Source organism: Symphodus melops (assembly GCF_947650265.1).
Source record: "Symphodus melops genome assembly, chromosome: 10".
NCBI lineage: Eukaryota > Metazoa > Chordata > Actinopteri > Labriformes > Labridae > Symphodus > Symphodus melops.
In genome coordinates, this window is record NC_136700.1 from 10,991,591 (window position 1) to 11,134,730 (window position 143,140).

Below are 143,140 nucleotides of genomic sequence, written 5' to 3' on the forward strand. Positions count from 1 at the left end.
ATCTTTTCTTTTGATCTTTGGCTGAAAAATGTCAAAGCCCCAACTATGCCGTTTGCCTTTTCCCAACTCAAAACAAAGAGGACATTTACAAATATGACTTTATCTGACTAACCTTATAAAAACCCTTTTATATTAGATATATAATATATTTATATTATGCAGAATTCGAATTACTTTACCTTGAGTGATTGATTCCTCATCAGTAGATTAAAGGGGACTTAAAAGTGTACCATTTCAATATTTTTTTGAGCCTTCTACATTTTTTTGTTAACATTAAGGTCATTATTTTTGTACATTTAATTAATTGTATGTTTTATTAATCTGAACACCTAAAAATGATGACAACCTTGAAAAATGAATCTGCTGATGAGGATCATGTGGTTTGGATAAAGTTAAGATGAAACTGTAGAAGTGACACTTCATGGACTTTGTGATCATTCTCAATAAGGAGGTTCATAGTTCTGATTGTTGTAGGTTAAGATGTAATTTCTTGCATTTTTCAGCCTATCGCTGTCTTTTGGTCATTAGGATGTTCAGTTTTCAATTAAATCTATATCTGAAAAGCTCAGAAAAAAGGAGAATCTGAAAATCTAATTCAATGACATTTGGGTCAATCTATCTGCTGATGAATATCAGGTGCATAAAACATCTTCCAAACGGATCCTGTGATGATGTGTCCAAGGTCAAGAATGGGCAGGATTGTCTTTAATTTAAAAAGGCTGCTTCCAGACAGAAGCTAAGAGTGCAAATGAGGGGTAAAATTACATGTACTATATCAGAAGGTACATTGTTGACGGCTTTGAAGACCTCTAAGGAAGCATGGCCAAAGCCTGAAAAAAACTTGAGTCACATCAGGAACTGCATTAAGCGCTAGAACCTTACACATCTCTGCTAATAGCATCACCATGCTCAGGGCCTTAACCCCTACGAGGCTTTCAGACACGGTCAGTCAGCTGCCTAACCAGCCTTGTGTGGTTGTTTAGTGACGCCACAGTGAGCGTGTTAATGTCCTGTCCAAACAGCCTCAGCTGGAGGCCGCAGTAAAGGGGGAGGGGGGGGGGGGGGGGGAGTACATAAAAGGAGGAATATTTCAAGCTGCTTTAATCACTACTGATCGATGTGTTGACAAGCATAAAGAGAAAGGGAAATGCAGCTTAAGATGGAAAACAATTTTATTTACAGTACTGTCTGTTTCCTCACTGAACCATCAGTGTCTGTCTCCGCCTGTGTTTCAGCCAATGAGAAACCAAACTGGTATAAAGTATGACTAAATGCCCTGCTAGTCCCCGAGGAGCTCCGAGTGCGGAGTTAGCGGGGAGATCAGTACAGTTAATTTACATAGCATTTGCATTATGTCAGGACATGAGCTACAAATAGGTATGAGTGTGTGGCTTAATTAGAAATGAGCCAGGCTTTTCAAAAACACCCTTTTGCATCATAATTGAGTCAGCTCAGTGCTAGAGTAAACAGAGGCGAGTGGGGGAAAAGATGCCTGCTTCTGAAAGCAGCTCAGAGACGATGTGTAATTATGATACACCTACCTGGGCTCACTGCAAGTTCTATTTTTTCATGTAAAAAAAAGAAAAAAAAATGTGTGTACACTTTGTACGACAGCAGAGGAAACTGCCCTTTAACATCTGGGGTAAAACAATTAAATCTGTAATAAATAATATAAACACATTTTTTTGAATCCAGAGGGGATTGTGGTAGCCAAGTTTTAACTGTCATTCAATATGTGGGATTTTCTTTGATCAGGAAAAAAGATGAGTTGTGTCCAGGGCCATGGAGGAGGAATTGTGCTGATTCTGCGAGGGGAGCATGCTATTTGATAAAAAACAATGGACATCTGATAAAGCTTTGAGAGTACCGGGCGATCATTCTCTGGTAACCTTTCCAGACATTAACATTCATTTACATGTCTATTTCTTTTTAACTGTATTTGTTCATGTCAGAGGAACCATAAAGATGGAAAAATCTTCTTGAGGGGGCGAAACACAAAACAAGGCTGCTGGTGCTACATTCATCTTATTATTGTCAATAAATCCCACGAAAGGACTTAAACCTCTCTGACTCACTTACTTAGCGACCGATGACGACTAGATACAAGTCAATGGTGTCTTCAAACACTTGAGGAGGCCTTTGATGAGAATTGTGTGCTCATGGTGAGAGACTTCTTTTACAGGCAAGGACTGGACGAACAACAGAAACCCCATGTGTGTCTTCATGCCTTAAACAGTCTCTAAATAACGATGTCTTTATGTTTGTCCTGTGTGCTTGTGTTTCCAATATACTGTTCATTCCATGTTTTTGTTCCGTGTGTTTGCTCGTATGCATGCGAACATTAATGCATGAATGTGCAACATATAATTGTGCTAAGTGTGAAGTCAACATTTGGGTGCGTATATTCAGAGTACCTGGGGTTACCAAGGTTACCAAAATTGAATCGTTCCCTGAGACATGGCTGATCTACATAATTTGGTGGTATCATTCACAATGTCTCACGGCCCGGGTGATGAATGGCACCCGCAGAAGATAATATTTCTGCTTGGATGTAATAAATCTTATGTAAAGTGCTCCAACTCTTATACAGCAATGGCAGAGATGTGATGGGGGGGAGAAAAGCCTGTCTTTTTTTTTTATTTTTTTTTTATCATTCTTGCTCCATTTCTCTTTTTTCATGCCCTTCAGCTCATTGCTGCCATGAAATACAAGGAAGTTGTTTTTCCAAAATTTAAGTTATTTTTTGCATTATTAATCAGAAATCTTACACTTTTTGGGGCGACATGACAAAGTTCACAAAGGTTGTAAAACAAATAATGCTCATGTTCTGTCTGGTACTGTTGATGTCCTCTGAGACCCCTCCCCTCTGCTGCTCCCTTACCTGTTGTATCGATTGCAGAAGCGAGCCATCCTCTCGCAGACAGCCCACAGTGTCCCGCTATTACGACTGCAGCCCCTGGGTCATGAACCCGTGACCTCCTGTTGCTCAGTGCTGCGCGGTGAGGGGTGGGGGAGGCACGACCCCCACAAGGGGCTGGGAGGCGAGGGACATTGTGGAGAGCAGTTTGTGTTATTCATAGCTCCCCGATCATGGTGTTTTTGCATGTGTTTATCATGCATTAATACTCATTAGAACACAATGAAACAGGGAGAAAAGCATTGGATTCCAGACTAGCATCTAACGGCGAAACAGAGCTTGTAGAGAGAAAACATTGTGGTATAAATTCTTCATCAATATCTATTTTTTAACAGAACAGTTAGTTCCTGTAGAGCTTATGCAAATTAAATGCAAACACTGTGTGCTGCTTATGGTTTAATTAGATCTACAAGAACACTGTTCTATAAGTCACAGCCAGAAAACATCTATTTATTCCAAAGGTTACTTATCACAATTGTTTACTAATTAAGTTTTTTCCCTCTCTTTCCTCCTATTATGCCTCTTTTTAATAAGCTGAGAGTCAGGTGTACTTGACAGTAATGAATGACTGATTTTAGCTGATCTTTATTGCTGCCCTCCTCCTGCCTGCGACGCACCATGTATGCGTGTACGTGTGCACCTGCCTTTGTGTGCGCGTGCTGTGGCCGCCTAATAAAAGGGATAATTGTTCCATCTTTGCTTGCAGACACATAAAGCAGTGTGTATTGACTGCTTGACAGGCTGTGATTCCAGCAGGGCTAATGGCTTTCTCAATTCTCCCGGTCCATCCATCAGGCCCCCGAGAGCACCCCGTCATGTTTTCAATTAATGAAGAGAAAACCATAAAAAGTTAAAAGGCAGTGTGACACGGCGGACAAGCGCGCGAACACGGGCACACACACGGTAAATGTGTAATCGCCACAATGACACGTGCATGCACACACAAACACACAGAGCTGCACTCTAACTTGGGACTAAAAAGCTTTCTTTTCTTTTTTTTTTTGCTCCTAATTTAAAGCTCCTGTGTGTCTCGACTACACCTTCAGCCTGTAATCATAATGTATATATGTATTCTGGAGGTGGACCTGCGCGGTTTGGGTACAGCTTGCTTGACTTTATGTTGGAGATAAAGGGAAACTTCCTATCTGCTTGGGTGAGCGATAGTAAAACCCTCCAATTCAGGCAGGAAATTATGGAGTAAGTGGATCGGTGGCTGATAGTCAAATGAAGCCAGGGCGGCTGGATGCCTGCTCCAATTAACCGGCTGCCAGGGTTTCAGCGATAGCAGGAATCCTAGTGGCTAACCTGATGACAAGACCAGAGTGTGACCAAAGGTTCGAACAGGAAAGACATGCACACAAACACAAGTACAAAGACATGCACACAGCTAAAGCTTACTAATTATTTTCCAACTTAGATCTCTGGGAATCTTCATTTAAAACCACATTTCTAACTTTTGCGCTTGCTTTGTTTGTGCTCAGATTAATTCTAAGAATTGAAGACCAAAACATTCAGCTCATTGACATGCCATACTTCTGAATTAGCAGAGAGATGGTGATTTTGGCTTCACTTTTGTTGTGATGACAGAGAAAGTCTCCGGTAGCAGTGTTGTGATTATTAAAAACTTTTTGTCTTAGTCAAGCAAGTGTGAGGACCCATCTTCTTCTCTCTGGCCTGCACCTATGTGATGTGTGTAGAACCAGCCCTTTTCATACTCCTGAATTAACAATCTTCCAGCAAAAGACTACCTCATCAAAGCTTTCCAGAAAAGATCAGAAAAGCAGCAGAAAAATGAGCATAGGAACATAAACTTTTGTCGCATTCCACTCTCAGCCAACAGAAAATATTTTCTGTCAACAATTCCTTCGGTTGCCCAATGACGGCTCACGTCTCAGGCTAGGCGATATATAACCTCCACATTGTCCGACACTTTACAGAATTAATTCTAAATGATTGACAGTAGAGAAAAAGGTTCGAAGAACAAAAGAGGGAGAAGAAAAAAAAAAGATTGTGAAGAATTCTCGGATCGTTCATAAATAAGAACTGAAGTGTTTGAAGGACTCGCTGAAGTGTTTGAATGCCTAAGCACTCAAGTCAATTCATTATGTGGCCAAATAGTATAAAGTTACAACACCGGGGAAATGAGACTATAAAAGCTGCTGGAGGAGGTGAATACTGGGAGATTTATGCCTCTTCTTGTGTTTAATTTAGGGGTCTAAATCACTCGTGATGTGATGCGAAAGTTAGTTGAAAAAAAAAAAATGAACGTGACACCTACGAGAGCCTCCAGGGGAACGTCCAACACCAGCGCCATTTTCCTGACGTCTGCTGGCAGTGTATACTCTGCAGGGGTATATAAAACACTCATCTGCACCGCTTGTTTTCGACTGTGAGTGTATCATTTACTAAATGGGAAAATGTCTTGATTTTTGCACGTATACATGTTTGACATTCTCTGATGACTCCTGACTCGCTGCAATGGGAGTTCGCACCCTAGGCCCTTCTGTTTCCTGACCAGTAATAAGTTTAATAGGATGAAATTTAAAAGCAGAGGAAGGAGAAGTTGTTGAGAATGACTTGATAGGAATCGCATGAGCGTCTTGCACGCCTCCTCACTTAAACCAAACAGAGCTGAAGGTGAGAGAGCTGCTGGAGGAAGGATGAAGACGGAGTAATCATGTGTGGGAGGGAGATATAACCAGCGCTTGTCAATCATCATCAAGCGACCTTCTTGATGCTCGCAGTTTGACTTTCCTCAGCGTTAAGGAGAAGTTCCAACTCCACACACTCCAGGCTTATTTCAAATTTGATTCAGTTATTTTTCACTTTACCCGTGCATGTTGAATGTGACACATACCTTACTCTGTCTTGCTAACACACATGCTTTTTCGCAGCAGTTGTTTTTCAGAGGGGGAGAACAAGAGAAAGGAGGAATGGCAGCTGAGATAAATGCATTTTTCATTATTATAGATTCTCTCCACTTCTCTCCGCCGGCAGTGAGAACAACTTCTGCTTAAACGTCTCTTCTCCTGCCCCTGGGCGCTTCCTCACATTTGGACGCCGGCCAATCAAAAAAAAGAAAAAAAAGAAAAGAAAGTAATTTCAACATTACAGGAAATTAAATCTCAAATTTCCTTTTTTTTTTTTAAGCTAAAGTTTAAGTACAATGAAAATGTCACCCATGAATTATGGAATCAAGCTGAATTTCTCCTCCAAACTTTAAACTGTGAATGTAAATGCCCTTGACAACAATGTGGGCATTCTGAGGCTGCCTTACCCCTTCCTCCGGATGTTCGACTTCAGCCAATCAGAAATGAGGACGAAAAAAGAACTGATGATAAAACCGTTTTGCTGGACTGTGTTTTCCTGCTTAAAGAAAATAAAAAGATCAGATGAATCGGCTTCATTTTTCTACCTCATCCGTCATTTTATTCTCATATTGTACAGTATGAAAGTACTTTACATTCCAGGCTGTAATGTAAGGTTTAACACTTCTTTTTCAGGGGAAACTGTTGAATCTGTTCAACACCGTCTATCATCACAGCATCTCGTGTTTTATCTTGTATTAAGACATGATACAAAGTCTGCAGTGTTCCGAGCAATCCAAAAATCACCTGTTAAAACGTGTCTCTGGGATATTTCATTCTCTTAAGCACAGCATTACTGCAAAGATATTACATCCACTTGATACGTCTCACACCCAGACCAAATTATATTTACTGCTAAATCACATTTCTGATGGCGCCACGTTATTAGAAAATTGCATGTTGTGCGTTTGATTTATGTCCCTGCATATCTGGAGGAGGAAAAAAAAATCCACATACACCCTCCCACGCTAGCTTGCAGGTGAGATGAGTTCCCGCAGATTGCTGTTAGTGTCATCCTCGGGGCTAAGTGTTGTATATTAAAGAGACATCGCAGTGGATTGTCACCCGGGCGCCCCACCACCTCGCAATGGGCCATCTTTAATTATGGTCCGACAGAGGTGAATGCATCAGAAAAGGCCTGACAGAGCGGCCGGTGTGTAGATTATTTTAATTTGCGCCCCGCCCCTAGGTGAGCAATGCAGCCGGCCTTGACCCTCCTCTGACTGCATGGATTAATGCCTGGTAATGACTGCTGAGGCTATCATTGCGGCGGGCATCATTAATTATCCTTATTGATTGTTGCTCTCAAGATAAAGCGTTCTGCTGACTGGAAAATACCCTCCACGCGCAAGGTCAAGGTAAAAAAAAAAAAAAAAGACTTAGATAATCGTAAAGGGGCCACCACACCTACAATGGAAGATAAATATGGCTGCTGCCTGTGTCGCAAATGTCTCACTCTTTCAGCCCTGCCCTTCGCTCCTGTCCTCCTCTCTTCCTCAATCTGTCTATCTCCCCATTTCCTGTATTTATTCACAGAGAGGGGCAAGAGAGTACAAGAGGAAACAAAAGCAGGTGTTAACTGAGCGAGGAAACGTGCATTGCTGTAAGCATGTGAGCACATTGATAAGACATTAGGAATGGTGGTGATTATGCAAAGGAAAGATGTTAAGGGAGAGGGAGAAAGATGGAGGAAACACTTGGAGGACAGCATGAAAGAAGCTTCAGAGACAGCAGTGAGGTACGGTGGCAGGCAGCTGTAGTGCTCAGACAGATTAAGTTTCTGCGGCTGCCATAATGGTGGAGACAGCAGGAAGTCAGGGTTTTATATTTACACTACTCTAAATCATCCTGCCCTCATGTACACAGAAACAGGCACACGAAAAAACCTGAGACAAAAATGTTTGACTCCACCTCTGAATGTGGGGGAAGAAATCACAGTTTACTTTTTTTTTTTTTTTTTTTACTAAAACACAACAGGAAAGAATTTAGAACATTTTCAACTAACCATTTTTTTTAAGTTAGCTAAAATGTTGAAAAAATACACTCATAATCAAATAATGAAATGATGAGACATAACAAACGTCCTGTTGTGAGCTGCACTTATAGGCGTACGAAGGAACAACTTTTTTTCACCAGGCAGAAAAAGCAGAAGCAGACATACTGCTAAAACAGCTTCTGCAACAACTGGCTGCATAAGTCAAACAAAGTGGGAAGCAGAGATAAAGAGAGAGAGCGGGATTGGGGTGACTTGCTAATACAGAACCAGTTTCATCAGAAGTCTGTGTTTGTGTGTCGTCTTCCTGACTTGATGGGAATTCACTATACCAATGATTAAAATGTCTTCATATGTGGATCCTGTTCTTCCTATAACTGGCCCGTTCTTGTAAGAATTTGTCGAACTAAAAAAAGTTTAAAAAAAAAAACCCATCTCAAAGCTGGGGGGCGACAGACTCTCATTCATGACCCTTGATGTAGTCCTACTAAAAAATAATCCCTTTTTGTATGTAAGTATTTGAAATGGATAGGAAGGGTATATTAAGACTATAGCTGCTTTTTTTGGTGGTCTTGGGTCTATAAATGCACGTAGTCTGGGTTTCATGAGGCGATAGAGATGCAGACAGTGGAGGCAGGGCAGGATGAAGGAGCAGTCTGTCTTTTTTTGTTAGTACCTGTTTGAAGTGTATCAGAAGGTGCTTTCCAAGGTCTGGAAATTCATTATTGGACCGGAGCTTTGAAAGAGCCCTGTTGGATGTATATATGTGTGTGTGTGTGTGTGTCTGTCTGAGTGTCTGTCTGAGAGTGTGTGTGTGTGTGTGTGTGTGTGTGTGTGTGTGTGTGTTTGTGTGTAAGCCTGCAGCCCATTGTATTCAGAGTGGAATTGCTAAGCAGTAGCCTGAGGCCATGAGCAGGCAGCTATGGCCAGGTATGGGTAGCCATTACTGCAGGGCATCAGACTCCATCAGACTCTCTGGAGAAAAGATCATACAGGGCCATACACATTCGTAAAGGTAGTGTGTGTGTCTATTAAGGTGTGTGTGTGTGTGTGTGTGTGTGTGTGCAAGCATGTATTTGTGCGACAAAGAGACACAGAAGAATTCGGAGCATTAGAACTTGGAATTGGATGTTATTCGGTTTACTTTGAATGACTTGTTTGATACGTATCAGATGGCCCTAACATCTGTGTGCTAATGTGTGAATGTATGCAGGCACGTGAAACAGAGGCAGAAAGAAAGCGGAGAAAGTGAAGTCAGGCCGTGTTGTTGAACAGCTGTCAGCAGATCAATACACAACCGCAACACCAGCAGGACAGCTGAAACAGGGGCCAGAGGCTTGAGGTACAGATTCAACGCTTCACTGTAACATTTGATAAGCACATTGAAATATATGGCAAAAACTATTGTGGAGCTGAGTTTATAACTCTATGGTAGTCTTTTTTTTTTTAAATCTTATGCTGTTTCCAAAACAAGACATTTCAGCTGAAAATACCTTTGGTTGTCTTCACTGGAGGAGCTCCTCGGGGCAAATGGACAGACGGTCCTGAAAGAAAAGATCGAGGAAACAGGCTCAACATGTGCTGCACTCCCTGCATCACCAAGCTGAAGATCGCTTCAGACGCTAACTGCTATGTGCCTATTTTACGTGCACGAACAATAAAAAAATACAACAATATTTTCCAAACTTTTTGGAGAAATTGTAAACACTACCATGGATTTCGAGCAGGTTTTAAAGGGAGTCATGAAAAAATGTTCTACAATTACGCACAGGTGGATGTGATGTGTGACACACATGTATGACAAACACACACACAAACAATTTAAGGGGTTGGGGGGGGGGGGGGGGGGGGGGGGGGCTGGTTGTGCAGTAGCATGATGCCCATCTATCTTTCTGACATCTCTTAACCCGATCCCACTGGGGCTAACTGAATTCAATCCTCAACATTAGATAAGCACATACCCCCTCCCCTCTACACATGTGGGTGCGTGCCTGCGTGTGTGTGTGTGTGCGAACATATCACACACATGGCAGCAGGTTTAGATTGTTTCTACAGTCAAGTGTTAGCTTGCAGGTCACATAGCGAGAGGGGGAATGAGGCAGAAATCAAGACAAAAAAGCCAACAGGCCCAGCACACAAAGGCAAACAAGGGGGTTTGACGTTGCCTGTCCAGGGGGAGTTCATCCTCTGTTTCTGCCCTTACCTTTTCTCTCTCCTTCTCTCTCTACCCCCTGCCTTGTAAAGCCCCCCCCCCCCCCCCCCTCCAGTTTTCCCTTCTCGGCAGCTCTCTGCTGATTGTTTGGGCTTCTTCTTGGTGCCTATCAGGCCCATCGCTCTATGTTTCCATCAAACGCTGCATTTATCTTATCATTGCCTTGACAACTGCCTATTAGTTCAAAAGAGTCTGCAGGCTCGGTGTTCCCATGGCGATGACATGGTGACATTGCCAGGCAGCTCTGAACCGCCTGTCGAGATGGTGCACCCTTTTCCCTCTCGTCCTCTCACCCTGCTCTTCCTCTCTGCCTGTCCTTTTGCTCCTCCTTTAGCGGAGAGATCCCCCCCCCCCTCCACCCCACTTCCCAAGAGCTTACCTTATACAAGACAGATGGGAAACTCTCCTGCTCAGTTTATCTCTGTGTGTTGTTTTTGTCTTTCAGTTATCAATAGGGGAGAACAGGAGTTCCAGAAAATGTTCAAAAAACACCTGGTGAGGACATCTTTGTGGTTTCCCTGTTCTGTATCGGTGTTTAGGGTGCTATATGACCTCATTAGTGAGGGCCCGGGGACTGTGAAACATCTGACAGAGATTTATAGTCTCTCTATTGGAAAAAGAGAGTCTGCCATCACATAAAGATGAATCAAAAAATAGAAAGGAATGATTAATGCAAGAGAGAAGGTAGGCACCAAGTGGCCTTCCAGCTGCATGACCCCGCCCTGAAGCTCACGCTGCTCTTTGTTGTTCCCATCAGTGGCACCAAGTGTAATTAACACAATCATGAACACAAAAACAAAGGCTGAAGAGGAGCGCAAGGAAAGAAAAAAAGATTTTTGGGGGAAAAAAAGTTTGAAATAACGAAGAAGGACCACAAGGCCCTGACATTATAAAGCCTGCAAGTATTAGTTTGGGTCGAGGACAGCTGCTTTGATTTGATACACAGAGGTCAATTTATACCTTGTTTTTTTTTTTTTTGGTCAAGGTCCTGTGCAAGTTCAGTACAACAGGAAAAGAGCAAACACAAGGTCCTGGAGGCATACTTCTCGGTCTCTCCGATTTATTTTGAACGGACAACAGTTTGCTCCATCCAGTGTCGTTAAGAGTCACCTGCAACAGTTCTACAGGTTATTAACTGATTAAAAAAAAGGAAAACTAAATGATGCAAAAATCAAGAGCAACACAGAAGACTTTCCTTTAGGGAGCAATCTGTATCACACTCATTACGACAATATTTGATGAAGTGTGCGCCGCGGTCACTGAGATAGCGTTTAGTGGCACAGGCGGTCCATCCATCTGTCTTTTAGCGGAACTCATGTGTTGTTTTTGTCTGTTGTTTATTAGTGCTTAGTGGGAACATTAGCGCCACCTGGATTGGGATGCAGCTACTGTGATGTAAAACATAAAACATGTCAACATGTTAGCTCTACTTTATTCTACTACTACATTTGAGTAGTGGTAGAATTTATTTGAGTCCTTTATTTTGAAATTTTTTGCATCCTGAAGATTGCATTTTTATCAACTTTTCAAGTCACACTACACGGACACACATGTAGGAAAGCTTTTGATCAGAAAACCTAACATTAAACGAGGATGATGTGAGAACGCTCTGGTGGAAGAAGAGTGCTTAACATCTGCTAACCTGCTGAGTATTTTATTATTTGGCACAGACAAGGATGAGTAATGAGAATGACTGGTACAAATTCAAATTCAAAAAACTTTATTTGTCCCCGGGGGGCAATTGAAAAGATGTCTAATAATGACTGCGTTGAAACATGAGCGCTCCTGTTTTCCTCTTTACTCTTTTCCTGTTGGTGGGACATCAGAAGTGGGTGTTTCACAGCAGTTTGTGGGTTAACTCGCAGACTAGGTTGTCGTATTTCTTTTCTTTCTTTTTTTTCACTACACAATTACACAAGAAGCCTAAAAAAAGACAAGGAAGATCAAGGATGAATGCAAACACTATTATTTACCCTCTTATTAACGTGTTATCCTGCGGTGGTTGATTCAGTGCATTGGCTGTGATCCGTGCTCCGTCTGTGTCTGCTGCTCTCTCGCTCTCTCTTACTGCATCGGGATGAGCGAGGAAGGGGTCTCCGAGGGCACCTCAAAGGGGCCCGGCTCTAATAATAGAGTGTAAATCTCAGTCATTACTGCTCTGACAGGACACTGTGTCATCATTGTCTGGAGCACAAGTCCACTCGAGAGGAGAGGCTTTCAGTTAACTACTGTTTTTATTGTGGGCAGCCTCAAAGCCCTTGTAGTTTGGGAAATGACAGAGTGTAGGGGGAGTTATGAGGGCAGAGCTGTCACCACAGGAAGTTTAATTCAAGTCTCACGACAGATAATATGATTTGATCCTGGATTTGCTGCCTATTGATCCAGGCAGCCACCATGAGACGAAAAAACTTTTCCATTAAACAAAAGACTTTCCTGATAACAGATGTCTAATAGCTCAAAAACTATACTGTTGCTACTTCCTGTACTTCATACAACCACTTTAGGCAAGTGGATCCGACATCCCATTCCCTGTTATGGAGGAAATCATCACTAGTCCAAATAACAGCGAGCCATAAAATCACATCCCAGTAGCCATCGATTTTTATTTCATAGTAAATGGCAGGTAACAAACCGCAGGGCCGCGGAGCGCTGCAGTGTAAATGTGCCTCTGATAAACAGTAAGAGAAGTTCATTCACTCTGCTGAACTGTGGCTCAGCGGCAGAAAAATCAACACTAATCGGATGAGAGGCAGCAAAACAAATTCTACTGTTGTGCTCTCAACGCAGACGTCTAGGGAGGGGAGACGAGGAGAAATAAGACAAGGGAGAGGGGGGAGAAGATACGTGCGTAAGGGGGAATGTAGCATTTGAAAACTAAAAGAGAGGAAAGGCAGGTAAAGCATGAACATAAAAAACAAGCAACAAGGTTAAAGTGCGTGAAAAAGAAAAAAAATGCCTTGAATAATGAAATTCATTTTAAAATTCTTCTTTTCTTCTATTGTTTTTTTTTTCTTTTTCTATGGCACAATAACTAGTCGACTCTACTGTAAGTAACTACCCGACTCCAAACCCCGCCCTGCTTCACGTTTGCCACTTACTGTAGGAATACATGCCTCACATTGGTCAGATTTAAACAAGTGGCAACACATGGGAAGTATTGGTTGGAGTTCATCAGAAGGAAGCCCCAGAAAGTTGCCCCATCGCTTCAAGAACATTTAGCTTTGTCAGACGACAGCTGGTAGGTCCTAAGACTCCTCTTGTTGTTTCTTAGCTTGACCGAGTATGTCTTAGCTATCAATTTGTTGACCTCGAAAAATGGAAAAGAATCATCCTTAAAAACGCACCCAACCTTTTTTCCATATGGTGTACTATTCTCTCTCGTGTTCAAAACTGGTACCATCAATCATATTAATGAAAGGACCAACCATCGTCAACGTATAATCCATCAACAAACCTCTTGAAACCTCTCGTGTTCCTCTTTAAAGTCTGAATACTCAAAACATTTTAAAACATGTTTCAACATCGACATTGCCATAAAAGGATCATCTCAATTTTACAAACCTCTATGTGCTACCTTAACATTTACTGTGACAATCTACCTATTTAAAGAAGCAGCCAGAATGTGAGTCTGTATTTATTCTAAAATGGTATTTATCAAAACAAATGGCTGCCTTAAAAGGGGTAAAAGCCATCCAACAGCCAGACAGATGGAAAGAAAAAACTGCTTCTGCCATTATTTTGTATTTGCATGTCGTGTGTGTATCATTTAAAACACATTTGAACATGTCAAAAATATCTATATCATCTCTTTACTCATTTTCCTCAGCTCCTACATCTCTCCTTCTCTGTCTTGCTTTCCTCCAACTGTATTTTCTTTTCCCTTAAGTCTCTTTTTCCTCTGTACTCTTTTTGAAGAAAAATGCCAGATCAACAGAAACGTCACATCCAGGATGAGGGGCTTACTTGTGTATTTTCTAATTGAAGTGCCTTCCTGCCTTAGTGTCTGACAGCTTCTTTTGACAAGTGATGTGGTTTTTGAAAGTGAATCACCCTCCTTTGGCTCTGAGTGGTATAGACAGCAGAGATCACTAAGGGTCAAGCTCAATGCTGGGCTCTATACTGAGTTACTGCTGCCTCCTGCCATCACAAAGCTTGTCATTCATCTTCTCAATAATCCGGCCTTCCTCTTTCAGCGGATACATTCTCTTCTTGAATTCCCACATAAAGAACTGAGAAAAACGAGCAGACATGCAGTTCACAAGCTCCAGTCTCTCAATAGCTGTTTTTAGCTGTATTAATCAATATGTTTATATTTACAATGGATGGATTGACTTTGTCTACACTTTAATGTGTTTCTATAGCGACAAAAGCCCCATCAGCAGTCTTACTTTTTTGTTTAGCTCTTAAGACTCTCATACAGTTGTTTCAATTGGAACAGGCCTCGGCCACAAAGCTCCAATAAAACAAGCTGTACACTACAAACTTTTCCCTCAATGGAAAGTTAACAGTTAACTCTGTAGACAGATTAGTATCTGACACTAAATGAATGATATTACTGTTCAGAGTTCTTTTTGATGGTTACCTATTGGCCTGACAATGGGGGCATAGTCAAGCATCAATCTGCAGGGCTTAAAAATGAGGGAAGGGCCAAACGCTGCAGTTCCTCCAGTCTCCATTTGAATCTGCTTTCGAAAGCGAGTTGATCCCAAGCGACAACCTCAGGTGTTGAAAAATGAAGCCAATGCGAAGTGCTAGAAAAAAAACTCCATTGTCCACTTGAGGTTGGTTCCAAAAGACCAGGAGGTCCCATACACACCCTGTGCTAAAATATTTGTTTTTACAGCAGAAAATGAACATATTTACAACCAAAAATCCATTTTGGTCTTAAAATATGAGTTAGGATAGGCCTCCAAAACAGCCAATCAGAAACCAACCACTCAGACTTTGTCCATGTATTTTTTTTACAGTCTATGGTTGATCAATATACATTCTCATGGTATTATGTTCAATGTAAAAACACGTTTACAGCCTCGTACTACAAAAATTGGCACTCAATGCAACTAAAATCATATTTAAAAAAAAAAAAAAAAAAAAGACCCATAACTAGGGATGACTACTCTGAGTAAGGACTTTTTCTCTTTTTTTTTAAATAAGCACATAGGGATCCATTTATTCAGGAATATATTTCAGTTTATATATTATTTCTATTTTAGCACTAACAAAAAAGACTTTATATCTGTGTATACCATACCTGAAGTTTTAGCTTTGTGCCTTGATTTTCAAATTAGCAAAACAATGAATACGTCTCAAAAATAACTGTAGAAATTTGATAACTTTTTAAATTATTTTGACCCCTTGTGTTTTCCTGCTCCATTGTCTTGTGGCTGTGTCCACTTTTTTTTTTTTACAATAAAGTGACCGTCTCTAGTGATTAACATTTTGTGATTATGCATGTTTTATTTTTTTCAATTCAGGACTGCTGTTCCCATGGTGGCCTACAAATTCATGATTACTGCTTTCAAACAAGTTGTTTATGTTCTCTGACTGAATGAGTCTTGTGCAGACAATGACTAACAAGAACACGGTTACATAGTCAGACAACCTTCTTCTTGGACATTCCTGGATAAGTACTCGGGTCAATAATATAGTAACATTAAAATGTCAAACAGCCATAGTTAGCATGCTGTCTCCATAGCAGCAGTGGGCAAAGGTTTTCTTTAAAGCATGACCTCAATCTTCCCCTGACCTTAACCAAGTAAATGCAGTCACCTCAACACAGAAAACCCAAACCACAGAGATGGAAGATTTTAAAACGCTTAAATTACTTGAAGAACTGTGATGAAACTTGTTTTTGCAAGACTGTGAAAAAAACCTCATTAATGTCACTGAAAGGATCCCTTTAAACTTTGAAAATCCTTGTTCCAAACATACACATTTCTGATCAGATTTTTAAGGCGTAACATTATATTACATACAATATATTACAGTGCTGTAATGCAAATGGATGATACTTTTCTCGTGGGTTTAATTTGAGAACATGATGTATAGGCTTCAAACTTTGTCGATCTATGTGGTTCTAGTGGTGCAGCACAAGGCTCATTCATACCCTGAAGCTTCTGTACATGTAATCCCATCTCTGTCCGCGCTGTTTAGCATCGCTCCATCAACATCCAGAGTGAACCTTCAATTATATCTTTGACCAACACACACAGACGGCACTCATCATTGGAAGGCAGCCACATCCACATGGAATGGAAATATGGTCGGAATAAAATCTTTCTAGCCTGGAAAATTTCCTAAATTTTATTCCCTCTGCCTCTCTTTGGCGTCATCCCACTTTCCCACTCCAGCTCTGTGTACGTGTGTGTGTGTGTGTGAGAGAGAGAGAGAGAGATATTATGAAGAACAGATTTTCCAAAGAGGAAATGAAAGAGCTTGTTAGCAGAAGAGAAAGATGGAGAGATCAGAGGGCCAGTGTCGAGGCTGACAACAGCTCCATCTCCCATCACCGAAACCCTCCAAGCAGCAGCTAGCCAGGTCCTTACAGGGCAGCATAAATCCACATGCAGGTCACATTACTGCTTGCCTTCATCAATGTTTACTGGCATGTTAAAGATTGTAATAACATCGGTCAGGACAGAGATTTTTAATTTAGATGTGTTTTTTATTGAGGGTTTGCGACCCAGCTGTGGCGAGGAGAGAAAGAGTCTGAAAGAGACAGATGCTGGCACAGAGGAGGAGAGGTGGAACCGCATTTGGACCGAGATGAGAACGAGGGCCAGCAAGGTCACGCTCTATAAACACTCTTCAAAAAAAAAAATCAAGAACGCTAGACTTTTGTTATACACACAGTCAACAATCTGTGCATGTCTTCAGGTTTTCAGTGGTCATTTGAGTTGTAATTACAAAAGCTGTTTGAGTCATAGAGGTAAACACTGAACTACAGAAAGAAAATTACTCAACAAAACAAATGCGGAAAGACGAAACAGAAATCCCCCTATTTTTTTTTTTTTTAACAATCGCCAACATTTCTCTCTTTTGTGCATAACCGTCTGTGTCAAGAGTCAAAGCTGAAACACAGTTTGTCAGTGTATTTTCTTTGGGCTGGCCTGCTTAACTTAGATATATTGGATTTTGATCAAATACAGCAAAACGAGCGCAAGGAATCTATGCTTATTTAAAGTGTAATGTTGAATACACAAATCAGGCCGGGCGCTGTTTCGAGCACGCACGCACACATTTCCCTCTGCCCTTTAGATCGTAGCTGGGCTGAAGCTTGAAGAGCCTCGGCTCGTTCAAGGTTGTACACCAACTGTTCTGTTCCACTGAGCTGTGTAACCATAACAGTTTAATGACATGGTATTACCGGGCTATCACACTTACAGCATCATGTTAACACCACAACCGCCGCTTTAGTCCCACACAGACAGTAGGCTGTATCAGATTCAGGCCTTAATCCCGCTCATTTGGCCCAATGTTTTTAAGCTTTCACACGGACCTTCTTCCTTCCTATTCTTCTGTCCCCCCCCCTTTTTTAAGTTGTCTCTTTCTTTCTGCTTTTGAAATATAATGCCATGTAAGCACGACTTTGCAAAACCTGATTTTACAATGTTGTTTCTTCCTCTGCATTTATTATTCAGCCATAGCGACCATCGTAGCATTATAACACGTAGGTATAAAAGTACCCTAAATGTCGGTTTATACAATTTCAATCTATCATGACCAGCAACAATGTCAAAAGTCTGCTTCATGTTAGTAATCCAACAAGAAGGATGGTGCAATAGTAGAATGTGTTCTGGTAATAATACAAAGAGTCACTTTAGTTATTACGAGTAAAATGCAGGGCAATGACTTGTAAAAGTGGATTTAAACTTTCAAGTAAAGTAACTGAAAACTTCTCCGTTTGCTGCCTTTTTTTGATTTAGTCGATATATGTCCTCTCTCAACATCATCATCAAAACAATCAAAAGACATAATATCCCTTGTGTAGTCTGGTGCACACAACAAACAAAGCCGGCCTGACTTGTTTATTATGTTGCATTAAACCTGACCCTACGAGTCGGCCACAACAGCTCAACCCTCGCCAGGACTCCAAGCAGCACTCGTCACTTGTGATCTATTTCATATTTCCGTTCATATTTGTGCTGTTTAGGGGTAATCAGGCTCTGACAGTGGGCCCTGTGCTGTGGCTGAGCTGTTTACATAACTTCACTGCAGACATGTTGACTGTGAGGAGCGCCCAGACCAAAAAAGCTGAGCTGCTCTCAAGGTCTGCAAAGTATCTGGATCTGCTGTGGGGAAGGACGGTTCAACCAGGGCAAAGACTGGGGCTGAAAACAGGTTGTTCAAAGTATGTTACAATGAAGTGAAATATTATACACTTACTAAAACTAAACGATTAGAATAAGCAATAAATGAAAAATTTAAATGTGGTTGTGGTTTTCATTTCCCCTACCAACTGGTAGAGTAATGTTACAAAAATGAGTTTAATAAGGGTAAAGCGTAAATATTTTCTGCTATTACTTGGACAATCAGATATTTATTTTTTGGGTGACTTTGAGTCGAGTCATGTCATTTAAATCAAAGGTGGAAAATTCTACAAACTTTGTAGCAGGTCATGTTAGTTAGAAATAGTAATCCAATGTTGAAATTGACAGCGTAAAAGCTGGTTCGCTTAATAAAGTAGGTAACATCATAATGTGATTAAGACTAAGTCAGGAAACTATCACTCAATTCAAATCTTGTGACGTGTTCAAGTGTAACATCAAGAAAAGAACATTTAGGTTTCAGACACTTGAATGTTACTGTTAGTTTTTAAATCCAACATAATGTGATTACAATGGTGGGGCAAGTGATGTTGAAAAGTAAAGGCATCTTAATGTACACCTGACCATAAACTATCAGTTGATAATGAAAATAGTCTTAAGGTGCAGAACAACACACAAGGATGTGTGACGCAAGAAAAATACCATCAGAAAGCGGCAGAAAAAAATAATAGATTAAAATATATCTTGGGAACAAAAAGTACCACATACATAGAAATCACTTCTATGAAATCAAGACATTTCATAGAAGTGATTTAAAATACAGAGCGAGAGGAGGTGGACTTGACTAGTCCGCAACGGGACAGGAGAAAACTAGCATCCCAAACTGGGATCAAACGTCTTAACTTTTCTTGAGTCTGTCCTCAAATGACAAAAAACATCACGATGCTCAATCTGTGTCCGCACAACTTTCTTTTTTTTTTTTTTTTTTTTAAGTGAAATTCCTGTGATAAAGTACACAGCTGAGTTGTGACACAAGCATTTCCTCTCTTTCTCAACAGTTAAAGACCCAGTAGAAGAGCCCCCACCCCCCCCCCCCCCCCCTCCCCTTTTGGCACCTGCTCCAACAGAAGGCCCCTGGGTCACTGACAAGAGAGTAAAAAAAGAGGCATTTGTGAACTTTTTCCAGTGCGAGTGAGAGGAATATTGAACTTTTTCTGCATTGAGTTGCAGCAAAAACCTGAAAAGTTTGCAGAGGCTAATCAATTTAACAAAAGGTTTTTTTGTTTGACTGCAGAGCAAGAGTCAAATCTTTGAAAAGCAGAGGCTGACATCCTTGAGAAAAAACAACAACAAAAAACAACAACAACAACAACAAAAAAAACAAGGCATGCACTGAACCCACGCCTTTGTGTTCTTTTGGTCTTTGTTTGTAGAAGGTTCGTACATGGAGGAGGAGGAGGTAGTTGGCTCTGAGTATCAACCTCAAGTAATATCGCACACATGCACACACACACACACACACACACACTTGCTCGGTCTTTAAAAGAAATGTATAATGCTGTTAGATATTATTTTAAGTCGAGGTACTGATTTCAATGCCAAATGTCAAATCAGATTCAGATGACTTGGAGGGTTTTTTATGCTAATAGGGCAGTTATTATTCTGATGATATGTCTACATGAAGCCTCAGTGTTTTAACATCCCAGAGAAGGTGTGTGTGTGTGTGTGTGTGTGTGTTGGGGATGTTGCACCCAGGGGTGAGCCGACACGCTAGCTAGCCTGTGTGAGCTCGACTGGAGCGCCTTGCTGTTTTACCGCAGGAAGTAACACAAAAGAGCAGCAGGAATGTTTATGAACACCTCAGTCCCTGAGGACCTGTGGGCTGACCTGATTATCGCCTGCCTGTAATTCCACAGTCGGCAAGGTGCTGCTGCTCCTGGAGGGGTTTGAAAAGTGTGTGTGTGTGTCAGTGTTTGTGAATGTGTGTGTATTCTATCACTGATAGGTATCATTAAACATCATTAGAGGGTTGGAAAAGTCTCAAGCTGCTTTGTTTTTGGGTTTTTTGGGGGTTTTTTTTAAGACAGTTTCTGTCAGACGCACTCTAGGAAGATCACTAACAGCACAGCCCTGAAGATACCCACACACACACATTTTAACACACATGTAGGGAAAAGAGGGTATTTATCAGTCAAGCTTGTTTTGTTATTGCACACATTCTTTTGACATGAGCTCTGACTGTGGCCTTTGTAAAGGAGGAAATCAAATAACAGGGCCAACAGGAGCAGAGCTACAACCCCCTCAAGCATATACAAACAGAAATAAACCTTGCCTGTCTATATCTAACAATAGGACAACAACTTTTACTTCAAGGCTATTGCAAAGTTTGAGCAGTCATTTAAAAAAAAAAAAAAAAAAAGAAGGGTTCTTGTGTTATTTGTCTACTTGTGTATTCAGAGACTCGGAGGCTGGCATCTCCTCATTCATTTCCCCAGACGGCTATTTGTTAAGTTATGTTTAGCGCTCTCTGCCGGGATGTGTCATGAGCCATTCTGTTGATCAGCTGTTGATTCGTGGGCCGATCCAGAAGTGCTGCGGTTAACTGGTTCAGCGTGTTTTTTTGTTGTTTTTTTTGAATGTAGAGAGCAGAGAGTGGCGAAGACCTGGGCCCCTCCAAATCAGCCCAGTGACCTACACTGTGTGCAGCGAACTCCAGACACCAAACATCTCTATCCGTCATTGGACACAGCATATCCATTATCAGAGCGCCGCACACAATCGGAGATCTGTCGGGGGGCCAAAGCATAGCTGGGTGCTGCCATCTTCTGGCCGGGCGCCACATGAGGATGGCACCTTGTTGAAAGGAACATGCATGATTTCATACTTCTGTTCCAATCTGTGTGTTTGCTGTGTAAACCGATGTGAATCATTAAAGGTGAATAAGCACTTAGAGCCATGAGATTTTCACCATATAAACGTATATCTGTTGCACTTCAAAACATTCCTTTAAGACTTCTCTCTTTCCCTGCTTGAAACAGAAAAGACTAACTCTTTAATCTTTGCTCACAACACTGAACCTTTAAAAGTTCAAAGCTTCTATAAGCTGCAATTCTCCACAGCCAGATATGTTGTATCTCCTCATGTTGATTGTACAGTACCACAGAGCAAGTGGTATAAAAAAGAAGAAGAAAAAAAAAAAAGTCAAGCTTCTGGCTACTTCTCTCCAACCTGGTCTGAACACGCCGTCAAGCTAATACGAGGTGACGCGTGGTGAGTTATTGCGCTGAGTACCAGGCCGCTGGTTCTGCTCACAGGCCTGGCTTGATCTTTTATTTACACTCCTTTTTGCTCAGGATTTCAGGACAATTTTCCCCACTCTTTACAGTCAACAAACTACAAAGCAAAGGGCCCCGTCTCTGGGAGGCATGTTGAATAGAGAAAAAGACCGCTGGTTTCGGCTGTTTGCTTCAGAAACAAAAACAAAAAAAAAAACTTAAATTGATTAAGCCCCTTTGGACTCCATGTTGGCCTCTAAATGGGTTGATGTGAGTGTGACAGCTGGATAGCTGGAGAGACAGAAAGGCAGACGGACCATAACAGAGTCAAGGTGGAGGACAAACTGTTTTGACTGCGAGTGAGGTTGCATATTCACTCAAGCGGCTGTCTGCATCAGAGAAATAGAGCCAGTACCTAAAACTATTATTCCGCCATTAGTTTTCTGCAGGTCACGATTGTGGCATAATGCAATAGCATTCATCTATTTCATTCATTTTAGTTCTTAGAGAGCGACACGCAATTTAATTACCTATCCTCCTCTTTGGCGGTGGGAGCGGGAGCAAGCCTCGCCCCCCCTCCCTCTGCTCACTCACTTCTCGTAAAGGATCCAGGGTGCCGAAACAATGATGGATAGAGTCTGAAAAGTGCATTATTTCTGATGCATTTTTGATTATTTCTACCCTTTCCCTTTTTTTCCCAAGGTAATGCAATAAGCCTGATACGCCCTGAGTTCTGTCAGAGACATGGATATTGCAACAGCTCAGGCATCGCTTTCTATCTGCAGGAGAGTCATTGTTTTTGATACAAGGAGTTCTCCGCTTTTTTATAGCTCTTTACTCTTTTTCTCCCTCTTTTTTTTTTTTTTTTGTCTGCTGTCTTTTTCTGCAGCCTTTGTGATTTCCTCAGTCTATCGGTTTCCAGCTTGGAGACATTCTCATTTGGACCGGTGCCTTGGATGCCCCAATAGACTGCCACAATAGTTCCTCATCGAAACAATTTCAAGGACCTCTTCAAAGTAAATGAATCAATAGTGCTCATATGTGAGGTTAAAGCAGAGGTTAGGCTGATATTGTTCGACTGCAGACACTCCCTTAGCCCCCACATGCTAGCCAGAGCCAGCGACCCCTTGTTTGGTTAATAGAATTCATTCTGTAAATAGAGAATATCAATCTCTCTAAATATAACCTCACTTTGCCCTAAACAAATATATATATATTTAAAAATACAGCACAAAGCACCAGGCGAACCTTAGGGCTAATACTCTTATGTCTCTACTCGGTTTATCCACAATCAAACAATGCAAATGTTTGTGATGTCTGAAGCGTAGGTGCTGCCAGCCAGAATTGATCCCATAGTCCTTAGAGCTATTCTCAAACAAACCAATTGAGAGTGTGGCTCTGTTCATTTAACAACATACTTGTTAACAAACATGCACTCGCTTCATTAGTTTGTATGGATAGACAATACTGCTTTTTTCAATTCTACGTCAATTTAACATTTTAATTAAACATTACTTATTTAAATTACAGAAACATCTCCACTTGGGTTATTATAGTTACCACCTATTTTTACATAAATAATAATGATATAAAGTGTGTGCTTTTATGGATTTAAATTTGGTGTTGTTAGCTTGTTGGGTCCTTCATTCATAAATAAGTGCAAAAATCTATCTATCTATCTATCTATCTATCTATCTATCTATCTATCTATCTATCTATCTATCTATCTATCTATCTAGTCTTTGAGAACACATGTAGATAAACTACTTGTAGCATTCAGGCTTCTCTATTACCAGTACCATTGGAGAATTGACTGTATAGATCCGTCCTCTGTGATGTCGTTACAGTAGTCTAATTAGTTGTTAAACATGTCGTTATGTCGCAGTCGGACAATTTAAAGTAAGAGATGGGATTTGGCTGAGTTCAATTCAGCTGCTTTGAAAAAAGCCTCCTGGTATTTTACACCCTGGCACGTTGATACACTGTCATGGCTTTCTGGGAAACTGTACAATGTCGTTTTGTCCTGTGTTAGTAACACCTGCAGATCCCCAACAATGATAAGTATATAACTGTTCTTTATGGACCATAGTACCTTTTAACGCATGGGCATTATTGGGAGGCTTTCATTCTTTTTCTTTATTTGACTCTGCTAACATTTCTCAAGCGACTGCTTGTCAGAGACTTCAAAGGTGGCCTTTGGAGATTTTAATGTTTACTCTCTTGAGCTTTATCAATGGAGCTAAATTCAATTAACCTAACCCTACAGTAAATATGATACATTTTTATCATTTTAAAACAGGTTTTAAGACTCAACAAGAACAAGAGTTGCAAGGTTTGTTCACACTTATCTCAAAATACCAATGTCAATTCTGAAGTGAGGCAGCTCCTTAAAATGATGAAAACACTATATGTTGCTACAGGAAAAGAGGGTCAGTACTGCACCAAAAGCTCGCCAAAGAACCACCATTTGGCTCTGTTGAGCTCCCCTCATTCTGTGAGTGTATGTCCTGCTCCTCACTAACCTCTTTCTTACATACCAGTGTTACACACCACTTCTCTTTGATTCAGCCAACAGCTCTACTCATACAGAGCTGCACTGCACCACTGGGTCACCGGCACAGGTGAAGCAGCCCAGGTGAGCTTGGCAGGAGAACGCAGACGGGCTGTCTGTAGGACGTGAGACTCAGATGGGCTCTGAAGCCTCATCTTGGCATCCAACTTCACACGGAAACACACAGTAACCCAGGTAAGGTAATAGTATACAGTACACAGCATTGGCCGGGCTCCATCCTGCATCTGATCGGCTGGAGTCCCTTTTCTGTGTTATACTGTGTAAAAAAACATAAAAGATCAGTCATTGTTTAATTAGTGCAAGTGAAGCAGATAATAATTCAGGGGAAGACCTGAATCTGTGGGATGTAAATTATTTTTTGTTAAGCGTTAATTAAAGTACATCATCGACGCTGTTGCCTTTTATTGAAAGGTGACACAATGGCATTATCTCTGTAGCCTCACAGATAAAGTTTAACGTGGCTGCTTTGTCTGTAAAAGAAGCAGCAGCTAATAAGGTTAGTCAATCAGATGTTTATGAATGAGTTCAAGTGTCAGAGCAGACGTTAATCACATAACTTAATGTTCTTGCTGCAACTATAAGGGAAAACAATCTAAATCCATATGTGCTCCTCTGTTCATGTGCAACAAGTTCTTCTGCTGTCGCTCCCTAACACACAATGCACATTGCGCACACGCACGCACACACTCCTAACAGGGCCGAGGTCTCCTGACATAGCCTCTCTAGTGACATTTCGTCAGAGCGTGAGTGTGGCATCCCAACCGTGTTGATGTGATTGGCTTTGTGCTTTGCTGCCGTAGCGACCGGGGGAAGATTGATCGAGGGAGCGAAGGTAGTGTGTGTGTGTGTGTGTGTGTGTGTGCGTGTGTGTGTGTGTGTGTGCTTGTATGTGCATTGGAAGGGAAGGGGGTTCTTCTAGATGGGGGACAGGCTGGAAAGGTCAGACACCGGGGGTGAAGCCTCTGATATTGACTCGACAAAGGTTTGCTCTGATGAGAGTCTAATACCTGTGATCCCACAGCAGCTCAAAGGTGTAAAAAAACACATACACACCCCATAACACACACTCTCTAGAAGACATGCAGTCGAAATAATAGGATAACTTTGATCAGATTACAGCAGTACTTTAGTATAAGGAATAGAGCAAGAGCCTGGAATACACAACAGATTACTTAGTTTCAAACATTTATCTTCACGCTTTAATTGTGTCGCGTTGACGCGTATCTTAGTCAGATTTTATGCATTCATGTATGAAGGCGGGCCTTCTTTGTGTCATCACGTCAGATTTGAAAATCATTTATCATGTCCATCTATTTGAAGCCATTTAGATGAAACTGCTCCATGACCCACTTTCGGGTCCAGACTCCTGACCCACCAGTACTTTGGATTTGTGAGGTAAAATTAATGTGATCCAATTCAAAAGTGAAACTTTTCATTTAGCAGATACTTTCGACCAAAGTGGCGAACACCAGAGATTAAATGCAACAGTCACACGGATATGGAGAGGAGGAAGAGTCGGTAAGTAAAGGGCAACATAACTATCCCAACACGTGACTGATGAGAGTTAGCAATGTAAACACTCCTCTTACATCTATAATCTCGCACAAATGTTGAGCTTAAGCCCTTGAATCCACAGAAGAATAACAGCAGCAAAGACAGAACCAGTGCTGTGTGAGCATGGTATCATGAACAGGGATGGGTTCATATACAGTTCTTTGTTCTAAAGAACACAAGAAATTTAAAGCTCCTGTCAGGGACTTTAAGTTTGTGCCCCCTGTGGACAAAGAGGTGCATTTCATCTCTTCGCTCATATTGTTTTCTGACTGAAAATCTTATCCTGCTTCCTTTAGCAGTAAAATGGATCTCTCATTGGCAATCTTTGACATGGCAAAAACAAATGCTGCCTCATCATGTTGTCACTGATGGACTTGTTTGCATCTGTAGATCACAAAGAGGCATCAATAATAATTTGAGTGTTTTTGTTACAACATTGGCGCTTTAACAACTGCTTGACTACAAAGAAATCTTTTAGGAAACTGAATGAATCGGTTCTCATTTCTTAAAGTTTAAAGTAAAGTACCATGACAGTAGTTTGTTTCACACAGATAACTCTATGAAAGGTTCCTCAAAGGTCACAGCTGTAGCACATTTGAGAGTTCAAACCTGATCAAAGCTCATCAGCAGTTAAAAAATGATGATTTCGTCGTCCTTGGATGAAATAACAAACTGTTTCGATTTTAGTAAAAATGTAACATTTTACATTGTGAAAAATGTGTACATATACCACTCCATGAAACATTGCAAATTCCCCTTGTCTGTCAGATAAGTGTGAGGTGGTGTTCTGTTTAATATCTTTCAGTGTAGAAATAGGATGTAATATTCAATTAGAGTCTTTAAAGTTAAATGACTCAAATGTTACTCCTTCCCTTAGTATTCGCCCACCTTTTTCTCTCCTTTCCTCACTTCTCGTCTTTCCTTCTCTCCGTCTTTCATCGCTGGCTGCTGTGTTTTTTTCTCCCGGACATTTCCTATGATTGTTCCTCACTTCGCGGCACCATGCCTCTATGTTTCCTGCCCAGTCTCAGTCTGTGACCGCGCCCATTCGTCTTATGACCACCTGGCTGTTTGGGGGCCGCCTCTCCTCGGCGTTTCCTCAAGTGTGTGCGTGACGCTGCTCGGTGGGCTCAGGCCCGCTTCCTCGCTTCAGCCCTGTGCCCGGAGAACCTGCCCAGGCTAATTAAAGGAAAACAAACTCTGCGCTTTCCACTCACTCTCCGCAAAGAACTGTTTATTAAGGAGAACAAGTCAGACTTCATGATTCATTAAGAAGAGGAAGTGTGAGCAGGCTGGACAGATCAGGGAGACTGGAGGGCAGAGGAGAGATGGAGCGAAGGAGGAAATGGGGAGAGTTTGGGAGTGCAAGTGTGTCTAATGTTGTTAACAGAGCGAGGCCTGCAGAGGCCAAATTCATCCCACCTGGTGTCATTTCAATAATAAATCCCTGCACACGTTCTTTTATTTAGACTTTTTTGATAGCAGACACAGACACTTTTTTTCCCCCTTCTTCCCACTCCTCCTCAGTCTGTTATGACTTCAGTCTTCTATGCCTCAAATGTGAGTCTTGTAATTTCCTCGAGGAAATGTGTCCAATGAAATATTGAAGTGAGTGCTGAAGTGCAACCTGCGTTGGTGTCACAGTGTAAAACATACAGAGTTTGGTCAATCAATCTTAGTCTTTCTGTATGCACGTATATGAGATTTTTCTCCAGATTTTTAAGAAAAATTCGGAGGGGCAACGCTATCAAGAAAGATTTGTTTTGCTCAAATATCGTATCACTCCATAACCAATATTATTTAAAACAATACATTTATACAACATATAAAGATTAAAATGGTACAGCTTCTAATGATCATGTGCGTCTAGTCAGTGAAGACAAGATGTGTTGGTTTAAGAACTTAGCTCACAGTATGACCACAAAAAAAAAAAATCCTTCCAAATTTGGGTACATTTTTAAAAACACATGATCACAGACAGGAGATCAAACATTCATGTTCACTAACTTGTAAAGAGAGAAACATTTAAAAGTTCCTGTCACAGATTGTATTCTATTTATGTACTGGCTGCTTGAGTTCTGTAAGGTGGTGCTGTCTTAAATAAAGAGACTTACAGTTTACTGCTCCGGCTTCATTTCTTACCGACTGGAGCTCAATCACCAACACTTTGACAACAACAGTCCCCGTAAACATGTCAGCCTGTTATTACTTTTTGAACTTTTACAATACAATCAAGTAAAATAAATATAAATGAAGATGCTGTAACTAATTATTACTATTATAACTATTAATTATTTGTTTTTGTATGCCACCCTTAAAACACAATGATAAAATGTGCGCCTCCATCTTTGCCAAAAACGCATCTTCCTCTTCGAGCACAAGGCCAAGAATGACAACAGAGGGCGACACGTGTTCAGTGTTTAACTCTCAACTCTCTGTTATTGTCACACTTACAGGTACTAAGTGTGCGCTGCACTTTGCCGTAGTTGTCATTTTAAACACGTTATAAACTCAATAGAAAGTTGAAGTACAGTACTGGTTTTGTTCACGCGGTTCCATTCCTTTGCGAGTGTAACTGTGTCTGTGTGTCTTAACGTATATGAGTGCTGGCACAGGTGTTTACATATGTCACCTACATTTTAGAAAAACAAACTTGAAGCATATCTGTCGAAGTGCCAGCGACAGTGTGAGCCTTTCAGAGTGTGTTTTGTCTCACGGCGTGTGAGCGTGTGTGTGCGCGCCTCGTTCCTGCCGTCTCTCCTCTCCTCCAGCTTTCCTCAGTGTGATGTTTTCCTTTGGCTCTAATGAGTTCTAAGTGGCCAATACTTTCTTCTGCAGGAAACTCGTGTCAAACTAATTAACTTTTAATGAGAGGAAACCCACTGATTAGAGTGTTTTTCTTGGCAAACGAGCCTATTAATTCTGTTGGTTTGAGCAGCAGGGCAGAGGAGTCGGGGATGAAGAAGGCCTCTCTCTTCAGCAGTCTGCACCACTCCTCTCTCTCTCTCTCTCTCTCGCCCTGACACACAGGAATACTCACAGCTCCTGACTGAACCCCTGCTCAGTGTGTTTGGCCAGCTGCTAGAGCTTGGGCTTTTTGAGTCCACAAACTCTTTTTATATTCTCTCCATCTCCATAAACACACACACACACACACACACACACACACACACACACACGCACGCACGCACACGCACGCACACACACACAGACACACACACACACACACACACACACACACAGACACACACACACACGCACACACACACAAAAAGCATCTCTTCTCTCATTGCTGCCCAATACTGCTCTCTAGTGACTGAAAATATTCCTTCGTCTAACATTTGCTTTCAGACTTTAGAACCTTTGTTTTTTTGAATAAGTCCATACCACCATATGAGACAGGAGAGAAATTTAACAAACCTCCGAAATCCTTCCACATTAGTGCGTAAGAAAAAATAGATCTTGAGTCAAAATTGAAAAGCAACTTTTTTTTTCATGATCTATCGATTATTTGATTCTTTTCCTGGTAAAAACTGCCATGCTTCGTCACTGTGAGGATTTTCTTCACTGATTTGCCTTTAAACGTACATGACTATAATCTGCTTCTTCATTTTTATTTCTTTTCAGATAATTACATAAAAAACAGTAAGCTCCAGATGAGAGGGGCTGTTGGGAGTTTACGTTTCAGATATACCACATACTCAAAGTGTAATATGATCAGCACAGTATAGACTATTAATACTGATCATTAGTCTAGTCATGTCCCCCTTTTTATCCACTTATCAACAGACAAGAGAAACTTCGATTCAATAATGAAAGGAGTGATGTGCCGTCAGTCCACATGGGCGGTCGAAAGTTGATCCTCGCCACACGTTTGATTTTTTACAACCATGTGGTATCATTACGATTAGACACGAAGATAAAACGTGCGGTGTGTAAACGCCTGATAAATATTTTTTTGGGGGGGAAAAACTTTGACAGCTTTCATTTAGTCCCTTTTGTGTTGAAGCATGCGTCTGAATTATAGGCTTCATCATACGTCTGTGTAATGTTAGGCAGAGGGCCACACGCCGGGGAGTCATACTGTAATGACACACGTACATTGTCATGAGTGTGTGAGTGAGCGTCACTGGGATCAGCAGTGAGCCTGTTTGACTTGAATTTTTATATCAGAGTGGGTTTAACTGCCAATAGACCGCATTAGAAAGTACTAACATCTTATTACGGCGGCATCCAGTGGGAGCGAAGCGTCGCTCTCTGCCATTCCCTGGAATCCCAAGTGTGAGCATTTGATGTGCTGTTTGGAGCGAGCCTCTCAGAACCTGGAAAATGTGTCTGTTTCATCTCTCAATTACTGTCAGGGTTTGAAGTTCTGATGTTCTACCTTTATCTGTCACAATATGGCTCAAGTTTGTTGAAGTATTGGGTGGGTGGGTGGGGGGGGGTGGGGGTGGGGGGGGGTGGGGGGGGGGGGGGGGGGGGGGGGAGCCAAACGAGTCCTGAAAAGAGAGCGAAAGAGAGACACGCAAGCCCGGCAGCTGGTGCCGTTTCAAAGCCTGGCCAAGCCCTTAAAGATGAAATCCATTTTGTTTCAAGTTCCGCACCCAGCTCTCCTGATAAGGGCTCAAGGGGTGAGGAGGGAGAGAGAGAGAGAACGATGGAGGGAACGAGAGGGAGAGATAGAGAGAGAAATCTGTTTGATTTGTCAGAAGTTCTTTAATTTAATCTACAGCTGTCAGGATGCTGACGATCCAGACCTCATCGCTGCCTTTTATCTGCCTGATTTCACCCCAGGCACCAGACACTCTTCTCAAACTCAAACACACACACACACACACACACACACACACATATACACACAGAGTGTAAGAATGAGGTATAAGGGGGTATGAACACCATTCATTCATTAAACAACACAAAGAAAAGCTGGAAAGGAGGAGAAGAGAAGTAATAAAGAAAGGGCATGTCATCGAGTATCTGTGAGTGAATGGTGAGCTGAGAGTGACGGTTCAAGTTTCTGGTTGTTTTTTGTGAAACTTCAGCACATGAAAAGAAACAAAAAGGGTGAAGACAGAGAAAACAGCAGATGAGAGCCAGCTAAAATGTTACCCTGGGGCAGATATTTAGGGGCAATGTGAAGCTGAAAAGAGATATTTGTCAATGAAAACAATTAACCTTTCTTTAAAAGTCTTTTTTTTTGACAGAAATGTATTACTTTTTCTACCATGGGTCCTGGTGGGGGCGGGGTATTTATCACCATCCGACCTTAAAGAGTTAATTGTGCCGTACTACCCATCGAGAACATTACACTTCCAAAATGCAGGCCTGGTTGTGGCACAGTCTCTAAATCTACTATGAGAGATAGAGCCTTCAGTTATGAAGCGCTGCCTGATATTATTTGGCAGAATTCCTGTCCAACCTCACTTGTTTCAGGAATTATGTTGGCGAACAGAACCACTGTGTACATCTACTCAACCCATTACCACACATGGGAGGAATTGCATGAACGCCCGAGCTGTTTTTTTGAGTCTACAATAAATAAAAGAGAAGGGAAGGATAAGAAGCTAAATTGTATTCCTTTTTGGTTAATAACTTCTCAGAGAATTGGAAAAGTATTTCACACTTTCAAACCAAACGCCTTAACAGATCATTGCTCTTTCCAAAAGTCATTTGATCAGTTCCGGCTGAAATAATGCTTCACTTTCATTTGGCTCTAGTTTTTTTTTCTTTTTCGGTTGGGTCATTGAATGTTTGTGTTCAGTGCTTGGTTTGCTTGTGATTGTATTGTTTACTAATGTTGTGATTAATTGATCATATTTGTGTGCTGTTCTTGTTTTTCTGTCTTGTTTCAATTGGTTGGACCCCCTAGAAAAATAGTTGTTACTGCGAAGTAACGGGGACCCTATGTAAATAGTGCCTCGGCCGTAAGAGAAGTACGATTAAAAAAAAATGAATGAAATAAATAAAAATGACATCGTTTTTATTTTTTAAGGCCTTTGAAAAGCGGCCGTTCGGATTCACAGCTACTGACGTGTTTAGAATTTTAAAAAGTTTAACTTAAGCCATAAAGTCGATGATATTTACTTTCCTCCACAGTTGGAAGCCCATATGTTCAAATCTGTCGACCGTCCATATGTTATTTGTGAAAACTCTGCTTTCATTTTCTCCTTTTTTGCTTCTCACTCAACTTTTTAATATCGCTGCGTATTAGCTCCATCAAAGTCTCTCTCTCTGGTTGTATATCCACCGTCAGCTTGTCCTCTATTGGCAAAAACTCTTGTTTCCCATACTCTCTCAATCTTCCAAACGTCTAATCTCCTACACATCATATTACTTCTTTTAAATAATCTACTCGCACTGCAGCACAGTCCAACACACAGTTCTACTCTTTCCCGTTGGGAGGGGGGGCGCGTACTGCAGATGGACATACCAGTACCCTCCTTTTGTCTGTAATTGTGAGAGGAAATTAGAATTAGACGTTTGGTCAAAGCCTGACCTGCAGAAATGTGATCCCACTGCTCTCTGCAAGTTACAAATGGCCTTTTTCTTACTCTGTCCTCTAGATGGTCTTGAATTGAAGAACCTGTGAACACTGGAGAGTGCTATCTTGTTATTAAATCGAAGGATCTGACAAGAAAAATAGGCTGCCTAAAGCTGCACTGTGTCCAACCCCTGCCAGAGGAGGTCCAGCATTTCACTAACCCTCTTCACTCCCTTTTTTTTTTTTGTCTTGGCTGATCCATTTTCTCTTTTCCATATCCTGCATTTCACTTTCACCTCTCAGTTAACCTTTACTGTCAGCCGCACAGGGCCGGGATTAGAATAGAACTCACATTGTATTCATAACTGTTTGGCTGACGGATTTTGAGATAAATGTATCACTTATGAGTACACCAATACTTATTTCTTGGCCTTCTTCATTTCTGCTCCTTTGCCTCGATCCCTTCATTAAATCCATCCCTCCCCATCTGGCTGCCTCCGTTCCGTTACTCTGAGGTGAGTCGGGATGTCTGTCAGACCGCACAAGACTTTCTCTTGTGGCCAAATAGTGTTTCTATATTCTGTGGCCACTTTATTACACACATTAAAGTAACATGGATGAACGATTGCCCACAGAGTAGCAATGTTGGACGAGTAAATGAGCAAATTATTATGCTCTAGAACTGGATAAAAATAAAAAAGAGCCAAACTTGTGGGAGCTTCTGAAAGTAAAGCTCTTTCAGCTACAGTAATACATGGCACTTTGCAACTCACATGGACGAAAGCTTCACATAGCCTCCGAACATCACAACTGCAGCAGTTTTAACAGCATTAAAAATAACAATTAAATCAAAGATAACAGATGGAAAGCTGATACGGAGAACATAAAGTTGGTATCATAGAGCATGCAAAACCTCTGCTTCATAATATGGCCTCAACTAAAGTAGAGAAAGTCATGTTCACTTCTCAACTGTCCATTCTAATATCAGGACCACTTAAATATTACATGATCTGATTTGTTTGTCTATTGTTTTTCTCTTTTGCAGTGCTAAAGTTGTGAGCTGGACGGCATTCTTGTGGTTATGAAACAACAGATGAAACTTATGTGCACGAATATCACCGTGATGCTTTTTTGACTGTGAAGGTACTTATCGACATGCCTTATGTGTTAGTGCCACCCTGAGTTCATTTTGAGTATTGCACAGCTGTAGGGTTTATTGAGGTATGCAAACACTAATGCAACCTTGTCTTTCTATTATTTTGTCTATTATTGACACACATTGCAAGAATCTGGTTGTTAAGACGCCTGGCCTTTGCAACAACAACTCTATAAATAAAGCTTCTATCCCTGCCGTGCATCCACAGAGCAGTGGGAAATACAAGGCAATAAAAACATTGACAACTCTAAAAGGCAATGCTCTCATCAAACTGTATCAATGCATCAAACACATGACTTGTGTGTTCACTTAACTCTGCATTTAGGAGCCAATGATTCATCCAACTCATCCAAGTGGGGCAGTTATTGGCTCAGTGTTAGGGCCCTCAGACAGGAGCAAATGGGCAACCATCAGGCTAATGATTAAAAAATAAAAAGAATAATACAAAAGCTAACAATAGGCCTACTCAATAAGAAACCAGTCTATAAGCAAAGACAGCAAACAACAGAAGACATTGTAGTTATCAAAGAAACATTGCTAGGCTACTTTGCAGATGTATTAAAAGGTAATATAAAAAGGTAACCTTTATAACACCACAGCAAGGGGTTTAAAACATTAACCTACTAACCAAGGCCAAGTTAGATCAAAAAGAAAAGAAGAGTCACTCACCTTGTTTGTAGGAAGGTCCTGTTTTGAGAGAGATGTCGTTTTCATCTCACATTTTGAGACAATAACTGCAATAACATCATGGCCATTTGGTCGGTGTGTTTGTTGACATCTCTTCTAACACTGGATAAAAGTAGCTTGTATGAATGAGTTACACATCATGAAATAGGTTGCCGCTGAGCTAACTCCTCTCAGGTTGTAAGTTTAAATCACATTGTGTTTGTTTGGGGGGTTAAATAACTGATATTTCAGCCTGTTTAACTGCTTGGACAACTGTCCGTCGCTTCACTTCATTTATTACAAGCTTTAAATGGTGTCAGCTGGTCGTCAAAAGAATCAGCGAGAACTACACCAGAGGGGGCGCTGTTTCACCTTTTTAAGTAAATGATCGCAAACAAGGAAGAGACCTGCAAATTAACATACATTATGCCATTTTATTGTTGGTGACAACTAATTATAAGTTCTTGATTATTTGTTATACACTTAAAACCCGAGGGTCGTTGGTTCAAGTCCCTGGGTGAGGACCAATAGACTAAGTCTGTATATTCATATGGAGAGGTACCGGTTCACAAACTGCATCCTCCTCCATCAGTGATTGTCCTGTCCTGGGTGCATGTGTGTGCATTTCAACTCAGCATATCTCAAATAGAATGAATGACTTTCTCCTTGATGTTTTAATGACAGATATCTTCTAACGTCCACCTTTTTGCTGCAGAGCTGCATAATGTACACAAGAGGGAAGCAGAGCACCATAAAAACATTTTGACTATGTGAACGATGATAAAAAAAAGTATGGCCTATATGTATGATTTGATTTATGGTCCTTTTAGGAGCAAAACAGCATTTATAGAGCGTCATCGTCATAACATATCCCCAGGCTTCATGATAGCATGTCTATAAAAGCATTACATTCATGAAATACATGACGGAAAGGTCAGGTACAAATGGTTCGAGGGGGTTCAATTGGTTCTATGGGCTAACATGTCATAACCCTTCTTTACCACCACGCGTCGCTGTTGGCATATTTTCCCCCCTCATCCTGTAACCTCACTGTACATGCTGCTCCACTCTGTCTTGGTCGTGACCGGACTGTTGATGAGTATAGTTGACATTTCAGAGCTCCCCTTGAGATACATTATGTATACAGTGTAGCCTGAATCACCGTGGTCAAATCAATGTCAGCAGTTTAGCCTATTAGACTACTGTTGAATACTGGATGTAGGCCATCTGAAGGCTGCAAACACATTTGGACCCACATCGGAGAGGCTAAAAATGTATGTTAGTAATTAGTGAATAAAAGAAAAACACTATTTTCTCTGGTTAAAGTAACCAGAAATAGTAAACATAGCCTACACTGCAATTGATGAGTTATCCTTTTAAAATAAAAGCACAGCTCTTTGTCAATATTCCACCTTGTACGAGTTATAAAGAGTACTTTTATTTTTAAAGTCATAACCGGATGAAGTGCTTTTGATTGTGTCAGGTTTGATAGGACTTATTGCGCGCAGGCATCTCCACACTCCTTGCTTTGCGTGTATGGGCGGAAAGTGTGTGTGTGCGTGATGCGTTTGTGCGTGTGTGCACGTGGTTTGTGTGAGTGCGTGTATGTGTGTGTGTGTAAACACAGCTCGGTCGGCTCATGTTAGGAGCGAGGAGGACCAGGATCTGACTGACTGCAGCAGGAAAAGCAGCAGGCTGAATTGTGGGTAAAATACCGGGGGGACCGCTCAGATGAGGAGATGGCAGCCGAATCGACCCGGAGATTCACCAAGAACCTTCTGAAACCGGGGAGCGCGGCGGAGATCCGGCAGACAGCGTGCAATGCAGTCAGGCACTCTGCAGTGACGGTGAGTGGAGCCGGATGAATTATGGAAAAAAAAAGAAGAAAACTAGAAAAACACGGTGATAGTAAAAAAAAAAAAAAAATGCATCACCACCTGTGGGCCCAAGTTTTTTTTCCCTCATATTCGCTGTTGTGTGGGTTCAAAGCTTTACATCTGGAATGAATTAGGATCGCTATCATCCGTACCACTGCAGCTGACATTGACATTCATGTTGCATCTTTCCTTGCAATGGATGAGCTGAAATTGCACAGTTGCAGCGGTGCTGTTCAGTGTACGTGCCCATTGATCCTGCAGAAGAGAACAGTTCAACACGTTTAATACTGGAAAAAAATGCTGAGGAGACGATGAATTCCACCATGTTTTACCATAAAGAAAAATAACACGCTTATTGGCTTGTTATGTGGCTGTAAAGTAGCAGAGCCTATCATATCCCCATGTGGGTTGGAGTTTATTCCAGTGTGTCTGGGCTGAAGTGAATGAAATGCAGTTAAATAGCGGTCTGGTGGTTGTAGTATGATAGTGGGATGCGGCATGACTCGGGCAGCGGTTTGCATCTGCACAGCGGTGAACAAACAGCAGGAAAAAAAGATGGAGGGAGGAGCAGAGAGGGAGAAAAATTCGAGCACAGGGTTTGATTTACGACTAATTCTGTTATCATGCTGTTTAAATGTCGTGAATTGTGAAATGATGCTCTCGTGGGTGTGTCAGTCTGTATAATAAGAGGCTCTGATTGACACATAAGATAGTGGGAGGAGGGGGAATCTAGAGGGGGGAAAGCAGCCACCCTCTCTCTCTCACACACACACACACACACAAGGAGACGGATTTGTGTTGTGATGATGTCCTATTCATTCATACAGCAAAGGACAAATCCTCTACCTTTGCTTGTGTGAATGTGTGTGTTTGCGTGTCCATTCTGTAGAGATTAGCATAGAGAAAGGTCACTCCACTCCAGTCTATTTGCTGCTACATCCTCTTCACTCGGGTGTTTTAGTGTGTCAGTGGGACACAGCCATAACAGAGCATAGTGAGAATTGATTAGAATAAAGAGGGAAAATACTAACGTAAATCTTTTAAGGCATGGCAAATTGGATTAAAAAAGTCCAAAGGAGAAAATCTTTTTTTTTTTTTTCACATCTATCTCTCGCAGAAAAAAATAATCTAAAAGCGCTTTGTCAGCTAAGAAGGACAGAAAAAAAACAAAGCCCTAAGAGCTAAGGTTTACTGACAATATGCATTTGTCAAATGGAGTTCAACACAGTAGTGTTATTGATTCCCTTGTTGGATGTAGAAATTGACTTGTGGGTCACCTTGTGTTGGTATCATTTAGTACACGGATACACATGTTGCACTGCTGCAACAGCTCACTGAGCATCACGGCCTTGCCTTAAAGCCCTTCAGCAGGTCACACATTGAGCTTGCTGGTTTCTTAAAGCACAGGAATTACAAGAAAGTGACTAATTACAAAAAAGAAGTCATACACAGAAACAAATAGATGGAACTCAAGTACCTTCCCTCAACTCCAACCATTAACACCATGAATTACATTCTTTTTAGACAATCAGTTATACTTAGAAACATTTTTCAAACACCCTGTTTGGTGATGGCAGACAGTTGGCTCGTATCGCCCATAATCACAACTCTGCAGAATTTACCAGAACAACTAACCGCTTAATGACAAAGTGTGAAGTTGCGTTTCTCTGAGCGTGTGAACTGTAATGGAAACCATGTCTGTTACTTTGACATTCACCAGAACTTGCAAACCCCCCCCCCCCCCCCCCCCCCCCCCCCCCAAAAAAAAGAAAACCCAAATTGCAAGACAGAGGTTATATTCAATTCTAAGTAACAGGTCTGTGAAGATAGAGAATGTAGGAATGAGGATATTAAGCGAGAGGGCTAAGCTGTATAGAGCAGAGTAAGCATGTGTGTAAATGTGTGCACAGGCTTAGGTCAAGTGGGCGTGTAAATGTCCATAGGCGTTGTGAGCATTTGTGTGTATGTACGTTTTTTTGTGAATGTGTTAATGCATGGCCTTTGTTGGTAAAAGAAACCAGGTCAGCAGAATCAGGCCCTATGGCACAGAACTCAATGAAGCGTAGGCCTCTTTCTCTGTCTCCCATTGACCCCTCTCTCTTTTTCAAAGTGACCAGTTTTTTTTTCTCATTCAGATAATCCCCCCCTCCATTGACTTTTACTCCCCATCTTTTAATGCTTTAAAAATTAGTTTTCTATGGTAAAGTTCAGACACTGTTCTCTTCGGCCCCGCTGCTCTGCACGGTCGGGTTACTTCCGTTTCTGAAGCGTGTGCTTGTGTTTTCCAGAGTTTAGAGCATACATGATACCTGGTAAATCCCCCCGGTGAGAGCTGCATTTCTCCTGTGATGAAGTGCTCTGTGAAAGCAATCATAGCTCTCTGACTCCTTCACTGTTTCTCACAGTGGTCAGCCCACCCGTCCTCAGAAATACATGCAGCTTGGAAGGGTAGACGATCCAAGAATGAAGGATGTAACGTTGGTTGAGGTTTTCTTTTTATTAGTTTGTTGCGTCAGTCAACATGGTGCCTTTTCCATACACATTGATATTCAAAGACGTTAAATGTAAAACACAGAGGCAAGAGGAGAGCTCATGCTTAAAGGGTTGCAGAAAATTCACATTGAGACATATCACTGCTTATTATTGGCTCAAGAATAACTGTGTTCATTTTGCCTCCCAGCAAAAGTGAGCAGCCGATGTAGACACAAGTGTCTTTCTTGTTGTGACTCCGGCTGCCTGCTGGGATGAACCACATGTCATGCCATGCCTGGAGGATGCCAGCAACACTCACCACACAGCCAGAGACAGGGGCAAACTTGCCCACCCTGGCACCCCTCTGCAGCTTAGGGTTTATTTGCCCATTAGCACAGTGAGGCCTGTATGCAATCTCCCGTCCTGTTTGCTGGAGGCCATCTGCATGCTCTTGCATTTTCCACACCATATCCTAATGTTTGGTGCGGGATCAGATCGGTCCTTTCTGCTCTTTGGCACCAGATAACGCCACCCCTTGCACTTGGCATCCTCAGTGCCCTTATGGTACTAGCTTAATGCCTGATTACATATTGGCTATTTAACCCAAGTTTCCAGGCTTTAGCTGGGAATTTGTTTTCCAATCAGAGATATGGTCCTGCAATCCTATAAAGTGAAGGAATGTAGTTTTATAACCATTATATCGTTGTTGTTTTTTACTGATTGCACTTATTTGCTCCTAGTCACATTATTATTGGTGCTGCTGTTTGTAACCGCATTTCAAGGCATGAATAAAGATTAACTTCTATGATTGCAAGGTTGTTGTTTTTTTTTTGGCTTATCCATGCTGCTTTCGAATGTGGAGGAATCTGCCAATCATCTTGTCAATTCATTGATTTCTACACTTCCTGGTTATAGATTGCTGCCGAGGTTAAAGGTTAGGAAAATGTTAAAATGCTCATCAGAACTTTGAGTTCTCTGAGGAATGCCCTTCATTTGTATTGTAAATAGAACATTTAACACAATAAATCAACATTAAGATAATAACATTATGATTAGAGACACTATTGTCACAAATCTCGTCTGTTAACAAAATGATCATTCAGAGTATTATTTCAATGAAACTTTAATTATTTTTGAGTATTTTTCTCACCTCTGCAACAAAACAATCACGTTACATTCCAAATGATTACATGCAAGGGAAAGATCCAATCTTTGAAAACAAAGCACATTTGGAAACTGGCTGACTGAATTAAAGTTATGTGGTTTATAGTTAATGAGCTTAAATGTGCAGAAACTTTTTAGCGTTGTTTGTTTTTTTAAAACACTGGTTCACCTCCATTCTTTCTATGTGCATGCTCATGCTTTCCTGTACAAGCCATCTGAGTGCAATCAGTGTATGTGTTCATTTTAAACACTGAATGTTCTTAAATAAAATACAAAATACAAATATAAATAAATACCTTTTATTTCTCATCTTTTTTTTTCTCAATTTTCAGCTTTATACCATTAAAAGAAATCTCATACCACTTCACACTTTATGGGAAAAAAAAACAAAGAAAGAGAATTTGATATTTCAGATCTGCTTTCTTCTCTTCTCCTCTCTCTGGAGATTGGACTGTGTTTTATCCTGTCTCATTTCGTTAGCTTAATTCTCTCTGCTTTGTCTTAACCTGCATGTACAGCAGCCTTTATTTCTTTGTCTTCTGGGCTTATTCAAGCCATGGTCTATGGCTATGTGTCTGCTTTTCTAGTAAAATATCTCTTCTAGGCATGTCTGTCTGTCTGTCTGGAGCTGAAATGTGTGTCAGACAGTGTGGGGTCGCAACTGGGGTGAGTAAGGAGGGGGGGGTGTTTAGGTTTTCCCAGCATGCCCCAGTGATATGTTGCGGGTGCAGAGGGGTGGTTTGGAGACATGCTGTCAGTCTGACTCGAGTTCTCTCACATCATGCGCACTGCCAGGGTTGGACTGTTTATGATGGCTGAACTGTCCAGCATGAATAGTGTGCAAACGGGCCTGTGTGTAAATCTTGTAGCATGCACATTGGTTCGTGCTTGCTTGCTTGAGTCAGGGTTAATTTGATCACAGTGCGCTGCTCAGTTTCAAGAAGAAGGTTGTTGTCTAATCAGATGTTGGCAGGAAAAAAAACCCTCAACTAATATGCCCATCTCATGCAAGTTAGTCAAACTTATAATGCAGCAAACCAATTCTCCCACAGGAGAAATGCTGGTTAGATTAGCTGTAATAATTAGCCAACTCTCCTCACGGCTCTCTCTGTTACCACGGCAACAGAGAAAGGTCAATTAGGATGGAATTCTAACAGGAAGTGCTCCTATCTCTCTCTCTGCATATTTTCACTTTTGTCCCCCTCTTGTATTTCTCATTTCATCTCATCTGCTGCACCTCTTTTCCCACACTACATTAGGCTTTATAATCAACTTTGCTGTTGTGGGTAACCTCTGACGTCACAGTTATTCTTTTCATTTTGACCGATGACAATCCTTAACAGCATGCAGACTGAATTTTTCGATTCTGATCTTTGCTGTCACTTGTTTCTCATTAGATCTGGACAGGGCAAGGTAGGACCAGAGTGTAGCTGAAGCAAGAACCAAGCTCATAATTTGGTCAGACATCAACAGCCTTATCAGTTCAGAGAGCGAAAACAGAAAAGGGGGGGGGGGGGGGACCAGGAAGTAAATAAGGGAGGAAGGGTGAGGGTAGATCGGTCTCAGCTCCCAGAGGAGTTCGCAATGAGCCTATAGGCTGCAGATAACTTGTCCTGTTAGAAACACTTCTGTGTTTGTGTTCTTAATGATACATTGACCTGACATTTTCCTCTTGTACGTTCATGCACCAATGTACAATGTTTTGTCTTATGAGCGTTTATGGTTTCCTGTTTGAGTGCACTCATAGAATTCTTAGATTACATGCTTAAAACTATTCATAAAGGGGGTTTCTTTATTAGGTGCATATGCTGTTGTCGATTGGCTGCTTCACTTCACAAACAGAGTCGACATTTTCAGGGTCTGCCAAAACAGTTTCTCTCTTCCTTTAGTATCAGTTTTGGAAATCAGACCACATTAAGATTGTAGAAGCATCAACAGTGAGAGAGCTTTGGTTTTTAACACTGCAATGTCGAGATAAACGCTGTGACACCTCTTCTCAGTCAGAAACAAGTTTGAATCAAGAGGCAACCTCCGGTGTTGAAAAAAATGAAGCCTACGAGGAAGTGCAAAATCGTGCACTGCAACCGTGCGCACCTGAGAACATGTTTAGGCTGTGCACAGCGTAAACTAATATTGGCCTTGACCTTTTTTATGGGGCATTTTAAAGTCTTCAGTTATTCAGATATTGTGACTCAGCAGTATGTGATTGTCTTGCAGTATATACATTACTGCAAATCACTGTCATATTGATATTATCGTTAGTGTGTGTCGTACAGATTCCAGTTTGTTTTACTACCAATTTAAGAGTGACAGCACATCTAACGAATCTCTGAATAAGATCAGGAATCATGTTAAGATTGACCAGTATGATTGTGAACTTAATTTTCCTTACCATCTTTAATCTTGAAATCAAGAAATTGATTATAATAGAGGCCATCTGCATGCTGTGTGTGTGTGTGTGTGTGTGTGTGTGTGTGTGTGTGTTTGTTTGTGTGTATTATATATTATCTATATTATTGTGGTCAGCCATTGTTAAACTGAAGCTACGCTAGCACAGCTGCCCAGAACTGTCTGGTACTGGTCAGAATCAGTTGCATGTGTCACGAGTGACTGACTCACTTCAGGCTGCGTCTCCTCTCTTTGCCTCAGTTTGCATCTTTTCATATCTTACACTCGAAATGTGTCAAACCAGATTGTGAATTTTTGTTTACACCCTGACACTGTGGGACAGGATGCAGGGCTTCTCTCTCTCTCTCTCTCTCTCTCTCTCTCTCTCTCTCTCTCTCTCTCTCTCTCTCTCTCTCTCTCTCTTTTCTCTTATTTTGTGTTTCTGAACACACGCCACATGCAGCGTTTACTGCAAAACCATGCTGTGCACTTCTGTAGTCTTTGTTGTGCAGTGCAACCCAAGTGTGTGTGTGTGTGTGTGTGTGTGTGTACACATATAACTGTGAAGATTTCTTCAGCAGGGTGATACATATTTATTCTCTTCTCAAACCTCCCAATCTTCGTCTCCCCCTCCTCTTCTTAAACTCCCCCCAGCCTGCATATCTTTTTTTTTTCTTGTTTTGCTTTCTCCATCTCTACAAGAATCCTCTAATTGTTTACAGTTCCTCTTTTCCCTCATCCTCCGTTTGAATCAACTGGATTACATGCTCCTCAGGTTTCAGTCTTTGTCACTGAGTGTGAATGCTTCTGGTGTCACTCCTGTGTGTGTGTGTGTGTGTGTGTGTGTGTGTGTGTGTGTGTGTGTGTGTGTGTGTGTGTGTAAATCCTAGAGAATAGAAAAAGGGATCAGAGAAGATGAATAGCTCTTTGACATTTGCTATGACTGAGCTGCAGACAACTCAGCCATGTTTGCCTGATAACAGTAGGACCGTGCACTGCCAGGGCCTTGGTGTTGGTCTGCACCCCCATCCTCTAAATGACTCATTCACACAGGGGCGAGAAATAAAAGCAAAAGAGAGGAGAAAACAAAGAAGAAGAAGAGAAAAAAAAAGCTGAGCCTGTCACTGGTGACGCTGTCTCCTGCTGAATCCCCCTTCTGTTTGAACTCTTGTGTGGCGCTGCAGTGATCTCACTGGCGTGTGTGCTGGCTGTGACAGCACAGAAAGTGACTGATTCTCTTTCTTGCAGTCGATGTAACCTTGTAGAGTCACTCCGCCAGTTGTTGACTTGCATTAAAAGATAAAACTTCTGTTTCCAAAGAATTACGTCTGCTGTCTGTATGTGATTGTTTGTGAGAGGTCACATGAGAGGAGGAGAGAGTCCCCGGGGGGGGGGGGGGGCTCTACGCATTGTGCCGCTGTACGTTTACAAAAGGCTCTTTACAGGGGCTTCACATCGACACAGTGAACTGCTCCATTCACACCGAACTGACATAGCTTTGCCTCGGTGGAGCTTAACTTTTTATCCTCTTGCTTTTTTTTTTTCTTCCTCTAAAGCCTCACTCCCCTGCCCTGTACCTTAATAGACACCATGTCCACTCGTCCATCTCGACTACTTGCAGAGCCCCCCGAGGGACGGGAGGAGGGGGGGGGCCTGGGGGGGGTCTACATCACATACTGTCCTAAGAATAGTTCAGCGGCTCTCTGCGAGTGAATTGGAGTGTTGTGTCTCTCCTTCACTCTGCATTCCAGAGTAGGAGGCCTGAATATGCTGCTGCCATTACCGTCCGACCTTGTGGCCCCGCTGCCCTCGCCCCGTCGAATTCACACACACACACACACTCGTCCACTTTGTGTGGCAAGTTAGATGTGATGTAAACTTTCCCTCATTAACTCTCTCTCCACTGGCAAGATTGGGTGAGACAGAACAGGAGTTATATATAATTAGGCAACAAATTGGCTGGATGTAAAGAAAGTGTGTCATGCCGCCCTCCAAGTGCATAGATCTTGAAAGAGAATTTGTGTTGCGTGGTTGAATCCTCTTAGGCTCTTTGTCTCTTTCTGCTCTGCCTGCCCAACTGTTCACTGCTAGCTTTGATCTCCCCGGCTAACCCACCAATAATCCCGTCTGATCAGGTCTGACTTCCTAAACAGAAAGAGACAGAGACAAGCAGCCCTTATTAAAAGTCCCTCCTGTTATACAATCCGTTAACACGAATACAATAAAAGATACTTTCCTGTCTGCTGGCCACCCACTCAAAAAGAGAGCACATCATTCCACTTCTATATAATGTGTTACCTTTGGTAAAAGGGCTCAAAAATGCGTACTAGTGGCAGGTGATGTGACCTAAAAAAAACCGTGTAGCAACACAATAATATCATGTTATAGTATGAAAATGGATCCTATGAATGCTTTGGATACTCAACTCATTTCTCCGCTTTAGACCCCTGTGTAAGTCACCGTGTGTTCACTTCTCTGTATGTTGTGGTTCTTTCCTGCAGAGTTGTGTTAAATTGCTGCAGCTAGAAAAAAAACAACTCCCAACATTTCCTAATATGGCTCTTTCAAATTTAAAGCGATTCCACAACATTATACACAGGGACTTTTATTGTGAAGGATTTGTCCGAATTAAATGTTATTGTTGATCAAACTTAAGCGATTCATCCTTTGGTGAAAGTCTTGATGTAATGATAGATTTTTACTGCTGATAAACTGATACATCATCTGTGTCACGCCTTTTATAGAACAGCTTTACAATTTACTGAATGAATCAAATTACATAAAAAAACAACAACAACAAAAAAAATCAGAGAACTAAATGTACTTATTTATTTTAATAAGGGTTTGTAAACTGAACCCCAACATTTAGATCTGACTATCTGAAGCATACATGGAGTTGCCAAGAGCTGCAGTTCCTTGTCTGGCCACTTGAAATGGGCACATTATTTTTTCCTCATATCAAAATGTCCTTAAAAAATGTACATTTGGTGTACAGCCTAACATTAAATACATCTTTGGTCTTGATTCCAAATGTTGACAAATGTTTATTTTTTGTTTAAATACACAAAGGTTGGAAAATGTGCAAATGGAGGGCTTGCACACCTTGGGTTAAAGGTGAGTATCTAGCTGTCTGGCAGGGGTCCTATGTTATTTTGAAAACTTGTACAATGCTACTCATTGCTATTCTGCTTAATCAGCAGGAAAAGAAGCCAAAATAAAGTGATAAAGTGGAGACAGGAAAAGTGAAAATACGTTACTTAGACCCATAATTGTCCGTCACCCTTGTGGATTTAAAACCTCTCTATGTATCTGTAACAGCTCACTGTACGTCTGACTCTAAATCTGTGTGAGTGTATACATCAATTATGTGTGCCTTAGACGTCAGCAAAGAGCTGAAAGGAGATCTGCAAAAGAAATAATAGGGTATGGTGGGGGTCACCATGCAGAAAGGGAAACAGAGGAGGGATTTTTTGGGGGGATGGGGGGGAAAGGAGATGATACTGCATATTAAAACGCATGAGGAAAAGTGTTCAGAACAGCTGCGTCCTTCGTCTAAACTGGGACCTCTGGGAGAGGGGAGCTGTGCTGAGTGGGCGTCTGGTAGATAGTGAGTGCTGGTGTGGAGGTTACACAGAGGTTACATGTAGGCTTTGTGTAGGTGTCATGTAGGCGTTATGACTGAATGATTTATTGCAAACCAGGCATTCTAGTGGGCCTTTTCTGTACTTTGAGGGTGTGGATTGTGGGATGGCATAAGGGATCATGATTTATCTTTCACCCAGGCTGGAATGAGGATGATATGATTGTTCATAAGTGTACACCCATCGTGCAGATATGTGTTTCTGGCACGTCTGCATCAAAGTAAACATCGCCCTGGGCATGACTTTGTAAGAATACAGCGGGGTTCAGAGTAAGGATGAACCTCAGCGCAGAGAATTACAGGAAACAGAAATCATCTGGGTTGATTGTTGAAGGAACAGTTACATTTACAGAATGTCAGAGGCTCAGACATGCAGCGAAAGAAGAAGAGGAGAATTTGCAGTATTTCCTTTTGTTTCAGAGTTTGACGTGGCCCTCCAAAAGCAGTCAATGAATTTTCATATTGACTGAAGACACTGCTACTACCTTGGCAGAAAACACAACGGCTGTTTAAAATGAAAGCAACAAATTCATGGCAGTGCTGAGAGAGCAATCTAAACTGCTGCAGAGGAATGTTTTTTTATTATGTCGCTGCACTGCTCTTTCCAGTAATTTTAAGTTTTTAGATCTAAGGGTTAATACTGGCAAAAGCTTTTTTTTGTCTGTCTTCTTTTGTCTCTAATTGATGTGCCTCTCTTTGGACAGAAAATCTATATAATATATATATAAATATATATATATATTTAATCTGCTACTTGTATTTACAGAGTGATGGATTTTATAGCAAGTATCTATTGCAGGGTGTAAGAAGCTGGTGACCTCAGTCGTCCATGCTGGCCTGCTGAGTCCTGACACAGTGCCTGGACAAGAGGGGGGGGGGGAGTGGGGGTGGGTGGGGTGGGGGGGCAGGAAAGATGTGGAGTGATGCCACGTGGGAGAGTGAATTAATGAGGCACCAGCTCTGTGACAGTACAGTAGCTGAGTGTGTGTCTGCTGAATTTGAGTAAATGACACCACTCTTCTCTTTTTTTTCTCGTGTCTAACAGAACAGGTTTCTCTCCAATGATGCAAGTCATTTTTGAACATCAGAGTCCGCAGGTTCATATTTCTGCACGAACAGATCGGTAGAAAGCTATTGGTACGAGTGTTTGTCTGATTGTTGATACTGATTCCACCATAACATTTTACAGAGAAGAAGAAGGAACATTAACAGAAATACAACAGCACAGTTTATCTGTCTAGCCCTGTAGCTACAATGTGTATTTGTGGATGTGATTTACTTTGCCATAAAAAAAAAAAAAAAAAAACATGAAAACAAATCTGTTAATGTAAAATATAGCAAACAAGACTGTATGGTGAATAACTGAATAAAACACTTCAAATAACATTCAATTAATAGTTGTGCTTACCAATCAACACTATGACACAAGATGAATCAATGTCTGGGATGTTTACCGCATACGATCAAAGCTGTGTTTCAAATGTATGACAACAGACAAAGGGAAACACGCTTCACTGCACTTAGCAATTACGATGGCAGAAATGTCATGCAACTTCAGCAACAATACCAATTCTGTCCAAAAACTTAAAAAAAAGAAAAGAAAGTACAACGATGGAAACGTGATGCAAATGAAAAAAATACATGTTGGCACAAACATGCCAACATGAAGACATACATTTTGTTATCATTTAAGAGATACGTTTTTTAATTCATTTCCAGTTCATTCCTTACCTTTTCAAACTTCTCCAGTGTCAAGCTTTACGTGACTTAAAAAGCACCAAAGCTTTTAAAGATCTACATATCTTGTGTCTGAAAGCGGCCTCAAGAGGTAAAAAAGAGAGAATCATCGAATATTGCACAAAGAGGTTGGCAATGTTTTGGGAGCCAAAGCATTGACACTTGTGCAATTTAGGCAGTGTGCAGGAGTTTCCTGCAATTTTAGTTGATAAAAAAGAAGAAATTACCTAATTGAAGGGCTAGGTCTATATGAAAACAGTTTTTGATATGGTTTGATTTGAGCTAGCGTCATATCTTAAATTTGTGGTTGTAAAAATAGGCATGGGGTTATTTGAGGTAGGTGAATGAATTTTCTCACTAACTTCCTCTCTCCCATATTCTCCACCTCATCACCCCTCTCATGCTCCCTCCTCCCTACATCCCTCCTGCCTCAGGAGTTTGGTCCTAAGTTAAAGACATTTTAATAGCTTCCTTTTCTAAACAAACCAGCTGCCAGAGGAACAGATAGCATCTCTGGCACAGGGCGCCTCCTGCAGGTCACTCATTAAAGACGTGGCAGGAAGAGGTGTGGAGACTGAGGCCGTCTCTCATCATCTGCTAGGCGTGCTGTGTGGAGCTCTCAGCACTAGATGGCATCGGCAGTGTGCTGTGGCTCTGAACTCACTTCTTCTTCCTGTTGCGTCCTCCGGGAAGGAGCAGGACTCAGGGCCAGATAAAACTGTGTCAACGCATTCCTCACAGTCTGTGTTCAGGTTCACTACCCAAGATTGCAAAGCACATTGAGTAAATGAAAGATTTTGATACTTATTTTATATCAGAAAGCAAATATCACTAGCAAGAACATCCAATTTCCCCTTTTAGGTCACGTCACCGACAAAAAAAGACATCAGTGCAAAACTTCGCTAACGTGTTAGAGAGTAAGAGAAGAGAAACTGGACAAGAAACAAGTACTTGGAAGAGCAACACATTCAATACAAAAGTGAGTCAGATGCAGGAAAGCCCCTGAAGTCCAATTTTTTTTAAACTTTCATTTTCCCTTTATCTTCTCAATGGTGGCTGAATTCCCTGCAAATCAATCTACAGTAACTATATACAAAATACTTGACACTTCTAAATATCTTTGATGAAACAATCAAGGCCTTGAAACCTGCCAGACAAAAACCCATCTGCAATCTCACCCATAAAACACTGTAGAGTATATGGTAGATTTTATGAAGACAATGTTGATCTCTATTTGAATAAGGCATAAAATACATTTCTAGCGGCTCAGTGCTTCAGGTTATAAATATGCTCAGTTCAGACATTGTCTGTCTTCCTGTTTGTGCATGTGACGGTGTGCTGTGGTGGTGTACATGTGCAGGCTGAGGTTTTTCTGAGAACAGCACATCAGGATGAGTTAGAGACAGCATTGACTCGTAAATTAGCACTTCAGTAACCACACCACTGCATTTTGCATCGACAACGTTTGCATAAAAACTTGTTTGAAATACATTTCTGATACTGTTTGCATGTTGATATCTTAGTAATAACGTGATTTCTGAGAGATTTTTTTTGTTGTTTTATGACTGTACTCCAATTCTTACAGCATTTTAGAGAAGCACTGAATATGAGCTGCTTAGTGAGGTTAGAAGAAGAAGAAGATTTACTTTATTGATCCCCAAAGGGACATTGGGTTTTTACACTCTGTGAAAAATGCGACATACACATAGGCTGATATATACAGTACACATGCACAAGCAGGATCCTATGGACATCTACCAATGGAGAGATGTCAGAATGAGGGAGCGGACCCCAGCAGGTGCTCCTGAGCTGGTCGGACGGGGGATTTGGTGCCAGCTCAAGGGCACCTCGGCAGTGCCCAGGAAGTGATATGGCATCTCTCCAGCAACCAGACCAATTTCCAGATTTTTTCTTCTGCAGGGGGGGTGAGGCACTCAAAAAGAGGTTGACCCTGTGTTCCTTTTGTGGTTCTGTGAAAGCCCCGAGGCCAACCCGTAGTTTTCTGAGAGCCCAGCACCAATGAATGACAGCATCCTTCCTGTTGTGGTTACCATGGGAACAGGAGAGTGTTTTCCCAAGTAAACTCAGCGGAGCGCTGCTCCACATCAAACAGGGCAGCCGTGAGTCAGCCTGCGGCTCTACAGGGAACCTGACTAAAGCCCAGCTAACTGCTTACAAGGCAGTGTGCACACGTTTTAATGGACTGTGGTTTCCTACTTGGCCTAGTTGGCTGAGGTATTTCAAGTCAGTAAAATGTTTTGTTTTTCTTTTGTGTAAAAAGTAAAAATACATGTGTATTCAACATGCACATATGCACACATGCTCAAACTCCTGCAAATGTTGGGGTACAATTGAAACAATAACCGCTGCGTTGTTCTCTTTTAGTTTCTTTTCGTAGTCACTGAAGGATTACAGAGACTAAAGCTGTACATCTGGAAAATATTAGCTGAACAAATGATGGCAGCACACTGCCCTATACACCCCAATGATGTCATCCTTTGCAGAGGTTCAGACTCACACAAAGAATAACCCTGGTCACACAGGCAGGAAGACACAAGGTGAACATGCTGAAAAATGTAATGTTAGTGTTATCATTTAGTGGGTGCAATAAGTCCTTTACAATATTCAAAACAGAAACTGACCTTCAACCCTTTTATGTTATGCGTTGTCTTTTTAATTTAAGGTGAGACTGGATTGATAGTGAATGTGTTCTGAAACGGGGCTTTTCCCTCCTTGGCCCGTTTATTAGGTTGGTTGTTTTAAATATACATTACAAACTCAAGGCAAAGCAAGAACGCTGTTAGAAGAGGCAGTTTCGGTTTGCGACCTCTCAAATCCTGACACAGGCCAATTGCAGTCACAAAATAATTAACCCAGCTTTCCTGGTGGACTCATCACACAACAGTCGCAGCATAGCAGCAGTAGTAGTAGTCAAACCAGTTGAAAAGTTTGTTGAGTCCGCCCTTCCCACCCTACCTGGGCGTAGTAGTAGAAGAAGCTATGAGGGGTCCAGGAAAGTTTGAATAGAACTGATAGTAAATAAGTAAATATAAATAATAAAAATATCAATAGGCAAATGTTTCTCACTGTCTCCATCCAAATCGACACCAGCAGAGCATCACAGGATTCAACAACATCTACTGTACTGGTTCAACAACTCGTTTAGTTCAGAGATTTTTGCCCAGCTTGTCGAGGTTTGGGACAGGGACCACAAACCCTGCCTTTTTCCTGGCATATACTACATTTCTGTTTATATAGCCTGAGCTGCCGCTATTATATGCAATAATGTTTGAATAGACCTCCTGTGAAAACGATCTCACAGTGGCCACAGACTTCATCAACACGGAGTGATCATAATGGGCCTTTAAGAGGTACAAACTAACCTCCCAGACTCATAAGTCAGAAATGGCGCCCCCAATTCTGATCCTATCCACTGTAGGCTAAAAAAGCCCAAAAATAAACCTTACAAAAAAAAAGAAAGAAATATGAAATGATGCATTAACGAGTCTGTCATTTATTTTAGTTCCAAGATAAATTAAGAATGATGTGATTCATCAATAGAGACTGAGAACAGATAGGTAGTAACAGAAAATGAAAAGAGTTTTAGATTCTTCCAAGGAGGTAACACTTGTAGAGTTTTATTCTCCCAGCTCATTGTGTGATTTATTCATTCTTTTAACAAACTCTAAACACGAGGACAAGAGACCTGGGAGCTGAGCACGAGCTCATTCACATGCTGCAAACCACAGGGGCTGTGTCAACCCCTTCATTTCCTTCCTTGGAAGTGTGAGGTCCTCATCACTTATTCAACACTCACCGCCTCATTTGCTGAAAGATGCCTTGGGTGTTTTGCTTAAAGTCATTCTACCTCTCTTTCTGTATTAAAGGAAATGAAGCACAAGGAAACTGTTCTCAAAATAAAAAGAAGAGACAGTTTTATTTTGTCTTCACTGAACCAGTATCAAATGAATAGCTTTGTCAGTGCAAATGTAAAAAAAAAAGTGTGCTCCATCTGCTGTGTTTTAACACACATAAATTAGTTGATGGGTTGGCAAACTATAAAGGGAAGCTGCAGTAAATTAGGATTATTAAACTTTTAAAGGTCACATTATACTCCTTTTCAAAAAGTTAAAATAAGTCTTAGAGCTACCCAAAACAAGTCTGTGAAGTGTTTTCCTCCAAATCCACTCCAATCCTGTATTTCATCATGCCCTCAAGCCCCTCTCTTTCAGTTCTACTAGGAATACATTGTTTCTGTGTCTGTAGCTTTAAATCCAAGTGATGTGTGTTTAACCACACCCTTCTCTGGAAAGGGGAGTATGGCGTGGGCTTTCTCGCACCATGCCCTGTTGTTTTAGTGAGAATGCAGACTCAGAGGTCAGAACAAAGACAACACCTATCTGATGGAGCGTCACTCACCTGGTGGAGGGGTTACTCCCCTTTGTGATGTCACAAAGAATCTCTAAACCGCCTGTTTGAGCACACATTTTCTGAAAAGTGGAGCAGGCAAAAGACTGAGACGATGGATTTGTCTCATAATTGAGGGACACATATTAGTGTTAGAAAAACTTGGTTAAGTGTATGTTGCACAGTATGTGACCTTTAATGCACGATAACAGAATTTGCTGTTTAAAGAGCAGTTCAACTAAAACTTCAGGACACCATTGACTCCACTTTTACAAACTTGCAATGCACACTTAAGCTCTGTATGACAAGAAATGTAAAGGGTAAAGAAAAAATTCACAATTTATATGAGCAAGCAAAATAATTTGAGATAAAACAATTTCCAAATCCCCTCTGTGGAACAGCTATTAGTGATTTTAATGTGTTTTTTTTATCCTCTTGTACTCTTGAACTAAAAACTTAATGGATATTTGTATAGAAACATACAGCAGCCAGAATGTTGATATAATGTGTGTTGAAAATCAGTGTGAAGGCAGGCTTAGTGAATGAGAGCACAACTCCGGGCAATCTGTGTAACATGTGGACTCTGCTGGCTTCTACGGAGCATGTGAGTGTGGGCATATTTGCATGACAGGCCCATTGTGGTAAATTGGCAACCAAACAAAGCCCATCTCTGTGCATTTCTGTGAGTTTTATAGCTGCTGCTACCAGGCATGATGCACTGCAGAGAGTAAAGTGAGAGTATGGAGGTGTTGGGGAGGTGGGGTGGTGATGATGATGGTGGTGGTGGTGGTGGAAGGTGTGGTTAGTGTCTCTTTTTCGCCACTTTACACTCTGCACTGGGCATCTGCACTGTCATCTACATAAGAGGAGGCATATTTGTATACTGTGTGGGTGAAGTAATAGCAAGTTGGTATGTGCACATGCTGTAGTGCATCTCCCTGTGTGCAGTTGTTTATATTTAGTGATGTAAAGCATTACAGTAATTTGTTTTCCTGTGGGTGGTGGGAGGGACTATCTGCCACACTGACATGGACACTAATGACCTCCATCATGACCTCACAACATCACCATGGTTACCGTGAGGTCCTTCTCTCTGCAGGGAACTGAGTGTGTGTTTATGTGTGGAAATGTTATGTGTGACTTAATTACACATCTGTTAATAGCATGTAAAAACAGTACATAATGGAGCTTCATGATACTGTATCACAAGACAAATGTGAAAAATTATTCCCAGAAATATGCAATGTGTGTATAACTAGCCTTTTCTGTTTAATTGATGTTTTTACATTTATCTTCAAAACTTAAATTTTTAATGAACTCCGATGGGTCTTCAGATTATGATTACTGTAAATATCTCCTTTTTCACTGCACACTGTGTCACATGATACCATTGAAAAAGATCATACTTTCTCTATATAGTTTATAGGTGTTGCTTCTATTATCGCTCACTTTGTATATATCAGTGGGACATACTTTTTCAAACATTTGTCATGGGACTATTGGATTTTTTTTAATTAGACAGTAGAAGCAGACACAGACCTGAAATAGAAAAAAAGGAAAAAGGAAATGTAACAACAATCCATAAAGAAGAGACTGCCGATGTAAATGGGGCCATTAAGCCATGTGGTCTAAGGCCATGCAGTTTATTTTTTCCAACATATATATATATATATATATAATTGAATGATTTACGAATGTATTTATGGTATCAGATTAAGGGTCTGAAGTTATTCACACTTTCATCTCATGAGGATCTTGGTGGTCATTTTAACAAGCCTAACTCAACTTGGGAAATATGAAAATGATAAGAGAGGAGTAGGATTTTTGCATTGCTTATTTGGCAGATGTCTTTCAACTGTTACATTCAGTTTTGTTTCTCTTTTTGTCTACAACGCACTCCTCCTCCTCCTCCTCCTCCCTATTTACTATTTGAAACGTTTCTGGCTTTAGTGACTGACAATGACTGTGAACTATGGTAAACTGAAATCCACACTCCAAAGCATCCTCTCATCAGCCTCTCTAAAATCTAGGTTTCAGATAATCCCTGGTGCTGTAAGTACAACTGGCAGGAAAAAAAAAAACAGGCAAATTTGACAAAGAGAAGAATTTCAAAATGCTGCAAAACACATGAAAACCATTTTGTTCCCAGAATACTCAAAATGTTCTTTGTGGATAGCCACACACGTTGAAAATTGAACATTTAAATAAGGCAAAACCAGATGTTACGGTGACAAGAAAACAATTAGAGCACTTACAGTTGTGGTTTCTGGCATGAAGGGACATCAGAATTAAAGGATGTTGTTTTTTTTTTCACTTTGACCTGTTGGGTGTTTGTGTGTGGTGTGAAAGTGAAAGGGTGTTGACAGCAGCTTTAGAGTCCTAAAACTCCACTGACTCCATGTGTCATCTGTAAAACCGGCCACTTTTCGTGCACTTTCTGTTCAATAACCTATCACCATCCACCAATCTCCCTAGAGCCATCAGGCTTGAGTTACTGTTGCAAACAGTGCATATTCATTAATCCACACGTTTGTCGTGCTCTTAACAATAAAAAGCAGCCGTTTATTTAACTCAATCAGAGTGTGGGGTAGCGTGTCTGCACTTTACATCCTGTTTTCAGTGCACAAACCACAAAAGCACAAGCAGAGCCAGCAGAACTCAGACTTGAAAGGGCTAATGTGATTGGAAGAAAAATGAAGAGGGAGAGTGCTACAGCATGGAAATCAGAAAAATGATGTAGGTTTCTGTGCAAGAACGGTTTGCGTGTGCGCGTGTGTGTGTCTGTGTGTGAGTGTGTGTGTGTGTGTGCGGCAGCTGGTTCTGGTCAGCTGACAGCTATTGCAGACAGTGATTTGTAGGGTGAGCTGGGCTGGGCTGAACCACTCACAGCTGCAGTCAGTGTGTGTGTGTGTGTGTGTGTGTGTATTAGAGGAAGAGAGAGAGGGAGAGCCATGTAAGACTGCCAGTGTGTAAGCTCAGCCACAGCAACATTAGGAGCTGGAGGCTGGAGAAGAGCAGTACAAACAGAGAGCCTGCAAAGCAGGACAAAGTAGTAGCTGAGGATGGAGCCTCAGTTTTCTTACTGGGCTTGAACTCAGCGCAGCTCCACTGGCTGGACCAGGGGCAGAAGGTTCAGTTCAGGTTGACTTGGATAATCAAGTTCAATTCAGGGGAAACCTGGGAATCAGTCTGGACCAGGAGTCACAGCAGTGGATTATGGGTTGCTCAGCTAGTGTGGTCCTTCTCCTCCGTTCAGTGGGCGGTGCCGACTGCGGTCACATGTGTTCAAGACAGGACCAGATATCATTGGACGCTGCAACTCCTTCTCTCGAGGGTTACACCAGTTCGACTTCACCTCTGACCATCATTGTTATGGTAACTTCTGCACCTCAAACTCACTGTGCCCTAGTGCATGTTTTGGCAGGTAGAGGAGACTACATTATGTGGTTGTAATTGTGTGCACCATGGCATTATATTCGGATGAGCATGAATGTATATTTGTATAAGAACTTAGTTTTCAGATTTTTGCATTCAGTTAGTTTTTTCAACATCTCAGCATTTCTTTATTAAACTTTCTTTTATGTTGCTGCTTCTCTCCAAACATCTTTTACTGAGGTTGCTGAGTGATCCTGTATTGAGGCCTGTTTCCCTTCACAGCTGAGAGGCAGAAGAACGGAAATGGAGAGAGGAGAATAGAAGGGGGGGATGGTGGGGTCAGACATGAGGAATTTAGTTTCTGTGGGAAAAATCTATTTTTTCTGCGTATGGTTCACAGAGAACATTCACAGAGAAGATGGTCAAAAACGCCGATCAAACAGAACTATGAATGAGATGGCTGAAGAGTGAGCGAATGAATGAATAAAGAGATGAAAGAGAATGAAAGACCAGTTGAATGGAATATATTAAATCACATGTGTGTTTCCTGTTCCTTACTTTTCTTTAAAGTGCAGCTTTGCATGTCAGCCATCTGTTTGGTATCTGAATCCATTAGTGTAGGCAGGATTTTTTATTCCCAGAAAGACCCTGGTTTCTGAAAGCCCAGTGGAAAAAATGTTAGAGTTTTGGCAGGATGGGATCTTAACAGTCGCCTTTTCTTCTTCCCCTTTCTTTCCGTCCCTCCATTAACCTCACATTTCTCTCTTCGTGCCTGTTTTTCTGGTCTCGCAGCCAAACTATAGTCATAAGTTTAACCTGCAAAGTCATGTTTGCCTGCTGGTTCCTGCACTGTAAGCATGAGAACATATGAAGTTATATTCAGGCCATTCTGTGCTCCAAGCAAGTGAACTGACTCTGCCTTTTGCTGATCCAGCAGTGATGTATTTCCATGTCAGAGTAAGACATTAATCAGCACTACAACAATGCCAACTTTTTTTCACCCATTTTTCAGGTTGAAACAACGTAATGATGCTATAAAGTCGGAGGGAGTTTTCGAAACCCCAAATGAGTAACTTATTGAAGAAGTAAAATGGGGCTGTTCTCCAGAAATGTAAAAAGAGCCAATGTGTGATTGAATAGTGGTGATTTATACACTATAGGAGAATCAACCAAAATCAACAGCTGTTTGTCATCTAACTGAAACTGAGTATGATACTACCACACTGCAGCAAAAGAATAAATAATTATAAAGGGAGCACTGCGGAACTCCAGAGTATAACGTTGACCAAATTTGGACAGTTTTCAGGATATTGCATTATGCACGTAATTCAAAACAAGAAATTACCCAAAATTGGCACCTCGGACTTGTATTTTTGTTGCCATGGCATCGAAACAAGTTTTCACTAGAATCGTATTGAAGTTTAAATATCTAAGATATGGAAAGCCCGTACTCCAAAGATCAGAGCCTTGATAAACGTTTTAAGGTGCCATTGAAGCAATAAAAACCAAAAAGAAAAACAGACTTACCAACTGTTAAAATGGTTTAATTGCTCTGCCTCTATCAGCAACTCTGACAGTATAAGGGTATAGTGCTGTGTAAAGAAAACAATACAGACCATTGCATGTCTTAATAAGACACTGTCTCCTAGCTGTCAGATGTTGTAGAACACTGTCCATCTCCATCCATGTCATCCAGACTGACACTCAGTCTGTCCTTTTGTCTACCAGTGACTGACACTGCGGTCAGAGAAAGAATGCAAATCCTCTGCTTTTCTCTTTGGCCAGTAGCAATCCTCTCTGCTCCAGACCTCTAGGGACCCTTTTGAATGGCATTTGAAAATATGTTTTTGTCTTGTTAATTGGTCTTCGACATGATTTTTAAATGAAAGCTATTTTCCATGCACTTCCGAATATGAGCTTTTAATGGTTGGTAGAATCGTCAAACGGCAGAATAGACAGACTGAAATAGATGTGTGAAGTAGAGCCAACACTCCAGCGCTGTAGTTTGCTTGTGTGTGTGTGTTTTGGACATTAAAGAGTAACAAATAAGGATCCCTGGCTTTTCAACACAACTCAACACCTCAATGGACCAATAAAAGTGGAGAACGCTGGTTTACATCAGAGGAGTGACTTCTTTTAGAAGTATGATTCCCCCATTAGTCCCACTGAGTCTCTCTGCAGACCCTGTGCGGCTATAATGATATGAAGCAGATGGCTTCTGTCTAGTTTCTTCTCCTCTCTGCTGTCTCAGCTGTCTATGTCCTCTCTCTCTCTCTCTCCTGCTTTCACTCCCCCTTTCTCCCTATCAATCTTTCACACTCTTTTTCTTCTTCTACACTTCCCACTCTCTTTGTTTTGTCACACTCCCCTTACATCTTCCCCTTAACAGGAGGATAAGCCCTTGAATCTGTGCAGGGAAATGATACAAACCAGTCTGTGGAAAGAGCTGAACCCTGTGATTTCCCTCCATCTTTGTGTCAATTATTGTCCGCTCTTTCCTTCTCTTCTAAATAATCCAGATCACCGTCCTTGTATCACGACAACACCTTCTTTTTCAGAGTTTTGCTGGAGGAGAGCCATGCTGTGAGCTACAGTGTGAGGCTATACTCTGTATTCTCCACACAGCTGTAGTTTACCAACATCATCACCCCTATCTCTCTCTCACCCCTGCAAAGAGCGAAGGAGACAGGAAACAGAGAAGGGGGGGCCTGAATGATAAATGTTAAAAGGGATTCTTAATAGGGTGAGAACAAGGGAGCAGGGAAGAGAGAGAGAAAATCAAAGGACAAAGAAATAAAGGAGTGTGGTGCTAAGGATATTTGATGAAATACGGTGGCGATGGGAGGGGATGAGAGAAAGAATGGAAAGAGAGATGGGCCAGCTGAGGCAGCTGGTGCAGAAGAGAGGAAGGATGGTGGGATAGGAAGAAGTAAATAAAGACGAGGGAGGCTGAGTTGCTACGTCTTGCTGCTGACATTAAATAGGCTTGAAGGAGTGTAATGCCGATCAAAGACTCATTAATGGTTGTGAGACAGGAAAACATTCAGCAGATTAATATATTACTTAGAAGTGTCTGCTGCTATTTGAAGGATTTATGGGCTACTGTTTCACTCTCTAACCGACATCAGAGGCATTTATGATTCAGAGTCTTCAGGAGTTATCTCTGATCAGGTAAACAGTCTCACAGGCAGCAAGATGCCATCTCAAAGTGAAACCCATGACCAGCCTTGACATTAAAGTGATTAACCATGTACTTTCCATGACGTAAAAAACGTTCTTAGCACATTAGCCTCTGTAACATTATTTAATGTGACCAAAACCAACTCTCATTAACTGATGTAAGTATAACGTGAAAATGAAATATAGTACACAGAAGAGTGGAGGAAAGAAAACTCGACTCGAGGTTTAATCTTACTTACTTACGTATTTTTGTCACAAAATGTCTGTACTTTTTGGTCGTACCAGAAAATATATGTGGTCACCATTCATCTCACAAATCTCAACACATAGATCATGACCCTGGAGTAAACACTGGCACACATTAATGGCTACTTTGAAAGCAAATCCCTCACTTTAGCCAGCAATTAAAAGTGAAGGCGATCTTTTTCAACTATCCTTTAATTTAGCAAGCTATTTCAACCATTAGCCAACTATGTCAACCCAAGACACCCTAGTAGCTGCATTAGCTTATACGTTTAGTGATTGTTTTATTACTTGTGTGAACTATTCTAAGTCTTTACTATCTTTTTTAACCATTTTATTTGATATTTTTTTATCTAAAGGACTACTTTAGCTTTCTTGTTTAAGTCATTTATTTATTATGCTCCTTCAGTTTGAGCTTTTCACTTGATGTTAGTTCATTAGCTTTAGCATTCTGTTCAGACTTCTGTACTTGCTTGTCAGCACACTCACATGGCTGCAATATGTTGCCTTAAAGGTCCCATATTATGCTTTTCTGGTTTTAAATGCTCTTTATTGTGTTTTGTAGGTGTCTTGTACATGTATAGGTACATCTATTTTCAAAAATTCTGCGGATCTGCGGAAACGCAGCTTCTTCTACCTCCTCCCGTTAGCAGTAGCAATAGCTGCATGACTCGCTCGGTCCCTAGCCCCCCTCGCTAAAAATGAATGAATCTGATTGAAATTCAAAAAGATCTAGGATAGAACAATCAAGGTGGGTTGCCATGCTTTAGATGTGATGAGTTGAGCTGATGACTGCAGGGAAATAGGATTTGTGGAGGGAGTGTTTGAAGAATGGAAATAGAAATAAGTGGGCCCATCATGGTAAATAATCTTACTGACTAAGTTTTTGCCATAGAGCTGAATTTGTTCCTTTGTTTGGTTAGGTAACAAGCCCCTTTTGGGGGAATTGATGTATTCCTCAGTCTGCATTTGAAAAAACCCTGAAAATTGGCACCTTATGTTATGTGTTAATTCAGGTTAAACAGTTTGTAGTATCATCAGGGATTGTTTCCTCTTATGTAGATCTCTATTCTGCTTTAAGATTAACACTGAGGAAGTGAGCATCTTTGTTTGCACAGACAACAAGTTATTAATGTCATTTTCTCTTTATGTTTTTTAATTGCAACATGCACAATTGAATGCATCTTTATGCTTTATATTTTGCAAATACTATTCAAAATGCAAATTGTTTTGCGGACTGTGTCAATGAGAAACAGGAGGAGGACAGGTTGGTCTTCGAACAGGAAGTTGATGGTTTGCATGTTCTGTGCAGGTTGTGTTTGTTTCTGTGTTTTTGTGTGTTGACAGTGTGATATACTGATATAATTGGTCATAAGCAGATAAGATGCTGCAGGTGGAAATGAGAGTGTCGGCTCATGATCGTGTTCCTTACTCACACAGAAGGAGTGTTGTCCATGTTTGTGTCATATTGTATGCTTTTTAACGACAAGGGTTGCAAGATGTTAGCTTTCAAATGTTTAATCAAGATAACAGAGTGTCATATTGTCATGCTGTGGTGTCTCAAAAGTTACAAGGCTTTGAAGGCGTAGAATATGGAGCACTTGATTGGTTGATTTCTCATCTGCCGGGGATTTTCTGTCTGTTCGTGTGTGTGGTTGTGTGTGTGTGTGTGTGCTGAAACGTGTGTTGGACATCAAACATCAACTTCCTCTAAATCCACGTGTGCTGACACACACGCATAAAGCCACTTAGTGTTAGTTCTCTTTCTGTTAGAGCACATGCCCGCAATGTGCAATAGGTTTAGTTTCCTTGAAATTTTTTGTTTTAAACTCCGGATAGCTGAAGTTTTGCCTTTTACCCTTCTGTAATACTGAACACACTTACTTGAACCTTCTTGCAATGAGCTTCAGGAGTAAAATCACCTTCAGGAAGAGAGCAAAGAGCAAACGAGTGCGATCGGATTTCAACCGGCTGAGCATTGTACGTATTCTACGTAGTCTCTTTCTCACGAGTTATCATTACTTCATCACTTATATTTTACTGTCTTTCCTATGCTGTCAGTCATAGTTGTGTTTATACAGCTCTAATAACAAACGTATCATAGTCTATAGCCTTTATATGGTTATTAGTGTTTTATATCTCTCCACTTCATTTTCTCCAATTTTGAAGATTACATTTTTCTTTCCCTCTGTCGCCACGGGTTTTTTCGAGATCAAACTGTAAGAATGCTGCACACTTAGAAGACGTCAGCTTATCAGGGGAAAGCCAGACTTTCTCCTGAAACATTTACGCTGATGTCACATGGGTCACATCAGAGTCACTGTGAACGTATGGGAACCTCAAGCTTCATCTGACCACCTGCTTTTTCTTTCAGAAATGTGTGTCATTCAAACACTGACAGTTTGTTGTACACAAAGCAAACTCTTAATCATTTTGGTTGAAGAGTTCTATGTGATATGACACACTCTTTGTCAGTCTGTATAATGTCAGATGAAGAATTGTGCCCATTGTGATTTACCGTAGTTGCAACCGTCAAACTTTTTTCTTCAATCTTGTTTTGCTAATACATTGTATCAGCAAAGGAAAACGGAATTATATTCTCACATATGAGAAGTTGAATGTTTTATGTTTTCATTGTTGAAAAAAAAGAGAAGCTGTATTTGTCATTGTAAAAGCCGGTAGGTTATTCTGTTTTGCAAGTTTGACCCACAAAGAAGTAGAAACTCTAGTCTAGAGGAACTATAGGTGGTAAGTTGTTGATCTGTATGAGTACAAATCATGTTATCTATGAATACTGCTTGGTGGAAAATGTTGACAGTACTTATGACAGTACTTGGCAGAACTTATCATGGCTGCACAGATCGCCTTCATTTAGGTCACATTCGGCTGTTCTCTCTCTGTTGGTTGTGTGCAGACAGGCCTGTTTGAACTGTTAGTGTAGCTGTGGCGGCTAAAAGCTCTATCATGTGTTAACTAAAACCATAGATCATTGCTTCCTCACCACAGCCTGCTTTAGCTCACGCTTTTTTGCTGTTGCTGCTTTGTAAATGACAGAAGTAGTTTGCCGTTGTCCTCAATGTGTTAAAGTTGTTTGAGGTATTTTTGTGTGTATGTGTGTGACTCATTGACAAGTTACATAATCCTTCAAAATATTGAGGCATGTCTTTAAGAAAAGAAAAAGTTAGTATACAATGGCTTGCTTTGTCTTCAAATTCTTCTTTGATGGTTCATAGTAAATTGACGTGGACACAGCTCTTCTCTATGTAGTCTTCTAGTCTACTCAAAGCTTCTTTACAATACATAAAGGCTGCTACACAAGTTCCCATTAATATAAACCATTCATAGGTATTCATACACAGCTAGCTAACTCCAGGTTCAGTGTCTTGCCCAAGGACGCTTTGACATGTTGATAGAACTCCGACCTTCTGGTTTGAGAGCAGACCAACAAGCGCAAAGTCTTGGCTGCTCTCTGAAGATGTTTAAATTGGGTTTGGAAGACGATGTGAGAACAGGTGTCCATATTTAGAAGCAACCTTTTTCTGTTTGAGGTTTTGAAGTACAGTATTGGTAAATGCTGGCCTTTTCACTTTTTTTTTTTTTTTTAGTTACACAAAATCCCCCTACATGAAGCTGTATGCCTTGTACAAAGAAAGTGTCTCTAAAACCATGCTTCTTATATGTCTCCAATTATACATATTCAAAAATATAGGTTTGCCACAACCTTACTGCAGCTGTAGTGCTACTTCCTCTTTGATTATTTTAGCTCATAATGATGTCATGGCCAAACACAGGAAATGAAAAAAAATAACATACTTTTGAATATTGATAAGTACGCTGAGTTAAACAAGTGTACAAGATATCATACAGAGTCTTTTTCTGAGTCTGAGATAAAGTTTTTGGAAGAGTATTTAGTAATTTAGAATGATTCAGTGTTCGTGCCAGCATGATATCTGATTGAAACAGGAACATTGGTAAAAGTGTAAATGTTTAATTTAATAACAAAAACTGTAATTTTTCTAAAAGGAGTCTTTGGTCAGACAAGCACACTAATCATGAAATATTTGCTTTATTTCTCCAAGCATTCATAGCCAATTTACAATATTTAACAACATTTTTCATTCTCTGTGAACTCACATTATATCCTATGTTATCTTTATATTTTCTTGTTACATTTTTGTTACCAACCAAACTAGCACTGTAAATGCTGATCGGATGTCTCTGTGTTTCCATTTGCAGCAGGAGAAGCCGAAGCTGATCGATCCTCTCGACTATGAGATTGTCATCTCTGAGCTGGGGGACGAGCTGAAGGAAGACCCTCTCAGAGACCTGCTCCTGTTTCCTGACTATGATTTCTCTGTAAGTGTGTGCGTGGCCTGATGGTTCAGGGGTTAAATCAATCAAGGTAAAGATAGGAAAAAGGACAGGCAGCAATGGTCCAAATGAACTGTTCGCAGAAAGTAATGGACTTACTTTAAAAGGACATGTCTTTTTAGTCCCATTGTGGGAACTTTCGGCTTTAGTCAGAACTTTTCAGCTCTGATTGTGCGGAATATCAAAATCAGCACTCAGAGACTTACACGTAAAAGCAGACAAAAAATATGGTGCACTATCTTGTAACCAGGGATAGATATGAGGCAGAGTCCCAAGTTGTCAGTTTGTAATTTGACAATGATGTTAAAATGCAACATGGAAAATCTTTTCTCCAATCTTGCATGACACATTTTCCTCTTTTGTGCATGTTTTGCATTAGGGTCTTTCATTACAGTCAACAATATATTCTCTCCAGCTCCCTTTAGTTCTTTGTTTATTATTGCTTTCATTCTCTACTAAAGTGTAGCATGCAGATGCAGATCCACAGCACATCAAGATGACCTAATAGCTGCTTTAGGTAAAGAGAAACGTTTACATATGCACTCTCGAGTTGTAGCTTTAAAGCATGATCCTGCTGGTTTCCAGCTCGGTCTGGCCTCAAAACAATCTCCTCTGATTTTCTTTGTCTGTGCCGGCCGCAGTCAATTTCCATAATTGTAAGTGAAAGTGGCTTGGCAGAGTTTTGCTAATGCACAAAAGGCATTTACTAGATCTGCTTCATTGCCAGTTGGTTCATGAGCTCAGTGCTCAGCCAGCTGATTTGGGTTGTATAAATCAACGTCTGTCTGCGTTTGCACACATATAGTTATTGCTGACTTGTTTTCTCTAAAAAAGCGATCACTTTTCAGAATAGATCAGTAGTTATTTCTGAATATGAATGAATCTTATGAAAATGAGTGTTGGTCATTTTGCCATTCATCTTACATGCAATAATATTGCCCAAAATTACATTCAAGGAGATGGAATGATTGTTAATTAACATGCTGGAAAATACTTTCTATGTGATCTTAATGAGTCACTTGTGAAGTGTAACAAACAAACTAGAAGTAGCCTATTGTAGCCCTTCTTTAAGGCAGAGTAGCAATGCTAGCGTGCAGGAGTCACATCGTTTGCAGAATAATAATCTTTGTTTAAGCTGTTAGCCTTCCAAAAGTAAAATGTAAATACAAAGTAAATAAAACTTATAGTATGATTAAGATATGATTAGCATCACATGTATTTAAACATCTAAATGATGACACAGTAACAATAGCAATGCTAGCTTGCTGTTGGGAAAGCACGTTGTTTATCACGTTTACCATCCTAGCTTAAAGTGTTAGCATCTTATATTATCTTATTAGAGGTTAGAACATGTACAGCCTTTTACAGTGAGACTGTGCAAGTTGAGAAAGTTAAAGTGCCCAACCATCTCTCTTGAACAAGGATGTGGATCGGCGCTGTCCGTCCTATGTTTTTTTTTTTATTGTACAGCACTTTGGTCAGCTGTGGTTGTTTTAAAGTGCTTCATTAAATAAAGTTGGATTGGATTGGATGTCCGATATGTAGATGCTGTCGATATTGAACCCCGAAACTGATATTAGATAGGATCGTTCCATCTCTGGCTGATGATTTATGGATTCCTGCCTGTGCTGAGGAGAGGAATAATAATCAAAATTACATGGTTTAGTTTTTCCTTTGTTACCTGGGTCAGCAGAGGAATATACTTTTCCAACTTCAAACATCTTGTCTTGCTTTTAATTTAGTTTCAGCTCCAAAGGGACAGCTCTTACAACACACTTAAATTTGACAGATCGGGCCTTCGATTTTATCTGATCATTTTATATTTCAGTTCAGGTGGCTATCAAATATTTAAAAATGCTTTTTTTTCTCTGTCCATTTATCCCTTCAGGTATCCACTGTGCCTCAGGAGAGTCGTACTCTTAAGTCAACTGTTCCAGATGGGGCAGAACTACAGGCTGAATGTCTGCTGGTCAGACAGGTGAGTTTTAAGTTAGTTTGTGTGTGCGTGTTTAACTGCAACCATTGTGGTTTGGATGGATAAAGCTTTCAGTTGGTTGTGGTTTCGGGTGTCACTTCAGGCTGCTCTTGACATCCAAATAACAGTGGCACCGTAAAGCTCTAAAATAAACCAGCTGTGTTCGCCTAGCTTGAAGTATGAAGGAGCTCACTCTTGGAGCTCATTTCAGATTGAACTATCATAATCTCAAGACCTGAGAAATGATATCTGAGTAGATGGAAACTCCCCAGACAGTCCTGTCACAGTCTACTGCGTGTCAGACTCTTTTTTTCATGAGTGTATCTGCTGTCCTGTTTTGTAGATAATATGTCTGGCCTGTTTATAGTTTATGACATTATCAATAAAAGATCAAGATCTTTTTAAACTTTGAGATTCATTTCAACTTCTTAAGACAGACAAGTGCTTTATTAAGATGTTGATATATCTATTCGTACAGATTGTACCTGAGGGACAAAGTCTTAATTGACTTCCTTTTATAACTTGAATAAACCAATGATGAATCCCAGCCTGTACATTAGTAGCTAGGCCTCAGGAGAGGGGGGCTGCTGACTGCACTTATTGTGGTGTAGCTCTCCTCATTGTCCGCAGACTTCTCAGTTGCCCCAGGTACATTTTTTAGAAGAAGAGAGGCTTATTTTGGATGGTAAAAATGTTAAAATAATCTCAATCCTTCCCTCCAGGCCTGTAAGTATTACAACTCGGAGCTGAATGTGGTTCAGTTCAAGTACGATGACTACGCTGGGGACTACCGCCTGCTGCCCAGGTAATACACTTTGACACAACTCTATAGGCTACATCAGTTTGTACTCTATTATACAGATACTGTATTATCCATAAAGCAATCAGTTTGGGAAAGTTTTTTGGCCAAAGTAAAGAGATGAGTAGTACTCATCTGTCACTTAAAGTGCCCATGGTCTGTATTAACTTAAAGCCATTTATGTTATAAAAGTTATATGGGAAAAAAACAAAAACAAACATTGTACATCTGGCGATTTTGGAGAAATTATTGACAGAGAACCAAAACTGCTGTGCTGTCCCAAATCTCATATTGGAACTTGAATCAACAATTTCAACACCAGTTTCTAATTAGGTTTTTTTAAATCATTAGTAGAGCACTTATTAACTATCTGTCACGAGTGATAATCAAACATGCACAGCTTTTTATTCAATACATATTTTTTGCAATGTATGACATCATTAAAAAAAAAGAGGATAACATTTTGTTCTACTTAGTGACTTGATAAAAGAGGCACTGCTTTTTGCTTCCCACAAACACACAGACCCAGAAGTAGCTGCTGATAGACAAAATAAACAACATTTTTAAACCAAGAAGGTAATTAACAAAACAAGATATTGGATTGCGTTGAGTAAGAAGGATGAACAAGATGAAGACTGAACAAATTTCAATCCAACAAATTTTAACACTCAGCGCTTCCTTGATTCAATCTATAACTGTCACTCAGCCGTCAGACAGCCATTTATTTATTTATTTTTTATTTTTTTAAACACGCTGTCAGTCAGTCAGCTGGTTTTTTTGTCAGTCCCACTGAGGCTGACCCAGAGCAGCCCTGAAGTTACTGTTCTGTACCACAGGAATGTCACTCTTCGGTCCCATGGGTGTCCGCTGTATTCTTTCAGTCGGTTCACATGACCTCTGAACAAAAACCCAGGATAAACTTTGAAGCCTAAACACAAGTGAAAGCACAATTGTACTGTAGCAACTTGAGCTGTCTCCTTGCAGCAGCAAAAACCATAGTTGAGAAAAACTTTGTTTTGTAGTTTGTTTATGGCTAACAAGTTAGTGCTTCTATGGATGACAAGCTATCCAGGTAATTTACTGCTAACAAGCTAGTTATATGAACTTTGTTTAAAGTCCCCAAGATGCATACTGTGAGATGTAGACTTCAACAAATACCTTATTGGTTGCAGTCAAAGGGTAACAGAGTCAACAACGTCAAAAAGAAAAGCAAAATAAAAGCCACAGGGAAACATCCATACAAGGAAAAGTGTTGAAGAAACAAATTGGCAACAAAATGGAGGTCGACGGAGGCTTTACACAAGGGGGCTAATCAGAGACAGGTGAAAACAATAAGGCTGGGAAACAATTACAAAGGCAAGAAAAGAAACAAAGGAAGGACATGAAGAATCACACAAGGGTCAGGAAAGTAGAAATGAAGAGGATATACTGTATCTGAATAACAAAAAAATAATAAAATTTATATTTATATAACAGCATGACAGTTAGCCATACGACTAACAAGCTTGCAAGTGTGTATACAGCTAACAAGCTAGCTGAGCATGGGTTACAGTATCTTATGGCTTAGTGGTAAAATACAGCAGGGAACTAGAGTACAATGGAAACACTCTATTGTATATGTATGCTTGTCACCAATGTTATTAAGTGGAGTGATCTTCCTCTCTTTAAAGCAATATTTGCATTCTTCTGTCTGTGGCCAGCCAGCAAACCAACAATCTTCCAAAGATAGTCCCCCCTAAGGAAATATTTTTTAAAAACAGCTTTTCACGACAATGTGACTTTGAACAGCAGGGTGGTTCCAGTGTTTTCTTCCACAGACTGTAGCCTGGCTGTCTGCAGCTCACAGCACACACACAAAAGGATTTTATCCCAGTGGCACACATACAAAGACAGTTGGCCTGTGAAATCAGTGGAGCGAGATTGAATGAGAACTACCTATTGTTGACTCCTGACAGAGAACGATGGAGCTCCGTCAGCCACCCACAGTCATAGAGAGAACTAATTACATTCCTGAAATTATTTTTTCTTTCAATCATTATATTTTATTATCAGACGTTCACATTTTTCTTCTCTCCTCATCCCATTATAGGAAACTGCACAAAGCAGAGAAGCTTCCATCCCATTCTTTTGAGATCGACCATGAGGATATGGACAAGGATGAGGTCAGTAATGATGACCATCTTCTTCTGACAGATGCTTTTACAACAAATGCATTACATACTGAAGCTCATGTTTCAATTAGTTTATCCAAGCCTCAAAGCTGTTGAAAAATACTTTGCAAGAGCAGTTAGCTTTTTAAAGGTCATTGGACATCTTAACAGAGCAACCTTTGGATGTCTTGTTGCTGCATCGATTATCTGCTCCTCCATTTCAGAGGGAGGTTTTGAAAGCTAGGTTACGAATAGCTGACTATATGTGTTTTCTACAGGATACCACGTCCCTGTCCTCGTCCAAAGGAGGAGGGGGAGGTGGTGGAGGAGGAGGAGGAGGAGGTGGAGGTATTGGTGTGTTTAGGTCCGGTTGGCTATACAAAGGGAACTTCAACAGCACCGTCAACAATAGCATCACTGTTCGGGTGAGGAAATGTCTGATGCTCTCCCTTTTCATGCAAACCCAGACCCTCAGATCTCACCTCCGGTTTATAGCTGAAATGTACAACCTCTCTAAAAATGTTAAAAAAGAAAAACCATATCCAAGTCTGTTGATCATGAATTTGAACTTAAACCAGTTTAATTTCTTTCCACAGTCATTCAAGAGGAGATATTTTCAGCTTACCCAATTGACAGATAACTCGTATATCATGAATTTCTACAAAGATGAAAAAATCTCAAAGGAACCAAAAGGGTGCATCTTCCTTGACTCATGCACTGGTGTTGTACAGGTGGGTTTTAAAGCTTTTCTTTAAATGAACATAATACAATATTGTATAAATGTTTGGGCTAATAAAATTAGATTAAATGGGTAGCCTTTTCAGAAAAAAATATTCAACACCATAAATAAGAAATTACTGGATGAATAAAGCTCAAACTAAACACTTTATTTTGTGACACTGCATTATAAATACATAAAGCTTAAACTCAACACATTGTAGAAATTAGAAAAAAGGAAATGACATTTAACATCAACTTTCTAAGTAGAATATTTAATTTGCACAAATTGTGATTCATAGTTGTATAGTTGTGAAATGGGCCGTAGGGCATATTGACACAACATACTTACCAGTAGGTCAAAATGAGGTCTTTCAAAAGGGAAGTATATAGCCTTTTTTTTACTTTCCAAATGACTGGCATGGCAACCTCCTTGATGTCGTTTTATTTCTTTGCATCGAGTTAAAGCACAGAGCCGTCGAGCTCCACTTACGGAACATAATTGCATGCTCTTAATGCGCTATGTGAAGGTTTGGGAGTTGTGGCTTCCTCCCTCATTTAACGACCACAGTGATATCCATTGTGGTTTTTCAGGACTATTATGCTTTTATTGTCTGCTATTTAAAAGTATGTGAATGCAGTCTTGTATTTATCTCTATCATAGCTAAGGAAATCATTGTAACAATTTAAAGTTACAGTAAGATGTGGCGCCGGATAGCCCAGCGGTTATGTAGTGCTGTCCTTGCACGGAGGCTATAGTCCTCGTCGCAGCGGTTGTGGGTTCAAATCCAACTTCGGCTCTTTTCTTCTCTTGTCATCCCAAATTCTGTTCTCCAACCTTCTCTATGTGTCTTCAGCTGTCCTATCCAATGAAGGCAAAATGCCCCAAAACAAATATTTTTTAAACTTACGTGGGCTCTTGAAAATTGTTATAGAGATGAAAACTTTACCAAATCTCATATCAATGTTCACTTTCAAAGGATTGATGCTATGAAAAATCAATGTAATTGATATGCATTTGTAGTCAAACTACATTTTAAAAAGACTAACTAAAAAGTCTATGATTCAGAATCTTCAAAAGCTCCAAGAAGAAATTAGATTTTCCAAAAACCAAACCAAGTCCTGGTTTCGTTGGGTAACCACATAATCCACTCCATTCTTTCATCTATCCCCCATAAGAATAACCGCCTAAGGAAACATGCCTTCGAGCTGAAGATGAATGAGGTGACGTACTTTGTGCTGGCTGCCGAGAGTGAACAGGACATGGAGGAGTGGATCGCTACGTTGACCCGCATCTTACAGATCAGTCCCCACGAAGGTCCTGCACCTGACCGCAAGAGTCTGGACCTCACAGACCATCGGCAGGGTGAGACTGGTTCTGTTTTTGAAATTAAGAATACACTCAGTTTACCAATGATGGGTAAGGACAGGGGGGAGGAAATCAAGCTGGAAAGAGCTACAATGGTCAAAGTGAAAATGGTAATTCCGAAGAGAAAGGGGTATTTAAAGGGAGATGAAGAAGATGTTTTAGCATAATTTCAACACATGTATAAATCATTGTGCACTTAGGAGAAGACAGATTTTATAGTCAGCAACACCAAGATGTAACCTTTTCCTCTCTGACATTCTGACTTGCTCTAAATAGTACCTGCCATCTTGCCAGAACCTCAGTGGAGAATTTCTGCTTCTTTGGGTTTTATGCCATGACATCACAATCAGGAAATGAGACCAGGGACTCCACCTTTGTTTACACCCTACTTTATTATTTAAAAGAAGTGAAATATAACTCAATCGTAAGTGCCAGCTCTTCCAGAACCTGGGCATTGGACCACGGCCTGTAGCATAACACACACCGAAGGAGCACTGATACTTGGCTGTGTGAAAAGTGGTGGAGTGATGTAATAGCCTGAGCTGTCATGGCTCTGTGGTCTGTTAGCATGCCTCTAAATCAGGCTGCGAGCAGCATGTGGTGACCTACCATTAACGAGCCATTTTGTTCAGCGTGGCCTTTGGGAAGAATTACTCAAATCACATGAAGATCATATTTCTGCAGAAGCTTGCCTGCTTTATTATCCATAAATACCACAAATGGCATCATATTTTACCCTGAGATGAATATACGTCTTCTGATGCTGGTTCGTGCTCATACAGTGTGCTGCTGAAACCATTTAAAAAAAACGTTATATGACCTTTCGCCTTCAAGTAAAAGGAGTGCTTGAATAAACCTTCACCCGTTGCTTGCAATCATCATTTATTGTGTTTTTTTTTCTCTCTCCAGATGTGTTCGACCTATCATTGAGTGACTGCTGTTTGCAGGAGAATGAAGATACCACGGTGGAGAACGGCATCAATCCAGAGTTAGCAAAGGTTAGCTGAGCTGAAACTGTGATAATGTCTCTGTAATATGTTGCATATCCTGAGTGTCTGTTATGGTCATGTTTTTGTAGTTTTTACCGTAACTGCCAATACACAGAAATTACAAATTGCTTATTGTAATGCAGCGAAAAGGGTATTCAATCTTCAGCAAAAGATAGGCATGAATATGACTGCTATTAAATGTTCATAAGGTAAAGGATGCCTTTATGTTCCAGGATACAGATAATAATAATAAACAATAAATAACAATGTAAGAATAAGAATGTGTTGACAAGAAAAAGAATATTGAACACCTTGCATTTTTGTTAAAATCTAAATATTATCTCTGACTATTGCTTATGTAAAGCCATTTATGATCTCCTTCCCCTCTGTAACAGTATATATCCGAGACAGATGAAGGAATTCGCTCTGCCAGGAGAGAAGAGAGGTTGAATCTGTTCTCGCTGGATCCCGATACTCCTGTATGTTTAAAGGATTTTATTTTATTTTTTCAGATATGACTATGTTCATTGTCATGTTCTTCTTAATTCAACTACAAAGCCCAAAACTGTGTCTCACTGATCACAGGTTCTTAGGAGCCCACGTAATGAGCATTCGTCAGTGGAGAACGGAGCGGTGCGTCCGTTTGAGGAGAAGCTGGGCAGAAGGTTTATGATAACCTGCCGATCACTCAACTTCATGCTGCAGGGCTGCATCAACGAGAGTGAAACTGGACCGGTCACTAATGTGAGCTTTGAAACACTGACCATCACTTCTCACAGCCAGTTATTTAAAACCAGCTTTCAAATCAACTCTCATTTGTCTGTCTAATATAAATGGTGATGGAATCTATAAATAATAAAACGTGACATTACTTTCGCATTATTAACAGCATAAAAGGAAACATCAACAGCATGTCCTGATAGCGTATCAAATAGGCCGTTCTTATATGAAAACTGGACTACATCTACAGTACCATGAAGGAGATTGACTGAGCTGAATCTGATTCTCTAGATTGAACCCTTCTTCATCTCGCTGGCTCTGATGGACGTCAGAGAAGGGAGGAAAGTTTCTGCAGACTTCCACATAGACCTGAACCACGAGGCGGTGCGTCAGATGCTCGGAGGCTGTAGCAATGGGACAGTTGGCCTTGGGACAGGGTTGGGAAGTCAGGAAAACGGCCTGTGCTCTCCTGCTGAGAAAAAGTCAGGAGACTGTACCCTCAGCCTGGACCTGGATGACTGGCTCTGCTTTCCTAAACAGGTACAACAATCTTACGCCGACAGTATTTTTTTTTTTAACTCTGAGAAAACGATCTTGCCCCATTGCTTTGTTTTGAACATGTCGAGTAACTTTAATATGCTTTTTCTTGCAGGCCATCTTCTCTGTGACAAACCCCCACACGGATATCGTGATGGTGGCAAGAGTGGAAAAGGTGCTGATGGGAAATATTGCTTGTGGGACAGAACCTTATATCAAGAATACAGACTCCAGCAAGGTCAGAAAGTCATTTTTTTAAATGAATTTAATGTTTAGTGTTGTTTACAATTTTTAACATTTGTCCACTAATTTCCTTATATTGACTTACAACTTTTACTGCATCTTATATAAGCTGTAAAATTGGCCCATTAAACATTGCTGTTATTGTAAGGGGAAACTGCTTTATCTACTTAAATACTTTGAACACGTGACATTTGCCGGACAGTTTTCCTGTAAGCACTTAGCTTATCTCTATTGCTGAATGCCAAGCCAGTGAGATAGTTTGTTAATTTGGTTGTTCAAAAAAAATAAAAAAATCCTTTCTAAGACGTTTCCTGGCTCCCCCGCTGGCATTCTTCCATGTGGTTGTTGTTCGAAAAGGCTAAATGAATCAGCAGACATTCATCCTGCTGCAAAAGTACCGTAACTGTAACGGACAAGCTCTGATTTAGTCCGCCACTCTGTCAACTTGAATCAAGGGGCGGATCACTTCTACTTATATTTAAAAATATCAGCTGTGGCGTCTCGCTAACATGTCTTTCCATTCTTTTTCCCTTGCCTGTGTCTTGTTTAGACTGTTCAGAAGATTTTGAAATCCAACAAACAGTTCTGCAGTAAACTGGGGAAATACAGAATGCCTTTCGCCTGGTCTGTGAGGTCAGTGCCAGCAAACGAAGGAGTTGTCTTAACATATTGCAAACCAAAATCTGCTGCTCTCTCTTTTGTAGGATATACTATTGAACCTGAATCCTCATGTGTTTTTTCATTTCTCTTGTGTTAAAGGCCAGTCTTTAAGGACAACCATGGCGCGCTGGACAGAGAGTCTCGTTTCTCCCCTCTCTTCAAACAGGAGAGCAACAAGATTTCCACTGAGGACCTGATGAAGCTGATCTCTGAGTACAGGAGGTACTTTAGGCCTCAGACATAAAGTCATTTTAAGTTGTTATGAGGGGGAAAAAAATGTGTCTCAAAACTATTTATTTGGTTGTTGTTTTTTTGTTCAGGGCTGAAAAAAACAGCAAACTGCAGACTATTCCTGGAGCGCTGGACATCGCAGTCGACTATGTTCCCCTGGAGCATCCCAGTAAGTCCACTTTTATTGAAACAATATGCATCCATTCACATTCTGTCTAACTCTTCTTCGGTTTAACTTTCAGACTGTGTGACCTCCTCCTACATACCAGTGAAGCCCTTTGAGGAGCTGAGCAAACACCAGCCTACTGTCGAGGTGGAGGAGTTTGTCCAGGACTGCACGAAATTCACACAGCCACACCGCGTCTACAGAAACCACATCTACGTCTACCCGAAACATCTCAAATATGACAGCCAGAAGAGCTTTGCTAAGGTGCAGAATATAGCAGTAGCTTGAAAATGAAGTTTGGTTTTTAAAAAAAATCATCCACCAACACTGGCAATATAATTGCTTGCATGCCTAGTTCTTTAAACATACTTCATCTCCTATAAATGCATTCATTAACATTACAATGGCTCTCCTGTTCACAGGCTCGTAACATCGCAGTCTATGTGGAGTTCCGCAGCTCGGATGAAGAAGTTGCCAAACCTTTAAAGGTAGAAAAAACAAAAAAACATACTAATTGGACATTTTTAATACTTAAAACACTTATATTTGAGGAGAAAGTCACTGAGCATGACTTTAATTGGCTTCTTTCTCCTCTTGTTGTTTTTGTAGTGCATCTATGGCAAGGCAGGAGGTCCAGTCTTCACCACAGCTTCATGCTCCACAGTCCTACATCACTCCCAGAACCCGGACTTCTACGATGAGGTGAAGAGAATATTAAGCAATTTCAGTGTTAGCATGAAAAAGAACATATTTTCACGCTAAACTGAAGCGTTCCTTTGTATAACACATTTATGCTACTGTGTCTCCAGGTGAAGATCGAGCTCCCTACTCAGCTCCATGAGAAGCACCACCTTCTCTTCTCCTTTTACCACGTCACCTGTGACATCAACGCCAAGACGAACTCGAAGAGGAAAGAAACTCTCGAGACCCCAGGTGAGTTTTTAGTGGAAGTAGAGCTGCAAGTTGGTGATGCACTGTTTTTGTAGTCAGTCTTTTCCATCATTCATGATTGTTGTTTTTTTTTGTTTCTTTTTTTAGTGGGCTATTCTTGGCTGCCACTCCTCAAAGAAGGCCGTCTGGTATCCCAGGAGTTCAGTGTCCCTGTCTCCTGTAATCTGCCACCTGGATACCTGGCTATCAAGGAAGCCAGCAACACAAAGGTGATAGTGGGGTTCGGGTGGGGATGGATATGAATATTCCAATTGATTATGAATAGAATAGAAACATTCATTTCTGTAAGAAGATATTGGGTGTTTGACCTGTGGTCGGTTTTAACATGGTTTGGTTTAATCTTTTCTCAATCTGTTTTACAGAATGGAGCAGATGTGAAGTGGGTCGATGGGGGAAAAACTATATACAAAGTGTCAACCAATGTTGTCTCTACAGTTTACACTCAGGTAACACTATCAGCTGGGTTGCTGCAACCATTGTTTTTGTTGGCGTACTGGTGGGGTAACCCAGTAAGCGCTACCGCAGCTCTCCCCCATTAACAAGACAGGCAGTTTCGGAAATGGATGGATGAATCCAGTTTTGTCCTTGTTATTTAAGCCACCACATCTTCCACATCAACCAGAAGGCAGACATGAAAGTGCTGAAGGCTGCGATGAAACACTTTTATCTCTAAACCATGTAATGGGCCAGTTTCATTTTCATGTAGCTTTCTTCAGGGAGTGATGGTTGGACTCTGAAGCCAGGGAGGAAGTGTAAATGGACCTAAAAGGCCACTTAGAAATCTCTAAACAAATTATACGTGATAAAGTTTACACCCAGTGCCATGTGAGCTCAACATGCACAATCAGTTGTAGTCGATGGTAAAGGTATTGATGACTTCCTTTTAATGTTGAGTGGAACATTTCTAACCAATTTCCACAGACACAAAGCTGATCAGACAGACAGTGATGCTGAACTTTACAGATAAACAATCACATATACATATATACAGACAGACAGACAGACAGACCGTATAGCATCTAAAACATTTGAATCAAAATATGGAAGGAGTCAGATTGAGGGAAAGAGAAAATAATTGAGAAATTGAATTAAAAAAAAGTTGTAAAAGGACCAAGTACAATATTAAACATCAGTGTTGCCATTTGTTTCATTGTACCAAAGTTAGCTTAGAGCTAGTTTACATTGGCAGTCCCTCAGCAGGTCACAATTAAAGAAACAATGATTACAAAAAATAGGAAGATAATTTGAAAAAACAAACAAACAAAAAACAATGGATATATAAACAATTGAAGGAGAGTTAACATGACTAAACTTATGTTTAGTATATTAAAACCACTTGATACATACAAGTAAAGAAAACGAGTCAGTAAATGTAAAAATATATTTCATTAAGGAAATTGAAAAAGTGATTCCATTCAGTTACAACCAATCAGCAAACAGTTAGAAATCATTAACAATATACAGTATATGGATATTGACATCTCTTTTTGGTGACACTTGTTGTTGCAAACCTGTCATCTGTGTTATTTCACGTTCTTTTCTAAAAGACTATATAACATTAAGACTTGTTCCTTTTTTGACTAATGCAGTACTCAAAAGTGGGGAATTTTCAGGACTAACTTGAACCTAAAAAAGGACCTCTGTCCACTAAGTCTTTTTGCAGATGGGTTTCTTTCCGGCTGATTTTAATGGCTTCTTCTCTGCGTGCCAGGACCCCCACCTGAACAGATTCTTCCAGCAGTGCCAGAAGAGAGAGCTGGATCTCTCACTACCTCCTACCTCCAACTTCCTCAACTGCCTGAAGGTCAGAGAAAAAGAAAAGTCCATCACCTCAAGACCTTTAATTTTGCATCAAAGCTGAATTCTTGTATATTCAACATCATTCATGTTTTTTTTTTCTTTGTGGTTTATGTTTTTTATTTATTTCCATCATCATCCTCCTCCTCCTCCTCCTCCTCCTCCACCACCTCCTCCACCTTTGTTCCACCCTGCCCCAGGGTCTTCTCAGTATGGAGAGAATCCCAGTGATCATCCGGTTTCTGCCAGTGCTCTTCAACCAGCTGTTCAAGGTCCTGACTCAGAATGACAATGATGAGGTCACTACTGCCACCACCAGGTATGTTGTGGTATAACAGCATCTGCGACAACTGGATTTACATCCGGGTGTGTTGTTGGTGGGGATAGTGGGGGCTGATGGGTTTGTAACAGGAATTTGATAATGAAAACTAATAGATAATAGACTTTTGACATAAAATTTGAGGCATCAAATTCCTTTTATTGATCATTTATACATGTCTTTTTTATTTTGACAATGAATGCAGGGTTTTTTTTAGCTAATACAAGTAAAAATAGTGTCTGTTTTTTCTTTGACTGTATAAAGACGAAGGCTGTAAGAAATGTAACTCTTGTTGTCGTCCTGTGTCTGCAGAGTGCTGGTCCACATTGTTGCAAAGTGCCATGAAGAAAACCTGGTTCACTACCTGCACTCGTACATTAAGGTACCCAGAAGGATGAGTGTGAGCGCTCTGTAACACCTTGATACTTTGAGTATTTGTGTGTGTTGTTGAATGCCTAAATCGACGAGTGTTCAAGTGTTTTTTTGTCCTGAGGAACATCACATGATCGTTTTGAAGGCTGCTGTTCTCAATGAAGGGCTGGAAACCATGAAGAGGCGGAGAATTTCAGAAGGGAAAATAAATGGAAGAGAGGGCTTTTTTTTTTGTGTGTTTGCAAGTGTGTATGTTTGTGTGTTTTTGAGCCAGCAGGGAGTGTGGCGATAAGCCCGCGTGCCGAGAGCTATGTGCAAACACACATAGAGAAGCGTGGAGGGAAGGAGAAGAGAGGGTGACCGAGTAGGGACATTCTCCATTCTCAATCTGAAACACAAGGCGTGCTTGTTTAAGGGGGGGGGACCAAAAAGGAGAGGGAGAGAAACCGTAAGACCTGCAACATGTTGGCCACAGTGACGGAAAACTGCAGCACTCAAAGAGGCAGTGGCAGAGATGAGTGATGGGAGGCAAAAAGAGAGGACTAATGGATGCAGAGTTGCCATGGTAACAGATTGGCATGGTGCACAGCAGAGGAGCTGTCCAATTTAAACTGCTGAGTGTGTGATTGTGCACATGTGTGTATAATCATGGGCGGGGGGGGGGGGGGGTTATTCACTGTAACAGAAGCTGTTGTAGGGTGTTATATTGCATGTTATTTATTTCTTCTCTACTATTTCCAGCTTCCTAATCATGACGACTCCCTGTTTTTCTGTCCATTTCTAACGTGTTATTAGAAATGGATGAATTGGGTTTTTAGATGGTGGTCAGACATTACAGGACATTTAAGACTGTCTCCTCCTCGCTATACTTGTGTAGGAAACTTATCTGTTGGTTTTTTTTTTCCACCACATTTGATATCTCTTTTTGACCCCATACCTCAAACACCTGCACCAATGAAGGTCTTGTAAAAAAAAATTACACAACAAGAGGGTGTCACTTGGGCTGCCAGTTCTGTCATGCACCCCAAGAGTAGAAAATATATTTTTAAAAAATCCCCTCGCTTTCTCTCTGTTTCTTTCCTGCAAAGGCAAGTAATAAACCAATGGTACGGAATACACAGCTGAAGCTCCCAGTGATTGTATTGAGCCCTGACTCTTTTTGTTCCCTTCTATGTGCAGTATGTGTTCAAGTCAGAGGCCCACGGCTTCAGGACGGTCCACGAGGAGCTGGCAAAGGGGATGACGTTTGACCTCAAGAGCAATGAGCAGGCAGCAGTGAGAAATGTCCTGAAGGTTTGTCTCGTTCTCTTCAGAACTCCTTTTTCAGCGGTGTTGAAAGAAACAGAAAGCGAGACCGCTGTCGAATGCCTTAAAAGTCTTTGCAAAACCCTGAAACAGAATCACACGCGCGTCACACGTTTTAAAGCAGGAGCTGATAAAGCAGATTTAATATTGTAAAATAGAGATTATATTGATTAGATTATATTGTTAAAAGCATTTGCTTTTACCTCTGCTGGTTTCAGTTCTCCTGGTTCTTCTTCGATCTGATCGTCAAGTCCATGGCCCAACATTTGTTTGAATCAGACAAGTTAAAGGTAAGATTGCATACTCTACTTAGAGCTTCTTGACTATTCCATTCATTTAAAAACACATTAAATCACCATTTTATATACTTATAAAAGATCGGATATTCAGATCTGGGACTTTTTGTACGATACTGTTGACTGACTCCGTGATCCCACAGCTCCCGAGGCCCCAGCGTTTCCCCTCGTCCTACCTCAGTCGCGTGGAGACGCTGGTGGAGACGGTGTCTGAACACATCTTCTGGAAAAACAAAGACCTGGGAGAGGAGACACGCAGTGCCAACGCAGCGGTGGCAGCTTTTGTCAAGGTGGGAATAAAAGGCCTCAGGGATTTAGATCAGGATATGAAAAAAAAAAAGACACCAAGAAATGTTGTCTAAATGGTCTGCAAATGAAAGTTGTTTCAACTTCCTGCCTCTGTGTCGAATGATCTCTCGCTCTCTTACTTTCTTAAAAGCTGATCGTCTGTTTTTGGGCTTTTCATTGCAGCGTTGCTTTACCCTCATGGACAGAGGCTTCACATTTAAACTGATCAGCAACTACATCAACATGATAACTGCCACTGACAGCAAGGTAAAACATAGACTTAAAACATCCTTCAGCATACTCTGAATTCATTTCGAATAAAGATGTGTGCAGTCATGTGTTTTTCTTTGGCCCTCGACAGGTATTGTGTGAGCTGAAGTTTGAATTCTTACGAGAGGTGTGTAACCACGAGCACTACATCCCTCTCAGCCTGCCCTTACCTTCAGCTCGCATCGCAGGTACACTTAAGAGTCTGAGTCCTCTCCTGTAGTTCAGTGACACCATTTTGAATGTGTTAACTCATTCATTGTGTAGATCCAACCCTCATTTGTCTCCTAACATGGTCTCTGTCTCCTCCTCTCTTGCTGTCCTTTTACTGTTTGTTCATGTCAGACCATGCATCCCCAGAGCCACAAAGTACTCATGGTAAATACTCATTCCCTTAAATGTTGTTTAAGTGTGTGCGTGTGCTGCAGTGGTATGAAGGGTTATGAGATTCATTCAAATTAGCTCCTTTATTTGCTTAGTGTAACCAAAGTTTTGTGTGTAAAAGGATTAATTAACCCCCTGACGGAAAGCAAATATCGGCACAAGGATTATTTAAATGATGTCCGTTCCTTTTTATTTGAATGTGAATTCTATGCTATGCTGTCATCTCTCAGTCTCAGTGCCCGAGTACAACCTGACCGGAGAGTTCTGCAGGAAGCACTTCCTGACTGGCCTGTTGCTACGGGAACTGGGGCTGGCTCTCCAGGACGAGCAGGACCTGAGGCACCTCGCTTTGGCCACCCTGAAGACTCTAATGGCCAAACACTCGCTGGATGCACGCTATGCCACCAAGGTAGCCAGAACGCATGTTTACACCGGGGGGGGATTTCTCCATCTGTGAGTCACGCACAAACATAAACACACGCACAGAATTGGTTAAAACAGCTGTGAGCAGCAGAAAAGATGGGATCGTGTCGGTTCTGTGCCCTCTTTAAACTTTAGCCAAACTCTCTGCCAACCACAACTGTGGCCAAAAGAGTCACACAAAAAGAGGCCAACGAACTTCATGTTTTAAAGAACTCCAGAACATTCTCATGGCAAAACATTCATAAACAAATACATGTAAGTGGGTTTCTACTTTAATCTAGCGAGGACTCTTCATAGAACATAGACAATCAAAATGTAAATACAACATTAAGTATCCTCTCAGCATGGAGAGACGCTCTTATTGAAAGGAAACATATTCAATGTACTGATCCAAGTTTCATAGTCAAAGAACATGTTCATTAGTTTAAGTACGATACATATTTTTGATTGGCTTAAAGATGTGCACAACTACATTATATAAAATGTGATGCCTGTTTTATTGGCTGCGTTTCCAGGAGAAGCAGGCAAGAATCGCCTCTCTCTACCTGCCGCTGTACGGCCTGATCCTGGACAACATGCCTCGATTCTTCCTCAGGGATATCTTCCCCATCTACTTCACTTCTAGTGACCAAGTAAGAGTCTATTGATTCTGTGAGTGCTGCATCGATTCCAGTAGATCTTATTCCTCAATTGCATCTAGTACTTCCATATGATTTACCTACTTAGCTGTCCAGAGTTTGGCACCTTTTTTTGAAGCACAGACTTAGTCAGTAGCACTTAACATCTGTGCTCTTGCTGAGTAGTAGAAGTTGTTTGTCTCTCAACTTTGATTTTTAGTTTGGTCAAACTATTTACAAGCTTTTGTTCACCAATAAAACTTGTATTTGATGCTGCAGTTTGAGCTGGAATTGCAGAAATAAATGTGTCACCTTAACTCTTTCTTTAAATGTTTTCTTTCAATTTTAAATGAACATCAATATCTGGATATTTTCAGTCAAGAGTTAAATATTCTGAGAAAAGTGCCTTAGGCTTGTGTGGCCCTCGCTTGTGGATGTGAAGTATGGTCTATATTCTCGACAAGAATTTAAAGTTAAAATCGGTAAAACCAAACATCTTCACTATTTATTTATTTATTTTTTTTATTTTTTGTTTGCTGTTGAATAATTCAGTTCCCTGTGCGTCTTCCTACCAGGGCTCTCGAGATGACCTCAGTGTGGGAGGGGGTGTGGCTGCAGGAGTGATTCCTGTTACCCGTCATGGCAACTCTGTAGATGCCTCCTTTTCCAAAGAAGTACTCAACTCCATTACAGGTAGCATTGTATTTGTGTGCATCCGTCTATCCACTGTTTGTATAAAAAGGTGTAAAAAAAAAAAAAAAAAAAGTGGCATTGATGCTGACTCCCCTCCCCCTCTCCCCTTCAACTTGCTTCACCAGCCTTCTCTTCCCTGGCAGTTGCCTCGGCTAACCAGGCGGACTCTCGGGGTTCTCTGATCAGCGTGGACTCAAACCCCAGCAACAGCGACAGGAACAGTGAGAAGATGGACGGGTGTGAGAAGGTAGGAAAAGAGAAAAGTTTAAAGCATAAGAAAAACTGTCATTACCTTCTGTTACGAACGTGACACAAATGGCGTTGTTAATGTCTATGTGTTCTATGTGCTTCTTACGTATTTGTGTGTATTTTGAGTTTTGTGGTTCCCTCCCATAAGCATTTCTTAACAACGTATACATTTTGTTGAATGGTTATGCAAAGACAAAGAAACTTCTATGACTACCAGCCATTCCTCTGACAGCTGCCAGAACCTTTGTAAAAGAAATTGCTACTTTATATTCAATGTAAAAATGGTGAATTCCTTGTATTCAACAAATGATGGTCTGTTCATATTGACTGTACAGAAATGTAAACAATTCTGGCAGGGAGTTACTGAAACCTTTTTCCTTGTGTGTTATTTGTTGGCCTGAAAGAATTTACTTCTAAAAAAAAATAAATACTGTCAACATTACTGAATCTACCACCCTGAAATTACACATGACTGTAAATTGGTTTCTTTCTGGGTGTGATTTCCTAGTTTGCTCGGCCGCAGTCCCTCATTGGTTACGGTTCTCGTTGTGACAAGCTGGACCAGGCAGAGACCCGGAGCCTCCTCATGTGCTTTTTGCACATCATGAAAACCATTTCTGAGGGTAGGAAATCACACACTCAAGTATTGTGAGCAGTCACACACTCACTATGTATCATCTTACATATTCATTATAAGACTATCCCCAGAAGATTTTTTATTTATTATTTTTATTTTGCTGTTAAAAAATGTTAAAAACTCTACAAATTGGTCTTTTTACATCTCAGTATAAAAGTGACCTGGTTTTCACTGGAACCTTCATAAATCCACTCTGCCTGACATGATGTCCTCTCTCACCTGTTTACAGATGTGCTTGTGTCCTACTGGCACCGGGCCGTTCACCAGGAGATTTCAGACTTCTTCAACATTCTGGAGTGAGTGCTACTCTTTCTTCATCAAGTGTTTCCACAGCTCCTTTTTTTTTTTTTTTTAAAGACAACTGGCGATACTGTGTCTGTGAGACGGGGGAATGAGAAGAGTAGAAGTTGGATAATGTAGCCAGAAGGGAACAGATAAAAGACAAGACAGCGAGCAAGAGAGTAGAAAACAGTAAATCCAATGAGAGCGTCTCATCTCGTGAACAGCCCGTCTAATTAACTGCCTGTGTCTCCTCTTCGTCTCGGCATCTAGACAATACCATTTCAGAACTGTTTCATCTCATGGGCAACATTTATCCTGTGTTTTAACCAAAAAACACAGAAAATCCAATCAAACCTTCAGCTTTCACCCAGATATTTATGCGTTCATTTTCCGCAGGCTTTGTCTGCAGCACTTCAGGTTCCTCGGAAAACGCCACATAGCCAGGTGAGTCCTCGCTGCTTTTAATCTCCTGTAAACAAACAGAGGGATTGAGCCTTGTTCACGTGCATTTATTGTAAAGGTGGCGATATGAAAACACTCGTTAACTTAACATACCATCTGCAGTCAAAGGTCGTAACTCCCCCACCCACTGCTACATAATTCATATAATCAAACACACACATGAATGCACACATATCATTAATGCAGCAATGCAGACACGTGTGCAAAACACACACACACACACACAAATAAATGAGCCAGACACAGTCAGGCAGAAATACTAATATGCGTTCTGCATGCGTGTGCACACTCAGGGATGAGCCTCAAGACGAGGGAGAGGTAAAGACGGGGAGAAAATGGAAAAGAGGGGGAGGTGAAACTCCTGGATCTGGCTGCTGAGAGAAAAGCTCTGCTGGATATTGTACTGTAGTAGTTGGCAAGGAAAGGATGGGGGTGATGTGTGTGTGTATGCTCTTACTGGAGCTGAGCCATTGGCACAGCTAGACTCCTCCATCTTCTGGTTCCTCCCAGCTAATTAAATTAGCCCTCTTTTTCCTTTCAGCAGTAAGATGCTGAGATGTAAGCCAACAAAAGGCAGGCAGTACACTCTGCTTTTCTGTATGTAGAGGCATTAACAGAATAAAGATAGCTGCAGGCCTAGCTAGCGCTCTCAGACGTAGTTGATCCTGTCTGGGGCTGCTAGCTACTTAACATTCGTCTGTAATACCAGGGCCATAGGGGATTCACAGTCTTACGCCTGTGTCTGTCTCAGTGTCTCTCTCTGTTAGCTCTTTGATGCCTGGCTGAGTCAGAGTGGGTGCTCGCTGGAGTTCAGTAGTAATGAATTACACTAGCAGTGTGAAGCCAAGGCAGCCAGCTAGGAAGTCAGCCAGACGACAGTTCAGTGATTTAGGCGTCTGGAAGCATTGTATTTTAATTTTTTACATTTTTTGAATTGTAAAGCTCTTGTGAGAAGTGTTTAGCTGTTATTGGAAACACTGACACTTATACTACTAAGAAGTAGATGAGTAAAAACCATTTGTACCTTTAGTACACTGGAAAATGCTGCAGTTTGTTTGTTGTTGCAGGGTGACTCACCTCCTTAAATGAAGCCACATTCAGACTAAAGCATAGACAGAGAAATGCTTCGTGCACATGCATAATAAACACATCGTGATCCAAACAAATAATCAGTAATGTCTTCTCCATGTTCAGCTGTGCTGTTGTAGTGTCCATAACTGAGAACACCCCCCCGCCCCAAATGCAACAGCTGCAGCTGTTAATGGAAGTCAGTTTGACTGCAAACCATTGGTTTTGTTACGTCATGTAACCCTCTTTATATTGACACGGATTGCAAACATACAGGGAATGTGTGATGTTTCTTTGTGTTAGTTGTGTTTGCTCCTTCCAAATTTGATGGTTGGTGTTGCATGTTTGTTTTTGTTTGTTTGTTTTTTTGACTCCACTTGTTGCTCTGCATGATTGACTGTCATTAGTTCATTAATTGGCTCGGCATAGGTCGTGTTGAGTGTCTGTCTTTTCTCATAAAGCTTGAATTAAGCGTCATATGAGCACAACATGTTGAACATCTGTTTGTTGAGATCCACCGAGTAAGCTGACATATCTTCTTTTTGCTCATCTGTAAATGAATGCTGACCTCCAGTGTCTGCACTCCACTAACACTCGAACATGACTTGATAAAACATTCACACGCTATTACACTAACTGCAATCTAAATCCATTGACTCTGCTACACCACTAACCTTTCCATCTGGCTGACCGCCCCTAACTCTTCCTTTATCTGCTCTGAAGCCTCCGGGTCAAATTGAGGATCATGAATGCTTTTAGCTTACATTTAGCTTTGCAGGAGCACAGTGTGACCTACTCCGGAAAGCCCTTTAACATTTAATCTGTTGGGCTGACTGTTATTAGTTTAGTTTCACTTACTCTAATATTGATTTGACTTATCTCTGAAACGGTTTTGATGTGCTACAATGCTTTTTTTTAACTTTCAAAATAACAGTCACAGATATCGACAGGTTGATTTCTTCAATATTGAATAAGAAACTTGAGTAGTAGAAAATGTAATTATCCACTGTAGACTTCATTCATCAGACGCATTTGTGTCATGTCACATATAAACAACCTATTTTGGATATGTACATACATAGCTGATGATATCTACCAACACATTTTGACTTTATTTAATATCAATTATCCAATCCTGAAAAGTTTCCAAAATAATTGACTATATCTTCAATATAAATGCAACAAGCAATACGTTTTTGTTTTTTTTTACAAGTTAAACGATTACTCACAAACCCTAAAAGTAGTTCTTGAGATATCAAATAGTAGCTCCTCAATAGTTAAAACTCCCAGCTAACATATGAATCATTTATTATGTATGGTTTATCAATAGACCTATTTACTATAAATATGTCACACGGTCACAAAAATGCACAAAAAAAAAAAAAAAAGCTGTATTGCAAAGTGTTGACATTTTCACTTTTAGTTCAGTTAGTGTTGATTGTCGAAGTGCTCAAGTAAATGGTAGCATTCAGTTATACAGCTAATACATGACAATCTTGATGAACACTAAACAACTAAACTCACTAATGTTAGCTTTGATGTGATTGGCTCATGAACAGGAAGCTAGCGGCGGCAGTAAAGCTGGCCCAGTCCACCCAGGCCAATGGCACCCTGAGGGGCTCTAACCACCCCTCCCAGTCCTCCCAGCACTCAAGCCTCTTCCCACAATGGTAATCACCCTCCTCAGCCTTGGCCAAGATGATGGAGTTGCTTTGAGAAACAAGAGTCTTTGGTTACTAAAATTGTTATTAATGCTAATGCAAATGTTATTGAAATTGATTTTTTTTTTAATAACAAGAAACCTAAGTTCAGATGCAACCTACCACACATGGAGTTTGACAAACATGTCCTTGTCCTTTGTCCAATCATTTTGATGTAAGCACTGTGTTTCCGTGACGTAGACTGTGAATGTGTTCTCAGCATGCACCGCATCTTACCTGCAGAGTTTGTGTCGTACACCAGTCACTGTATGTTCTCCCGAGTGTAAATACACTCCTGTTAACAACATGTCCTTCAGACAAAATCCTTAGAGACAGTTGGCTTTGATTGTGTACTAGGTGCCACAGTTGTTTGGCCACAGTGTACTTAACCAGGTGCTGATAATACGTGTGAGAACTGTGATTGATCCTCGCTGCTGTTGCCCCCAGGATGGCGTCATCTGGAGGCGATGGTCACCGTCATGCTCGCTCCCAAACTATGCCAATCATCAGGGGCAAAAACGCTCTCACCAACCCCAAGCTGCTGCAGATGATGGAGACAGGTAAAAAAACAAACAGTGATGCATGTTGACAGCCATCACTGCAAAGTAGCTGTGATGGATATGTGTTATTTTTTTTCTAATTCTGTTTCCAGATGGTAGCATTCAGGAGGGGGACAACTTGAGTCCCACAGATGTCGAGGCCAACTTGTCCACCGAGGTGTCCCTCACTGTGCTGGATGTACTCGAGCTCTTTGTGCACCATCATAAGGTCTGTGCTTTTTCACCTTTTTGACAATGAAGACATAAAATGTTATTTATTTAGATTCATGCTAAGAGCTGTAAGAAACTATTTATGTGGTTCATTTTTGATTAATATTACCGTGTGTTTCATAATATCACAACGTAAGATTTTTTAAAGTTCTAAGTTCAGATTCAACCCGGGTCGTCCACAATAACTTCTGTACATTGGGTGCACAAACTGAATGATAAGTCAACTGGTTCCCAATAAATTCCTTTTTAAATCAGGTTTCATTTAGTATTTGAAGTATATTTGATTTCATTACAGTTGTTTTGGCTTTTTGCAGCCAATTCTTTCTATTTAAGTGAGTTTTGTTTTGGAATTTGCAACTTTTTTCTATGTAACCTCCATAACAGGTCAGTTGCCCTTGTCTGTTACTGTAGGGGTATATTATAACAAAACTGTCCCTATAGTAATGAATACTTGTTAGAATGAAAACAAACAGGGGCTTTTTAAAAATCTTTTAATTCTTCTCTCCGTGATTCTGAAGGAGGATTTTTGTCCAATCGCATTGTTTGTATAAGTGTGCCAGAATTTCTTACCATGCACTTATTCTACCCACAACCTCAGGATGAGTCAATAGTACTCTACTGCCATGTGATGGCTACAGTTATGCCTCTTTAATTTGACATGTTAAGTGGTGTCTAGATTAATCAGAAGAAAAGAGTCCTTTGAAAACTTTGATAATAAAATGTTTTGGTTTTTTTCTGCTTTTTCCTTCTTACATGTGTCCATACAGAAGCAGCTGTTGCTGGATGAAGGACAAAATTCACTGATGAAGAAGGTGCTGGACACCTACTTCCTCTTCTTTCAGATCAACCAATCAACAGCCACGCTACGACACGTCTTTGCTGCACTCAGGCTCTTTGTGCAAAAGGTGCATCAAACATTTCAAGTTAACATCTCAATAGAAGATTACGGGTTGTTGTTTTTTTTAACCCTCGTCTCTTCCTGTAGTTCCCCAATTCATTCTTCCAGGGTAAGGCAGACCTGTGTGGCTGTCTTTGCTATGAGATCCTCAAGTGCTGTAACCATCGATCCAGCTCCACCCAGACAGAGGCTGCTGCCCTGCTGTATTTCTTCATGAGGAAAAACTTTGAGTTTACAAAGGGCAAATCAATCGTCCGCTCACATCTGCAGGTCAGTGTACAAATTCATTGTATCACCAATGTGTATTCTGTTAATCGTGATCAAGTAGCAATCTCGGTTGTTGAAAAAGTGCAAAAAACTGCACTTCCTCCACTTGATCCACTTTAAACACACACCATGATAAAAAGAAAAAATAAACGTATTTTTAGCCTGGTAAAGAAAAAAAATGTTGGTCCGAATAGTTTATGTCTTTATTGGCACACAATGGATATAATTAGGGGCGGAATTAATGTGATGGGCAGACGTGTTAAAGATTTGCCTGTGCTCCACCTCTCTGCCTGTTTCTAGATTGTGGAAAAGTTAGGTTGACACAGCTTTTTCAACATGACGGCCGCCATTGTTGGGCTTCTAAATCCTGCTTCACCTCACTGAGACTACATCCATGTTTCATAGATTCTATGATCACAACTTCCTAATCGTCGTCTTTCCATTTCAGGTTATAAAGGCAGTGAGCCAGCTGATAGCGGATGCCGGCATTGGAGGCTCAAGGTTTCAGCAGTCCCTGGCTATCATCAATAATTTTGCCAACGGAGATGCACCACTCAAGGTTGGGTTACAGTACATCGCAGCTTAATTATCAACGATGAGGATTTGTGTCATCCTACTAAAAATACTTCACGCTTCTTCTACAGAACACTTCATTCCCTGCTGAGGTGAAGGACCTGACCAAAAGGATCAGGACGGTCCTGATGGCCACAGCTCAAATGAAGGAGCATGAGAAGGATCCAGAGATGCTGGTTGACCTTCAGTACAGTCTGGCCAACTCATACGCCAGCACCCCCGAGCTGCGGCGCACCTGGCTGGAGAGCATGGCCAAGATCCATGTCCGCAACGGCGATCTCTCAGAGGTGACAAAACATTCGACATTTTTGGTTTCTTTCCCGTTCCAAACCTGAAACTGTCGTTTGGCGTTTGACGTTATATTTTAATCAGAATTCTTCTGACCCTCCCTCAGGCCGCCATGTGCTACATCCACATCTCAGCCCTGATAGCTGAGTCACTAAAGAGGAGAGGTAAATCCACACAGTCCACACAGCATGGTTTATGTGTGTACCCAGGGCTGAAACATTGCTTCTGCAGTGAGCACATCTTTAGCTGACACGGTCACTTCTTCACAGCTATCCTTTGTCAGACAGCACATCTCTCATTCTGTCTGATTACATGCTCCTTGCAAATACATTTCGTCGTCATTTCGTCTTTGCTATGGTCAATGCTAACATGATCAATGCAGTTTAGCCATCTCCACTCCTAACTCTGCCATTGCATCGTAGCTATGGACACTGCTAACACAGCTTGCATCTTGTAATTGCTAACCGGATGATATTTTTGCATATGTTTGGATATATTTCCAAACATCATTACTTTATATCATCATGAGGGTCTATGTGTCTGCCTAAAAGAGCAATGTACTGAAATGGGCTGTGTGTATGGTGAAAATAAGTGAGGCACTCATGGGACATTATCACGGTTTCCTATGCGGCCTTTTTGTAGAATTGATCTATCTTAACATCAGACTGTCAGCCTCATTCACAAAGTATAGAAGAAGTTGAGCCTTCGATAGTGCTGTTTCGCTGTTCTGCAAATCAGTCCGTCCTTATGTGTGCATGCTCCCTCCTTGAGATCACGGCATGTTTCTGTCCTTTCACAAGCACTTTGAGCACTCGGCACGTGTCCAAAAAAAGCTCCCATTGCATGCACGCTTCTCGTCTGATTACTGTAAGCCTTTTCCTCGAGCGCAAAAAGGCAAAAGCAAGTGGTTTGTAAACCTCCTCCTCCTCCTCCTCCTCCTCGCTCCTACCAAACAGGCTACTGGAGAGCAGACAAGGCCGGGATGTCCAGTGTGTCCCCTGAAGAAAGCCCTGTCTTTAACTGTAGCTCCTTACTAACTACCTCCCGAGAACAAGACAGTGAGTGTGTGCGCCGTGGGCCTGCCGGGTGGGGGGGGGAAGTTAAGATCACAGAGATGGAGAGATAATACTTAACCACTTGATTGTTGGATAAAAAAACATTCTCTGTATATTGCACCATGCAGTTGCAGTTTGACAACCACTGTTCTTGCCTTAGAGGTATGAACCTGTGTCAAGTTATCACTTCCTGCTGTCACTGTCTGAACTGTTTGCTCAAACCTCCCTGGATAAGATGTTCAGTGTCACTGAGGTCTGATATGACGCACGCTCACGTTTGATGTTTTGTCTGTTTGAGTGTGTAAGCAAAGGTAAAAACCTCTTGTATTTTAATGCCAGGACGAACATGTTGGACGTTTAGAGATTTGAAATCAAACAAGCAAGGTATTATTGGACCTTTATGGGCTGTGTTTATGTATGGAATTACTTCCTGATTGCACTTTTGCTTGTTTGAAACCCCAGCGTCGTTCTCTATGGGCTGGGCGGCGTTCATGTGCATCAGCCCAAACGTGAAGGAGGAGGGAGCCATGAAGGAAGACACTGGTACACAAGACACACCCTATACTGAGGTCAGACAAAGAAATGAAAAGTTCATGTTCAATAAAGTGGTCATATATGTTGCCCGAGGGAGAAGGTGTTATAACTTTCCATTCTGTGTAGGACACCCTGGTGGAGCAGCTTGAGCTGTGTGTGGACTATCTGTGGAAGTCGGAGAGACACGAGCTCATCGCTGACATCAACAAACCTGTGATTGCTGTCTTTGAAAAACGCCGGGATTTCAAGGTACACATAAACATCCTTGTGTTCTTTGAAAGCGAGTGCTTACAGGGCTACGTTTAACCTCACACGTGTGGGTTTTTTTTTTTTTTTTTTCTTTTTGGGGGGTGTGTCCACAGAGGCTGTCGGAGCTGTACTATGACATCCACCGCTCCTATCTGAAGGTGACTGAGGTGGTGAATGCTGAGAAGCGGCTCTTTGGGCGTTACTACCGTGTGGCTTTCTATGGACAGGTGAGCCTCAGGTCATGACTGCTCATTTACAGATCTTCAGCTGACCGCCAAAACTGGTACCCAACAACATTAATATAAACAGATGTAATATATCTTGTTTGTGCAAAGCTTTTTATGCCTTTAGTCTGATGGATTTAGAATTTTTTTTAAACGCATTCAAATCTCCAATATTAACTTTTTCCCCACTTTGGTACATAACAGACATACCCCTCTTTATAAACAGTGTTACTTCTTTTAGAGACAGTCTCTGCCGCTGTTTTCTTTAAACGTGTTTTATTAATAGTTTGACTGTCTCAAAACAAAGATGGAAGGTTGATATTTCTATACCACTCTCTCAATTACACCAACGTTATCACAAAGATCAGTGCCACCCAGGCTTTGTGGGAAAATGAATCTCGTTTTGTTCTTTGGTTGAATTGTCTCTGTTAAGGTATTGAAAAGCATATTCAGTGTTACGGGGGAGTTGTGTCCTAGTTTATCTTTAATTCCTGCGCTTTGTTTTTAAGAACATGGATCCCTGACACAGTTCCCTGTTGGTTAATTAAGGGATAGTGTTGTTTTTTTTTTAATGCAGAGCTTTTCAGAACCCTGGAAGGAAGATGGAGTTTAAAAAGCCGGGTGATTATTTTGTCTCAGTACTCAGAACATGTAGGGAAAAGACAGACCTTGCAGTCTTGTTAGTGAGGCACGGATATGGAAAGGTAAGGAGAGCAGGTTTATTTGACTGAGTCTTCGTTCTTAATTTTTCTGTCTGCTCTTTCCTGTCTTTTTTTTTGTTTTGTTTTATCATATTTTGTATCAAGATTGCGGTAAGTTTTGGATATCTTTGTTTTTCCATTCTCCTCAGAGCTAACCACGTTTACCTCTCTTCTCCTTCTACTACTATTAACACTGACTGCTCATACCCATGATGGGGTTTGTGTCAAGCTTGCTGTGGTCCATTTTACTCCTAATAATCTTCCAATGATGATGTTGTCCCCCCCCCCCTGAACATTGAGAAGTCAAAGAGCCACCTTGGACAGGAATATATACACATGTGACACATTACTTCAATGCTGCTTTGAAAACGACCTCCCACCTCTTCCCATCCAGCACTTAACACTGACACGCTGTCCGGACTGAGTTGTTCTAACACTGATTATGGCCTATGACCACAAGGGGGGAAACGTAAAATCACACTGACATGTGTACAGTGTGTTGCAGGAGAACGTAACAACTCCAGTACTGCACATGAAATATCCTCTGTTGATTGGTGTGTGGCTGTGTGTGTGTGTTCTCACAGGGTTTCTTTGAGGAGGAGGAGAGCAAAGAGTTCATATACAAAGAGCCGAAGCTGACAGGACTTTCAGAAATCTCTCAGAGATTACTCAAACTCTACTCGGACAAGTTTGGAGCTGATAATGTCAAGATGATTCAGGACTCAAATAAGGTAGTTAACAAAGAAATGAATGGTTTGCCTTGCCTTACTTTATTGCTGAAATGCATTTTTTTTTAAGTATAATTTCGCCCAAATATTCACCAATGCTTTCTTAACATTCCTTCGAAATCAGGTAAACCCCAAAGACCTGGACCCCAAGTTTGCCTACATTCAGGTGACGTACGTTGTCCCCTACTTTGATGAGAAAGAACAGCAGGAAAAGAGGACAGATTTTGAGAGGCATCACAACATCAACCGCTTTGTGTTTGAGACGCCGTTCACTCTGTCGGGAAAGAAACACGGAGACGTGGAGGAACAGTGCAAGAGACGCACCATACTGACCAGTAAATATCAAATCCTGTAAAGAAAACTGTTGTCTTAAGTACATTTTTTTTTTTGTCCTTACCACAGTTTTAATCGTTTTCTTTAGCGAGTTCCAGCTTCCCCTACCTGAAGAAGCGTATCCAGGTGGTAGAACAGCAGAGCACATCAATGAACCCGATCGAGGTCGCCATTGATGAGATGTCCCGTAAAGTCTCTGAGCTCAACCAGCTGTGCAACATGGAGGAGGTGGACATGATCCGGCTCCAGCTGAAGCTACAGGGTAGCGTCAGTGTCAAGGTAAGGGTTCTTCTGTATTGCAGACTGTAATAAATTGAGGTGGGTTTTTTTTGGCTAACTTGTTATTTCCATTGCAGGTGAATGCAGGGCCTATGGCGTACGCCAGAGCGTTTTTAGAGGAAAAGAATGCAAAGAAATATCCAGACAACCAGGTCAAACTGCTCAAGGAGATCTTCAGGTAGGATTTAATGCACAGGCCAAAACTGTACACAATCATGTTCCCTACTCTCATAGTAGGTTTGTAATCGGAATGAAAAAAAAAAGGATACATGAACTATGTAGTTTTGCCTCTATAATTTTAAGATCCAGTTGCTTTGGAAACATTAGCACATGTCTTTTAAAATGCCACAGGAGGAGAGTAGAAACAATTTTTGCCTAAATTATAAACTTCTAATTTTAATACTGAACTGTAAACACCACTCTCATTGTGCTTTATATCATGTTCTGCTGGCTTGTTTTTATGTTAAATCAATTTTTTAAAGAATAACACATTTACAAAGTATGGCTTCTGGAGCTAAATCAATGTTGGTAATGATTTAAATTTAAAATAAGAGATAGTTTAAGGCGAAGTTTTGGGTAAATTAACATTTTTATACATTTTATTGACGTGAAATGTAAGTCAGACTTTGTCAAATACATGGATATATATATATATATATATATATATATATATGTGTAATCCTGATCAATACAAGAACGTGTTTTAACTTCTACCATGTGATAAGCATGAAATGAGTCACATAATTCATTGCTTCTTTTATCACCTTGCATTAAGTACGTCCTTGTTTGCCTCCTGCAGGCAGTTTGCAGAAGCCTGCGGTCAGGCTCTGGATGTGAACGAGCGACTGATCAAGGAGGACCAGCTGGAGTACCAGGAGGAGATGAGGGCTCACTACAGGGACATGCTGACTGAGCTGTCGGCCATCATGAATGAGCAGGTCTCACTATGCCATTAAGTGTCCCATCATTTCCATGGCTTAACGGGTGTCATCTCTTCTTATGCATTGTTTTAAGTCATTTTGCACTTTCACACATTTTGAACATCAGTGTCTGTGTTGTCTCTATGCTTTTTCCTACTCCTCCTCTCATTACAGCTGCAAAAACGTGTTCTTGCTGCTGCCAGTGTTTCATCTCTTTCTGCCAGCTCTCTGTCCACTCTGTCTAAGACTGGTATGTCATGTCATCAAAATCCTCCGTGAAAGACATCAAGCTTTGTTTCTACACGCTTAATCCACTTTTCCCCCACCTCACATCCCAGTCTATGCAAAATCCACCCTGTTACCAAACGGCTGTCTTTACCCTCTTTTTGAGTTTTATTTTGTTTATTTTCCTCCTTCAGATTCCTCACACAAGACAGCCAGGAACGGAACGGCACAGCGCCTACTGAACGGCCAATAGCCTCATTAGTAGAAGGACAATTTTTCCCCTGAATGTCTTCGGAGTGCCAGTTTGAGCCTCATTCTGGAAATCGTGGAATTGTGACTGATGGTGAGTGTAGAGAAAACAAGGGAAGAAGAAGTGTGTAGACTGTGGTTGTGATAGTCTGTAGTCCTGTGGTTGAACGTTGACTATCTACAGTTAGAAGCCAGGCCGCTGGACTGTTAGTTTCTGTTTGGTTTTGGTTTTCGAGACTCCATGTGCAGAATGGACCCCTCTCGGCTTACACACTAACAGACACAAACAAACAAATACATACAGTGCATTTTTTTCATACACACAAACACACAACATGCGCCTTCTCTCCTCGACCCTGTCCCCTTTAGAAAACAGTGACCTTACTGAGCTTGAGGTGCGTTCAGCTGTACTTGTAAAATAAAGCTTCATGGTGCATTTTAAAGGTTTTTACATGTTTTATGTTCAGTGAGGTATTGTACTTCAGACTATCTAAAAACAACTTGAAAGATAACTAATGTGAAAAAAGAGGTTTGGATGACAGGTCAGAAACTGTAACTAACACACAAAAAGTTGAGTTGAACGCACCTCACGTTCCTGTTTGAATGTAGAGCAGCTCCACATACTACTTTGTATCCTTGCTAAAGTCCTGGAAATATCAGCTCGGCAATTTTCAAATGGAAACAAATAAAAAACAAACTTATGTTTTGTAACATTTCTATGATTGGATTTGCATTGTTACTGTTATTATTTCATGTACTGTTTTGAATTGTAAATAAGAAATATTAATATTTAAGAATGTTTGAAATGTTTCTTTTTATAAAATATACAATATATAAATATTTGTTTAGCTGAATTTAAAAAAGAGCAACAACTAAAGTTTTATGTATAACATTTCAATAAAATTTTGTTAATGTCCAAATGTGTTTTTGTTTTTTTCACCTGCTGTCCTTATATTAGAATGGCTTCTACTTTGTGTTCCTTTCTTTTATCTTTCAGGTCATTGCACTCAGATCACACCCTCTCCTGTTACTGTTGGTCCAGTCACTCAGTGTGCTAATTGCATCCAGATTTCAATCATTTTGATGGGAGAAAAATACCTTTTTAAAATGAAATTGTGTCACAGTGTGCTCCAGCTCCTCTTATGTCACTGGATCACTCACGCATCTTTTAGAATTTAATTCAAAAAGAAACTCAGATTTTTCCGTTAAATAAAATCAGAGGGAAGGGAAGCTGCTACTTTAGTGAGATGTTTTTTTTGTGCAAAAGCACAAACTTCATCACACAAACGTATATAACTATAACTCAGGTTAAGGTGTAATGTCATTTGAGAACCTTCTCTGTTGAACAGTTTTCCACCGGATCTAGTATCAGTTTTGTTCCAGTTGTGTATAATTACTGATCATGCATAGAGAGAGCAGTGGAGTGCTTCTTTATTTATTGATGTTAAGCTTTAGGTTTAAGGCCCTGAACATAAAAAGAGTTAAGTGGTCCTGAATGTGCAAATGCTGGTTCAACATAATGAAGTCTTACCACTCCTCTGTCTTTATAGCTGCTGACAAATTGACAGCTCTGTTCCTTAACTCTCTCTCTCTGTGGTCACACACCTGAGGAGCAGTAGATTCAGTTTCACTGACCTCCTGCCTCTTCTGCAAAAACTCACTGCCAATCAGTCTTCCTCTCTGTCTCCTCTCCTCCCCCCTCCCTCCCTCTGTGCAGCCTATTCTGTGAACCAGAAAGAGAGGACTGATTGGGTTTCTCTCCTCCTCTGACTGGCCTATGTTTGCCTGTCTGGATCTCTCCTGGAGGCCTGGACCCTGTCAGGGTCGGGTTACTGAGAGCTAGGACACCAACAAGAAAATATATTTCTGCTAGCATCCTGTACACATAAAGCAGTACTTTATTATTGTTCAACTATTTGGGAAGTTTTACTCCACTTTTGCTACGTTCAAAAGGGATCATACAATCCCTGCCTTGGCCTGAGGTCATCCTTGGGTTGACCTTGTGACCCCTTACTTTCTCAGCTTAGATCAATGACACATGACTATACATTTTGTAGACTTAAATCAGTAGCAAACCACTTATGTATTCATATATACGGTCACTGAAGTCTGAAGAGGCTAATTAATGCAGAAATTAAGTTTATTATGTTGGGCTAACTTTTGTATATTGAAATCTGGGTTAGGTATGAAAGAGAACAGCTGCATATCTGGTCATTTGGAAGGGCAATTAATCAAAAATAATATTTGGCATTCCAATCAAGAAAAAAAAATGTGAAAGGTGGAATTTCTCAGTTTCTTTTCTTGATTTATCTCTGCTGACAGATTTAATTAATAATTTAGAGACAGGATATTGTAATCCCAGCAGACACCAGGGCATTACATCAAGGTGGCAGGGGTGCCAAAAAAATCTTCCTTTGTTGTCTGTAACTTAAACGTGAAGTTAGACACCTTTTAGCGGGGCAAAAAAGTGATTGTGCAAAATGATTTTATTTCAGTGACTCTGCAAGTTATGTAGGTCTCCCGCCGTGCGAGCTCCTCTGGAGTGCACATTTCATTTCCGACCGCTACTTAGTTTTCCTGAAACTGGACTCCAGGCCTGATAAATAAAACATTGTGTGTGTGCTGCTGGCTGATCACTGGAGCCCTTTCAGCTGTATAAGTGGTGAAAGGCGACATAATCTTCCCCAGAACAAGATCTGGGCTGAGATTGAACTCACAGGCAGCCAGCAGGAGGACCACACAAGCCTGAGGAGTAGCAGCAGCATGTTGGAGCCCCAGCAGCCCGGAGAGCTCCTCCTGCACGAGTCCCCGCCGGTGGTGTTTGGGAAGCCATGGTACTGGCAGCGCAGCAGCAGCGCCATGGAGAGCACGCGCAGCCTGGCGCATGTCATCATGGAGATGCGCGAGGAGATCAAGAAGCTGGAGGAGGAGAACCGAGAACTAAAGGGGGACTATGGTCACCGGACATTTAGGGAAGGCAGTAGAGTTTCTTCAACCGCAGAGCAACTTGAAAACCCTTACTTAAACCTGAGGAGGAATGCGTCTGCGCCAGACCTTGAGGGACAATATAAAGGTATAAACTATCAGATCAGCACCACAGACATACTAAAGGGTCAAATATACAACCTTTGAAAAAGTTACATATCCGAAAGGGCATGTTTTAATGGAAATTAATGTAAAAATGTAGTTTAAACACCTACTTAACTGGTTTGTTTTTATTTCGCCCAACAACACTAGTGAAACCTTGAAGAATTAAGAGAATTGGAGGAACCATTTTAAGGCTCGCCACAATGATTATGGGTGACACTTTCATTTAGTTTAAGTCTCAAAAGATACACACAAAGAAATCTGTTGAGTAGAGCAAAATATCATCCTCCTAATTCCTTTTTAGTATTTGGTCCAATGCTAAAGATCCCACAGTTCCCATGCATGACTGTCAAAGGTTATAGGAACACTGAAATGATAAGATCACAATCCCATTAAGTTGGTTGTCTCACAAAAGACAGATTAAAAAAGTTAGAATGTTCAAACATATAGACGATTTGCACATGTTGAAATGTGATTAAATCGTAGCTTTTTTGCTTTAATCGTCATTTTTTTCCAATCCGTCTCTGCACTTCAGAAATTAATATTTTTCACATTACACTACAGAAAACACCGTCATGACGGTCAGGAGGTACTCTATAACCTCCAACCTGTCTGGTGTAACCATGAAAGAGGGGGGGTCTGACAGAGCAGCACGGAGGGACACTGGATGGGAACGACTACAAGAAGACATCCACCATCACCATGGTAACAGCATCTTCGGAAACTCAGCCAGAGGAGAGGTTACCAACAGGCACTCTCTGCAGGAATATGTTCACAAAAACAGGTACAAAAAAAAAAAAAAAAGCTTGAGCTTGTAATTGTATATTTTACAAATAGCCGACACCTGAAATAAGTCTGGTTTAGGAGAGTCTCTTTTGATAATATGCTACATTTGTCTCTTTATATTCTCTAGAATTTATACAGTGTGTGTTTAGATTTGTAGACTTAAAACTCATGTACCTTTGACATTTCAGGACAAAGGTAAAAACCGTGACATTCCTTCTACCAGTGGATGACATTTACACCAGTAGACCCGTTCTCACTAAGCACCAGGAGGGACCTAAAATCACAGAGCTGGCCTCCATATCTGAGACAGATTCTTGAGAGAGGAAGCAGAATCTTTACAGGACTATGGATGTGAGGGCATGAGACAGAATGCAGACACAAACTGAGCCTCTTTGGCTACCTGACAGGTCAGCCTCTTTTTAATTTAGGTCAGGCTGGACTGGGGCCTTTAACTGGTCGAGCCAGGAGGCAGACTTTATCACACCTGACCACACAAACGAAGGACTCTGGTTACAGGTGTTTGTTTTCATGCGGCCATAGAGATCCAGGCCCAGTCAGCAGCCATGACACTTGGGGGGCCCCCCCTGCATCGAGGATCAGATGTCTGGACTTCGACCTGAACCCTGGGTAGTTATGGCGTGCAGGTGATGGCACTTTAACAATTGTGGACGCTGACTCAGTCCTCGTGAGCAACTTCAAGTTCATCACTAATTCAACTTCGTGTCTCTTCTTTAATGGTCGTCAAGGGAGTCACCTGTGTGTTTAAACACGTGACCAGTTTCCTGACACTGTTTCTAATGAGGCCCCTTGTAAACAGTACCAGTGTTTGACATACATACTGTGTGTAAAAATGAAAGTAAGGCACCTTAAACAGTCATTGCAAGCTCATTTCATATCAGTGTTATGAAATGTTTTGATATATTTTAAGGCATTTTTTAATTGTTGTCATTATATGTCACTTGACTCCTTCCTGTGGCTAACTTTAAAATGTAAGCATAGTTCAGTTAAATGACCTATTTACGTGACTAAATAAACTGAATTTGAATGCTGTGTAAATGGTCCGCCCTCGGGCTGCATAATAAGGGGAAATAATGATTCTATTATTTTCTATGTATTGTGACATCAGAATCAGAATTGGTTTTTATGGCAGAGAATTAATATTTTTGAATAACAAATTTCATATGACAAGTGAACAGGCTGAACTGTGCTGATATTAGATAAAACCAACTGAATAATACACTGTGTGAACATAATTCAGTGTATTTACCAAAATGATTTGATAAACATGGTGTAGAAAATGTCAAAGCAGTGTCATTACAGGAATGGATAGACATCAAAATGAGATATAAAAGCACACCCTTTCTGTTTTATCTGACAGCTATTTCAATCTAGCTGAATTAGGCTTATAAATCAGTGTCATAGATTTGATACAGCACAGAGGTTCAGGTCCTTCTTCAAGGCTGCACTTCATCAACCAAAACAAGCGGAAAACAACAACAGCACTCAGTCATAACAAACATAAATACTTTATAATCTCAGAGAATGTCAGTCAAAATAAGGGCACTCGTGATGGTCAAAAATATCAGAATCAGAAATGAATACAAGTATTCTCAACTGGATTTATGCAGACACACACACACACACTTTGCATCAGCAATCCTATAGAGCAGTGTCATTCAGTTCTCTAAACAAAAACAAAAACACTAGCTTTTCAGGTCCTTCAGCACGTCATAGGGCAAAAAATGTTTTACTTTTGTGACTGTCAAGTAAAACCAAAAGAGTTTCTGCCGCAAAGGGATATTTGGCTGTATTAAAAATGATGTCTGAATATTAGACAATATCGAATATTTTGTATTTTCTGGGACTTTATTACCATACAATCTGTCAATACCTAGAGGTCTAAATGGTACGTGAATTAAAATGCTTGTGTCCAGCCACATTGCATCTTCAGAAAGCTGAGCTGTGATTTTGAGAGTTTATGCCCTCTGCTGGTGAAACACTTAAACATGTAGTTGGGGAAAAAAGGGGGACACCAGGCTGACGTCAGGGTCAATAGCTCTATGGAAGACCAATAAAAGGTATTTAAAAAATGGCTTGACAATTAATTAAAAACTATATATGATAAGATATGTTATTTTAAATGGCTGTTATTAAAAAACAAAAAAAAAAAAAAAAACAGTAGCTCACTTGGGTTGGGAACCAGAGGTAGCTGGTTCAAGTCCCGAGGCAGACCATAATATAGAAGTTGGTCTGGTAGCTGGAGAGGTGCCAGGGCACTTCCAGAGTACTGCAAAGGTGCCCTAGAGCCAGACAGCGAAACACCCAACTGCTCTAGTGCGTTCCCTGCATAGCAGTGTGTAGCAGTCACACTCTGACATCTCTTCACTAAATGTCCACAGCTCCTGTGTGTAATTCAGGCCCAAAACATGACTTTCAATCACAGAGTGTGAAACCATTATTTCCCTCTGAGATGAATCATTTCATTTAAAAAAAAATTACAACAAATAAACAAAGTGACCAAAAAAATGATGTAAATAAAGTATTTTTACCGTTTTTTTTCTCTCTCAACGGATCATAGGATGTAGACAGATTAGGAGATATTTGTTTCAGTTTGGTCTGAGATAGTCAGGCTGATTATGGGTCAGTGTCTGTGAGGATGGTGAAATAATGGCCGAAGAAATATATGTAGCACCAACCAGATTATTAACACAGCAGGCTGTTTTCAATTCCTGGTGGGGTTTTCAGGTTCTTAGAGAGGTCTGCAGAGCCTTCATGTCCCTCAGCAGCCGCAGGTTTCTTTTGCTTCTCTCTCCTGGTCGAACTTTGACAGATCCCGCAGAGCGACCTCTAGTGGACACCGTGGTCGTCACTCTGACCTCACTGCACTTAGAACCAGCCTCCTTTCTAAACTTCTTTATCTAGAGAAGAAAACAAAACATAGCCTTAAATTCTCTGTTTGTTTTTGTGTGTGCACTGACTTGTTTCTGTCGTGAGAACCCGCCTGTGTTTTGTGTCTGTCGAGCTTTCTGATCTGCTCTCCTTTCCTCTCCATCTTCAGCAGCAGTGTCTCCTGCTCCCTCTGAAGCGCTTTTCTTTCCTCTGCAGACACACTCGTCTCCACCTGCCTCATCAACTCTTCCTGATCCCTGTAACCACAGACATACATATACACACGCATTGAATTAAATGTAACACCACTCCAGGCATCTCACACCTTGAAGAGCTGCCATGCAACAACACTTACAAGCTCATGAGTCGCAGCTCCTCCTGCAGAGCTTGCAGCAGCTCGGACAGCTCCTCTCCACTCGCAGATGAGGAAGTAGAGGAAGAGTCTGAATTTCTACGACTCCCTGTCTTGTAGCTGTTGTTGGATAGGACTCGACTGTTGCAGAGGTGTGGCTGGTGGCGTTTCAGGTCAGACAAAACTGACTGGACGTTTGCTCGGACTGAGTGGCTGCAGCCCACTGACTGAGAGTCAAGACAGAGAAGAGAATATTACAATTAAGGAATGAATTCAATAATAAATTCCACTATATTTCAAAACCATATGGTATACATGTTTACCATTCCAGCAACAAAAGGAACATCTCTGAGGCTCAGTCTATAGTGTGGCTGTGTAGCGGAGGACTCCTGTGGTGACGCTTTCTGGAAAGGAAAAAATCCACAGAGTAATGTTAAAACACAAGAGCTGCAAACAAGAGCTGCACTTGTGTGTTGTCTCTATGACAGTCTTTATAAAAATAGAGCACTCTGTATGATCACTGCTCCCTTTCGTTATCAAACGGAGAATGCTTGCCCTCCGACTTTGTCTGGACACAGAGAAAAGAGTCTGTGGTGTGGGTAAAGGGCACGATCCATAGGAGACTAAAATATGGGGAATACCTTTTTTATTTTTATTTATTTTTTTTTTTTAAAAGAGCGCCTTACTGAAAAGTCAAAAAGAGAGCGGATGCACAAAAAAAAAAAAGATGGAGCACTCAGAAAAGACAGCGGGGGCTGCACTTTTTCTCCGGATTGTTGCTGCTCCTGCAAATGCTCTCTCCTCAATGCTAACAATGGATAAAAAGAGGCTGGTGCTAATAAAATAAGACTAGGTGGACACGGACCAAAAATCATTTTGATTAATGTTGATTCATTACATTAACAGACTGGACCATAAACTCTTATATTACTTATGTTACTTATTATTATGTTACTATTAATAACAACATATTTAAGTTTTTAGTTTGAAAGACATCAAAATCTTGAATTGAATCATACTGAAACATTCTAATAATTAGTATTTTAAATGATTAGATTAAATAGATACTCCTTTCATTTCATTCAGTTTTACAATTTCATTTCCCTCATTTACAGTGCATGACAAGTTAGTTCAACAAGATTGACTATGAAGCGCTCTGTATTGTTCAAACCTTGACAAATTGAAAGGAAAGGAAACTATTCTAGGTGCATTTATTAGTATTAAAACCTTGTAAAGATCTTTACCTTTGATTCGGGCTTCTTCTCTTTAGACTGGCCGGGTGACACTGACTGCAGCAGTATCCTATTAGCCTCCAATCCTGTCTGCAGCTGACAAACACACACACACACACACACACACACACACACACACACACACACACACACACACACACACACACACACACACACACACACACACACACACACACACACACACACACACACACACACACACACACACACACACACACACACACACACACACACAGATCAAGCCCGTTTCTGGGTCACATAAACATTACAAGCTGTCGAGGTAAAGTCCAAAAAGGAAAATTGTATCTAAAGAGAAATACAAATCAAAGCCAGCGTGTTACCTGATTTGCCTTATCCTGGACCAGCTTTCTTTGGTGCTCCTCCTCCTCCAGTTTCATCTCCAGCTGCCGAATCTTCAACTGGCACATTCATCCACACACACCAACGTTAATAAGGTCTATGTTTTCGCCTGTCTGTGATATCTTGATGTGTCAGGATCATTCTTGTTTAGAAACACCAAACGGTGGAAACATGTGGGAGTCATTGATATGCTGCTGCCAATGGTTTTATAAATATTTTTAAATGATTCTCCCTCTCAAGTTAAGCATTTCAAAGGTAGAAATTCACAGGAAGGCAGCAGAAATGCACAATTTAAAAGCTTAATTCGTTTGGTATTGAATAAATATGCCCCCCTCAGGTATTTAGGGAATCCTAGTGGTGGTAAATTGAGCCAAGCTTCACAATGTAAAAAGTTGGTTCAAGCAATCTGAGTAGTAAAGGTCAATATTTACCTCAGCATCGTTTTGTGTGCGTGTCAGCCGACGATACTCCAGCTCCAGTCGCTCCAGCTTCTCCAGCTGTAGTTTCTCTGTGCCCGACTGTTTATCATCTGATTTAGCTGTCTCCATGGAAACCTAAAGGCGTATAGAGTAATTAATACCGTTCTACAAACCTACTCACTCACACATAGTCTTTTACACTCAAATATTCCTTTTACTCAGCTTGTTGTGTATCTCAATGTCAAGAGTTTGAGTGTCTGTAACAAAGCCTATGACATGAAGAAACACCAGGTTAACCTGCTGTGTGAGAGGGCTGCTCTTGTCGGCCTTAGCACTGCGCAGCATCCTTCTCGTGTAATCCAGCTGTCGCTCCAGCTTCACACAGCGAGACTCCGCAGCAGCCAGGTGGCTGATTAACACTGTGGAGAAAAAAAAAAGAAAACACAAGAGGACACCATAAGACACAGGGGAAAATAAATAACATCTGCCAAGAAGGTTCAACTTTGCTCACATACATGCACCCACCTTGATTGCGGTTGGACTGGCCCCTTTTCTCTTTTGCTGTGTCGGTCTGATCATTAAAAAGCCTCCTTGTGACTTTATCACTCTGCTGGTGTATGTGTGATTCATTTTTCCCCAGAGTGTGCATACTGAGTTCAGTTTTGCCTTTTTCCAACTCCAACCTCCTGATCTTATCCTGGAGGTTCCTCAGGGCAGAGAGGATCGCTGCACAAGAACACACATTGAGTTTGTTTGTGTGAGAGATTAATTACAACACTGTAAAACTTTTAACTATTTACTGATAGATTTCAAACTTAGGGTGCGACTGTATCGTTATGGTGTTATTATATAAGACTCTTAGTTTGGGATTGATGACTAGAGGGAAGGATAATGTTGAAGGCTGAATAGAGGCCTGTGCAGCTGAGACATTCAAGTAGTGTGGCATCATGTTGCACATGCTGTAGCCATGGAGCTGTAAACACCACAATACCTGAATGGAAACTTTCGGGAAGGGAAATTTCACAACCCAAACATACAGATGCACAAAAAAATACCTGCACTACTGGTCTCTGGGAATGCCTTGCTGGGTGATGATGGGCGAAATGACTGATGTGTGCGTGCTTGAGGAGTGTGACGCACATATGTGTTGATGAGAGGACAGTGAGCAGGATACTCTTTATAAGATGTATGTGACAGGCTCTCAGTTACTCCACTTGGTGGACAGAGCTCCTGCAGAGAAACATGGCTACATGTCAAAAATAAATAAGATCATTAAGGGAAACAATTAAAGGCTATGATTACATCTTTAAGAATTCAAACTACATCAAATGCAACCTGTATTAGCGAACCGACTAAATATGAGGGCAAAATATTGTAAAGCTACCTTCTCCCGCGTCGCATCAGCTGTTTTTGACAGATTGTCCATTGAAAGTAATCGGATGCACCGTGCCTCGCTTGTGCAGAAGCTGTTGTCAAAACATGCACACGCAAAACACAGTAATATACACAAATGCAGCTAATGGTTTAAGGTAGAGAAGCAAATCCTTTTTTTTTTTTATTTACGACTGGCAGCTTGCAAGCTAAACCCCGCTTCTGCAGCTACCAGTGCAGCTAGTGTGGGTTGTGAAAACAAATCATCACTTGACAAGCCACGCAATCCAGGATATGTGATGGGTTCGGATGATTTATAACCCAGCGCTCCGCGTTACCTACTAACCACGTTAGTTTACAAAGGGGGTGGGAAGACCGGCGTGCTTCTCTGTATAAAACCAACGCACATGATTTGTTTACCGGAAGTGTAGTTTATCCTTCGCTGTGACTCCGCAGTCATGAACGGCTTTGCTTCCGAATAAAACTACAATACCCCAAAAATGATGTGCGAGGGGGCGGGGACAGAGCTTGCAAGACTTGCCGGGATTTTAAGGAAAAGTATGCACGTTTTCGGTCTTTGGAGGAGGTGGGTGTCTTCCACGCTTGTTGTTTGTAGCATGTATTTAAACTTGTAATAGACTTTTTATTCAGACTTATTTGTGAGTCATCCCCGTTAAACTCAGAGTAAGTTAGCAAATAACATGCAAATAACAGCAATAACAAATACAGTAATCATTTCCTGTCAGTCGTTTCTAGCTTACATTGAAAGCTAATGTGGTGTTAAATCAACATCATGCTCTCAATCAAAAGGCATTCAGTAACACCTCACTACTGCTAGCTAATAATAATAACGATAGCAATACTTCAGTGACTGTTCATTGTGAGTTAGCTAACACCAGTCGTTCCACGATGCACTTTCTGTTTCTGTTTTGTAAACATGACTCCCATTGGGAAACCCTATAACATAAAACAAAGAGAAATAAAACTTTATTTATTTATTTTTTTTTTTACATTTTACATTTTTACATTTTTACACGTTTTATGAACTCACTGTCTTGACTGACTTGTTCTTGATGGACTAGTTTGGCCTTAACTTTACATCTAGCTGTGCTATCAGTAGGCGCTGCGATCTTTTTGTTGCATCCCTGCATTTGTTTATTCAAATTAATGTTTTATTCTCCCCTAAATGCTTTATGACTTAATGCATCCTTTCTGAACCTGTTTGCAGCTGCGCATTTTGCTGACAAACCTGCCAGGTGTTCTTTACACATCTCACATCATCATGACCTCAGAGAGCAACTTGTGAGTCTGTCAGATGTATTACCTATTAATCATAGAGACGATGTGATGGTTAGATCACAACCAAGTTTACGGTTATTATCTTCCAGTTTATAATAATAATTTATAATGGCTGTATTTCGGGCCTTTATTAGGGATGACGAGGATACCTTCAAGATCCTGATCGCGACAGATATTCACCTTGGTTACCTCGAGAAGGATGCCATCCGAGGCAATGACTCCTATAACACGTTTGATGAGATCCTTAAATGTGCCAAGACGAATCAGGTGTGTGCGACTTCATGATGTCTTTGTGTATATGGTTTTAAAAAAGTTGCCATTTTATTTATTTATTTATCTTTATTTGTATAGCGTCAATTCATAACAGGTGTTATCTTGAGACACTTTACAAAAAGCAGGTAAAGGACCTTACTGTTTGTCTGTTAACATTAACGAAAGAGCAGGCAACAAGACCATGCTCATCATTATGTTTACAAAAAGCAGGTAAAGGACCTTACTTATGGCTATATTACAAGAGCCCAGCTTAATCCGCCATAACAATCAGTGTAATAGATACCTCCCTCTGATTAAATTGAGATACTAAAGTCCAGCTGATCTAAATCCATGCGCTGCTTTCTTTACACTTGTTTACTTGCAGGTCGATTTAATCCTGCTGGGCGGTGATTTGTTTCATGAAAACAAGCCCACCCGCCGATGCCTCCACACATGCATCACTATGCTCAGAAAATACTGCATGGGGGACTCGCCCATACACTTCAACATCCTCAGTGACCAGACCATCAACTTTAACACCACCCAGTGAGTTCTGCTGCATCCTGTCATCGTCGCATGTTCTTGCTGAATGAATGTCTGATTAATGTTGTTATATGTGCTGATTGATTATAGGTTCCCCTGGGTAAACTATCAGGATGAAAACCTGAACATCTCCATTCCAGTGTTCAGCATTCATGGTAATCATGATGACCCCACTGGGGTAAGTTTTGTCAAGTATGATGGTTGATAATTAAAAAACATCTTCAAACGCAAGAATGTGCACGTCTGCTTTTTTTTGTTTTTGTTCCTAAATATTGCTGTAATGTCATGTGACTTTCCTCCTCAAGGCTGAAGGTTTGTGTGCGTTGGATCTGCTCAGTGCGTCTGGTCTCGTGAACCACTTTGGTCACTCCCACTCAGTGGAGAGGATTGAAATCAGTCCAGTGCTCATGCATAAAGGCAGCACCAAGCTAGCCTTATACGGCCTTGGTGAGTGTGCCTTTTGTGTAATTTTGGTCTGCATTCTCCCTGGTTCCATAAAAAGAATACAAAGTTGTTTCGGTTTTAATTTTGTATTTGTGTGTGTGTGTGTGTGTGTGCCTAGGCTCTATCCCAGATGAGCGATTGTACAGGATGTTTGTCAACAACCAGGTGACTATGCTTCGACCCAAAGAAGACCAAGATGAATGGTTTAACCTCTTTGCCATCCACCAGAACAGGTGTGTGCCTGCATGTGAATGTTGATGTCAGACTAAAGGAGAACATATAGGTGTACATTTTATTTGTATATTGCTAATATCCACAAAGAATATCTGTTTTGTCGATGCAGGTTTTGAGTTGCAAAGTCGTCTGTGTGTTGTTGTTTTTTTTGCTAGGAGTAAGCATGGACCCACTAACTATATACCTGAGCAGTTCCTGGATGAGTTTCTGGACTTGGTGGTGTGGGGTCACGAGCATGAGTGTTTGATAACACCAACCAGAAATGAACAGCAGCTCTTCTATGTGACGCAGCCTGGCAGCTCCGTCGCCACCTCTCTGTCCCCTGGAGAAGCGACCAAGAAGTACGCATAGACACACACACACACACACACACACACACTCACAGTTTTCAAAATTCGGAGTGGGTTCTTAAGAGTGGTAGCAACTTAACCAGACTGTTTGAATGGATGTAGGCACATTGGACTGCTGAGGGTGAAAGGTCGAAAGATGAACCTGCAGAAGATCCCTCTAAAGACGGTTCGCCAGTTCTTTATCCAAGATGTGGTGCTGGCTGACTACCAAGACCTCTTCACACCTGAGACACCCCAGGTCACGAAGAAAGTGGAGAACCTGTGCTATGCAAAGGTCACCTTTAAGACAAACAGACACTTGAATATCTGTCTTTAAACTGTCTAGATAAATGATAATAGATATAGATGTTAAAATACATGATTTATTTCTCTCTGTAGGTGACAGAGATGTTGGAGGAAGCTGAAAGAGAAAGACTCGGATGTCCGCTCACCCCAGAGAAACCTCTTATTCGCCTGAGGGTAACAGAGACACGTATCCAGGATTTGCGCACGTCTTAGCATTAGATTTTTACTTTGAAATGATCCTCTCCATTTTCTCCCCCAGGTGGACTACAGTGGGGGCTTTGAATCATTCAACACTGCACGCTTCAGTCAGAGGTTCGTTGACCGTATAGCCAACCCGAAGGACCTCATTCACTTTCTCCGACGGCGTGAGCAAAAGGAGGACGTCAAAGGTGAAAAGCCCGAGACACATTGATCACTTTTTTGTAGATAATAAAGTTACCCTAATCTTGACTCTTGAAAGGTCAGACATATGGCACTGACAGCCATTTGAAGGCGGAATTCTTCCGTCCGTCTCTCGTGCGGGTGAAGTGTTTCCACCCCTGATCCGCCATCAGATGTAGTGGCAGGCGTAACCGGGGTGGGGGGGGGGTGGGGGGGGGGGGGGAGACAAGCTTTTATTGAATAATGTCAGCCAGGCCTCTTGTGCTCCTCTTGCGGTTCTGCATGCCATAATGCAATGTGAAATGACACACTGGAAAACCAATACTGTGCCATAATTGGTGCACGATGTCGGTAAAAGGGCGTTATGACAGCAGAACTTTGTAAGAGCAGCCTGTAAGCAGCCATAGACAGCGTTACAGTTTAATACACGACAGATACAGTAAGTGTATAGTTAGTCTATTTGACATGTGTCAACTTTTGTATTTTCAGATGAAGTCAATGTTGACTACAGCAATATATTAAAAACAACAGCAGTCGAGGGGCTGAGAGTGGAGGACCTCGTGAAACAGTACTTTGAGACAGCAGAGAAGGTACTTCTCTTCACTTTGTCACTTTGATTTACAAGGCGACATGACATTCATGAACGTTTCCCGTTGTGTATCACGTCGAAAAGTGTGCGTTTGTATTTTCACAGACGGTGCAGCTGTCCCTTCTGACCGAGCAGGGCATGGGCAAGGCCATTCAGGAGTTTGTAGACAAAGATGAGAAAGAGGCCATCGAGGAGCTGATCACGTACCAGTTAGAGAAGACACAGCGCCACCTCCAGGCCAGAGGAGTAACCACAGAGCAGGACATCGACACAGAGGTAGGGCAATGGGCCTGAACAAGGGACAGTAGGGCAGATGAAATGAATGTTGAACATCATTATAAAAGTGCATGTATCGACATTTATAGATCCAAAGATTCCGAGACTCCAAAAAGAACACGAATGAAGAAGAAAAGGAAATCAGAGAAGTAAGTACTGAGAGTCTAACAAACTTGGGATGTTGGCTTGTCGGGTTTTTTTTTTCTAACTGTTTGTGCTTATGTTTCTTTTACACAGGCTATCAACAGAGCAAAAGCTCACCGTTTAGAGCGTGGAGATGAGCCTCTGGATAAGGACATATTAGATGACCTTGCTGATGTTGATATGGACTCCGATGGAGGCTCGGTCCCAACCCCTCCCCCCACACGAGGCAGAGGGAGGGGCAGCAGAGGGCGGGGGAGCCGAGGGCGAGGGAGAGGTTAGGTTTTCAAAGTGATTTTTTTTTTTTTTTGCTGTTATATAATGACAATGGGAAAACTGACACAATTCAATCTATGAAGGAATGTATTCCTGGTGCGAGACAATGACTCAATACACTACAGAAGGTGCATTCACACATTCTAAAATCTCCTCAACATTCTTCTGAATTGTTAAGGGTGAGCTGCATGTGTGAACTCAAACAGCCAAATGATTCAGCCCAGCTTCAAACCAGAAATACTCCTGTCAGCCTTTCAGTCAAATATACTGTATCTTTGGATCAGTGTGTGAATGCAGCAGGTAGTAGTGAAGAAAATGCACCAGGTGAAATTACGATTTGCCAGACATGCAGCTCCATTGGAAAGCAATAGCACTTGTGCACAGTGTCCAAAACATGGCTCTTTTGATTAGCCTCTTGTTTTACTGAAAAGATTGTCCTTTCATTGAATTGAGAATTATAAACAAAGGAGGGACACATGGTGTTGTGCTTGATACTGTATATAGTCTCTCTGAAATGTTTCTCTGTTCACCAAGGTGCTGCAGCCTCTGAACCAAAGCCAGCCGGTCGAGGTCGCTCCCAGAAATCCTCAGCGGCAACCCAGAGCAGAAGCATTATGCAAGGTATAAGAGTTTGAAATAATGCGCGCAACTGTGACCATGAAGAAACACACAATTTAATGATTTGGTATGTAACACTAATAAGGCCGACTTCAGGCCTCACAGAGATGTTACCTGATGTTACCTCTGCTGTGTATGAATCTAGTTCACGACATTTTTCTGCTCTTCCTCTTCTGTCATCGTTCAGCGTTTCAAGCTCCATCCCAGAGGAAGTCTCAGACTTCGTCTTACTCCGTGGATGAAGTGAGTTAAATGGCAACACACACGCATTAAACACAAACACGTTGATTCTTCCACACAACACTTCTACTCTCCTACTAACGTCACATCTGCAGGTGACCATCGATGACTCAGACGATGACATACCCGTCATGAAGGCTTCCCGACCCCCTGCAAGGTAGGTCAGTTTTTGATCTACAGCAATTGCCGTCCTGCTCAATCTATCGACAGATTTACGTACAGTAACTAAGTACGTACTATTAACACACGTACCTCAACCAAGGGAAGATTTAAACATCTGTTTTTATTCTTATGTTTGTCAAATTTGGGTCCCTGTGTTTTGTTTTTTTTCCCCACAGAACATCGTCGTCATCTTCATCCTTCGCTAAGCACGGCTCTCAGAGCCAGAGTCAGTCTTCCAGAGGAGTTGCATTTGATGACAGTGATGATGATGATGAGGTATACAAGAGTTTCATCCATTTAACATGTAACTAAATTATATAGTTTTCGGGATACAAAAAAAAAAATGTATATCCTTATTTGTCACATTTCTAACTCATTGTGTGTAACGTTACCTTTTATAACTGCTTTCATAAATGATCCTGAGAACTCTATCATCCTAAGACATGAGGGTTTTGAAACTTTGGACTCTTTCTTTTCCTTCTGCAGGATAACCCATTCAAAGGCCCGAGCCGTGGATCACGGAGATAAACACGACTGCTTCTTTACGTCACGACTGCTTTTCTACGTAATCAGCAAATTCTTAACGGTCAAGTGAGCCGCTGCGGTTTAGTTCTCAAGGACTTAAAAGTACAGTTTTCCTGATGTTTCCAACAAAGACTCAAGAGGATCAGCTTCGTCCGATCAGCCTGTTCTGGTGAAATGGCATGGTTTAATTCTGTAGTGTGGCTAGGTGGGGGAAACTTCCTGTTTGTATCTGAAGCCACCACCTCAACCCAACAACAGGTGGAGCACTTGTCACTGGTTTGTGATTGGCCTCTGTTGTTCTGAGGATTTAATAAATGTTTGTTCATGTCTAATCAACGTGTCTCTTTATAACGTGTACCTTGAGAAGTGTGGTATCAAATAATAACAATAATAACTTTATTTATGAAGCACCTTTAAAAACAAAGTGATTTAACAAATGGCAAAAGAAAAAAAACAACAGTAACGAACCCATATAGTGAGATTACCAACAGACATACAGTATAACCAAACCATCCTAAGGACCATGATAAGAATCCAGCAAAGACAAGAATCCAACAACACAAACTGAGGAGAAAAGATTTCAGAAGACATTTCTCTTTTCACTGGCACCTACCTTTTCTCTGTGTGCTACATTGCTTAACATATTTGGGGTCCAAGGCTATAGAAAACGGACTCGGAGCCCCAATGTTTTGTGTCTTGCTGTTACAGTATAAGTGGTTCTGTAGCAGGACATGGTAGATATTTAAAAGTTAGGTAAAAAAGATTCTTTACTTGTATAAGTTACTTTTCCACACCAGATTGTTTAGTCTCTGTTGAAGAATACCATGACATTGCAAAGAATTCTCCTCTTACTGTGGCTGAAATCTGAGTTGAAATTGTCATTGGATCCTTTTTGGTTTACATAATGATTTAAATAAACCCTGTTGTTCACTGTGACTTCTTTTGTGAGCCGAGGGTCAGAGGGTGTGTGCCTGAAGGAGACTGGTGAATGGAACAAAGACAGATCCAGTCTCTTCTTGCACACACACACACACGCACTCGTCAAGAATTCGAAGAAAGTTCTCTGACAAGACAAGTTGTTCTGGTTGCCAAGTTTTATTACATTTACAGCCTATATACAGGTTCCTATACAATCAAGAACATGTACCATATATACAGTCAAATGTTACCTTATTTACAGTCAAGTGATAACCATGTCTGTCACCACACTACACGCATTGAGAGATCGAGACAAACACTATACATGATCAGCGACTTGGATTTACAGTACATTACAGTCAACTGATTCTTTAACTCAAAAGTGCCCGTTTTTGTGCCGTGCTCTGTGGATCATAATGATGTACTGTTTTCCTTTGCTTTCATGAAAATATTCCTTAAGAAATACATTTTTAGTTTTACCTGAGTGCAAATATTGTACTAAATGTTACTTATTTACATGTTTAAGGAAGTGATGCGCATATCTCTATTTCCATTATGACCAAGTTTTTTTTTTTTTTTTTTTTTTTTTTTTTTAAAGGTACACTGCCCAATATCTGATGGCACTTAAACTCAATTTGGAGGTACCATGATGCATAGCAGAAAGATGTGAGTCACATACAGCACAATGAATCCCATGTATAAACATTGAGGTCAAGTATTTCTCAATTTCCACATAAAGTGCTCAATCCAATGGTCGGGAGCCAACACACTGCTGGAACTAAAAACTGTACATTTGTCCTTTTAAAAAGAAACACACAGTTAAAGTTAACCAAATCAGCACCATGAATGTGTTCAGTTCCCTTATGTTTGGCGGTGTTAACCTGAGGTTTCACATTGATGTGTGGCATTAATATAGTACAGGGTAACCCCATCACCTTTTAATTTATCTTTATTTTTAAACACATCGCACATGATATAAAGAACAGTATGTCTAAGGTCACCCTGTCTGGTAAGTAAAACAATCTGCACAAAAAAGGTTTGTACAGGTATTACAAAGTCCTTACGTCAATGGCAACAACAGAAATATTCTTGTTCCCTGAGGTAAGAACCTGAAATGGCAAAACAACACCTGAAATAAGTTTGTAGTAACTGTGTGTGTGTGTGTGTATGTGTGTGTGTGTGTGTGTGTGTGTGTGTATATATAGTGTTTTTGTCATCAAAAGTCTGTTCTGCAGCTGAGATCTCCTTCACTCTTCCATCTTCAGCAGCCACATTGAAACCAAATCTTTGTTTCATTTTCACAGCTTTTCTGAGGGTCGACTGGACCGGAATCTGTTGGTGGCTGCTTGCCACAAACAGGGGGCCTCAGGGATTTTTCTGGAAGGAGGAAGAAAAAATGTTTTAATATGGCCATTTTTTGTTCATCAAATTAGTAGAGTGCCAAACGAACTTGACAACATGCAAGAACTGTCTTTTTGATGCAGTGTCATTTGACGATAAAGATTACTCACTTTAGGTGGACATAAGAAAAGCTATAAAGAGAAGTGGTATGCTTCTCACAAAGAAGATGACTAGAATCTGTATGCTGTACCTCAATGACTGTATAGATCCAGTTTGACAACTCTTCTACGTTGCAGTAGACACCTGGCCGTCTTTCCCGTGCGCACCCAACACCCCAGCTCACCACTCCAACCAGATGCCACCGAGAGGAGGTGAAATACACCAAAGGACCCCCACTGTCTCCCTGTGATTCACAACAGCACAGAAACACGTTCACAATGTCAACACTGGATTTTTTTCCCCACAAATAACCACAGATACAGAATTGTAGATCTCAAAAAACAAAATGATCCAGCAATGACTTTTTTTTTTTTTTAGTAATGTAAACAATTATTTCAACGTAGTAATCATATAAAACTAAACCCTATCTACCTGACAGGCATCCACTTTCCCCTCCAGGAAACCAGCACAGATCATCCTCTGGGTGATGGCACTGCCATACACTGTGGGGCTGGAGCACTTAGCCCGGTCTATCAGAGGGATCGAGGCCTTCTGGAGGGAAGGAGAAACATTACCTGGAGGACACAAGGGGGAAAACAACTATTGAGTAATTGAGGTAACTGAAGAGAATTCTTTTTTTCTTTTTCACTTACAAGGTGTCAGGTAAGAATGATGATAGAGGCAGCATGCACATTTCTTACCGTTTTCCTCCAGGTATCCCCAGCCAGTAACAGCCATGGACGCTCCCGCTGAAAGGCCAAACGATATAGGAGGGAGACAGACCGGCTTGCGCAACTCTAAAAGAAAGTGGCAGTGCATTTATTTAAAAAAAGCCTTTAGGTCAGATGTAGAAATAAAAGTATCACAGATTCAAATGACACACATTGCTTTATGCACACACATTCCCCACTAGGGAGAAATAGAATTATGCCTACGGAATACACTACATGGCAGTCATTTCAACGATCAGAGCTTATATGCCAACTATTATACAAAACAGGAAGGGAAAGTTATTTCTGTTGTTAGATTTCATTACAGAGAGCCATTACTAAAATACAGTCTTACCTCCCACGCTGATCGGGCTGCTGAGTCTCATCATTGCAATGTCATAGTCGTTTCTTGCTGTGTCATAGTCTCCATTCAATATGATCCTGTCCACATAGGAACCTCCCAGAGTGCCCAAATATGTCTTGCCGGACACGACTCTCCAGCCACTCAGCTCTTTCTTACTGCTGCAAAGCCCCCCAAAAAACAAAGAGAGATTAAACAGGAAATCTTTAACCTGAGAGGATGTTCATAGGAAAGGCTTCATATGAAAATTAACTGACCCAGCAAAGCAGTGGGCAGCAGTGACAACCCAACGCGGTGACACCAGCGAGCCTCCACACGTATGTCTTCCTCCCTGCTGCAGGCTCACCTGCCAGGGCCATTCCTCGATGAAAGCATCTGTACCCCCAACAATACGGTCCTGAGAGCCCACCATCCCACAGTCTGAAAAACAAACACCATTTCATTTCACTGAAAACGTTGAATATACGTTCCTTAATTCAAAACACATAATTTGAGGTAGGACATTTCTTCTTCTCCACAACCGTTTTTTAAACTCTGGTGAAGAAGAAAGAACTAGTTTGTTGTGTGCTACTGAGATGACTTTTTTTCCCCCTGCAATCTACGGACAAGCATGGGCCTGTTACTGAGAAACTGGTGACACAACCATGTCATCCTAAAATCTGTGATCTGTGTTTATCTAAGAATAAACTCACCTGAACAGGACAGAGACACCACAGATCCAGATCTGCAGACGTTGCTGTTGGGGCAAAAAGAGGCAACCATTACTTTTTTTTCTAAGTTTGCATGATAGCTTCACAAGCTGCCATTTTCCCCTCTCTCCCTTAAGACAAAATACAAATTCAAACACTGACCGAACTTAAACTAGAAAAATGCTGAACTTCCTTTATTTTTCGGTTCTGTTCAAAACAACATTTGTCAGGTTGTTTTCCCCTCACTTTTGGAGGGGATAAGAAAGAAAAGGAACAAAAACTGGAGTTTTTTTATGCCTTGTAGGAACAGAAACCCTGAAAAAAATGTCTCGCTTGTATAAGAAAAAGGAAAGCAAAAGGCTTTTACGATGAAACAGAAAGAGTTGCTCTCTGAACAGTGAGATTTTCTAAACACAACTGGCTGAACTATGAGGTTAAGAGAGTTTGTTTTTGTATTCCCACCGGTCAATGGTAGCCTGATGTAAAGGTTTGGTTGTAGTTTCAGGCCTGACAGCAGTGAATGGTCCAGTTTTCATGGAAGACAGTAAAGTGTTCACTGGGACCGTTTTGCTTTTAGGTTTACTGTGAACACAGAAAGGAGAACATGTGAGACTTGATTTCAGCTTTTTTTTTTTTTTTATACAATAATGCTTGGTTGGTGTAGGCTCACTTTGTGTATCCCAGCTGTTTACAGGCCGTCTGTGTGTGCTGCTGGGTCCAGTTGTCACTACACACACTACGCCAACCGGTGCCAGAGCTGTACACCTGCAGGACATGCTGACTTGACGCGAGACGCACTGTAAGGAGAAATGATACCGATAAGAGCAAGCGAGCCTTCTTTAAAGCGTTCTTTTTGTGTGTCTGACGACGTAGTAAGAAAGAGTTTGGCGTTTTATTTACCTGGAAAGGTTGTGTTGACTTTAAAGTTTGACACACAAGTTATTTCGTCCTCCCCTCCTGTGCAGTCATGTTTGCCATCGCAGGCTTTGTCTATCGGGATGAACTTAAAAGAACGCTTGCAGAAGAAGTATTTGCTGTCAATCAGATTCTTTACTGGTGGGAAAAGGAGTGGCACAGTGGAAGAAAAGCGAGAACATGTATTAGAAAGACATTTTCCTTGGTTGACTGAATCCTGTCATTGATTTGACATCATCACAAAACATGTTCCTCTTGTATTGAAGCAGTAACAGCTAATTGAAACGTGAAGCCACCCTGTGGTGCGTGCGTGTGTGTGTCCACAAAGGAAAAAAAGAAATGATGACTCACTGAAGAATGCTGCAGTGGCCAGTATGCCTAGTAACACCAAGACTGTTAGGATAGTCAGCAACACTTTCTTCCTTTTGGACGCCTTGTCCTTCTTAGTCTTTGGGGCCGTCATGGGCCTTCTGTGGCGACCCGGTCGTGGAACCACTGGGAGGGACAGAGAGTGAACAGAAGAAGACATGAAGTAAGAAACATAGATGATGCTATATTAGGAAAGGAGGAAAGCAGAGAGAAGAAAAATCACTAACAAAAAGAAAGGACCGCTTACCTGTCTGTCTTGGATTCAACGGTCTAACGCTTTCTACAGGCACCTGGACAGTTGTCTGAGAAAAGAGCAAGAGAGATACAATTAAATGAACACATGCGTCAAAACAACCGTGTGCACTGAGTGGGTTGAGAGAAGATACAGTTTAAACGTACAGTGTGTGCCAAGGTGGAGGTGTGAGTTTGTGATTGGATATATTTTGTTTGCAGACTGCCATGCTATTATTTGAGCTTCAGCAATCGCTCATGTTTACTGTCATGTGATATTGTTTGAATATGTGTCTATCCCTCAATCTTTCCAAAGTAGAAAACTTGATCCATGTAACATCAGGTACATATAAGATAATGCTTGTCCTTTAAGAGAATTACAGATTATCAAGAGGAGTTGTCACCCTACACCCATGAGCCTTCTTGTATGTTAGACAATATGCAGCAGGCTCCTCCTATCATCTGTTTCCAGACAGACTGCACATACAGTACTGTGGACTGATGTATGGCAGCTGGTCTATTGGGACACAGTCAATCTCCCATTTAAATGCAACTGATACGGTGTAAAGCGAAGGGAACACAATGTTATTTTTCATTGTGGTATAGAGCGATGGTGTTCATCCTTCAACCACAGGAGCCATATATTTCAACCTGAAGTGTCCTAAGGCAAAGTGTCAGCTGTATCCCAGTTGCATAACTGTGTACACTGTGCCTGTCAGTATTATTTGGAGGGGGTGGGAAAGATTACCAAAATTATTACTGATAATTCTATACAAGAGAAAGATACTCCAAAGACAACAAAGGATGAATGAACTCAACTATTCAACATTTTACAATGAGAAGGATCCCAACGATAAGGCACATGATGCTAGAGAGCCTATAGGTTTCGTTTATGTGAGTTGAAAAAAAAGTCAAATTTAAAGTGTTTAAAAGTAACCAGATGGGAGCCTGGGAAAAGGTTGCAAGTCCATGCAGCCAGTAGGGAGGTAAGGCCACATTGGCCTTGTCCAGTTCCGCAGCATGTAACACACTTTCACTGAACCCAGGTGAATTACTCATGTCAGTTGATTAGACATACATTTCGCTCTCATGCAAATGCAGTAAAGTTATTTTAAGTGTCCCACGGGCTTCTGATGTATTAAGGTTTGCTCCTGAGAACGCGTTTCTGCCCTGTAGGCCATTTGGATAATGCATGAGGGATTGACAACTTTACTAAGTTAAAGTCAATATGGTCCTAGTTAACGTCCACCACTTCGACATTTTGAGGCATAGACTACTGTGTTTTGTCTTACCATACGTTTTGACGATCTGTTTTTGGTCTTCTTGCAGTGATTACCTGCGGAGCGACATTGACGCAAGGGACGTCGGGACTCGGTAAGTCGCGACCAACATAGTTTGCTTTTATTCACCTGTTTGCTTGTCAGGCAACATGTCCATTAAGGTAATGTTCTCCGGATGTGGAGACTGTGCGAATAAGTGTCACTGTTTCACAAAGAGGACTGGTCTCTGGACGTTCAGGGCGAGGAGGAGCAGCCGGTGAGGTTTACCTGAATCTGGTGTTCGGTGTTAAGATTACTTTGTGAAACTACATTGTCTCTTTTCCCAGTATGTGTCAAATGAAAAACATGATCTCACATGTTTTTATCTCGTCAGTCGTTGTTTATAGACTTTGATAGGGCGAGTCTGTAAAATAAGGATATAGGTTATAGGCTACTGGAGGGCAGTAGTTGTTTTGAACAAAAAGCTGATATTAAAGGGAAAACAGTTGCTTATTATTTACACTCTCAGCAGAGCAGCATCCTCTTTCACACCCTCAGCCAGTTCTGTTTTCAGGCTCTCATTAGCTGCTCCTCTCCATACACCATGCACCTAACTGTTTGTCGTCGGTAGCTTACTGTTTTCTTGTTTTATCTCTGGAGAAAAAAAACATGCCTGCTGCATGTAAAAAAATATGTCACAATTGCAAACAAGCCCTGGTGGGCCAAGCTGCAACGTTTCACAGACTTCTAGATTCTTGAAAGACTTATTCAAGTATAAAACCAGTCTTCAACCATCAATTGTTTAGTTATACTGGAACATTTTGTGCTAAAATATATGCCATTGAGTTTAAATGTTTAAGGTGTTTTTTGTTTGTAATTGGAAGACATAATGAACGTTTTCGAGAGTTTAAATGTATTTTGTCTCTTCTCAGATGTGGGATGATCTGGATTCTGATATCAGTTTATGAGGCCTGTACAGTAGATCGTTTGATCAAGTAACCTTTGTATGGGTCCATTTGTTTTTGAAAGAAGACTTTCACTTGGCTATAACCAATTTAACCATCATACATTTACCCATAAAACAATCAGTACTGAATCAACTAAAATGATTATTGTTAACCTTTAAATAAGAATAGCTCTGCAGTGACAAATTTGTTTTGTGGCACTGTTAATGTTTGTTTGTTACTCTCGTTTCGTCTGTCTCGGTTTGCAGATTGTTCTGCATTTGCTTTTCTTCATCCAAGTTGACTTTATCTCATCCTGTAGCTGAGCTTTCACATGACTATGGAAGTTTACTGAATGTAGAAGTTTCTGCAGATGGTAGGCTATATGGTTACAGACTGATGGTTTGAACTTCCTGCTGGTCTCCCTTAGTCTCGTTGAATATTTGATAAATAAACGCTGAATTTCCTGAACCATAGCGAAACAAAACGGATGAAACTGAGCACTAATACACTTCTTCTTTTTTGATTAAAGGGGAAGTCCCTGTTTGCAGGTTTATGGCTCACTTTGCTGCAGTTCCGAAATTAAATTGTCAAAGTAAAGTTTGATGGTAGGTTTTGTCAGTTGACGAGCCAAAGGCATAGACTTTAAGAAGAGGCAGGGAAGAATGCTGTTGGACAGGTTTTTTTTTGGGGTGGGGGGGAGAAATGGAGCTCACTGCTAATGTATGAATCAGCTATACTGACCTAGAAACAAGCTGACACTCTTATATAAGCCAGAACTTCTCATGGTCACATATCCATCTCAAAGGGTTCATACGTCAAACACCAGCACACCTTGTTCTTAAGTCTTAAGGTAGTTTTGTCATGGATCTCTCAGATTTCTCTTCATTGAAACACATTGTTAAATTGTGTGCGTCCACCCCCTCAGCACTTTTACATACGTACTGTAACATGAGAGTTGCATGCCAAAGTGTCAAGTATTGTACTAAACGGTAGAGAGAAAAGAAAAAAAATACTTGCATGTAATAACTTTATAGCTTTATATGCAACAAGATGTAAAGCTGAATTTGAAATAAATTGGGAAACAATAAGCAAATTCTACTTTTCATCAACTATAGTATTCAGGTTTCAAAAATCCTTACAGACCACAACTCCATTATAAATTAAACTATCGACCTATGTTGCATAACAGTTTAATGAAAATGCTGACCCTATACAACGACAACAATAACTGTAGCACCTCTTCAGTGTTTGGATTGGCACAGTGTTAGAAGGATAGAAAAATAGATGTTACAGGGAATAAACTAAACACACTTCTGGTTGCATTTAGCATTTCATCTGTTGGGATCACTGATCAACTGCAACCTGTTCACTCAGGTTATCAGACAGTCCCTTCACTCGTTTATGTGGGCTGAATATCAAGCAGGAAGCTACAATAGATTCAACAGATTTGTACCTCGTGGCAGACATTAGTTGAGGTTTTTACAGGCTTACTGCTACAGATGACAAATTCTCCTTTCTTTTTTAGAGCACATGAGTTGTTCATTTTCGTCAGGACCTAAATACGATTTCAACCAAAACCTTAAAAAAAAAAAATTATCAGGAGAAAATGATCTAATCTGCCTTTAAACTGTTCAGCTTGCTGCCATGTTGTGGTTCATTCTGTGTTGGAGGTCACATCTTGTCATCCATACTGTATGTTGCTTAGCCCTATGCAAAAGTTATACAAATAATGCTCCTCCACTTTTAGGGAAGCTCTGTTTGACCATAATGCTATGTAAACAGTTTTATATCATAAAAAGCAGTACGCAGCACAAATGCTGAGGTCATTTTCATTGCAGAAAAAGAAAGTTAAGGAGGTAAATGAAACATTAATGAGTGCTAATGAAACAAATTGTCAAAATAATGATAGGGATATGTCATTGGTTCACTCCGTTGTCCTTCTCCTCCCTCCAGAGCAGGTTAAGATGCCACATTTTTTATTCCCCCCAGTTTTCTTCACCTTTTTCTTTCATTGATTGAAATATCACAAACCTCCACAGTGGTGATCGTGCTGTGTAAACTATTAACAAATAAAAGTCCTCCAAACAATCAGTGACTCATCATAATACCAACTGACCAACACCTTCGTGAAAAAATAACATTGCAGAAATTAGGTCAGCTGCACCTTGTGTCATGTAGTATGAATTTAATAAATGGGACAGGATTAAAGGCTGGAGGAAGGAGATGACAACTAAACATGGCAAACCAGAAAGATGGCTAAAGAATGGAAAAACACATCTGTAAATACAAGTTCTGTTTTGTCATGACTGGAACATAAGCTGTTTCTCAATATGTGTTCTTCTCTGTTCTGGCGTATCCGCGAAACTTCATCTTTAGCGGTCGAGTTAATACACAAGTTCACCATTCGCCAAGAACGGTTAAAGTTTCCGGATGTGTTCTTGGCAAGCCCCTTTTTCCAAGGATGCATCAGTCGGTAACTCACGTGAAATTCTGAGTGGAGATATCCCAGCAGGCAGTTTGGTATCCATGATTTACTACTTCTGTTTTACTGCTCTTGCTATCTTGCTAGCTTAACTTCCACCAACCATTAAACATCAAAAATGACGGTGGGTTTCTTATGTATGACAAACAAGGCTCATGTGGATTACCACGGAGGGAAAAAAGACTAATGTTAAACCAGTACTGAGCGACTGTCTTTATTATTATTTTGAATACTTTTAAATAGGTATTTCATAGTTGATGTACATCAGCGATCGGATGTGCTTATTGTTGAGTGATATACATCCAATAGGCTACACTTTGGTACACCCCAAAATGCTTTGCTCTGCTGTGTCGGGTTAAACACAATTCCCGGAAGAACGCATCTTCCGTCCCAAATCTTTCAGCTGTGTTTTTGTGAACTCGTGAGCTTGCAAAAAAGCTCTGCAAGAACAACTCCACGAGAACGCAAGTCGGTTCTTTTGTGTTCTCAATATTGAGAATCGGCCATAGTTCTTGCTGGGAAACATAAATGTTGTCATTGTTACCATGACTACAATAAACCGTTTTATTTGCCTGAGTAATGTTGTAAAATAATCTGATGCCATAAGCAAAGCAGGACCAGGTCCAAGTCAGACTGATATGTTAGATTTGAACAGCTTAGTCTGTATTACTTCCTCTTCTGCTCCAATCACAAAGCAAAACTGGGTCATCTTTACAGATAAAAGCCGGGACACTGTAAATCTTTTGTTAAAACAAGGTGTTCCCCTCACAACTTCCCTGCTTCTTTGGATCATGTTCCTCTCAACTGAATCCTTGACAAAAGAGCTTCTAAGAAACGGCTAGTGACATGTTGGTGGAGCTTTAATCACGAGCACAGATCTCGACTAGTGGGACCACACATGGTTAGATATTTTGCAACAGAGAAGCGCTTATATGTGCAGAAGTACACACTTAATTATGTTGACCACTGCTCTCACAGAAGTAGATGTACACACAGGAGCTGAAATGGAACCACTGCTTATTATATCTCGATGCCTGGCTTGATTCTCTATAAGGATTCCATGCATGGACAAATTTTAGATCCTTCTTTTTTTTTTTTTATTATTATTATTTTTTTTTTAACCGGGAATCAAAATGACCACAATGGTCTCTTCCTCTAGAAAGCAGCCAATTAAGCAGTTTCATAAAGTCTCTTATACTTCTTGAAAAAGCTTCAGGGACTGTGTCCATACTGTGTCTCCATACTTGAAAATGTTACAACTATTATCAGTTTGACGCAGTCGTATCAAACAAACCATATCCACACAAATCAAGCTGGTTTTGAGTAGCAGCTGAGAAGGGCCTGCTCCTACCTGACGCTGCCCCTGATCAGACACCTTTGATATGATACAGTACATGAAGCTCAAGGATGTTCCCCGCTTTAGTCTTTCCAACATGCAAAACATAGCTCGTGTCATGAGCCAGCACAATGCAGGACTGTTTGAGCAGAAGTCGGCAGACACACACAGTTGCATAGTAATCACCATGTTGTATCAGTAAAAATGACGTTTAAATTGTCCTTTCAATGCAAATCCTGACTTGCTATCCTCTCGGTGACTATTCTTTACGTGACTTCAGTTGTACTCACCCACATGATGTAGTTTTCTTTTATTTAGAAAGGCCTCGATGCAGCCCACCAGACGCGGAGCAGAGTAAACACTTCCCTCCCTCCCTGGAGGTGGGACTCCTCTCAAACTCACTCACTATCCCCGGTGCGTCCTTCTTCAGTGGCTTCTACCACAAATCTTTGTGGTATGGTTCTTTTTCTCTCTACGTCTTTTTCTTTATACAGCGGTGTAACTGAATCCGTCTGAAAGGGTGTTAGGCCTGGCCCCTCTTTGAAACCCAAGTGCTGTATCAAAGAGCTCTGGAGTGTAGCGTTGTGTTTGGATGCTCCGCAGATTCAGAGAAAGCTGTTTTGGCTGACCAAGCCCTGCTCACAAAACAAAACAGACCTCAAATAGTCCAGGTAACCTGACACTTGAACCCTCCTCTATCTCTGTTTCTCTCCCTCTCCATACCTGTGTGCCTCCCTCCGTTTTGTCCCTCCTCCCACATAATACTTTTTAAACCCTCTGGACATAAAACATATAAACTCTTCTTTTTGGGGACCTTTTGTCTGTTACTCGTAACTACCCTTCACAGCATCTTTGACTCTCAAATGTTATCCAAAAATAGCTCTAAAACTTTTTTCCAAAATACTGTATGCAAAAGCAGTGTTGTACATAAAAAGTCTGGCCACAACGTGAAGCGAACAGTGTTTGTGTTAGTGTGTGTGTGTGTGCTGTAAATCACCCTAAGGCGTAGGTGGGGGTGGTTTACCTGTTTGGTTTTGACAGTCAGTTGGTATCACTCAGGAGTTTGTCTCTGACATGAAATTGTGACTCATGCTCTGTTTTTTTTTTTTTTATTATTGTTAGCATTAGAGGAAAATGACAAATACACCAAATGACCGAAATCCACAGTAATGCTAGTGGCTGTGAGGCTTTACATAAGTGCTTCTTTAAATGTATTAATAACAATTTGGCAATGACAATGCTTTAGTGCTGATATTTAAAAAAATGTCAAACTCTTGAAAGGTCATGAATAGTTGAACAAGAAGTCCTAAAAATCCATTAAAAAAACAGGTCGACTAATGGGTGGCTTCAATTGTATTATCTCAAAACACAACAGAGTTGTTCAGATATAGGTACCAGCCTAACCTAAAAGGAAGAAATTGGGGATTATGCCTGTCAATGCGCCAATACCATAACTTGTTATCCTCCCAAAATTCAACCAGTTTCAGGTACATGAAGATAACAAACAACAACAGTATGTTAGCTGGTAGTGCAATGGACTTTTCAGTCTAACTTGCTCTGATTGGGACATATTTGAAAATGCTTTAAAAAAAAAAAAAAGACCATGGCACTGATAACTGATGGTTACTGGGTAAAAGCCAATACTCAAGTTTAGGTATGAGGTTCAGAAAAAAACATGTCTGAACATGTGAACATGTCTCACGAGCAGTTATTTACTTAGAAACAGGTATTCAATTATAGTTTTGAGGGTTCATTTTATAGGACTTTTTGTGGCTTTATTTAAAACATAGGACAGTGGAAAGAGTCAAAAATTGGGGAGCGAGTCAGTGAGAGAAGGTTGGGATATAACATGCAGGAAAGATAGGATTCAAACCTGGGTGGCCTTCTTGGAGGACTGAAGCCTCAATAAGTGGGGCGCACAAACTAACCATTAGGCTACAACTGCATCTTAAGTTTTAGTTTTACACTGCCAGAAAAGTTCAATAGGTTTAATGTTAAATGTGTCAGAATGCTGTAGTTGCACACGAGGTAGGATAAGGTCACTAGCTCTGAGATATATAGACAAATGACATTTTTTGACACCACTGATTAGAGTGCAATATACAAATGTCAAATCATCAGGCTTCCACGTTGCTTATATTTACTTAAAAGACCATGGTGACCAATCAGTGGCCACCATGGTCAGTAGGTCAGTGCTTCTACAAATGAAGCTACCATGAATGTGAAGGAACCCCGAGCATAGACAAAGGGCTGGGGGTTACTTTTTGAGTGTGGGAGAAAAAAGACTGATAAGACTGGCTGAAAAGAAAGAGCCATTGTTAGAAGAGCAGCAGCAGCTTGTGGTGCTTGACCTGGATGATTACATTTAGTAAACCTCAGAGCTTATGCCCAACCTTTTTTTGGTGATATAACTTGCCTATGAACTCAAATACTATCCAGAAAGGCAGGTTCAGTGTTTTGCCAGTAGTTTGTGTTATTATTATTACACATCCAGGTTGCCCTACAGGTGCAAACACATTTTAGAGACTACACCCTGCTATGACATCTGGAAAATTAATTCTTTTCATGTGTCCGCTGACTGAGCTGAGTCAAAGCGTCATCATCCAGATGACCCTCTTCTGTAAAATAAAGAGGTTAAACAAAAACAATCGCCCTCACAGTTTAAGTTATCGATCAAAGGAAATGGATAAAAACAGTAACAACTTTTATACTGTTTGATAAAGTTAAACAATGGCGGACAGGATGTTTGCGAATGCTATTTAAGAGAAGACAAAAAGCAATTCAAAGATCCCAACAGAATCTATTGTACGCCCTTGTTTGCTGCAAGGTGTTTATTGTTCTTTTCTTGTGTAATCCCTTCAGCTCTGGTAACACAAAGAAACAAACATAACATTTCTCAGAATAATGAACTATGATATATTCTTCATTTCTTTGTCAGTGACGCCACTGTGAGCATGTGATGTTCTTGATTGAAACTGGGTGCAGAAACAGACTGCTGAGTTGTCAGTTTATGGTCTAGATGGATTACATATTAACAGATATAGCGCTATAGCTATGACTTAAGCTGGCACAGAAGGAAAACTAAGTGCCAACTAAGTGAACAATACTTTGTTGGTTACCTTTACAGCCTGGTTACGTGACCCTTTACTAGAAACCCTTTGGCTTCACATCGATGTGCAAACAATGCAGCAGATTCAGACTTTGTACAAAAACACATTACAAACAATACACGGATCTCTCAGTGTAATCATTCACCATGATGAAGCATTAAATTTCATTCTTAGACCTTTTTTTTTAGCAAATATAAAGAAGCATGAACATGTAAAACTCCACCTAATACCTGCTGAACAGCCTACTAAATAGAAATTGATAGATATTTTTGACGAATCAAAAAAGCTGGCTTTTTAATTTTAGGAACATAAGGATTCCAACATTAAGAAATGGCTGGCTTACATATTGAAAATATGTACTACTCCTGGAAAGCAGTGGTTGTGAACTGGTGGGTTGGGACCCAAAAGTGGGCTGCAAAAACATTTTGAGTTGGTCGAGAATGTCTGATAAAGGAGTCTATAATTTGATTTTTAAATACATTTGTTTTGTACCATTTCATTGCTTTGCGTCACACCAGAGGAGAACCACTGCTGTAAATCATTTTGAATCCTTATCCTTATCATTAAGTAGAAGATTTGATTAAAGACAGATCAAAGTTCCTTAATAATGTGACTGTGCGACACAACTAGGTTCATTAAATTCATGGACACCTGTGAGATGATTCTTCAGTTGTTTGTTTGTTTGAGAAATGTGATTAAAAAAGCACATGACTTATTAAGGAAACTGTTGGTCAAGGTAATCAAATAAACAGATTTGCGGTGACATACTCACATACAGAAATTGTTTCATATATCACTCGTCCTCACCTGTAAAGCAGCTATCGATGAAAGCATCTGAAGGTTGGTGGGAAAACCTAAACTTCCTGCTGCGTGAAAATCAGCAACTTTCCTTCGTTTCTTCAACCGACCTTAATTGTTTGAACTGGGAACCTTCAGGGTTCCTTCATCCCACATCTCTGATCTCCTTTTTTATAAGTTTCTCTCTCTCTCTCTCTCTCTCTCTCAGTTACACACACGAGCAGCCCCTCGATTTACCATCAAATCCACAAAACTGAGGTCTCCTTTCCGAACGGTCTTTTGTCCACACAATAGGTGTGTAATTTGTGAAACTTGATATCCAGCCTGAGAAAGGAAGTGCAGTTTGAAAACTATCAGGTTAATGATTAACATCTTCCTGTTCTCCAAGGAATGTGTTTTGTCCAATAGGTGCTTGTTGTAAACTAATAAATATTTAAACACACTTTTAATTAGAATCTAAATGAAAAATGACTCAAATGCTATAATGACAGTTTAATGATTTATTAAAGTTAAAAATTGGACAAAATTATGTGAAATATGAAAAATTTTATAAAACAAAAAATATATAAAGATGCCACCAAAAATGTTGACACAAGTTTTCTTTGTCACCTTTTTACACCTGCATAACCCCATTAAACATATTCAGTGACTTGTGTAAAAGCAACAGGAAGTTCCCATGATTTCTGCTGGGAAATGTGTATCACTTATTATGTAATATAAAAAGGCTTCATGTAACCACAATAATCCACGAGTCACGACACAGTGAGATGGAATATCATCACATAAAGGGCTTTGTAGTCTGATGAGCTTTCATTGACTTTGATCGATCACCGTAGAAAGGATCTGTGACACGTCTCCTTGTATTATGATGGAAACAATCGTAACTGTTTCCTTGAAATTTAATGCCACATTTACCAGTAATTCAACAGATTTCCCCAAAAATATGTATTCTCTCCTTGCTGTTTCCGATCACTTCATGGAGACATGGGCCTAAAGTGATTTCCTGTAAAAAGCTTGTTTATTTCAACTACACATCTCCCACTTTCCTTTGTGTACATAAGTATTTCATTCAGATTTTTTAATTTAGAGCTTAATGACCCACAGATGCTTCTTTGCCTTTAAAACAAAACAGACCCGTTCATTAAAAAAAACTAAAATAGTAAAAATGCTACATAGGACAGGATTAGCGAAGAGATCCAATTAATGCTGTGTCCACAGTTGTCAAATCATTACAAACTTGAAGTTCCTTTACAAGAGGTGTAATACATTTTGAGTGGGACTTCTTAGATCCAGTGATGAGGCTTCTATGGAGTAGAGTAGGTTGATGTGATGGAGGCAGGAACTTGAAACATTTAATTTTTCTCATGAATCTGGTGGTGTCCAGTAGTTTTTACCAGTACGAGGAGTTACTCATGTATATTCGAAGAAGAGATACAATCGTCTCACGAGGTTCATGATGTGAAGGGTAGATGAAAAAACCACAATGCAACTTTCAAAACCTTGTTGTGTTCATGCAGTGTCACCCACACTGATTAATTCATAGGAAACTTTTCTCTGCTGGGAACAGATAATATCTTTAGAATAAGTGGTGACAACTGAGATGTAAAGCGTTTTTTAAATTGGTGTTAAACATCTTGTTGACATGGATAGTTTTTTGGGCCTTAAATTCTTTAGTTATTTTGTTGTTATCCTAACATGGTGATCATGACAACTGCCTTGTTTTTACATGTACTTTTCCATTTCATAAAGGTAAATTAAATTCAATCATCGCTTATTTTTCATGATCTGTATAATGTAAATTGTCGCTCAACACTCTCGAAGGATTCACTCACAAGTGTTTATAAAGCTTATGTGAAATGCACCATTATTTTGAATGATTAGGAGTTGTAATGTCTAATTCGTCCAGTAGTAGTCTCCATGCACCACTCCATCCAGGTGTGATCACCTGGTTGTGAGGTAATCAGGGAGGTGTGACTGAGGGGAAAAGTAAAGTTCCTTCCTGATGTCGCCGCGTTTTTTAAAGATCTGTGTCCTGAAGCCAGAGCAGACTAGAGAGTTGAAGAGTTTCCTGTTGAGACTCAGTGAGACATCCACAATATATGGCAGATCAAAGTACTCCAGTGTTTTTTTGTATTGACAGTCGTGAAGCATGGCGATCCGTGTGAGAATGTCAGGCAGTCAGATCCCCTTTGTTCTAAAGTTTGCTTGTGACGTGAGAGTGGAAAACAAAAGGCAAGAGGGAAGAAAGAAGATGGACCGGTTTAAAAGAATGACTGGTATGGGGATGTGGATAGGCAGACGTAGAAAATGAAGGAAGACGTGAGAGTACTTTGTTTTGATCCTTCACCACTGAGACAAATTATTTTCTAAAGACAGATTTAAAGTGAAGTAAAAGAGCAACAGCTGCACATCAAGTGGACTGGGAGGAAAGCAGAAGACGGACAGGAGATAATAAAGGTCTAAGACCTGGCAAGTCAACGATGGGGAATGGTGGTAGGAGTCTTGAGATTTGTCTTTTTAATTGCGTATTCTGTAAGAGTGTCGCGAACAAACGACTCGAACATGTTTCTGCATAGTTATTCCGAATGAAATTTCTACACAAAGACTACATTGCTGTCTTCTTGCTGCTTTGGATTCAGTGACTGCTTATATTGTAAACAATTTTAAAGGTTTACCCAAAAGGAGTTTCTCCTTTCTGCTGCAAGTAAGAAAAGACTCCGACAATGTAGACATCAGCTGCGTCATGAGCTGTATTTTCATTCGTAGCACTCTACACTTATAATTTCAGTGTCTCTGTGAAAACAGTGAAAGCATAGCCAGCATGTCTGCGAGTGATTGATTTTCCAATCTCATTTCATCAGATTGAATTTTGCCTCATTATGAACATATGGAGTACATATTGATTCTGTTATTCCTAGGCAGCCAGACGGACTGCTGGTTCAGTCGGTTCTCATTTCTGTTAGGAAAACATTCCCAGAAAAATTCAAGACAAACCTTTTTGTCTTTCAGCTAGCTTCTTTAATGTTATTCAAATGCTTGTTTATGATGTTTATATGCATACATTTAAAGCTATGGCCCAAACTAATCACCATGCTTCTCTTTCAGGGAGCAGGGTAAACCCAAACGCAGTCGGCATCGCCGTTGGCTTTGGGATTCTTGCGATCCTATTCATCATTGCCATTTTCCAATTCTGCTTCAAGTACAAATGCAAGAAGTGCAAGAAGTGCTGCAAGAAGAAGAGTAAGTGGAGCTATAATGAATAAGTTCACCCTCCCCCAAAAAAAAAAAAAAAACATTCCTTCCATCTTCTCTCTGGTGAAGAAAAGAAACGCTGAAAGTCCAACAGCAAAAGTCAAGGACCTTGTTCCCCTGAAAAAACCACAAGGACTCTTTAAACGCTTCTTTTGAATTACTTTGACTTTCTCTGGTAATAAGTCTGAAGTTGCTTAAATATGTGTTCAAGTGATTTTTTTAAATCTACAGCTAATTCCTTTGTGACAAATAAATCCAATAATGCTTTTAAAACCTTTTCACAACATGGTTGTACATGCTGATGTGGTTGTCAGCAGACATTTAGAGTTTGATAAATATGACGATTTCATACATGTCTCCTCTTCTCCCTCTCTAGAGCCCTCCTTAAAAGACAAAGTACTGACGTAAGTGGAAAATGTTCTCACAGGCTTTCCCACGTTCTCTTTAAAAAGGGTTACTAACTGTACTCACTCTCCATTTACAGCAAAGCCGGCTTGAAGAAGTGTCCTCCTCCCTTCTCCATCAGCAGTGGCATAAAATGACACCACGCCACGGTGGTGATTCATGCCGCAAAACCAGCATATGGAACACACTTCCTTTGTCTGTCACCTTTCCCACACGTCACCTATTGTTCTAAAGTTGTTTTCTATCAGTTCCTTTTTTATGTTGCTGCTAGAGTCCTTGATGGACTTTCAACCTGAATTTTGAGCAAGGAATCTCCCATGTTATCTTCACATGACTCTGTGTGAGTCCTTTGAACCATATTACTGGCTCTTAACTTGAGTTTTCATTTCCTATTCTAAAAAGCAAAAGAATCCCATGTGGTATTGTGTATACAGAGTTATACTCTTATTCAAATGTAATGTTATTGTATGATAGCTTTAACGTGCAGAATAAAATCTGAACGATAAATGTTCTTGCTGTTTCATTTGATCAGTTTTGGCATTTGTAATGAAATGTGGGTATGCACACACAGACAGACACACACCAACACACATTCAGTATTCTTCTGCTGGTGAGAAGAACGTTATGGTGGAGGCAGAATATCCACACCTTAACCACAGAAACGAAGCACATCAGTGTTCTTGTAAGCTGCACATGACTTCCTCCCAAAGTCACACATCTACTGCCTTTTTGATACTTTCTATAGTTGATGTCTCATTGGTTTCCTTCTCTGAAACTCAAAACATCATATTTCTCTATATCTTGTGTTTTTCTGAGCGGCCTACCATGAGTTCAATAAAGGTCAGGTTCTCTGTATCCTCTATCGGTGTTTTTTAGATTCTAAAGAATTTTAAAGGTCTTATTTCTCCACTATCTGTGTGCTGAGGCTTCTCACAGCCATCAGGGTATGACTTACAGCAAAAAAAAATTAAAGAATCTGCTAAAACTGGCTGTCACAGATCAGTAAATCTCATCAGTGGTACAGACTGAATTTAGTAATGAAGCAAGGTTTCATCTGATGACTCAACTTTATGCTCTGTTTTTTACCAAGAAAAAAACCCATACATACTATCATTAGTTCATAATCTCTTACAACATAATAGCAGAAAGTTGTGTCCTGTAATTATTAGTTTTGTTGCTGCTAGCTGAGGCCGAGATATCAGAGTTGGTTTAATCTCACCTAGACGTCTAAAACTACTCCTTCCCTAAATAGTTAAAAAAAAAAACATGCAAATGTATTCTTTGGCTTAATTGAGTCTTTTTAATATCTTTAAAAAGATTGTCATTTCCCATGATTATTTTCTTTAAATTATCCTGTTAGCACAAGAAAAAAGGCTGATGGGATGGTATTGAATAACAAGCTGTTGTTGTGGAATTTTTGTATGACCAAAAAGTAAGAATAAAGAGTGAGAAGATCTATTAAAAAAAAAAAAAAGAACCCCAAGTTCGATCTGGTCTCAATGAGCATTTATTCGAAGACAAAATCAGCGTTTGAATACCCCTCTCCCATGGTGAGGAGAGAAAGAGGCCCATTTCATATATTTCAGAACACACTTCCATCACGCCACATAGAGCCACTGCCCACCTGGCAGAGCACAATCTATCCCCTAGTGTGAGAAAAGAGCCTACATGACTATTTACCATCTCCCAAGGCTGAGAAGGAGCTGGAGCTTCTGACACATTTTATATGACAGATTATATGTACATTTGTACAGTGCAAAGTAAAATAGCGCACATAGAACATATGAAGTAACATTTTCCATAACACTTTATAAAGGTGCACTGTGACAGTGAAATTTGGAAAAGTAAAACTATTATATGCTAAAAAAAACAAAACAAAACTGTATTATAAAGCAAAAACAGGTCACTGTAACACTGTGTGGAGATAAAAAAGCTACCAGGAAAGTTATGGTTTCCTCTGAGTACAGTTTGTATATAGAGTTATGAACTTATACCACATAATCTGTACACTTCTCTAACTTGTACATAATGTACCTACCAACACACCACAGTGTACCTTTAAATAAAAATGTTTTAAAAAGTTAATGCAAAAATGTACTTGATATAAAGGGTTGGGGGATCAGTTTGGGCTTAACAAAAAGCCAAACATGAGTCAAAACTAGTTACACGTGACATCATGTTTTCAACATTTAGGATCAGCCAGCTGTTTTCTCACTTCCCCTGTAGTTTGAACTACACACTGTAAAGTGGGTCACATAAGTTTCCTAAGGTTGCAAAGGACCCACTTTATCTCATCATGAGAAAAAGTGACTACAACTGTTGAGCCTGTTGACAACATGGTCTCTTTTTCCTTACTGCGAAGTGGGACTTTTTTCTGAACCAAGCTGCTGTCTGAAAGAGGAAGTGTTTGTTTCTTAGTTTAGATGCAGCGAAACCACCGCTCTTTTTTTCTGTACACAATTTACTTATGGGGATCCCAAGCACAGCGGAGTGACCTTTAATGTTTATTTTCAAATGTGTGTGTCTCTTTTTGTGTCAGGGTGTTGCTTGTTTTTGAATGTTTCTTTGAATCATGGTTTCTGGAAGAAAAAAAAAAGTTTACTGGCCTGGTTTCTTTTGAGAGTGCGCGTATTTATGAAATTCACAGAACAATCCATGTGACCATTTCTTTTAATCTCATGGAGAAGAACAGAGTCAAGTAAATTCCCAGCTATAAATAATACATATGTTTTTGTACACCATAAATGCAGTTTACGAGTTTTACAGACAAGAGGCTGAAGAACATGTCTGATACATGACAAATAAATGAACATTCACAAAGATCTGTGAATTACATGAACATCATTGAAATTTAGGAGAGGCATTCTTGCTTATTAATTCTGCCTTTGTTTAACACCCCTTAAGATAAAATTTTTTTGATTGATGGTATATTGAGAATTGATAGGACAATATTTCCGTGTCCAGTATTTTACACAGTGTTGATACTTAAACAGTGGGGGGAGGGGAACATTTCAGAAACTAAGTTAAGAAACTAAGTGTGATTCCTGACAAGGGGCATCATTATTGGCAAAGACGGGGAGGACTCACAAAATCTCCATCAACACGTAACTGTCAAACTGTTTCTCCGTGTTGGCACCCACATCAGTTTCACTTTAAGCAAACTGCAATTTAAGTCACTGGTTAGCATTTCCAGATAGAGAGGGTTTAATACGAACATTGACGAGCTATACTCTTTAAGCTCAAGAGACTTCAGCAAACCAACGTCTGTCGCTCAGCAGCTGTGTGGTTTAACCTTTGTTTCCTTCCTTCGCTCAGCATGCCTCTGCTTATACCGTCGTGTCCCCCAATTTCTTCAGATTTCATGCAACAACATTTCTACCCCTCAAATAAAGCTTGTATTTTATATTACACATTTGGTGTCATACGGTTAAAAATAAATGCAGCAGTGTAACACTCAAACATTTATAGTTAGCTTTGTGTCATTCCACTGTGTGTTAGTCAGTGTGTGTTAACAGCTGTACATCACAGAGAGAGAGTGACACATTGTTCATATTGATGTCCTGTCCTTTTTCCACAAGGGGCAGCGGCGTCAGTGCTGTTAGCAGGGGAAACGTTTCCTTCAGTTGTGTAAAAGTTGATTCTAAGTCGTCGATTATGATCGTGTCCATTTTTGTATTATGGGGATAATTTGAAAAAGTATCCACTCTGTTGTAAGAGTCCATAAAATTACTTTTGCTTCTCAAAAGTTCATTTTCAAAGCACAAAGCTCTGTATTGTTTGATAACTTCTGCCCCATAATGTCCTTGTTTATGGCACCAAGTACACTGACCTGCTCCTGAGCATATGCAGGTCTGAGGTGCACCCCTGTAGCCTGTGACTACTTCGTCCAAGTCAGGAAGCATCTGTTTAAACTCCTTTTGATCATCACGAACTTGAGTCTGTACACTCGAGGGACTCTGGCTTTGATAATCACCTCCAGAAACTACCTCAGTCGGAAACCCACTGTCCCGATTGTCCAGATTCAAAGAAGAACTATCAAGCTGGCAGCCCATTCTCACCCAAATGTCCTCCCTGTTTCTTTCATCGTCTTTATTCGTCCTTTCTTCTTTCAGAGGGTAATCTTTCTGACTGCTAGTAGAGCTCTCTGGTCCTCCCAAGCTTCCAAAGCCGCTGTCGTCTTGTCTCAAGGGTGGACTTCCCTGGCTGTTATTTGCAGAGTTAGACTCTATGCTGACCCCACTATCCATGCTTGTCCTTCTCTCCTCCTCTTCATTGTCCTCATTTATGTTGACATGTGTCTCTGGCCCTTTGACACAGGTTTTCTTTTCAGTTTTGTAGCTGGACAGTAACCACCCTTTGTCTGTAACAACCTCCATCGTTCCTTCTCCAACCGAGAGTGGAAGCCAGTGGCTAACAGGAGGTTTCTAAAGTGAGTGAACATAAGAAAAGTTGTCATTTTTAACATTCTTGAATATCCAATCAAGTCGCAGCTGTAATGTAGTCCTAATCTCTTGATGTACTTACCAACGCAGCAGGTGTTTTCTCTGGACGTTTCATATAACAGAGGAGAAGGGCAGCCATGATGGCAACAAAGGCCAGTCCTCCCAGGATGGAAAGAGATGATACAGCAATTATGAAATATTCTAGAGAGAAGAAAAACAAGAAAAGAAGCATCATAAGCAAGATTGTTCAAGGTGTATGACTGAAGTTCACCTGCACCCAAAGGGTTTGTTCTTATCTAATTTGAAACAACAGTCTCTGCTATTCCGTGCTGCTGTCTCTCAGGTGCCACCATCATTATTATTACTTTTTTTTTTTTTTTTTTTACCTTGCTCTGGTAGCTGCAGACACTGTTTAGGAGACACAGGGCTGGTAGAGAGAGCTCCACTGCCCTCAACCTTGATGCTGACACAGTACACCTTTCCCCATTGGAGAGAAGTGAAAGTCGTACTCCTCTCTTGCGTCTCAACATTATCTTGCAGGTAAACTGTTGCAGTCTGTCAGGTGAAATCAAAATGCATGTTAAGACATTTTGCAGATTAGATTAGATCCTAAAAACATCTAGATTTAAAGGATGAAGGTTTTGATTTGAATTTTCGTAGTTGAGAATGGCACAACTTTGTCATTTGTTTTATCGGACCATTTCTCCAATCATGGTTTTTCAGACATGCATTTCAAGGATATTCCAATTCCTATTATAATCAACTAAAAATGGGAGAAGCATTTTGTCAATTTTAAATCTGGACATGTATATTTTAGGTATGTGTAAAAAAAATCCTTCCAATTATATGTGTTACATTATATACCAATATTAACTATAAGTATAGTTTCTTCTCACCTTATTTTCCTCTCCTGTCTCCTCCAGGTAGATGGTGTAGATGACTCCATAAGGAAACAGTTGTCTAAGAATGGGTTTTTGGTGAACATGAAGCTTTAGCGTGCTGGAGGTAGCCATCAAAGTGAAGGAGGGTGGACTAATTTCACCTGTTTGGAAACAGAAAGGTAGGATAAATGCCATGGCGTACCTTAATTAGAACCACACTAGCCACGAGTGAGACATTTTAACTAACTTTTATCAAACTGAAAACAAACTAACTTTGGTTTGGAAGAAATTTAAACTTGACTGTCCACTCAGACACATCCTCCCCTGTGACCAGCTGAACTCTGACTTTGTAGGCAGAGCTATAGTCTTTTATATGGCTGCTGATGTCACAATAGGTCCTTGTTATCCCGGTGCAGTTTTCCACTGTGAACCATTTACTGGTGTACCTATGGAAAGAAAATACAGCAGTCACTATCTGAAAAATTAAAGCATTTCAATAAATGGCAACATTGAGCCAGTAAGAGGAATATGTTTGTTTCATAAACAGTACTGTTGTAATGAAGCAAAATAACAGAGGATGCTTGAAAATTGAACATGAATACTTAAAAACGTGTAAATAACAATATCATTAACTTGAACATACTTTGCCATTTGTACATTGTATTTGTGGCTTGAGGGCAGGTCCACAGGATCCTTCCACATTACTATCACCTCCCCATCCATAATATTCACCAACAGTTTGTCAGGCCGAGGAATATCCAGTCCTGCTACAGAACAAAATAGATAAAGACCATTTAAACTATCAAAAAGTTCATAAAATATGGCCAAAAAAGGAGACATTTGCACTGGTTTGATTTGAGAATGTAAGAAACAATCACTATCTTCACAGGCTCAGCTAATGCTAAGAACTTATTTTTTCACAAAAAAATGTGTCAAGCATGTGGTAAAGTGGAAAAAAGGAAGTCAACGTAATACAGATATCTTGAAAATCATTCAATAGATCTCAGATTTCTCTACAATTTGTGTTTTTCAAAGAGTCAGAAATGTAACCTTTTTACTTTAAATCTTCAAACAAGAACCAAAATAGTCATACATATTTAATAAAATCCTTTTTTTTCCTACTCATGTCTCCATAATAGAAACCATAAGCTTAAACAACATGGTTTTGTCAGAATGTTTAAAAAAAAAAAAAGACAATCATACATAAACATCAGAAAATCACAATCTAAAAAGGTTCTTGGAGTTCTAATTACCTGAAACATTGATTATAGAGATCATCAGAAAGGCAAGAAATGCCGTCTTGTTGCTTTTATCCATTTCGTCAGATTTAGTAAGTCAGTAATAATCCACACTGCAACTGTCAGAAAGTCCCTTATTCCATTTGAAAGTGAGGCAAATTAGACTTTACCAACATCTCTTATGCGGAGGAGTTGATAAATGTTTAAAGAGAGGAGCAGCTGTCCTCTCGCTGAGGTGGTGACCCTTCATCTGAAAAAGAAATACGAAGAATCTGCTTGTTTTTCCCCTGATGACTGAATTTACACAGTTCTCCCCAACTGCTCTCCTCACTTTATCAGCTCCACTCCCTCACACATGACGTGCTTCCTGTTGCGAACAGATCAGTGACGCGTCGGTAGTTTCTTCTCTCTCTCACCAAAAACTTTTCCTTCCTCTTTTGCTTTTTCTTTTCCCCTTTCCACACTCCCAGCAGGTCGTGTATGTACAGTACAGCAGGCAGAGCCTTCAGGGATTTCCCCCGTTCATTTACTTTCATTGTCAAATAATAGAGACACTATAGAGAAAAACAACCTGGTTCAGAAGATGACTTCTCTTTTGGCAGATTTACTCTGAGTGTGCGTGCCTATAAAGCTACATACATTAATTACTCTGATAGCTTATGAAATACATCAGTTGCGGTTGGTTGCATTGCAGTTGTTTTTTGCAAAGATCAGTGGTTAAGATGACAGTGAGAAGAACATGGTCAACTCAGACTACACACTTACAAAGCAATATGTAAAAGAAACAAATCAAACATGAGTTAAAGAAAAAAGAAAGGAATAACTTCAATCATCATTTTATATACTGTACACCACGGACATATAAGTCTTATATGATGCATGCATGTAAAAGGCTGGAGTATTGAACCTTTTTGTATTGCATTAAAATGTCAAACAGTTAAAATGTCAAATCAAGCGTCATAATGAAAGTGTGGTAAAATATCTGTTTCTGAATCTGATCTGATCTGACCACAATGACCATGCAGCTTTATCAGCCCACCCCATCTCAGCAGTGAACAAACCACTTTAACATTTATGTTGTCAACGTTCTCTCTTACCTGTCTTACCAATTTTAGAAGGACATTGTGTAAGCATTCTCACAATTTCATTTATATCAACTTACTTACGACAAATCTTATCACTAAAGACTTCTCTTTATTAATGTTAAGATCATTTTATAAGAAATTCTCCCCTTTTTTTAAATTAAATTTAAATCGTAAATTTCATTCCAACAGCCCTATTGGAGACTAAACCAAAACTTTAACATCCTTCATGGGCATTTGTGTCTTTAGTTAAAGGTCCAATGTTTAAGATATCTACTGAATTACATCATAGAATGACCATACTGTATCATCAGACATTAAAGTAACATGCTATGTTGAAGTGCTGGCCTCTCTTACAACAAAGCAGCTGCCAGTATGGCCTTCTCCTGAGTTTTGATTATGCTGCAGTCTGCTCAGTATTTGTTTTGACCGGAGAAGGTAGGCCTGGGACCTGACCTGACCACCTGATGGTTTGAGGCGTGCCTCGGTTTGCCATGCTAACGACCAACCAACCAAAGTGTTTCAGCTACGGAAGCAAGTAAGCAAACTTGTTCAGATATAACTGACTTTAAAAAAGCTGATGCATTTTTCGAATAAGCTCCACAATCAGAAAAGTGGTAAAACTAATTGAAATATTGGAGAGGGTTTTAAAAAATGGGAAGAAGTTAGAATGCAGGAAGGTTGCTGGCTGAACACTGAAGCTTCAGTGTCTGCGACAATGGCAACCTGCGTGCACATCGACTCTATAAGGAGAAGAGGGGGAGATGGCTCTCTTTATGTATTGAAATTGCACTGCAGTACCCATTTCAAACACTAGGTGTCAGACTTACATGTTGCTCCTCTAAGGCCCAAACTCTTGCTGTTTGAATGTTACCGAATGATAGTAAGAGAGAGGTCAAGATAGATTCCAATATAGGTAGGCCTACATGAAGCATAGAGCATCAGTGCTTAAGTAATTACAATAGGCTTTAAATTCTTCAAGTATCTTCCTCCTAATGCATTTCATACATGTGACCTCAGTTTCAACTTCTGTTTTTCCCCTCATGTGACTGTTTAAGTTTTAGTTTCTGGTCATTTGAAACACACAAGCATGGACCTGTGTGTGAGTGATACTTTTGATTTTTGATTTCAGTCTCACAGGTTGATAGAGAAATGCTGAGTAAATCTGAGCAGTAACTAAAACAGGTAGTTTCCTCCCTTGAATCTTGTGATTGATCTCACAGACAATGAGTCTGTCGAGAAGTTTAATAACATGAAATTAAATATAGATTTACAGGGTTCCGCAGTGGGGTCTCGCAATTTACTGGTACTCAGTTAATACACAGTTATACAACCCTCTTTGTGAACTATTGCTGTCTCTGTCTGCTTTTATAACTTGTGATCAATTGACTTTGTAAGTTTAGTGTCGTGACACAGAGGAACCATGCAGAAAGAGAAGGGGTTGACATACAGCAAAAGGTTCTCACCCAGTTTATATCTGGGACACTGTTGTTGTGGTATGCATAGCCTTTAATAGAGTAATACGAAAACAGTCACTCTGGAATTGTTCTAATTACAACATAGAAAGTTTTGCTCAGAAAGGAAGACACAGCTTAAACCATGTGAGATCTTTCGACTCTGAAAAGTGCTTGAGTCATTATGCTAATGAGCTGTGAGCAGCACAAAGCAGTAGTGGGTTTCAGGAGAAAAGAGCTGAAAAGAGGGGTGAAGAAGTGAAACTGTCAACATATGTGAGGCTAAAAAAAAAATGTGTACAGATCCACAAGTCAAAAAGCAAATAGGAAGTTTAAATTCTAAGGAGTTTTCCTGTAAACACATTAACAGCATATGACACCCCGAGTGACTGACAAAGTGTTTAAAAATACCAAGAAACTCTTCAATTTATCATTAGCGTTATTTCCTTGGCAAAGCTTCTTTTTTCTCACCAGCTTTTCCTCATACAACCTGTGACACATCTGATTTATCTCAAGTAATGTGACATTTAATTGTGTCTTTATGCCAGTTTTTATTTAGTCTTCATTTTGGCAGGCTGGACCCTCTGACACTAAAGATTCCCTGCAACAATACACAAACACTGAGGATGTTTACTTATTCAGACTTATTAGGCCATGCCTTTTCTCATAATTGCAAACTAAACACAATGGCAGATTGTTTCCTGGTACTGTACAGACACGGATAAAACACTAACATTTCTCATGACACCAGGTCATCAGCTTAACAGAAATGTAAATTGTGAGAACCATTCAGTTGCAGCTTTTTTTTTTTTTTTTTTGTGTCTGAATTCTTGGTAAAAGGAAGATATTTGGGTGGAGGGCGCTGTTAGCTTAGCAGCATGGTGTCATGCAACTGTAATGGAGCTTCATGTCTAGGAACAAGCTCTGGCCTCAACAATAAAGGAAAACCTGTCTGGCAGGTGAGAAAGTAGTGCACAGGGTGCGCCTGTCTCTGTGAGGAGAAGAATAAAGGATTGAGAGAATGATGGAGGCTGGAGGTGGGAGGGGGAAGCAGAGAGGGGGACGGCAGACTTACCTGTAAGTGTTTAGATGAAGGTAGGCGACAAACTGACAGCAGAGGTGAAAGGAGAGGAGAGAGTATGTTTAATGTGGCACCAACATGCCCTGACTGCTGCTCCATGACTGCAAACAAAAGTTGGATGTAAAAAAAACCCCAAACGCTCCAAACTCTTGCTGTGATCTCCACTCGCCACTCTCTACTGACCTGAGCCCGATGGAAAACATTGATTCGGTAGGTACTTCTCTTTCACTTCTATACACTAATTCCACATTTCTCCTCTCACTCCAACCTTCCTCTTACCAGTTGCCATACTTTTTGTGTAATCAATATTCAGCTGTCCCTCAGACTCTGAACAGGTGTCTTTGTTGTGTATATCATGCTTCTCTGTTTGTGTTTAAGTCTGTTTATGCGCTCTTAAAGTTGTGTGGCCTCCTCAGGCTTGAAGTGCTTTGCTCAGTGTAGAGATAATGGGGTGATATGAGAAGTTTTATTTGTTTTTCAACTGACCTGCCAGACAGCAAAGAAGTCTGTTTGGATTGTCCACAGGCAGCCCTTTAGCTTAAGAAATACCAGACATGTTATGCTCTGTGAATAGTTAAGAGAATCCTATTGGTTTAATGTGGTTTAGATAAAACTATGAACACACATCAAAATGTTGAAGTATCCCATGTAATGAGATACAATGTTTTTTCATCAGACCTCCATGGGACATATTTCAACATAATCATGTCCCTGGGGGCGCTGGTGGGGCAGTGGTTAGTGCGTAGTCAGAAAGCTGAAGTCCTCCAAGCGAGCGGCCCAGGTTTAAATATGACCTGTGGATCTTTTCTTGCATGTTTTTCCCCTCTCTCCCCCTGATATCTGACTCTATCCACCATCCTATCTCCAATAAAGACACAAAAGCCTCCCAAAAAAATCTTAAAACAATAAGACCCTAACTCGAACTCCCCTTATAAAAATTATCATGTCCCTCTGAATAATATTATGATTTAAGAGTGTAAAGTACTCTAGAATCAATAATTGAGGAACAAGGTATGTATTACATTACCAGAATGAACATATTTATTTGTAAATGTAATGTAAATGCTTCATCATTGTAATGTCTTTCAGTAATTTTCCACAGCAATGGCCAACAGGCAAGTAATGCAAGATGATCCGATTGTACTCTACGTGGTAATATAATGAACCTGTTCCTTTTCACTTTGTTTGCAGCTCGGCCATTTTATTTCCATTAAGCGACGTGTATGTTGCTCTCAGGCATATATTGAAACTTGATCAGCGTGCAATAGAAATGGTCTTATGAAACGCATTTTGTCAAAACAATACAACATTGTTGGACTCATTCCTTTTTCTTTTGGCCACAAAAGATTTTTTTGATGCACGTGTTTCACTGTGATGGCCAACATGAATGAAGAAGAAGCAGCAATGGAGACCATGATTGGATAGCCAAAAATGAAATCTCAGCTCTCTCACTGCTAGAGGCAGATTATTGTGAGGTTACTGCTCGAGGTTCTACTAAACCATTAATCTTTACATGCATGATTTTTGGTGCAAGTTTCTTCTTGGTTTCCTCTGCTTTGCTGTGAAACATTTGATCACATTTTCTAAGCCTACAACATAATCCTATGAAAATGTAACATACAGTTATTCTATTTCTCTTTACACACAGCAATGACAAAGGAAATAATAATGACTTCTCTAGAGCTTGTTTCCTCAAGTACTTTCTGTAAATGCTCAGGTGATTGAACAGGTATTTACGGCAAATTGTGCTCCAACAGGTTTAGTCACATTCTCAAAACTTTAGTACCTGCTTGAATCTTTGCACGTTGTACGTGTAAACGTGGAATAATAAAGTACATTGGGTAGCTGTCCATGACTGTTGCATATTGAGCTCAATTGAATTGAAAAGTAGAAGAAAGTTCAACATTGGTGTGTATTTATAATTAAGAGAGTGTGTAAACATAACAACAAACTAGCCTCCTCCTTTACAAAGGCAACAAAACCTCGATCCTCTATCTAGTTTACATGTTAAACCCCAAAGACAGTGATGTGCTTGACCAGAACATTGTCTTACTTGTCTTAGTTTTAGTTGCCTTTCTTAACCATTTGTGGGGGAAATATAAACCCACACGTTTTCTAAAAAGTGTATAGTGGGTAAAGTATGTACCCACTTGTTTTCTAAAACGTGTATGGTGGGTAAAGTATGTACCCACTTGTTTTCTAAAACGTGTATGGTGGGTAAAGTATGTACCCACTTGTTTTCTAAAACGTGTATGGTGGGTAAAGTATGTACCCACTTGTTTTCTAAAACGTGTATGGTGGGTAAAGTATGTACCCACTTGTTTTCTAAAAGGTGTGGGTACATACTTTGAATACATACTTTGTTTGTCATAATTCATATGGTTTCTGAGAAGTGTGAATCACTTAAGGGAAAACAGAAAGTATGATTTAAAAAATGAGGAAATGAACTGTGGATACCAGACCTTTTAGGCACTGTTGCCTGGAAGAGTCACTTGTGTCTTTGTGCATAAGGGGGTAAGCCAGGTGTGGACTTTAACATAGGCTTGATACAAGTGTGAGGATTGTATGGAGGACAATGGGCTATGTGTGCGCCCATGGCAACCAAAAACTCCATCCCACCAAACATCCGTAATCGGCTCTCTCTCCATTTTAAAATCCCATCTCAAAACACATCTTTTTAAATTGGTATATACATTCTGATCATTCCCATTCCGGTCTCATGAATCCTCTACATCCTGTATGTTTGTGTTTTTATTGTTACTTTGTTGTTTTCAT

General features: G+C 40.5%; 7 protein-coding genes across 19 annotated transcripts in view; 4 read left to right on the forward strand and 3 right to left on the reverse strand.

Annotated features, from left to right (window-relative positions):
- The first annotated feature begins 35,418 nt into the window (after positions 1-35,418).
- Positions 35,419-94,693, forward strand: dock10 (dedicator of cytokinesis 10). 11 transcript variants are annotated; one of them, XM_079354942.1, is made up of 57 exons: positions 35,419-35,807; positions 62,680-62,799; positions 64,703-64,792; positions 65,512-65,594; positions 67,678-67,750; positions 68,017-68,163; positions 68,335-68,469; positions 69,635-69,821; positions 70,734-70,822; positions 71,209-71,292; positions 71,399-71,557; positions 71,825-72,073; positions 72,186-72,308; positions 72,864-72,946; positions 73,073-73,195; positions 73,294-73,373; positions 73,447-73,634; positions 73,793-73,858; positions 73,980-74,072; positions 74,180-74,303; positions 74,409-74,530; positions 74,684-74,767; positions 76,033-76,125; positions 76,319-76,437; positions 76,750-76,819; positions 77,989-78,102; positions 78,333-78,404; positions 78,554-78,700; positions 78,882-78,965; positions 79,060-79,156; positions 79,311-79,343; positions 79,580-79,758; positions 80,288-80,404; positions 80,965-81,082; positions 81,208-81,329; positions 81,840-81,954; positions 82,198-82,264; positions 82,647-82,694; positions 85,340-85,450; positions 85,928-86,040; positions 86,133-86,248; positions 87,018-87,155; positions 87,236-87,418; positions 87,864-87,974; positions 88,060-88,275; positions 88,383-88,440; positions 89,233-89,334; positions 89,794-89,900; positions 89,992-90,114; positions 90,228-90,341; positions 91,624-91,770; positions 91,892-92,102; positions 92,189-92,379; positions 92,457-92,557; positions 93,179-93,317; positions 93,474-93,549; positions 93,719-94,693. In XM_079354942.1, the coding sequence occupies exons 1-57, from the start codon at positions 35,700-35,702 to the stop codon at positions 93,775-93,777; spliced, it is 6,621 nt and encodes a 2,206-aa protein (XP_079211068.1). In that variant the 5' UTR covers positions 35,419-35,699; the 3' UTR covers positions 93,778-94,693. The 11 variants fall into 11 exon arrangements, with proteins under 11 accessions (XP_079211068.1, XP_079211073.1, XP_079211065.1 ...); XM_079354940.1 differs by lacking the exon at positions 35,419-35,807 and adding an exon at positions 54,446-55,020 and having other exon boundaries at positions 81,226-81,329; XM_079354937.1 differs by lacking the exon at positions 35,419-35,807 and adding an exon at positions 54,447-55,020.
- A 1,515-nt stretch (positions 94,694-96,208) lies between these two features.
- On the forward strand, positions 96,209-100,093 carry LOC306830153 (uncharacterized protein). Of its 2 annotated transcripts, XM_079353430.1 has the most exons (4): positions 96,209-96,846; positions 97,425-97,644; positions 97,835-97,997; positions 98,075-100,093. In XM_079353430.1, exons 1-3 carry the CDS (start codon positions 96,537-96,539, stop codon positions 97,962-97,964), a joined length of 660 nt encoding a protein of 219 aa, XP_079209556.1. In that variant the 5' UTR covers positions 96,209-96,536; the 3' UTR covers positions 97,965-97,997; positions 98,075-100,093. The 2 variants fall into 2 exon arrangements, with proteins under 2 accessions (XP_079209556.1, XP_079209555.1); XM_079353429.1 differs by having other exon boundaries at positions 97,835-100,093.
- On the reverse strand, positions 98,966-104,624 carry cep57 (centrosomal protein 57). Of its 2 annotated transcripts, none has more exons than XM_079353425.1 (11): positions 104,304-104,624; positions 103,975-104,149; positions 103,445-103,645; positions 103,217-103,338; positions 102,932-103,054; positions 102,482-102,559; positions 102,132-102,209; positions 101,211-101,291; positions 100,891-101,114; positions 100,648-100,792; positions 98,966-100,564 (listed from the first exon to the last, which is right to left on the reverse strand). In XM_079353425.1, the coding sequence occupies exons 1-11, from the start codon at positions 104,343-104,345 to the stop codon at positions 100,388-100,390; spliced, it is 1,446 nt and encodes a 481-aa protein (XP_079209551.1). In that variant the 5' UTR covers positions 104,346-104,624; the 3' UTR covers positions 98,966-100,387. The 2 variants fall into 2 exon arrangements, with proteins under 2 accessions (XP_079209551.1, XP_079209550.1); XM_079353424.1 differs by having other exon boundaries at positions 98,975-100,564; positions 102,132-102,215.
- Positions 104,625-104,787: 163 nt separating this feature from the next.
- mre11a (MRE11 homolog A, double strand break repair nuclease) lies at positions 104,788-111,237 on the forward strand. Its single transcript, XM_079353423.1, has 20 exons — positions 104,788-104,876; positions 105,519-105,592; positions 105,724-105,856; positions 106,227-106,387; positions 106,475-106,562; positions 106,690-106,831; positions 106,947-107,061; positions 107,218-107,403; positions 107,515-107,686; positions 107,791-107,871; positions 107,957-108,086; positions 108,568-108,668; positions 108,773-108,943; positions 109,033-109,092; positions 109,181-109,361; positions 109,895-109,981; positions 110,166-110,221; positions 110,314-110,375; positions 110,557-110,656; positions 110,867-111,237. Exons 2-20 carry the CDS (start codon positions 105,573-105,575, stop codon positions 110,906-110,908), a joined length of 2,088 nt encoding a protein of 695 aa, XP_079209549.1. The 5' UTR covers positions 104,788-104,876; positions 105,519-105,572; the 3' UTR covers positions 110,909-111,237.
- A 744-nt stretch (positions 111,238-111,981) lies between these two features.
- tmprss4a (transmembrane serine protease 4a) lies at positions 111,982-118,135 on the reverse strand. The gene is made up of 13 exons (XM_079353708.1): positions 117,891-118,135; positions 116,615-116,669; positions 116,350-116,493; positions 115,984-116,136; positions 115,754-115,880; positions 115,546-115,665; positions 115,087-115,130; positions 114,652-114,814; positions 114,389-114,555; positions 114,025-114,120; positions 113,756-113,898; positions 113,415-113,567; positions 111,982-113,200 (listed from the first exon to the last, which is right to left on the reverse strand). The coding sequence occupies exons 1-13, from the start codon at positions 117,891-117,893 to the stop codon at positions 113,189-113,191; spliced, it is 1,380 nt and encodes a 459-aa protein (XP_079209834.1). The 5' UTR covers positions 117,894-118,135; the 3' UTR covers positions 111,982-113,188.
- Positions 118,136-131,676: 13,541 nt separating this feature from the next.
- On the reverse strand, positions 131,677-136,923 carry il10ra (interleukin 10 receptor, alpha). The gene is made up of 7 exons (XM_079354506.1): positions 136,764-136,923; positions 136,154-136,277; positions 135,784-135,956; positions 135,526-135,671; positions 135,016-135,184; positions 134,712-134,830; positions 131,677-134,611 (listed from the first exon to the last, which is right to left on the reverse strand). The coding sequence occupies exons 1-7, from the start codon at positions 136,825-136,827 to the stop codon at positions 133,682-133,684; spliced, it is 1,725 nt and encodes a 574-aa protein (XP_079210632.1). The 5' UTR covers positions 136,828-136,923; the 3' UTR covers positions 131,677-133,681.
- A 3,486-nt stretch (positions 136,924-140,409) lies between these two features.
- The window catches only part of tmprss13a (transmembrane serine protease 13a), a 10,092-nt gene continuing 7,361 nt past the window's right edge, over positions 140,410-143,140 (forward strand). The window contains exon 1 of the mRNA XM_079353707.1: positions 140,410-140,575. Coding sequence (XP_079209833.1) covers positions 140,558-140,575 — 18 coding nt within the window. The 5' untranslated portion in view covers positions 140,410-140,557. The remainder of the gene's footprint in view (positions 140,576-143,140) is intronic.

Bases quoted from the DNA above. Each gene is read 5' to 3' on its own strand.
- dock10 (XM_079354937.1), top strand. From the start codon at position 54,862: ATGGGTTGCTCAGCTAGTGTGGTCCTTCTCCTCCGTTCAGTGGGCGGT. The intron at 88,441-89,232 runs GTAAATCCACAC...CCTACCAAACAG, and splicing joins TGAGTCACTAAAGAGGAGAG to GCTACTGGAGAGCAGACAAG. The intron at 90,115-90,227 runs GTACACATAAAC...GTGTGTCCACAG, and splicing joins AAAAACGCCGGGATTTCAAG to AGGCTGTCGGAGCTGTACTA.
- LOC306830153 (XM_079353429.1), top strand. From the start codon at position 96,537: ATGTTGGAGCCCCAGCAGCCCGGAGAGCTCCTCCTGCACGAGTCCCCG. The intron at 96,847-97,424 runs GTATAAACTATC...ATTACACTACAG, and splicing joins CCTTGAGGGACAATATAAAG to AAAACACCGTCATGACGGTC. The intron at 97,645-97,834 runs GTACAAAAAAAA...TTGACATTTCAG, and splicing joins GAATATGTTCACAAAAACAG to GACAAAGGTAAAAACCGTGA.
- cep57 (XM_079353424.1), bottom strand. From the start codon at position 104,345: ATGGACAATCTGTCAAAAACAGCTGATGCGACGCGGGAGAAG. The intron at 104,150-104,303 runs GTAGCTTTACAA...GTTTCTCTGCAG, and splicing joins CTGATGCGACGCGGGAGAAG to GAGCTCTGTCCACCAAGTGG. The intron at 100,793-100,890 runs GTAAGTGTTGTT...CTGTGGTTACAG, and splicing joins GAGCTGCGACTCATGAGCTT to GGATCAGGAAGAGTTGATGA.
- mre11a (XM_079353423.1), top strand. From the start codon at position 105,573: ATGACCTCAGAGAGCAACTT. The intron at 110,222-110,313 runs GTGAGTTAAATG...TCACATCTGCAG, and splicing joins CGTCTTACTCCGTGGATGAA to GTGACCATCGATGACTCAGA. The intron at 110,376-110,556 runs GTAGGTCAGTTT...TTTTCCCCACAG, and splicing joins GCTTCCCGACCCCCTGCAAG to AACATCGTCGTCATCTTCAT.
- tmprss4a (XM_079353708.1), bottom strand. The intron at 115,666-115,753 runs GTGAGCCTACAC...CTGTGTTCACAG, and splicing joins AAACAGCTGGGATACACAAA to TAAACCTAAAAGCAAAACGG. The intron at 114,121-114,388 runs GTAAGACTGTAT...ACTTTCTTTTAG, and splicing joins CAGCCCGATCAGCGTGGGAG to AGTTGCGCAAGCCGGTCTGT.
- il10ra (XM_079354506.1), bottom strand. From the start codon at position 136,827: ATGGATAAAAGCAACAAGACGGCATTTCTTGCCTTTCTGATGATCTCT. The intron at 135,185-135,525 runs GTGAGAAGAAAC...TTCACCTGACAG, and splicing joins AGACAGGAGAGGAAAATAAG to ACTGCAACAGTTTACCTGCA. The intron at 134,831-135,015 runs GTAAAAAAAAAA...TCTTCTCTCTAG, and splicing joins TCTGCAGCTACCAGAGCAAG to AATATTTCATAATTGCTGTA.